Source organism: Myxine glutinosa, chromosome 6 (assembly GCF_964187855.1).
Source record: "Myxine glutinosa chromosome 6, kmMyxGlut1.1, whole genome shotgun sequence".
NCBI lineage: Eukaryota > Metazoa > Chordata > Myxini > Myxiniformes > Myxinidae > Myxine > Myxine glutinosa.
In genome coordinates this window covers 127,540,606-127,684,784 of record NC_136266.1, presented here as the reverse complement: position 1 = coordinate 127,684,784, position 144,179 = coordinate 127,540,606, and the positions used below count along the sequence as shown (strand labels likewise).

The window sequence follows — 144,179 nt, the reverse complement described above, 5'->3', positions numbered from 1 at the left end:
ACTTGTTGTTGGAACTTGCTGTTGGAACTTGTTGTTGGAACTTGTTGTTGGAACTTGTTGTTGGAACTTGCTGTTGGAACTTGTTGTTGGAACTTGCTGTTGGAACTTGTTGTTGGAACTTGCTGTTGGAACTTGCTGTTGGAACTTGTTGTTGGAACTTGTTGTTGGAACTTGCTGTTGGAACTTGTTGTTGGAACTTGTTGTTGGAACTTGTTGTTGGAACTTGTTGTTGGAACTTGCTGTTGGAACTTGTTGTTGGAACTTGTTGTTGGAACTTGTTGTTGGAACTTGCTGTTGGAACTTGTTGTTGGAACTTGCTGTTGGAACTTGTTGTTGGAACTTGCTGTTGGAACTTGCTGTTGGAACTTGTTGTTGGAACTTGTTGGAACGTGTTGTTGGAACTTGCTGTTGGAACTTGTTGTTGGAACTTGCTGTTGGAACTTGTTGTTGGAACTTGCTGTTGGAACTTGCTGTTGGAACTTGTTGTTGGAACTTGTTGTTGGAACTTGTTGTTGGAACTTGTTGTTGGAACTTGCTGTTGGAACTTGTTGTTGGAACTTGTTGGAACTTGTTGTTGGAACTTGCTGTTGGAACTTGTTGGAACTTGTTGTTGGAACTTGTTGTTGGAACTTGTTGTTGGAACTTGCTGTTGGAACTTGTTGTTGGAACTTGTTGTTGGAACTTGTTGTTGGAACTTGTTGTTGGAACTTGCTGTTGGAACTTGTTGTTGGAACTTGTTGGAACTTGTTGTTGGAACTTGTTGTTGGAACTTGTTGTTGGAACTTGTTGTTGGAACTTGTTGTTGGAACTTGCTGTTGGAACTTGTTGTTGGAACTTGTTGGAACTTGTTGTTGGAACTTGTTGTTGGAACTTGCTGTTGGAACTTGTTGTTGGAACTTGTTGTTGGAACTTGTTGTTGGAACTTGTTGTTGGAACTTGCTGTTGGAACTTGTTGTTGGAACTTGTTGTTGGAACTTGCTGTTGGAACTTGTTGTTGGAACTTGCTGTTGGAACTTGTTGTTGGAACTTGCTGTTGGAACTTGCTGTTGGAACTTGTTGTTGGAACTTGTTGTTGGAACTTGCTGTTGGAACTTGTTGTTGGAACTTGTTGGAACTTGTTGTTGGAACTTGCTGTTGGAACTTGCTGTTGGAACTTGTTGGAACTTGTTGGAACTTGTTGTTGGAACTTGTTGTTGGAACTTGCTGTTGGAACTTGTTGTTGGAACTTGTTGGAACTTGTTGTTGGAACTTGTTGTTGGAACTTGTTGTTGGAACTTGTTGTTGGAACTTGTTGTTGGAACTTGTTGTTGGAACTTGTTGTTGGAATGTTTTGGGAACATTCAAATGTTGGGTTTTGCTAACGTTTCCACAACGTCGCCACAACGTTTCACTTTCGTTGTTGCAACGTTTTGCTCCAACGTTTTGGGAACATTCAAATGTTGGGTTTTGCTAACGTTTCCACAACGTCGCCACAACGTTTCACTTTCGTTGTTGCAACGTTTTGCTCCAACGTTTTGTGAACATTTAAATGTTGGGTTTTGCTGACGTTTCCACAACGTCGCTACAACGTTTCACTTTCGTTGTTGCAATGTTTTGCTCCAACGTTTTGGGGACATTCGAATGTCAAGTGAATCGAATGAGAATTCAGGAATTATTTCATTATTAACGATTAATGAAGTACTTATTTAATTAATTACATTTCTTATTACATTACAGTAATTACATTACAGTAATTACCTGAGGTAATTACAGTAATTACAGTTCCGGTAATTACAGTAATTACAGTAATCATTACAGTAATTGCAGTAATCTTATTACAGTAATTACATTACATTAACTCAGGCACCTTTTGAGTAAGGAAGCTGATATTTGGACATGACACTGACCGAGTGATATGGCTGTCAAGGAAAAATTTGATTTATTGATTAATCATTTAATAAATTAACTCGTTGATTTATAAATGACTTATTTAATTAAAAGTCCTCAGAGACACATCTTCGGATGAAATACTTGCAGATTGGTTATGCTATGAGCCAATTGATTAAGGAAAATATTTTGTGATGGCCATATTGGCAATTTCATGGCCATATTCGTGGCAACTCAGTTAGTGCCACTGCACCTTTAAAATGCATCCCTGCGTTCATTTTTCGATCGATTGAGTTGAAATTTTGAACAATCGGATCTGGACTGTCGTTGTTAACGACTCTAGCACGCACTCGTCCAATCAGGATGGAGCGGTATGGTCCCCGGATCATCACTGCCCGCAGTTTTAATTAATTTTACTTTTTCTCTTGGGCATATAATTTTGAAGACATGCATGTCATGATAGAGGAAATGTTTGTTCTGTTAAACGGAATAAATGTTGTTTATTTGTGTGGGTGTGTATTTTTGTGTATTTGGATATATTTTTCACGACTAATTCCAGTTAACATCCTGCACAATTTGCTCGTTTGCTGGCCGAGTCGAAATTGCGTTGAGTTTCTATGGCATGCGCCATTAAAAGCGCTGTGTAATGGTTGAGCTCCCTTTATTTCGTTTTGGTCATGCGGATGAGCAAACAAAGTGACAAATGCTGCGACTGGAGCAGTAAAGGCGATGTTTTTTAAATGGAAACGATTTAATGAGGAATTAAAAGTGGGAGGGGGCAACACCACGCATACCTCTTTTGAGGTGTGTATAAACCCTGGAATATTTCAGCAATCAATACGATGCTGAAATGATGTAATTTATTGTGTAATATGGTCGACCTTGGGTTTGTTTGGGTTTGTTGTTTATTTTTGTGGGTGTCTATTTTTGAGTATTTTGGATATATCTTCACGACTAATTCCAGTTATCGTCCTGCAAAAGGTCTGCTCGTTCTTTTCCTTTGAGTCGTAAATTCCTGTTGAACTCTCATTAAAAAGCGGAATTAAGTACGCTGTGTGATGATGGAGATCCTTGATGACGAATCAGGAATAGTGAATGAGCAGACAAATATCACGGATGGTACACCAGATAGGGAAAATGTAGATGAAACCCCTTTTGCTCAGGTGCTGTGTAGCGCTGCACAAAGATCCATATGAGCGGGGCCTGGGTGCTGTGTAATTAGTACACAAAGAACCAATTACTAGGGTGCTGAATAAACACAAAGATCCATTTTTGGAGCTGGTTCTCCCGGTGCTGTGATTTATTCAAAGAACCAAAATCTTGTAAGAATTAAGATATGATTTGTCGACATCATAAATACTTTAATATATGTAACGATTTTTGTAACGATCATCCTGCAAAAGGTCTGCTCGTTCTTTTCCTTTGAGTCGTAAAATCCTGTTGAATTCTCATTAGAATGCGGAATTAAGTACGCTGTGTGATGATGGAGATCCTTGATGACGAATCAGGAATAGTGAATGAGCAAACAAATATCACGGATGCTGCGGCTGGAGCAGGGGAAGCGATTTTTGAATTGTTCAGTGATTATTCGATATTGTTATGACTTATTGTCAATAGGTATACTAAGTGGCCATGAGGTAGCCTGTTGCTATGTACAGTTTTATTCTATTGTTGATTATACCACATAGCTGTGGTGATAAAGGAAATGTTCGTTTTAAATAGATGATTATGATAGGACCATGACTATAAAATCATGATGATTATTATGAATGATATCATAGGGTTCAAATGCAGAATGCTGCATGAACTTGGGAAAGAACTTTCAAGCCCTATGGGATAAATTGGGTATTACAAGCGATGGAGTTTCAAAATTTAGCATGATTGAAGAAATTTTACAGTCTTATTTCAGGAGTTTTACGAAATTTATATTGCCAAGAGATTTTGGATACTATTAAAAGAAAAATGATGAGATGTTTTTCCCAATGAACTTTAATATCTGCCATCCATTTTGGCTGTCTCACGAATGAAGGATGAGTTGCCTTTAGTGGTTGCAAAGAAAATTTGTGGAGACCAGGCAAAATGGGGAAATATGTCAGATATGACCCTAGGACAGGACGGTGATTCATCAATTAACATGAGGTACGAACCAGAGGTGACGACCGATGAGATTCGATCTCAGTCAATGGATGGACCTGTCCTGACATCATTGGGGAAAGGGCTTATGCAAGGAGTCATCCAAAATGATTAATTTAATTTATTGATGAATATTGATGAATTAATTGAAATTGAATAATTGATTGAATTGTTAATTGATTGAATCTAATTGATTGAATTTAATTGAATAAATTTAACTGAATAAATTGAACTGAATAAATTGAATTGAATATATTGATTGTTTGATTAATGAAAATGCGGTCTCAAGAAAGAAGCTTTGATATCTTTGCGAGATATTATCAATGTGGAGACAACCTGGGAAAATTGAGCAAGGTGGTGAGTTTATATACAGATATATATGTGCGGTTACCATTGTGTGATTTCCCCGTCAAACAGAGCGGACACCTGAGGATTCACCCATTTCATACTGACCCTCCGGCTCATCTGCAAATACTGATCTGTGAGATTGGATTGTGCAAAAGCCACAGCTGAGGGAGATTCTCTGGAAATCACCGTGTGAGCAGGTGGAGAGACCCTTCCTGGAGGTACGAGTGAAGCTTTAGAGGAACAAACTACAACACATCCAACGCTACTTTGATAAAAGGCAGAATGGGAAATGGAGCCTACAAGAATACACAAGGACAACCAGAGATTCCACAAAAAAGGTACTTGTACACATCATATGTACGACCGTTATGGTGCCGAAGCTATAAGGCAGGTCGAGAATTGGTATTTGTGGACAAAGGGACAGGATGAGGAGTTTCCAAGAGATGGTACAGTTGAGCGAAGTCGATTGGAAAGATTAGAACAAAGATTGAAAGCCAGAAAGAGACAGAATCTAACGGTAGACTGGCTTGCATTCCATCTTTGGGATGGTGAATCCAGACAACGGGAACAGCAAGAACAGATAACGGATGTAGAATTTAAAATAAAAAGGATACAGGATACAGTGGAGGAGACAAATGCACAACTGCCCTCGAAATTAGGAATGAAAGTGACAGTTGTCCCATCTGATTTCCAGTTGTCTCCCCAAAAAGGACGGTACAGAGAAGTTTTTTCGTGTTTCAGGAGATAACGAGAGATTGCAGTGGCAACTCAGGGATGTAGAGATGCAGCCCAGCAATACAAGTGCACAGGTGCACAGCCCAGGTAACGACAGAAGCCGGTGCTTCAACTGTGGAGAGATGGGACACTGGATAAGGAGATGCCCATATCTGAGCAGAAGACAATTTCGACAGGGAAACCAAGGACAAAGAAACCAAGGACAAAGAAACCAAGATCAAGGGTACCAGTGCTGACCGATACCTCAGACAATGATTAGGCCTTCATTGCGACAAATCCCAAATGACGATTGGCCTCAACAAATTAGATTACTGGACAAACATGAATAACTGTCGATGATTCTTGTGTCTGAAAAGCTTTCAGAGCAAGAATGATTCATTTTTCTTTTTGCTTGTTAACAAATTAATAATTAATTGATTAAATGCCAAAATTGGATCTTCTATTTTGGGCACAGCAATTTTAAATTTACAAAGTTTGGAACAATTGCGTTGCAATTGTTGGCAAACCAAGTAACAAGAGTCACATGATGATCAGGTGGGAATTTCGGACTATTGTTCCGCACAATTGATAGGTCAATGGTCGACTGACATGCAAATGGGTGTGTAGTCAAAATTTGGATAGATTATTGTGAAGGCAGAAAGGGTAATTTCAATTTGACATCATAAAGGTTTTCTAAGAATGGACTTTTGGTTCATTTGTCTATAAGCATTTTGAATTTGATTGACAAATTTTATGAAATTGAAATAAAATTGACACCCATCTGATCTGTAAATAATGGTTCCAACGCAAACAAATATGCATAATGCATGTGTGTGTGTGTTTTTGTGTATCAATCTTACAAGATTGTTGACACCGACAGTGTGCCTGTCTGGAAATGGATAGTTATATGTGGATGGGATTGGGATATGTGGATGGGATTGAATATCCAGAGAATCCGTAAAATAAAATAGAAATATAATTTGATTATGAACATTATCTCTTTTGTCAAGGGAAATGGAATATAAAAAATTTGATGTGCTGGGTTATGAGCAGCCATTAATTAATAGTAAAATTGTGAGTAATTTTGGGATTCCATTTTTGATCGAATGTATATGAGAATAACATCTATTTATGGATATGAGCTTCATAAAAGGAAATGAGGAAGTACAAAATCATCCAAATTTGGGAGAGGTCTTACACTGACTTCCCAGAATACTCTGCTCATGGATTTTATCTATCTATAATTCCAGTAATCTCTGTACGTTTGTACGTTTGTACGTTTGTCTGTCTGTGACCGCTGTTTCTCGACAACCACGGGTCCGATATACTTTTAACTTGCCAGGTATATTGCTGGGGACCCGAGGATGTGCCTTTTCAAGGTTTCATATTAATCGGACAATTACTTACCGAGCTATGTCCAAAAAACGATTCAACCAATCAGAGAGCAGCGAACGATCGCGTGTGCCGGCGTTGCGAATGGACCAAACCATTCCATGTAAATAGAGGGGGGGGGGTTCTGTGGTCGTTGCGAATGGACGAAACCATTTCATGTAAATAGAGGGGGGGGGTTGTCACTGTACTCGCAAGCCGTTCGCCGTTCGCTTTGGCGTTGCGAATGGACCAAACCATTTCATGTAAATAGAGGGGGGGGATATAATTTTAGATAGATATATAGTACGGGCATATATATAGTACGGGCATGCCCTAGTATATATAAACTTGAATTTTATCAGCATATAAATTGTGCTGTATGTATGGATGTGTTTTAGGCATAGATGATATGGGAAAAGAGTAAAGAAAATTTTGCTGGTTTGAACTATTGTGGGTTTTCAGTTCTGCAGTTTAAACAAAGTCACTGGTTAACAGATGAGAAAGGATAGTAAATAAATTATTCTCTGCTGGGCAAATTAAGTACGATATTACTAAGACTTATGAGAGCTATTGTTCCGCCTTACAGCAGTGGAAAATTATTGGAAAAAATTAGATCCAACATAATGAATCTATAAAAGAATGTGATAGGGATAATATCCTCAATTTGTACTAATTATTTGATTGTGGGTAAAGGAATTAAGTCATCGTAGTGGATTGTTAACAGCAGCCTGAAAATGTCCTGAGAGTGTGCATCCATGTAATCAGAAATCCCAGATTTGTTTTTACAAACAACATTTTGGTAGAGGTCTTGTGTGGAACACTTCCTTGGTAGATAAAAAACGGTACTGCATGCTGGCAGCCACTTTTGCGGCCAGTTAGGCCAAACAAATTGAGAGGAAATTGTAGTTAAATACGTAAGTTACACATGGCTATTTGTAAAAAAAGGAAATTTGTTGAGATGGGAAACATTTTTTCGAAGGTTTATTAAGGTGTTATAATATGACATGTGGCAAGGCAAACTATTGGATGGGAAAATTAGATCTGGCTATAGAATAAATTTATTGACCCCTTGAAGTTAATCCTTCGAATCATTGTTTCACTGGCATTTTTGTTCAAATTGGAAATAGTTTGGTAGAGCTTTGGTTAAAACCTTTGGTTGCGGTATCTTGGAACGAATTGATAAACCATAGGAGATTGATAAGAATAGAAACAAATATGGACCCAAAATAGAAAGTTGGATTCATGCCCCTCATTGCAAACAAGCACATGGGGCTAAGGTGGACGATCCCACAGAAAATGAGGCTGCACCTAGCAGCCCAGCAGAACATTCAGTGGTAGAAAAATGATAGTCGTGATTTACAGTCATTTGAATTACATTTTAACACCCCTTGCATTGATAAACATTACATTTTCAACATGTGATATTCCTACTTGGAATAGTGACATTTATTTGCCTACATGACATACAATTATCTACTGATATTAATACAGCATGAGTGAAAAAAATGTATCACAACTACACTCATGATCAGGGGATTGAGTTCAACCCCGGGAGATAGGGGGATCAGGGTAAGACAAATAATCTGATTATGTTACATATTAAGGGATTTTCTTTATTTACCTTTTAGAAAGCTTGTTAGTTTGGTATATAATGTTAAATGTCATCGACATATAACTATGTCATAGGTATGAACATATACAAGGAGTAGCAGACTTGTTTGTTGGTTTAGTAGTTATATTGGCAATTGTTTTAGTGGTGGCTTGCTTGAAAGCCTTAGTGACGGTGTGTTTGAATAAGGTAACCAACAACACGATGATAACGCATGAAGTGACAAATGAGGAAAGAAATGTGGAACCAGAAAAGGAAGACTTTTATGGCAACATAAACAGTAGAATTAAGATAATGGCATAACGACAATGTTATGAGTTGTGTCAATTACAATATCAATGAACTCATATCACCACGAGTGACACACTGTTAAAAAAAAAAAAAAGAGGGAAAAGAAAAAGTGGAGAGGAATTATGGTAATAATACATTATGCTTAATTTGTTGGTTTGGGAAAATTGTTGTTGGGAATTAGGTATTCCCGTTTGTGATTGTAATCATATACAATGCTATTCTTAGTTTAGTAATAAAATACATACCTGATTGAATATTATTTGTGTGACGCATATAAATGAATATAACTTTTTGAGTTAAGGAAAAACAACAAATTGTTGAATGTGAAACTGTCGGAAGATATACATGATTATGCTGATTTCATGGTAAGATGTACCCTATCTGATTCAGTGTGTGCGGAAAGCAGATTCAGATATGACTGAGCATAAAGATAAGACGAGATCACATTTTGGAGGGATTGCTAACGGAATTGGGAAGAAGTTCGAGAAAGAAAATTTGTGGCTAAAAAATGAAGTTAATCGTGGCATACACCCTCTTTCTCAAAGAATGATGAAGACATTCTCCCGTGTAACTTGGAGATGAATGCTTACCTTCACCAAGGAAATTTATGTGACCATTTGCCTGGATCACACTGCAACATATGAAAGAAAGGCGATCACTTACTCTTGTTCGAAGACTTCGAACATTCACCACATCAGAAGTTGCAGGACAACGACATTTTACCTGCAACCTCTGTGAAATGCGGGGACATATGTTATTACTTCACCAACGTCCGGGGAACCAGCATGGAGCTGCAAAAACGGCTGTGCCCTTGTCACAACAGCTGTGCACGATTCTGCTGGTTGCTCCTGGTAAGGACCATGAATGACCTGAACATCATGGTCCCAACATCAGTGTGGATGCATCCGGCATCCCTGTTCCACATCTTGCTGGCCAATCAACGTCACACCAATACTTGCTGCCCACTCACAATGAGGGAGGAGGCAAGTCGACTACAACTGGGTGAAGGCCTTGTTCAAGGAATCATTATGGTTCACAGCAAAAAGTGGCAAGAATGCTACATGGAGAGAAGGGTCAGTCTATGACTCCGCAGTGTTACCACAACAGCGAAATCCTACACGAAGTAGTGCAGGAGCTATGAAGACATTAGGAGAAAATGTTTCATACCTGGATTCAAACACAAGTGATCAGCCCTTCCTTTCAAACAAAGTCAACATTTGTGTGGAGGCAAACGTTTTTTGCCAGATGGTGCAGATGCTTTACAAAACTTGAAAATGAAGTGAAATTGTTGTATCTTGGTGATGGTGAAGTGTTGTTTTGAAAATATATTTGTGATGCAAATGCAATAGATTGAACGATATGGAAGAAGTCAATGACCAACGAAATGTTTTGTGATTCTTGCAGGATGACGGTGTATGCCTAAGGGAATTTGATTACCAAAGTGATTGATTATTTACTTATACTTGTAATGATGTTTACTAGTAGTGATTGATTGTTTACTTATATTGATGTTTAGATTAATGGTTAATATAAACAAAAACAAAAAGATGAGGGAATTGTGGAAGTGTAACTCAGTGTAACATATTGATTGGCCCTGGTAACTTATTAATTAACCTGGTAACAAAGCAGATACATTTTACATGCAAACTCTGTTAAAGACGAGTTTGTAAATGAGTGTCAGAATGTGTATGAACAATGTAATCTCTTGAAACACCTGGTCAAGGCCCCAGGCTAGAGCACCCCCCCTGCTGTGTAAATGGAAATCACAGCAGGAGGGGAGCGAGCTGATGCCAGGACTCGGTGCGATGCATGACCTCGGGACATTAGCGGAGAGGAGATTAAGTCCAGTTTGGGCGATATAAACGAGAGCAAACGTTGAGTAAAGTAGACTTGTCCTCAGAAGCCCTGCCCGACGGAACGATGGAATGAACGAGTACTTGCTACGTGAAGCGCTGACCGAACGGGAGTGTCGGATGAACGAGAAGGACCAGCGAAAAGAGTTAACCTGATCCATTATATTATGCGGTATCATTTTGGTAATTGGATGAAGTGAATACAGTTTAATAAACTAGACCTTTTGTAACCTGTGTCCGGTCATTGGAGTCCTGTGAGTCCCCCACTACAAATTCCCTGACACTAACCATCGCTATACTATCATATATTTTTCTTTTCTTAAAACCATGTATTTGTTGTTTATTAATTGTACTTCCACATAAATCCTTATCCTCACCAAGTGGATAATATTCTTCTTTACGAGACTGATTAAAATCATGTAGGTCTTCTATGTTTATTGAAAAAGACCAATTATACCCTAAATCAGGCATATCATACCCCCATTTATTAATTCGCATATTAACTATATGTCCTTCTTTATAAAATTCAATTGTAAGCAGGTAGTTAAATTCAATGAGGAAAGGTGTATGGTCAGTATAACCAGGTGTTGTGGTTGTAAATTTTACTTGTTTAACAAAACGTGCTGTTTTCTTTAAATATATATATTGTGATAAATCACTTAATCTAATTAAGTCATTCGCATCTGTAGGGTTTGGATAATTGATTAATTTATAAGTATTCTTCATATTAATATTTTTACTTACACTATATTTTTGTCATTCAGCCTGTGCCTTTGTATAATAATTTGATAAATCAATATCCTGAGAGGATTTTCCAAAGATAGAACCATCTTTTCCAACATAAGTCATTTATATTAGATTAAAAATGATATCATAAAAATTTTCATTATTGTTGAGTTGAAATAATACATATAAACATAATTGACCACAACATTTAGAATTAATTTCTTGAACTTGAAATGTTTGATAAACACCATTCTGTAAGAATTGTATTACTTCAACAGGTGGTGGCATACCATAACTATCAAAATAATATTTATCCTGACTATTATGAATACAAACCCAATGAGAACCATTCTGTGTGTCTAAATTCATAATAATATTCTTTGTATTCTTATTTATATGTATTAATTCATCTCTCATACAAATAACCACATTATCAATTTTTAGTGTTTTACAATACTTAGCTAGTTCTATATTTGACGTTGTATTCTTTCCAAATTGTTTAAACCATTTATCCATTTATTTATGAGAAAGATACAATCCATTACCCCGTTTAGTTAGTTTAACACCCGCTTGAGCGATAGAGGAAAGCATATCTCCAACCAACAATCTAGCTTTATCAGGTAGACTTTCAAGTTTTTGAGCAAAATCTAGAATTACACCACTTCCACTAATTTGTTTCTCCAACTCCTTGTTATGTCTTTCCAATTCTTTTTGAGCTTTTAGTTGTGCCTTCCTTTCGTTAGCAGTTTTTACCGCTGCTGAAATACCACCAGTCAATGCTCCCGCCGCACTTAAACCAGCAAATAAAGGAATTAGAAATGGGAGAAATCCTCCTCTTGACTCGTCTATTGAATATTTCTTTAACATAGATTTCGTCATTTGAATTTTAAGTGATCCAACATCATTTAGTGTTTTTACTTGTGTGTGTGTGAGTAAAACATCAATTCTTACAGCTCCTTTTCTTTGAATTGTATTAACATTAATAATTAATACAAGGCTTTTGATTTTGAATACAAGATGTTAATTTATTAAGATTGATTTGATTAACATATACCCCAACCATTTATTTATGAGAAAAAACCTATGTGATATTAATCATAACACCATTATCTGTATTAATCTGTAATTCTGTTTCCTCCAAAAGCAAACAATATGCATTAACCTCTTCACTCTCCCCTCTTTCAATGTATAGAGAAGTATCCACTCGATTAGACTTTATAGTTTCCTTTTGAGAACTCAGGACAATTGCGTAGATTGTATAAAGTTTTTGAAACGCAACCATATCCAAAATAGTGTTGCGGATATGGGATTTGGATCCATCCATATCCGCTTGTAAATATTCCCCTATTTCCCCAATACTTCCCAACTATCCCCAATCCCCCATTCCCTAGTCCCATTTCCTGTAAACAACACTCTGTAGACCCGACCTTCCCCTATTTCCCCCATTAAATGTCGCATCCAGGTCCACCGCATCTCACGTAGACAACTATAGGACATCTTGCTAGTTATTCTTAGTCTATGTCAGTTAAGGACTCGTTTCCATTAATTCTGACTCTTCGTTGCACCAGAATGTGATTGTATGGCACCGTTAGGAAGTTTAGGACCTCCCAATACCTCCCCGCAGCTTTTCCTCACGGTTCAGCAACAACAACAACAACAGCAACAACAACGGCGGCGGCGCGGGGAGTGCGCGTCCTCACTCCGGCTTGGTTAGCCGCCATCGAACATGTGCTCCGACGGGGTTACCACGTAGGGGCTCGCTGTCAGCTCCTCGTCAAGGGCGGAGCCCGGTAACCCCCCGCACCCAATAGAAGCGGCGGACCGATTCCATCTGGGGCGGAGCCAACGAGCCGAGGGCGTGTCACTCCCCGCTGAGCATGCGCAGGAAGAGGGAGGTGATGTCAGATGCGCGCTGGACTTGAAGGAAGAGAGACGCCACCTCCGAGCGCTGCAATACCTCCCCGCATCTCTGGACTGGACCGAGCTGTATCCTGTCCCTGAGCCAAGGTGCACCTTGTGCTATCGACTGCCTGTCCTTCCCTGCCATCAATCCCTGTGTAAGTCAGTCTTGTTCCGTTTGTCTGTGGTCTGTCAGGGATAAGATAAGACTGTGTCTAAGTGCCCATCTTTTCTGTGCTTTACCTCTTACCTTGTAATCTACCCCTTTTCTGCATCACCAATTATATCCTCCTCCGGAGGTCTTGAGAACTGTACCCCTTGTGTCGTTTCATTTATCCCAGCCGTTGTGTCCTTTCCTTCATTGATTTAGCATAGCGCGATTTGGTCAACGTCGGGTGGAATCGGGTAAACTGTGCGAACACGGCGGCCATTCCGCTCGGCCCATCATAACATCTAAGTCGTGTCCGTAACAATTGGTGTCGGGAAGTGGGATTGGACCCGAAGCGCGCTTCACGTGCTCGAAATTATTAACGGCGAAATTTGATTTTGTTTTACAAAAATAAAAACCCGAATTTTGAAAGTCGCGCTATGGCAGATCAAGACGGCTGGGTTCCGGTAGAGGAGAGTGAGGCAGGGTCGATCCAGGACCAAATTGAGGGACATGAGGAGAGCGAAGCAGTGAGGGCGGCAGGTTCGCAAAATGGCGCCTCGCACATGGCTGCGGCGGCCGCACCCGCTGCACAAGTGGGAGGGATGGCCCAAATGCAGGCCCTCATGGAGCAATTTATGGCGCAAATGCAGGCGTCCCTCAAACTGCAAAGTGAGCAATTGGGGGTAATGGGGTCCAATAGCGAGAAATTGAGGGAGGACATGGGGTCCAATAGCGAGAAATTGAGGGAGGACATGGGGTCCAATAGCGAGAAATTGAGGGAGGACATGGGGGCCAATAGCCAACGGTTAGAACAAAGGATGGGGGCCCAGATAGGAGGGTTAGGGAGTAGAATAGAGGGATTAGACAATAGATTAGGGGAAATACAGGAGGGGTTAATGGGGGTAGAAAACAGAATGGCCGCTCAAGAGAATCAAATGGAAGGGATGCAAAAGGGGTTAGAGGGGTTAGAAAACAGTATGGAAGGCAAATTGAGGGACATGAGGGACCAAGCGGAAAGGGAAGTTTAAAAAATGGGGCAGCAGATAGAGGGGGTCAGAATGGGGGTAGAAACTAAATTGGATGCTCACAGGGAGGAAATGGAGCAGATGAGGGTGGTATCTGGGCAGGAGATGCAAGTGATGGGAGAAGAGATCAGAAGAGGTGTGAGTGAGGAGGTCGGAGGAGTGCGCGAGGAGGTGAGGCACTGTAAGGAGCGCATGGAGAAGGAGGTGAGAAAGGGGACTGTAAAATTGCAAGGTGGTATAGAGGAGTTGACGCAGGAGGTGGAACAGCTGACGGTGGGACAGACTGAGTTAGTGGAGCAGGTACAAAGGAACACTGCGGTACGAGGAGGGTTAAAACAACACAGAAAGAACTAATAGACGACTTGATAGCGACGAAGAGGGAATGTCAGATGGTACGTGAGGGACTGACAACGAGGTTGGACGAGGTGATAGAGGTAATGGAGACGAAGGACCGGCAGGTGAGGACGCACATAGAAACGGTCAAGGTGGCCTTAGAGGACGAGCTTGAGGAGACGCACCGGGAAATAAAAGAGGTGAAGCAGAAATTAGAAGAAGTGGAAGAAGGGGTAAGCGAAATTAAGAAGCGACGGAGAGGGGATAAGAAAGAGATAAAGGAGGAAGTAAAAGAATTGGTCCAAAGTCTGTGTTCGGACCGTGATGATGTGCTCATTAACCGGATGAGGGATTCGCAGGTGATGGAGGAGAAGCGAAGAGAAAGAGGACCCGGTGTAAGTGGTGACCAATATGGTCGTGCGTATGATGCGCCAGGTGATTTAATAAGCTTGGGGGTCGAGATGGACCCGGGTGTTCGTGAGAGGCCGTTGGTGAAGTGTGCGACAGGTCTGGTGTGCGAAAAAGGAGGTGTGCGAGAAAGTCCGACTCTGGGGTGTGTGAGGAAAAAGTGCGTGCCAAGGAGTGAGGGTGCTGTCGAGAGTGAGTCGGTCGTAGCGCGTGTGCGAGGGAGCACATGGAAGCGCGTAGTGAGGAGTGTTACGGAGGGTGTAAAGGGAGAATGCACGCCTGTGGTGAGTGTTACAGAGGGTGTAACGGGAGAGTGTGTGCGAGAAAGATGTGTGACGGACAGGTGCATGGGGAAAGAGTGCGCTGTCAAAAGTAAGGAAGAGTGTACACCTGTGGTGAGTGTTACAGAGGGTGTAACGGGAGAGTGTGCGCGAGAAAGGTGTGTGACGGACAGGTGCATGAGGAAAGAGTGCGCTGTCGAGAGTAAGGGTGAGTGCGCGACCGAGAGTGGAGGTGAAAGTAGTGAGAGTGACACGGAGCGTGAGTTGGTTGTGACAGGTGAGCGAGGATGTACACCTGGAATGGAAGGATGCACACCTGGAATGGTAGAGCGTGTGTGGGAATGCACACTTGAGTTGGTCGTGAGGCACGTGGTTGGGTGTGCGAGTGAGAACACACCTGTGATTGTCACAGAGGAGGTGACCGAGGAAGGGGCGCGAAGAGGTGTGTTGGTGAGGTGTGCGAACAACGAATGTGTGCCAAAGTGTTCGGTGGTCAGGTGTGTGACCAAGTCTGTGAGCGGAATGAGTGTACCGAGGTGTGTGAGGAAAGGTACGAGGAGCATGGGAACAGCTGGAGGTATGAGCAAGAAAGGGGTAGCGTATGCATGTAAGCATGCAGGTGAGGCATCGACGGTAACCGGGTTAGCGGTTAGAGCGACTTATAGCCGAATCGGGCCCTCGGTGCGTGCCGAGCTTCGCGTGCCGCGAGAACCAGCGGGGATCCGAGCCACGGCGGGTTCGAAGGGACCGCCGTACGCGATCCACGCTGGGCCTCGCTTTGAACGGCCGCGTCTGTGCTCCACTAGGCGGAGCGGGCAGCCCGATAGGAAGGGTCGTCATGGCGACCACTTTTTGTTGAGGCATTCCGGCAGGTCGACATCGGGCAATTGGATGGCTCCGCGCCGAGGTGGTGCGTGGGATCTCGGCACGGGTAAGCCCCCGTCCCTGCACCGAGTGCCGGACGCATCCAGCCGCTGGCACAAAACAACCCGCATTCATTGCTCGGCTGTACGAAGCCGAGCTTTAGAAGGGAATTGGCGCACCGAGAGGCATTAGTAAGTAGACTGTAATGACGAGGTTAGTGTTTTGGACCCAAAATTAGAAAAAAACAAAATTTGATGATTGGCAAAGGATTGGCAGTAATGATTGGCAGATGATGGGTAGTGATTGGCAAATTTTTGATTTGTTGAAATTTGATGTGCAAAATTGGTAGTGGGAGATGCCCGATGTGGTGGGATGGCAACTCTGTCATCCCTCACAAACGTGGGGCAAATGCGCTATAGTTTATGGGGTGTATGGCAGTGAAAACTAGCCCGGGTGGGTTAGGATATTGTGTGTAGGGACCTAGAAGATGACATTAGGTAAAGATAAGGTTAGAGAGTGACTGATACCTGTAGTGGGGACGTAGTAGCTTAGTGTTTGATAATGACGTGGGAGCGCAATAGTTAAAGGGACGACTGGGAAGCGCAAGTTTCAGAGGGGAGTAGTTAGATGAGATGATGCTGTGTGAGAACTGGACAGGTGTGTGGAGCAGTGTATGAGTAGTGAGTGTTGTGGATCAGCGCAAATGCGCTTGGGGGAGAGAAGGGTGCAGGCGGCACCAAGTATGAGAGCACAGGTGTGCAAGTACAGGTGTGTGGAATACATGGAGTATTGGAATGAGTGGTGTGGAGAGAGTTGGAGTAAGTGGTACGGAGTGGTGTGCATGGTGCGAAGGTGTGGATGGGGGAAGAGTGGACCCCTTTTCACGAGTACCCGGGGAGGGTAGTTTAATGAATAGTTAGAAGGTATAGGTAAATTGTGGTTGGATATTGGCATTTGTGGTGCGGTTGCAGAATGGTATTGTGGATGGGTGCATTAGTGTTGTGGAAATGGCTGGGCGTGTAGCCTGTTAGTGTGTGTAGTTGGTTTGGGCACTCCACCACTGTGAGGATGTCGGCCAGGTGAGGCCGCAGGTGGGCTCTGGGAGCCGTTAGTGTCAGTGGGTGCCTGAGGATCCCGGGTGTGGATCGGGCAGCCCGTGCCAGAGAGGGCACTGAGGGGGTGAGAGTGCGAGAGGGCCTTCCCCAGTTAGTTAGGTTAGGGTGAGGAGCAGGTAGGCTCGGGTGGCAACTACAGTGGTGGAGGTGTGCAGGTGGGTAGACCTGCTGGGAGAGCTACACGTCACAGCCCAGAAATTGTGCGAGGGCACCGGGAGATGAATCGGGGGGGGGGGGGGGGGGTGAGACCCCAAATTGAGAAGCACCACAGTTTGGTCAATGGGAATTGGTTTTTAGAACCCATAGTGTAAGTTGGCCAATGGATTGGCAGGGAAAGACCCCGGGTAATGTAAAGTTGTTAAAGTCATTTAGGAAATAGTTAGGATTGATGAACCTGTCGCACCATACGCAGCCACTTACCTGAGGTGATGATGATGACTCCACACCTGTGTTTCTTTGTTTTGTGTTGCAGGAAATGAGAATTGCTGTTTGGATTTGTGAGACGCATCACGACGTGGATGAGACATTGGGGTGATTCCATCTCTCCCTCCTTAGGAGGGACTGATGATGAATTGGTGATGGCAAATTTTGATGTTGAATTGGAGATGGCAAATTTTGATGTTGAATTGGAGATGGCAAATTTTGATGAGAGTTGGAAATGGCAAATTTGATTGGTTAGGAGGGAGAGAAGACGAATTTGGTTTATGGGAGGAACGGGGAAGACAGTAGGGACGTTTGTTGATGTGTAAAGTAGATGTTAATGGGTAGTGTCGTGTTTTGTGGATACAGTAAGGGGTAAGGGAGGGGCAATGTAGGTTACCTGGTGGGGGGGGGGGCGTACGGTAGGAACGTACCTGTCTCACCTGGTTCCCATGTGCCCCCAGTGTGCATTACCTTGTATTGCGTGCACTTTTGCACCCTTACCACCTTACTCACTTGTTTTCTTTTGTCTCCCACCTCCGAGGATCTGGCTTTGGGGCAGAGAGAGAGGAGAGAGAGGTGCTGGCTCTGCAGTTGTGGGCCTGTACTTTCGCTGCTTGCTGCCTGGATCGATACACCATATGGACCGCAATTTTTGTGGCCGCCCACCATGGATCGCAGTTCTTTTGCGGGCAAGCACCACCCGTTGATGGACCTCTGGGTCAACGTGGCACCTATGCCATACAGGTGAACCACTTATAGTTGGCCCCCCTGACGGCCACAATTCAGAAATGGACGCGGTTGCCGCCTTTCTTTATTTTTAAAGAAGCAAGAAGGCCAAGATGGTAGAGCGTGTGTGGGAATGCACACTTGAGTTGGTCGTGAGGCACGTGGTTGGGTGTGCGAGTGAGAACACACCTGTGATTGTCACAGAGGAGGTGACCGAGGAAGGGGCGCGAAGAGGTGTGTTGGTGTAGGGAACTTGGCCGTTGACCTTGGAACTCCAAGGCAAGACCAGCGGCAGAACATCGGCCGGCTGCGACACCACCGGTGACTATGAACACTTTATTGGTGCACCGGATGGTGCTGACTGTGTGTATGGGGTGGTGCTTTTGGTGCTTGGATGGGGTGCTCTGCACATTATTAAAGGCCGTAAGGCCACAGGGCACTCGTGGGTTGGTGTATCGATGCTGGCATGCGTGCTCTCTCTATGCATAACATCTGCATGTGTTCCTCAAAGAACAGGTCCTGGATCGTAGTGTAAATATCAGTGTAATCTTGTATAAATGATGCTCCCTACCGGCTGTATGTTTAGTTTGAGGATTCTTTCCGCGATTCGGTTATCCTGTGGGTGTGTTTCTGTGAGGAGAAGGGTGCAACGTCGCAGGGGGACATATTTACTCATTTGTGAACATCTGTAAAACTGTCGCACTCAGGGTTGAGTTAATAGTAGAGGGAACTACATCTGAGTGCCACACTAATGTAGGTAAAAATTTATCGGGTCGGGACGCCCCGAGGTAGAGAAGGGTGCAATGTTGCGGATATGGGATTTGGATCCATCCATATCCGCTTGTAAATATTCCCCTATTTCCCCAATACTTCCCAACTATCCCCAATCCCCCATTCCCTAGTCCCATTTCCTGTAAACAACACTCTGTAGAACCGACCTTCCCCTATTTCCCCCATTAAATGTCGCATCCAGGTCCACCGCATCTCACGTAGACAACTATAGGACATCTTGCTAATTATTCTTAGTCTATGTCAGTTAAGGACTCGTTTCCATTAATTCTGACTCTTCGTTGCACCAGAATGTGATTGTATGGCACCGTTAGGAAGTTTAGGACCTCCCAATACCTCCCCGCAGCTTTTCCTCACGGTTCAGCAACAACAACAACAACAACAGCAACAACAACGGCGGCGGCGCGGGGAGTGCGCGTCCTCACTCCGGCTTGGTTAGCCGCCATCGAACATGTGCTCCGACGGGGTTACCACGTAGGGGCTCGCTGTCAGCTCCTCGTCAAGGGCAGAGCCCGGTAACCCCCCGCACCCAATAGAAGCGGCGGACCGATTCCATCTGGGGCGGAGCCAACGAGCCGAGGGCGTGTCACTCCCCGCTGAGCATGCGCAGGAAGAGGGAGGTGACGTCAGATGCGCGCTGGACTTGAAGGAAGAGAGACGCCACCTCCGAGCGCTGCAATACCTCCCCGCATCTCTGGACTGGACCGAGCTGTATCCTGTCCCTGAGCCAAGGTGCACCTTGTGCTATCGACTGCCTGTCCTTCCCTGCCATCAATCCCTGTGTAAGTCAGTCTTGTTCCGTTTGTCTGTGGTCTGTCGGGGATAAGATAAGACTGTGTCTAAGTGCCCATCTTTTCTGTGCTTTACCTCTTACCTTGTAATCTACCCCTTTTCTGCATCACCAATTATATCCTCCTCCGGAGGTCTTGAGAACTGTACCCCTTGTGTCGTTTCATATATCCCAGCCGTTGTGTCCTTTCCTTCATTGATTTAGCATAGTGCGATTTGGTCAACGTCGGGTGGAATCGGGTAAACTGTGCGAACACGGCGGCCATTCCGCTCGGCCCATCATAACATCTAAGTAGTGTCCGTAACATTTTATGTGTGTGTGTGTGAGTAAAACATCAATTCTTACAGCTCCTTTTCTTTGAATTGTATTAACATTAATAATACAAGGCTTTTGATTTTGAATACAAGATGTTAATTTATTAAGATTGATTTGATTAACATATACCCCAACCATTTATTTATGAGAAAAAACCTATGTGATATTAATCATAACACCATTATCTGTATTAATCTGTAATTCTGTTTCCTCCAAAAGCAAACAATATGCATTAACCTCTTCACTCTCCCCTCTTTCAATGTATAGAGAAGTATCCACTCGATTAGACTTTATAGTTTCCTTTTGAGAACTCAGGTCAATTGCGTAGATTGTATAAAGTTTTTGAAACGCAACCATATCCAAAATAGGATCATTATTACCGTTGCTTTCACACACCTTTTGGTAAGACTTGTAGGCTTCCGCATAATCATTTTTTTCCCAATCAATTTCCAATCTATCTCGCGGATAAAATGTGCCATCAAGAGAAACCCGAAGTTGTTTCACCTTAGCATTATCACTCAGCGCATTATTCTTATTAGTACCGTCCTCTCCATCTGGTTTTTTAAAAATGAGCCAGAGGTATCGTGGCTTTCCTTGAAGAACACCCAAATTCCAAGTGTAGGTAGTGTGTTCCAGTTTAACGTGTTGACATCTTCTTTTAAGGTATGATACATTTAGCGGTTTCTTTGAGTTAAGTCTTCTATTTAACATCTCTTCCGTTTTAAGATTAGGAGTATATTCACTGATATACCAACACAAATCATTAATAACAAATTTATTGTTGTCTCCAAAAGCATTTTCAACCCCAAAAAGCAACCTATTTACATTATCTTTCCTTTGTAGTTGAAATCTAATTTTAAGACCATACAAAACTTTGTCATAATCACAAAATCCAAATATACCTTTCAGAGGTACTGCTACGGTAAAACTATTCTCTGGTTTTGTGTCATCATTATACATTGCCTTCCTTTGACTATAACCAGGGTCTGTGTTTGTACCCGTTGACATATCAGGAATAAAACCTTCAACAGCTCCCTTACCCATTCTATCACCAAACGAATATAGTGTAAATTTCATCATTTCAGATGTAGCAGAGACATAATCAACCGCTTCAACCTCTTGTGTTCCAATATACAGGCGAACACTATCAAACATTTTCCAGAAGAAATCATTTACGAGTGTAGCATTAGTATTATTCGCAGCCTTAGTGAATTTAAATTTACACAGCAAGAAACTATCAGCTATATTCAAGTAAGTTTGTTGATTATTTATTTCAAAACTTTTTGTTCCGTTTGAATTCCAGTCTGTTCCTGTTACAGCATTTACCTTAAAATAGTCTTCCTTTTTCGTGGAGTTTGAAATGATAATTGTATCATCCAAATCATAGATACTATCAATCGCTTCCATACTTGTATTTATATCGTATTAAAATCGTTGAAACCCTGACCCAAGTATTTTAATGATTTTTTGTCGTTCTTGTGAAGATAGTTGAGTTTTACCTTTTTTTATTTCTTTGATTGCTTGTAATTTATGAGACTCCTTTTGAGCATCTTTTATACTCTTTATAGCACCCGCAACGGAGCCCACGGCAGAAGCAGTTGAACCAATTAGGTCTTTATGTTTAAGGATGGTTGAACCAATACCCATTAGAGTATCAATTATCCCATCTCCTTTATTTCGCAATTGATGACCCACACCCCGTTGTCTCTTTGGTTTATAGTATCCTCTACCCACAAACCTTGTATAGTATGGTGAAAGGTACATGCCCTCCCCTGTAATTATTTTATATTTTCCCAACTCGTGTTTTCTCACAATAACCATTATTTATTTATTGAAAAACTTCACGTAGGTGAATTCTGATGGATATAATTTCATCATTAAAGGATATCATACGATTATCTTGGTCGGTTATCCTAAAATTTACTCTGTATATGGTTTTTCCTGACACAGGTAAATAGACAAGATTTTTTGGTTCCATATTAAATTTATAACCAATCGGGGTTGAGTATGCACTGAATGAAAATATTGTATTTGTTCTTATTCCATCGTTATAAGCACCATCAATCAAATCACAATGAATTAATACTGAATTTATACCGGAGGATATTTGGATAACATTATCACTGTAAAACGTCCCGTTATTTTCAATCTTTTTTGAAGAGAAACCCAATAGCTCTCTAAACGAATTTTCAATCGTGAAATCAACTTTATAATTATTTTTAAGTTTAATAGTTGATTTTGAAGTGTGTTTTTGAATATCTATTACAATATTTTTTGGTTCATCACCTTTTTCTTTCATAAGGCGAGAGACTTCTGAAGATATTTGAGAAATCTCGTAAGCTCCAGGTGAAACGGTTATAGTTTTATATCCACTTCCTGGATTATAACTAAACTTGTTGTTTTTCTCTGTGATATTAAACAAGGTATTATAAGTTTCCATCGACAATAAAGATGCCTCATATGAGGTAAGGGGGTCAAGTTGTAGTGGGTAAGGGAATGAAGCTGTGTAATCGCTCGTTGTGAAATTAAAACTAAGAATTGTGCTTCTCATCTTATTTAATATCTAATAAAATATCTTTGTATTGACATTTATTAATTATTTTCATATTCATCAACTGATCTAAAATGGCTGAGGATTCATTAAAACAATTGTTGTTTCCAGCCTTCTTACTACCTAACAACAATAATAGCCTATTAACTAATTGTGATGGGTCATTTGGAAGAAAACTAACACCCGAACCAAGCTTACTTAAAGCATCAATAATATGTTTCTCCTTCTCATTCTTCTTACTTTTACCAGCAACAGAAACTCCATAATCAAGTGCATTTAGCAACTCAATATATACCCTATCTTCCTCTCTTTCCATATCAAGTGGTTCCTCAAAATATTTTGAACTGCTGAATCCGGGGTTTGTTAGAAGAAACATTAATCTTGGAGTTAATTTAACATTTGGTTGAGTAGAACTCAAGAACATCAATTCATCATTAAATATCAATACCTTTTCTTTCACAAGATGGAACACTGCTGGTTCTTCTGTTGGAATGAGACCTGCTCTGGTTTTTGAATCTGCCAAATATTCATTGTTTTGAAGAGCTTCCACTACATAATTAGGGGGTTGATTTACCTCCTCAAGTTTCTGAAATAATTCTTCATCATTATATTCTAATTTTCCAAGTTCGTGTTTTGTTATCTGACTAAAATCTTTGAGCATTTGAAGTTTTTTCGGAGTAAATTCTACCGTGGGAACTGTAGGGTGTTGAGTTTTTAAAAGCGGTTTAAAAAATTTCTCTTGTTTTCTTTCAAAGGCTTCTTCACCAGTTAGTTTCTGTCTCCGTTTCTTCTTTATCTCTTCCTGTTGCTTTACAACTTTTGAAACCAACTCTTGATGTTCTTTAAACTTTCTTGCTCTTTCTTCGGTATTCATTTTCTGTATTTATTTATTGAAAAATATCATTTAATGAATTGTAAAGGTCAATGGGAAAATTTTCCTTTTCTTTGTCATTATAGTAAATGTGTTGAAATAAATCCTTTTCTTTAAATATTTCATCAAATTCTTTATTGGTATTAATACGAGTCGTTATTTCTTCTTCACTAATACTTGTATCTCTGCTTTTCATACGTTTGGGTTGAGTCTCCTCATCGATATCAAAACCGAATGATAAAATCTTAACTCCATCACCACACAATTGTTTAATAATTTGTCTCATTCCTTCAGGATTAGTTTCTAAAATCCCAAGACCATTCGATTTTACTTTATTTAACTCACTCTTACAATGTGAATATTTTGTAGAACCAAGAGAGACCTCCTCAAATATTTGACCTTCGTTCCTCAATCGCATATGTTCCTCCATTGAAATGTAGTAATAATCTTTCCCTTCTACTTCTCCTGGTCGCTTTGCTCTGGTTGTAGTACTCACAAAACGAATCATAGGGTGTTTTTAAAAAAAACTTACAATCTTTTCATTTTTACTATTCAAGAGTTTAGATTTATGAAAGTTCTTTCCAGAAGCAGATTTACCCACAAGGTTAATAATAATTGTTGTCATTTATATATGTAATTATGTTTAAAATAAAAATACATCCTTTAATATCTCATCTTGTTTCACAACAATATATTTATATTTTCCAATCGTGTGTTTCATATAATTTTCAAATTCTTTTTTACTACATAACGTAGAGCAATTATCTCTCCAAAAATTATTTACATCTATTGAATTTAACTTAAATAAAATAAAAGTATTGGCATTGTTTCTTATTGAGCGTCGAGGGAGTTGAAAATATGATTGACTAAGATATATACAATTACAAGAAGAATGTCTCCCTCTTGTATAGTAGCTATCCATTACTGTTTGGTTTCTCTCATTAACACAATCATCAAAGATGACGAGGTTATTTTTTGATTTCTCTAAATCTTGAGGTGAAGGTATATCATCCGTATTATCACTGAGAATACAAGTTATAGGTTTTGGTTTCGATTTTGATTTCTGTGTATCACAAAATAATTGTATTACATCTTCAATATTATAATCATTTAGTTTGTTTTGAAGTTTAAATAAACCGATAATGTCTTCCTTTTTAAGACCTGCATTAAAACCCTGTGAGAGTAGTTGATACTCAGGTTGAAAACTAGACTTTGTAAAAATTATTAAATTATCATAATCTAAAAAATTAGGACCAAGGAGCATCTTTAAAAGTAAACAGGTTTTTCCACATCCGCTTGAACCAACTATTAGACATCTCAATGAATTTGGAATGTTTTTATGGTTATTAAATTTTATCTTATTTTCCCAAACGGGTAAAAAATCATTCATTTCTATATTTGGAAAACAAGTCATCTAACTTTTTTTGAGCTATTTTAGAAACTCTATATTTTATCCTGAGTTCGGGTTTAATTTCAAAATAATTCATTATTTTATTTATATAGTATCTTGTATTAACATTTCCATTAAAATTATTTTGAATAATAAATATCATTAAACCCTTATACATTTCCTCAATACAAATAGTCTCTTCCCTTGAAAGAAATGGTGTATTATCATCACAATACTTAACATTCATCTCTCTTATTAATCTTGTAAAGTAATTCATTTTTGGTTCTAATTTAAAAGAGTTATATATTTTTTTATTTTTTTTATTATCATTAATTAAAATTAAATCACAGAAAATACATTGTTTATATGAACCCTCATTATTAAGCCCTATTCTATCACAATCCGGACAATTCTCTAATTTATCATATGGAGAGTCTGGAAATTCTAAATATCCTTCAGAACTTATCATATTTATATGGTAAATTTTTACTTAAACTAAACGCAAGTTTATTCATTAATAAATACAATGTTTCAAAGCACAAAAGACAAATTTCAATCAATCTCTACTTCGGTGAAAGATATAGAAAAATATGTCAAAGATGTTAAATTGAACAAAGATAAATATGGAAATTTTTGGGTAAAACCAGTTATGGAAAATAACATGAGCCCCTCTATTTCATTTAAAGGAAGAGCTCTAACTATACCTGGAAAGACATCCATTAAAGTAAATCTAACAAAAGTTTCTCCTCTACTCCTGGCAATTTATTCAAAGCTTGAAAAAGTGATTGACCACGATACTTTGAAAAAGAATGATAAGACCATCAACAATACTCGTGGAGAAATTTGTATTTACTTTAATAATCCAAAGGGTGTAGATCTAAGTAAAATGAATGATGTTAATATTTCTGGTGAAATGTCATTTCGTTCTATGATAGTTAGAGATTATTTAAAGATAACTTTTGATATTAAAAATGTAGAGATTGAATCCGTTAATGAAAGAAAGTATATTGGTATAGATGGAAAGGTTTTTTCTGCTAATTAAATATGAGTCATTACAGCAGTGAAGATTTTACTATTTCATTGAACTCGGACGATAGTGATGATAGTATTTCATTGAACTCGGACGATGGTGATGATAGTATTTCATTGAACACAGATGATAGTTATGATACTAATAGTTTGTGCTCAAATGATAGTTATGAGAGTAGCTTTATTGATGACTCTGAGTATGATTCTGAGTATTCATGTGATAGTTATGACTTAGATGATTCTGAGTGAAAAAGTGTTTTAGTTTAAGCACAGCGATATATATAAAACGGAGCTGTAAAGCTCAAAAGTGTTTTATTTTAAGCACAGCGATATATATAAAACACCACGTTTTCTCACGCTATAAATATGGTTTATTGTGATACTTGCGAGAAGGAAGTAAAATATATTAAACAACATATTCTCACCGCAAAACATACATACAACATTCTTAACAAACTTTCCCCTCTTCCACCTAAAACAAAACATTGTAAGGTCTGTAAAACAACCATCCTCAAGAAGGGGTTTAAAGCCCATCTTAAAACTAACAAACACTTGTCAAAATTGTTTACTATTAAAAACTCTGATGGTGCATTCAAAGGACATATTAAAATAAGAGTCTTTAACTTCAAACCTCCTGAACCAGAGTCTATAGTTGATGCTGTAGAAATAGTTAAACCTGCTGTTCAAACGTTGATTGAAAAAACACTAAAAGAAATGAAACCACTTAAATTTTATATGGGAGTAAAATTAGAAATGACAAAGGACGAAGGAGTTATAGATACACCATACATGAGAACTGAGCCACACTTTATATCTTCATATCAAGATTTTAAAACATCAGGAGTCTATGATGAACTTATTAAACAAGAGCAAGATGTGGATAATTCAATTGTAGGAAGTGGATTCAATATAGGAAAAATTATTTACATAGACATTCATATTCTTAAATCAGATCCTCTAAAAGCTTCTTCTTACATTGATTTACCCAGTGTTATCAAAAATAGAAAAGCAGTTATCAATATCAAAAATAAAGACAATAAATGTTTTCTCTGGTCTATTCTAGCACACTTACATCCTCCACATTTTCATGATGAAAGAGTATCTCATTATAAAAAATATGAGAATACATTAAATACGAAAGATCTAAAGTTTCCGATGACTTTAAATGATATTCCTAAATTTGAAAAGTTGAATAATTTATCAGTTAATGTTTATGGTCTAACAGAAACAAACAACATTCAGGTTTTAAAGCTTTCTGACAATTGTAAACAAACTCATATTAATCTTCTATATTTTAATTCAGACGAAAATTCACATTATACATACATCAAAGATATTACAAAATTAATAAAACCACAAGTATGTAAAAGAACAAATAAAATATATATTTGTATGCATTGTCTTAACTTCTTCCATACACAAGAAAGATTAGATAAACATTCAAAATATTGTGGTGAACATAAATCAACGGTAATCAACATGCCTAAAAAAGACTCAAAGATCACATTCAAAGATGAAAAGAAAACAATAAAACATCCATTTGTTATATATGCTGATTTTGAAAGTATTTTAGAAAAAATTGATACTGCTTCTCCAGATCCAAAAGAATCATACACAAATAAATATCAAAAACATACTCCTTGTGGTTTTTGTTATTATATCAAATCATCCGTTGGTGATAAATATAACAAGTTAGAGATGTATAGAGGCTCAAATACCCCAGAGGAGTTTGTGAAACGACTAGAAAAAGACTGTGTTCGATTAACCAAGATAATGAGAGAAACCAATAAACCAATGTCCTGAACAAGTAAAGAAAAAAGGGAATTTATAAAAAACAATGTCTGTCATATTTGTGAGGAGAAAATTGGTGAAGGTCTAAAGGTTAGAGACCATTGTCATCTCACTGGTAAATATAGAGGTCCGGCTCATCAAAGTTGTAATATTAATTATCAACTCCCCCCTTTAATTCCTGTCTTTCTTCATAACAACGCTCATTATGATACACATCTATTTATCAAGGAACTCTCAAAGACTTCTGGAAGTATCTCAGCAATTCCAAACACGGATCAGAAATACATTTCATTCACAAAAACAATTCACACATCTCCTATTACTCATATCAGATTTCTTGATACATTTAAATTCATGGCAAGTCCATTGGCTAACTTGGTTCAAAATCTAAAAGAGTTTCCATGTCTTTCAGAGTATTTTTTAGATAAAGATTTTCTAACACAAAAGGGAATTTACCCCTATGACTATATGGACTCATTTGAGAGATTCAATGAAACACAACTTCCTTTAAAAGAAAATTTCTATAACAAATTAAATAATAGTCATATATCTGATAAAGATTATGTACACGCACAAAATGTTTGGAAAAAATATAACATTAAGAATCTTGGTGAGTATCACGATTTGTACCTCAAAACTGATGTGCTTTTGTTGGCTGATGTGTTTGAGGCTTTCAGAACAATCTGTCATTCTGGATATGGATTGGATCCTGCTCACTATTACACTGCTCCTGGATTGGCTTGGAGCGCGATGTTAAAAATGACAAAACAAGCTTTGGATTTGATAACCGATGTTGATATGCTTTTGATGATTGAAAAGGCAAAGAGAGGAGGAATTTCACAAGTCTGTTCAAAGAGATATGCTAAAGCAAATAACAAGTACATTCCAAATTATGATCCATCGGTAGAGAGCTCCTACTTGATGTATTATGATGCGAACAACCTGTATGGCTGGGCAATGTCTCAGGCTCTTCCTTATGGAAAACTTAGATGGGTAAAGGAAAAAGATTACAAAAAGGTTTTACAAGATGTATGTATCTCTACACAAAAAGAATTGGATGATTCAAAGGTTGGTTATTATTTTGAGGTCGATTTGAAATATCCAGAGGAACTTCATAACCTACACAAAGATCTCCCATTTGCTTGTGAAAAGGAAAGTCCAAAGAAGGAGTGGTTAAGTGATTATCAACAATCATTTAATATAGGTGAATCAACAGAAAAATTACTTACTACATTATATAACAAGAAAAATTATGTTCTACACCAAAGAAATTTGCGACAATATTTATCAAAAGGTCTAAGAGTAGAGAAGATCCATAGGGTTCTAAAGTTCAATCAAAGTCATTGGTTGAAGGGGTACATTGATTTTAATACACAAAGAAGAACAGAGTCAAAAACAGATTTTGAGAAAGACTTTTATAAATTGATGAATAATGCGGTCTTTGGTAAGACCATGGAAAATGTGAGAAAAAGACAAAATATCAGACTATCAACATCTTGGAAACAAGCATCAAAATTAATTAATAGACCGAGTTTTACTAGAGCTGAGGTCTTTACTGAGAACTTTTGTGCGATCCATTTGATTAAAGAGAGTATTAAAATGGACAAACCTATTTATATTGGAACATCAATTCTTGATTTATCAAAGTCATTAATGTATGATTACTTTTATAATAACTTGAGGAAGAAATATCAAAATGATGTTCATCTACTTTATATGGATACAGATAGTTTTATTTTGCAAATTAATGCTGATGATGTTTATTCAGACATGAAAAAGGACATTAATATCTATGACACTAGTAATTACAGTCCAGAGAGTGAGTTGTTCTCTTCTAAAAATAAAAAGGTGATTGGAAAGTTTAAGGATGAATTAGGAGGAAATGTCATGAGTGAATTTGTGGGATTGAGGTCTAAGGCTTATGCTTATAAATACATTGTGAATAACGTTGAAAAAACTGATAAGAAGTTAAAAGGCATAAAGAAAAATGTCATTAAAGAAACAATAAACTTTAAGGATTATTATAACTGTTTAACAACAAAGAAAGAAGAGTTTAGAAAGATTAATGGAATAAGAAGTTATAAACATAAATTATATTCAGAAGAGGTGAATAAGAAAGCATTGGGGGCTTTTGATGATAAGAGGTTTATTTTAGAAAATGGAATTGATAGTCTCCCTTATGGTTATATAAGTATATAAGTGATAAGTTAAAAAGGGGGTTAGGGATTTTAACGGGCTACCACCGCCTTTTTACTATTATATAAATGATAGAACCAAGTACCAACCAGACTAAAGAGTGGAGGTGTAATCAACCTTGGTATATAAATGGTAAACATAACGAATGTGAAAAATATCAAATAGGTATAATTGAAAAGACAACTGGTAAAAAAATTTACAAAACAAATAAGAGAATTAATATAAATACCGGTGAATTGGGTAAAAAAGATGGAAATATTTTTGAGTGGACGGAAAACTTTGATGGTTGCCAGGAAAATATATACTTTAATTTAAAAATGGTATGTGGCACTGGAGGCGCTCAAACAAGAACATTGAGGGAGGTTTATCATTTTATCTCAGCTCAGTTAAAATATCTTGAAAAAGAACCAAACTCAAACCTCTTCTTTAATAATATATTAGATGGTGAAGGGAGTAGCAAGAGAATTAAATTATTTCCCACACATAAACAAATATTTGTAGGATCGTTGTTTGAGTGGGTCAAAGATGATTCACCAGATGATATTAAGAGTAAAAGGTTAAAAGGTCCATAAGGTCAGAAGGATCACAGGTTCACACAGAAGGACCATTGTTTAAGTGGTCTAATGAATAAGGATAACATGTCAAAAGGTTAGAAGGTTCGTAAAGAACAGGGTAAGAGAAATAGAGGTGTTTAGGGGCAATGAGGGAGGGGAAAAATTAACATGTAAGTCAATGGGAAAATGAGAGTGTCCCAGAAGCAACATACATACACTACTGATGTCGTCCAGGTAAACAAAGAGGAACGGCAGGTCGCGCAGCACGCCATCCATCAAGCGCTGGAATGCATGAGCCGCGTTCTTGAGGCCAAACGGCATTCGCAGGAATTCGAATAAGCCGAACGGCGTGATGACGGCCGTTTTTGGGACGTCGGCCGCCCTGACAGGTACCTGGTGATATCCCCGTATTAAATCGATCTTTGAAAAAATGACCCGTCCTGCGAAACGGGCGGAGAAGTCTTGGATGTGCGGGATCGGATACCTGTCGGGGGTGGTAGCGTCGTTAAGGTGGCGGTAGTCGCCACATGGGTGCCAGCTGCCCCCTGGTTTTGGGACGATGTGTAGTGGCGAAGCCCACGCGCTATCGGAGCGCCGCACGATGCCGAGGTGTTCCAAAGCGTCGAACTCGGCTTTGGCCACGGCGAGCCTGGCTGGGTCGAGACGGCAGGCTCTGGCGTAGACCGGCGGGCCCGTGGTTGGTATGTGGTGCTCGATCCCATGTCGCACTGCGCCGGCCGAAAACGTCGGCCGAGTGAGGGCCGGGAACTCCGTGAGCAGGCGAGCAAACTCGTTCGCCGCCGGGAGGGCGCATGCCAGCTTGGTCGGAGCGGAGCTGCTCAATGTGCATGCCAGGGAGCTGAAGGTCTCGGCGTTGATGAGGCAACGCCGTTGGACGTCCACCAGCAGTCCGTGTGCGCAGAGGAAGTCGGCGCCTAGCAGAGCCATGGGCACGCTTGCGGTTACAAAAGCTTCCCTGGCGAGGGCGCGGGGATCCGTGATCGTCGTGCTTGCCAGGGCGAGGCGTACCGGGCTAGGCAGCTGACAGAGGAACAGCTCCCAGAACAGGAATGCCGGAGAGTGCTCGCCGAGCAGCGAAAGCATGTCGTCCATTCGCTCGGACGGGCGCGTGTCGTCGAGCTCGGGCAGGTCGAGCAGGCGCCGTGCGCGTTCCGCTGATGAGAGGGCGAAAGCGTCGGGGAGGAGCTTTTCAATCGCGTCGTATTTGTCAGCGGCTGGCGGGCGCTCGAGGAGGCTCAGGGCGCGGGCCGCGGTGGCTGAGCCGAGTGCTGCTACCACATGGTGGAAGCGGGTGTCGTCGGCCGTGATGCCTCGCAGGGCGAACAGGGAGTCCGCCTGGGCGAACCAAACCGCCGCGTGAGCCTCCCAGAAGGTAGGCCGTTTGAGGGCAACTACCGTGTCCATGTCGGGTCACCAATGTAGGGGCTATGCTCCAACGTAAATCGAAAGAATGGACGCAACAAAAACCTGGAATTCGTCCGAGTTTCTTTATTGTGTCAAATCAACTCGGGTACTCTGAAAAGCCCGTTTATCGGGCAGCAATATATATACACATTATCCCGGAGCGTTTGCCCGGGAAAGGCGAGAGGGGGCGTGCCCGGGCGTCCTGGACGAGGCCTGGCAAGTCGAGAGCGGGCATGCCCGGGCGTCCTGGGCGAGCCCGGCATGGTGATCGCTCTGCGTCCTCGGTAGGTGCAAGGCGATTGTGTATACCCAGCGGTAGCCGCTACAGTATATTAATTCCACTTTTAGAAACGTACTAGTGTCTTGTAATCATTTCCCTTCTACTTTCTCTGATCACCACCTGGTTGTACTTGGTCTATCCTTTTCTCAGTCAATTCGTAAAAGTGCGTCTTGGACTTTCAATACCAGCCTCTTGGAGGATTGCTGTTTTCAGGATGCTTTTCGTAATTTTTGGGAAACACTCATCCAAAGAAAATCTTGTTACTCTTCTGTTCAGTTATGGTGGGATAACGTGAAAGCCCAGATTCACGTCTTTTGTCAATATTTTAAGTCCTTTTCCACAAGCAAGAGTAAGATTGCTGTTTCGCTCTTAGAAACTGAAATTTTACATTTAGAGGAAGACTTGGTTAAGTCTCAAAATGGCAGGAAACTTCAATTATTATTGGAGAAAAAAGCTTATTTAAGAGAACTGATTCATGAAAAAGTAATGGGGATGTCAGTTAGACTCAGAATCCAAAATGTGAAGTTCTCTGACACCCCAAACAAAAGTTTTTCCAGTTAGAAGGGGTTAAGAAGTCCCAAAGGCAAATGTTTTCCTTGTTAGATGCCAAGGGGAATATTACACAAAATGAAAGTGATGTTAAGATGCTTGTGAAAAGGTTTTTTCTGGCTTATTTGCGGAGAAAGCTGTGTGTAAAGATATGGTTGATGATATGACGAATTACCTGCCTTCGTTGAGTTGTGACCAGTGTCAAGGTCTTGAAGAGCCGTTTACTATGAAGGAGCTAAGCATAGCTCTGCGTAGCTTTGAACATGGAAAAGCCCCTGGGATCGACGGCCTTCCAGTGGAATTTTTTGCAGCTGTTTTGGGACATTTTAGGTCCGGAAGTACTGCTGGTGCTACAAGAAAGCCTACGCTCTGGCATACTACCTCTCAGCTGTAGAAGAGCAGTTGTATGCCTTCTCCCAAAAGGTGGTGATCTCCGTCAGATAGAGAACTGGCGCCCCATCTCATTACTGTGTTCTGACTACAAACTTTTTTCCAAATTGTTGGCCAATCGGCTAAAGGTTGTCATTGGCACTGTTGTCCATCCTGATCAGAGTTACAGCATTCCGGGAAGATCAATCTCTGATAATGTCTTTTTAATTAGAGACTTGATTGACTGTGGCCTTAAGGAGGAAGAGGGGCTTGGGTTGATTTGCCTAGACGTTGAAAAGGCTGTTGATAGCAATGATCACACTTACATGTTTCATGTTCTGCAAAAGTTTGGTTTTGGTGAAAAGTTTTTAGGTTTTGTGAAATTGTTATACCACAACATATTTAGTTTGTGCAAAGTAAATAAATCGTCTTGGTTCACCCATTCAGGTTCAGAGGGGTGTTCGGCAAGGCTGTCCTTTGTCAGGGTTGCTGTTTAGCCTTTCTCTTGAGCCACTACTCATAAGTGTGAGAGCCTCTCTTTCCGGCTTTGTGCCTTCTGCAGAAGAGAACCACATCATGGTATCAGCATATGCTGATGATGTCTGTGTATTAAGAATGATAAGGACCTAACCATTCTTGTTGAGTCCTTACACAGGTTTTACCTTGCTTCACGTTTGCGGTGCAATTGGCAAAAGAGCAAAGCTCTGTGGGTGTCCTCAGGTCACGGTACATTCGGTAGGCTTCCCATCACCCCCCCCCCCCCCCCCCTCAGTCTCTTCCAAAAGACATAAGTTGGACAAGAGAAGGGGTTAAATACCTAGGTGTTTATCTTGGACCTAATCAGTACTCCCATATTAACTGGGAAGGAGTGGTAGAACAGACAACCAAGCGGCTCAACAAATGGAAAAGGTTCCTTCCACAAATGTCCTTTAGAGGCCGAATACTGATTATTAACACCTTGGTCGCATTTGCCCTGTGGCATAAATTTATTTGTTTGCAGCCACCAGAAGGCTTGCTTAAAGCTATTCAACAGGCACTGGTAAATTTCTTTTGGGGAGGTTACCACTGGTTGCGGATGGACGTACTTTGCCGCCCCGTGTCTCTTGGTGGCCAAGGGCTCATTGACCTAAAGTGTCGGCTGATGGCATTTCGGCTGAAGTCAATACAACGTCTGCTCAATGCTGAAAAACTGCCTTGGCGCCCTGTGGCACAACGAATACTGAGGCAAGCTGGAATGCTCGGCTACAGCCTTGAGACTTTTTTGATCGAATCCCAAAAAGTTGATGTGTCCCACCTTCCTCTGTTCTACCAGAGCTTGTTGAATGCTTGGCAAGCTGCAATGGTAAGCCGCCAAAAGGAGTCCTATGAGGTTAAAATGTTTGCGGGAGAACCTCTATTCCTCAACCCACTCTTTCCCCAGGTTCCCAAGAGCCGTTGTTTTGCCCAAAACTTCATTTCAGGTGGCATCAGAAATGTCTGGCATCTTCGTGACTCAGCAAATTGTGGTTGGAGATCTGCCAAGGAAGTCGCTGAGATTACTGGTACCAGATCAATGAGAGCTGCAGGTCAGGTACTTGTAGAAGTCATTCGTACATCCTTTAGACTTGGGTTGCAGTGGAGTACTGGGGTTAAATGGGCATCCCATAATCCTCCGCTTCCTAACTTGTTGCTTTCATGGGTTCTACTTTGTCCCCAGTCAGTACTGGCTCTTGTTTATTTTGTAGTCTTGAGAGTAAATCTATTTACCAGTTCTGTCGTTGTTTGATTAATGTAAACACCTCTGCAGCAGGAGTTATGAGATGGAAAGCTCTTTTACCTAATGGCCCCCCTTCTGAACCTGAATGGAAATCAATGTATGGTACACCAGTATCAAAAAGGTCGGGTGATTTACAGAGACTGGCTCACGGGGTATTGCCAACAAACACTTTTGTAAACCGTTTGGATGCCATGGTATCGGTGATCTGCCCCGTTTGTAATAATATTGAAGATTTGTTTCATGAGTATGTTGATTGCATACGATTGTGTCCTCTTTTTCTTTTACTGAACAATGTGTTTGGTCAAGTTAATGTTCCTTTTTCTCTCCGGTTGTTTATTTTTGTTGGGGTCACTTCAGCAAAGGAAAAATTGTTAATGTTTCTGAATTATTTATTGTCAGAGGCTAAACTGGCCATCTATTTGTCGCGAAAAACGAAAATTAAGGGCAAGCCACCCGAGCAATGTAATGTGATCCTGCACTTCCAATCCCTGGTCACAACTCGGTTAAAACTGGAATTTCAGTATTGTTGCAGTTTTAGAACCCACACTTGTATCTAAACTCTTCTAAATATCCCATTATTAAAAGGTTAAAGGTAGCACCCCTAGTTAGGCCACAAGCAACACGTAGGCCACCATAGGAACTCAGTTATTTCATTAGTATGTGTTTTAGATAAAGCCGTGTTTCCAATAGTTGAATCTGCGTTGCGTCGACCAAATAAGAGTAGGCCCATTCCGTTCATTTTGCGACCTCTCTCTCCAAGCGAATGCCATTATGCGCCCCTACAGTCGGTGCCTCATGACCCCTCCCAATTCTGTTACGCGCCTTTGTTAGCGCGCGCTCAACGCTGCCATAAGACACGCGGTAAGGCCCGGAAAAAGGAGGCAAGAAGAAGGTGTGGCATGTCAACCAGTCATCAAAGGCGTGGCCGGTAAGCCCTCACCAGCCAACCAGTGCTGAAGGAGCATCACCGACGGGCGTGGCTTTTTGGCGCGCGGAGCGATCTTTGCTCGCATTATATAAGCGCGAATGCAAAGCCCTTTCAAGGACTTACGCGGAGTTGGAGGCGCGCGCATTACCGAGGAGACTGCGCACACGGACTTTTGTCGGGATAGCGCGCTGATTGCATTGTAAAAGGACTTACGTGGAGTTGGAGGGCGCGCATTACCAACAGGACTGATACGGAGCGCACCTTTGTGAAAGGACTCGGATGGGAGAGAGCGCATTTTCAAAGAACTTGGAGGACTTGGCGGAGGCGCGCTTGTTGGAGAGATACGGCAGCACTTGTTAAGGACTCACTCGCTGGCGCTGATTAAGAGGACTTTGGGGGGGGGGGGCGTGTAGCACGAACGTGCAAATATTACGTACGAAGGACACCAGCTTCCCCCGTTATATAAACTGTCCGCTCGCGTCCAACTATGCGCGGAGCTGCCTGCCGGGTTTCGCCACTGGACCGGAGCCTGGACTGGAGTCGACTGGAGCCTGGACCCTCTACCTGACCATCCACCATCTCCAATCCCCGTATGAGTGTGTATGTTTGTCCTGGGTAATAAGTTAAGACTGTTTTTAAGACTGCCCTGTGTGCTGCTTCTTCCTCTTCCTTTCCTGTACATCCTTTCGTTTCCTCTTCTTTCTGTATATTTGTAATAAACCCATCTTTGTTCTTCCTACCTTCTGGTTTCCTCTCCATCCGATCGCACCCGTCCCTTCTATCATTGGGTAAACGTGGCACGATTGAAACTGCTGAGAATCGGGTTTAGTCTCTGTTAATAGCTCGGATCGCGGATTGCTATCCGCTCGGCATTTTCCATCGTACCCGTGGTTCGAGCGGGAGTTATTCCCTCGTTTCCGGCCAGCGTTGGTACTTAGGTAGTAGTGAACCCCTAGGCCTAACAAACCCTATCTAACGCCGCGCCGGAAAGGACGTTATAACCCCCAGGACTCGGGTCGGCCAGCTAAAAGGACAAGGGGATTAACCCCCCCTTGATGAGGGGAGCACCAGCGTCCGAGATCCGTGACAGTATTATAGTAGAAATGCAAACATTAAGGATTTTGTTGAGACATAGTGTGTGGGAAAATTATGCGGGGTAAATGAAAATGTATTAGAGATTTACATGTAGGCGTTTCCTTGTCCTTGCAATCTCTCGTTTTGGAATGTAGTACATTTACATTGATTGTTTCTCCTTTTATTTGACTTTCTATGTCTTTGGTTGTATTCTCTTGAAAACTGTTTTTTGGTTTATTCTTGTTGACGCTTGTTTTTGTAGTTTTATAATAAAAGGACTTAAAAGTCAAAGTCTCTCTCCCTCTCTCTCCCTCTCTCTCCCTCTCTCTCCCTCTCTCTCCCTCTCTCTCTCCCTCTCTCTCCCTCTCCCTCTCTCTCCCTCCCTCTCCCTCCCTCTCCCTCCCTCTCCCTCTCTCTCCCTCTCTCTCCCTCTCGCTCCCTCTCTCTCTCCCTCTCCCTCCCTCTCCCTCCCTCTCCCTTCCTCTCCCTCCCTCCCCCTTCCTCTCCCTCCCTCCCTCTCCCTCCCTCTCCTCCCTCTCCTCCCTCTCCTCCCTCTCCTTCCTCTCCTCCTCTCTCCCTCTCTCCCTCTCCTCCTCTCTCCCTCTCCTCCTCTCTCCCTCTCTCCCTCTCTTCCTCTCTTCCTCTCTTCCTCTCTCTCTCCGTTCGTCCTTCAAGCTGGCTGTCCTACGTCCTGGTTCGTCCTTGCTGCGCTCCACCTTCGTTCTCCGTGCTGGTGCTTCATCCGAGCTGAGGTCGTCATCCGGGCTGAATCGTTCCTGGAGCAGGATCGTCGTTCGTGCTGACTTTGAAGCGGCGGTTCGTCCTTCGGACCTTCCTTCAAACTGCGCATCCTGATCGGCCCGTGCGCTCCGCGCAGAAACGGCCGCCCTCGAATCAGCATCTGCACGTTGCCCGGTACGAGTTTAACCGGTGTGATTCATACCCTGTGTGTGTGCAAGGCACCTGTTGTGATGAGGCTAGGTAAGAATTAATAGTTAAGTCTGCTTTTCGTCCTTTTTCTGTGAATTATAAATAAAAGACATGTGTAGCGACCCATGGGTCCCCCAAGCAAGACCAGCATCAGAATCTCCTTGCTCCAACCGGTGACGTCACCGGCGGGGATCCACGGCGCCAGAGTGGCTGGTCACGTGACCGCCAAAGCGTGCCGAGCGTGCGGGTATAATGAGCTACACCTGTGGATCACGTGACCACCGAAGCACGCCTCGCTTGAGAGGCGTGGCTTTCGGTTTCAGTTTCTGGTTTTGCTTTATAAGGCAGCCCGATAAACGGGCTTTTCAGTGTTCCCGAGTTGGTTTTACGAATAAACATCTTCTCGGACGAGTTTGTGCCTTGCCATCCTTTATTCGTATTCTGCTGGAGTCCGGACTCCTTCACTGGTGACCCCGAATTTGTAACACGGCAATGGACACCGCAGTGTCCCTCAGGCTGCCCACCTTCTGGGAAGCAGATGCCGCCGTCTGGTTCGCGCAGGCGGACTCCCAGTTCGCCCTGCATGGCATCAAGGAGGACGACACCCGCTACCATTACGTGGTCGCGCCGCTCGGCTCCGCGACCGCCACCCGCTGCCTGAGCTTCCTCCAGAACCCGCCCGCTGACGGCAAGTACGACGCCATCAAGGCACTTCTGCTGGGCGCGTTCGCCCTTTCCCCGGCTGAGCGTGCACGACGCCTGCTCGACCTACCTGAGCTCGGTGATACGCGCCCGTCCGAGCGCATGGACTACATGCTCGCGTTGCTCGGCGAGCACCCCTCGGATTTCCTGTTTCAGGAGCTCTTTCTTCGCCAGCTCCCGGCCCCGGTACGGGTCGCCCTGGCAGGTACGACCATCGTAAACCCCCGCGACCTCGCCAAGGAGGCCGACAAGATCACTTCGGCAAGCCAGCTCGCCGGAGCGGCGAGCCAGCTCGTCGGGGTGGCGGCCGGGAGCCTTTCCGCCCACCCGCCCGACGCCCGCGACGCAGTCTCCTTCCCGGAGCCCGCCGGGCCGGCACGACTGGCAGCGGCGACGCCGCGTCGCCCGGTCCCGACGCGTCGACCGGAGCCCCCGCCGGACCCGGCCTGGTGCTATTTCCACGCCAGGTTTGGGCGGCAGGCCCGATCATGCCGACCCCCGTGCACGCTCGGCAAGTCGGGAAACGGGCGAGCCGGCGTTCCCTCCCGGCATTTAACGCCGGCCGTTCCGGAAACCTGCTGTTCATCGCGGACCGAGCGTCGGGGCGGCGCTTCCTCTGCGACACCGGCGCCCAGCTGAGCGTCATTCCCGCTTCGGCGGAGGACAGGCGGGCCGCCGTCTGCGGCCCCCCATTGGTCGCGGCCAACGGCTCCGCCATCCGCACTTTCGGCCCACGCACCGTCGCCCTCCGCTTCGGCAGCCAGCTCTTTCACTGGGAGTTCGTGACGGCGGACATCCCCATGGCTTTGCTCGGGGCCGATTTCTTGTGCGCCCACGGGCTGCTGGTAGACGTGAAACGCCGGCGTCTCATCAACGCCGAGACTTTCAGCTCCCTGGCGTGCGCCTTGAGCCGGGCCGCACCCACCGAGTTTTCCTGCACCCTCTCATTGGCGGACGACTTCGCACGTCTCCTCGCGGAGTTCCCGGCCCTCACGCGGCCGACGTTTTCGGCCATCGCGGTGAGGCACGGCATCGAGCATCACATCCCCACTACAGGCCCGCCGGTGTACGCCCGGGCTCGCCGTCTCGACCCCGCCAAACTCGCCGTCGCCAAGGCCGAGTTCACAGCGCTGGAGCGCCTCGGCATCGTACGGCGCTCCGGCAGCGCCTGGGCCTCGCCGTTGCACATCGTCCCGAAGCCGAGGGGCGGATGGCGGCCATGCGGCGACTACCGCCACCTCAACGACGCCACTACCCCCGACAGGTACCCCATCCCGCACATCCAGGATTTTTCCGCCCGGTTGGCGGGGCGGACCATTTTTTCTAAAGTGGACCTGATTCAGGGGTACCACCAGGTGCCCGTCCGCCCGGCCGACATCCCGAAGACGGCCGTGATCACACCTTTCGGCCTCTTAGAGTTCCTCCGGATGCCCTTCGGCCTCAAAAACGCGGCGCAGGCGTTCCAGCGCCTGATGGACGGCGTGCTGCGCGACCTGCCGTTCCTCTTCACCTACCTGGACGACATCCTCGTCGCCAGCACGTCCAGAGCCAAGCACTTCCTCCACCTCCGGACGCTCTTCGGCCGCCTCAGCGAGCATGGCTTGATTGTCAACCCGGCCAAATGTCACTTTGGTGCGGCGACGATCGACTTTTTGGGCCACCGCATCACCCGGAACGGCGCTGTGCCGCTGCCGGCCAAAGTCGAGGCCATTGCCGCTTTCCCGCGCCCCCGCTCCGTCAAGGCGCTGCAGGAGTTCCTCGGGATGGTGAACTTCTACCACCGCTTCGTGCCCCGAGTGGCGCAACTCATGCGGCCCTTGTACGCCGCCCTCCGAGGCCAGCCGGCGAAGCACGACGTCGTCTGGTCCACGGACATGGACGCGGCTTTTGCCGGCGCGAAACGGGCCCTCGCCAACGCCACGCTGCTGGCCCACCCGGTGCCCCATGCCCCCATCGCCCTCACCATGGATGCCTCCGACTACGCCGTGGGCGCGGTCCATGAACAATGGGTGAACGGGGCCTGGCAGCCGCTCGCGTTCTTCAGCCGGCAACTCCTGCCCAACGAGCTGAAGTACAGCACGTTCGACCGCGAGCTCCTCGGGCTGTACCTGGCCGTCCGCCATTTTCGCCACCTCCTGGAGGGCCGCCCATTCACGGCCTTTGTCGACCACAAGCCATTGATTTTCGCAATGGCCAAGGTCACGGAGCCGTGGTCGGCCCGCCAGCAGCGCCACCTCTCCGCCGTGTCGGAATACACCACGGACATCCGGCACGTCGCCGGGAAAGACAACACCGTGGCCGACTGCCTTTCTCGGGCCGGCGCCAACGCCGTCCACCTCGGCGTGGATTTCGCCCTGATGGCGACGGACCAGGCCACCGACGGCACGGTGCAGGTGCTCAGGGTGGCAGACACGGGCCTCCGCTTGGCTGACGTCCCCTTCACGGGCACGGTCCTGCTTTGCGCCGTCTCCCAGGGCCGACCGCGCCCTGTCGTGCCGGTCTCCTGGCGGCGCCGCATTTTCGCTTCCCTCCACGACCTCTCGCACCCAGGCCAGAAGGCGTCCCAGAAGCTGGTGTCGGCACGCTTCGTCTGGCACGGGTTGCGATGGGACAACCGCGACTGGGCCAACGCCTGCACAGCCTGCCAGCGGGCCAAGGTCCACCGTCACACCCTGGCTCCGTTGGCTCCTTTCACCGTGCCCGAGCGGCGTTTCGACCACGTCCACGTGGACCTGGTGGGTCCCCTGCCCCCATCGCGGGGGTTCACCCACCTGCTCACCATGGTGGACAGGACCACCAGGTGGCCAAAGGCCGTGCCCCTCACCTCCACCACCACCGCCGACGTGGCGCAGGCGTTCATCGCCACCTGGGTCGCGCGCTTTGGCGCACCGGCGGACATCTCGTCCGACCGCGGCCCACAGTTCACGTCCGAACTTTGGGGCGCGGTCGCCCGCTCGTTGGGAATCACTCTGCACCACACCACGGCCTACCACCCCCAAGCCAACGGGTTGTGTGAGCGGTTTCACCGCTCCATGAAGGCCGCACTCATGGCTGGCCTCCAGGACGACGGGTGGGCCGACCGGCTCCCGTGGGTCCTTTTGGGCCTCCACACGGCCCCCAAGGAGGACCTCCAGGCGTCCACGGCCGAGCTGGTGTACGGCCAGACTCTCCGCGTCCCGGGCGAGTTCGTGCCCGACGCCACCAGCCCCTGGTCCGCCGCGCGCCAGCGCACAGACTTCCAGGAGGCCGCCAAACGTTTCACCCCGGTGCCAACGTCCCGCCACGGCGACCCCCACTCCTACGTCCCCCCAGCACTCCGCACGGTGGAATACGTCTTTGTGCGCCACGACGCGCACCGGGGGCCGCTCCGGCCACCTTACGACGGACCCTTCCGGGTCCTACGCCGGGACAACAAGTCCTTCATCGTCAGCATCGGCGGCCGGGTGGATCGGATCTCGCTGGCCCGCCTCAAACCGGCCCACATGGACGTCGGCCAGCCGCCATGGCTGGCTCTGCCACCGCGGCGCGGCCGCCCCCCGTCCACTACACCCCCCGTCCGACCATCCACCACCCGTCCGACCACCCCGCCCCCCCCCCCCCCCCCCGCGACTGGCCAGGGGTCGTTTCGGTCGGGTCATCCGGACCCCCCTCAGGTTGACCTCCCTGGACCAAGTCCATTCTGGGGGGGCGTGTGTCGCGACCCATGGGTCCCCCAAGCAAGACCGGCATCAGAATCTCCTTGCTCCAGCCGGTGACGTCACCGGCGGGGATCCACGGCGCCAGAGTGGCTGGTCACGTGACCGCCAAAGCGTGCCGCGCATGTGGGTATAATGAGCTACACCTGTGGATCACGTGACCACTGAAGCACGCCTCGCTTGAGAGGCGTGGCTTTCGGTTTCGGTTTCTGGTTTTGCTTTATAAGGCAGCCCGATAAATGGGCTTTTCAGTGTTCCCGAGTTGGTTTTACGAATAAACATCTTCTCGGACGAGTTTGTGCCTTGCCATCCTTTATTCGTATTCTGCTGGAGTCCGGACTCCTTGACATGTACATTTTTGTTTCCTTTCAACCTGTTAGTGTACGTCCTTTCATGCATTGGCCCAGCATCGTGCAAACCGCATTTGACTACTCAATTAGGCCCATCAATCACGCAGAATAACACCGCGATTCACACCGTCCAAAACCGCTCAGCGCACTTGATTGGAATAAGGTGTGAAATCGCGAGAGGGTTCAATTCCCGGTCTTTCTGGCCACGTGGTCTCGAAGGTATTTGGGTCATGACCAATAACCCTTCACCCATGGTTGGGAGGTTGGCAATTGAAGTTGCCTCGCCACTCGTCGGGTGCGAACTTCGTCACGACCGACGACCCCATGGAACCAGTGTCTGTGGGGAAATGGGGTCTTAACCCACCCTTAGTATGTCGACAGAACCGGTATCCGCAACTATATATATATATACACGCAACAGAATCCCCTTTTTAATAAAACGTCACCCTTTTTTAGACAAAACGATGTATTTTAAGAAACAGAAGTTTGTGTTTTGTTTAGTCTGATGTGGTAAGGGCTTGTGAGATTGTCTACACTCTACAGGTATATACACTCACTTATAAGCTGTCTTGTCCGTGCCCACGGATGCACGTTAAGCTGGCTGTCTGGTCTGATAGCATTATTTGCTAAGTTCGTATTTTTCTTGGCATTGACGAAAGAAGATAAAGTTTTGGGGGCTGGGTAAGCATCTGAGAATGTTGACAGAGATGTCAGAGCGGATAAAGATGATGTTGATATACAGTGTTTATATAACATCATGGTTACCTGCTCTGCCAATATGAGTCCGTGTCATGGTTGTATTATTTTTAGCTCTTTCACGAGCCTCGATCTTGTGTACAAAAAAAAGAAGCCGACCTTTCGTACCACATGATCGCCATTCTTCATGAGATCCCAGACTTCAACTGGTTGGAAACATCCAAACTTTTCCATGCCGTCACATCTTCCAGAGTGTAAATACTTTTTGTAGACAAAAGATAATAATTCATGAAATCTGGATGTGAAATGGTTGGAAAGTGTGTTTTGCTTCTGGACCTTGTTGGATTCAGCAATTTTCCGGGTCTGTACGTTCCCTATAACATGTATTGTTATAATATGGCTCCCTAGACAAAGTGTCCAATGTATCAACATACGCAAGGTTGATCCCTATTCTATTATTTGGCCATGAAAGCACACAAAGCACAATATCTCAACCGATCTGAATGTGGGTGTTTACTGTTATCTTGGAAAAAATGCCAGGGGCATAGAAAAGGCCCCTTTATATGGTGTGTGGCAAAGTATAGAAAAGAATGGACTTTCTTGGGAAAAATGCCAGGGGCATATAAAAGAATGGACTTTCTTGGGAAAAATGCCAGGGGCATAGAAAAGGCTCCTTTATATGGTGTGTGGCAAAGTATAGAAAAGAATGGCCATTCTTGGGAAAAATGCCAGGGGCATAGAAAAGAATGGACTTTCTTGGGAAAAATGCCAGGGGCATAGAAAAGGCCCCTTTATATGGTGTGTGGCAAAGTATAGAAAAGAATGGACATTCTTGGGAAAAATGCCAGGGGCATATAAAAGACCCCTTTATATCAGAAGAGTCGCCAAGCATCCCTCCCTTTATATAAGGGATCGTTTCTCTGTATGCAGCTTTAACATGGGGACTGAAATTTCGTTTCTCGGCTTCCACTGGACGAAATCGGCTGCAAATTTCAGAAGTAAATCCTTTGTACGTCGAGGTAACATGTTCCAAATTTCAGCAACGTCTGTTTATGCATTCTTGATTTTTATTAAGAAAACCCTCGAATTTGCATTGGTGTCTGTCCGTCCGTCTGCCCAAAATGTGTTGGTGCTCATATCTCAAGGACTATACATTGAAACTAGCTGAAACTTGGAATATACATCGCACAATAGGTCTAGTTAATGCCTTTCGAAACAAATTCCACCTAAGTGCCATAGTTTTTGAGATGTCACTGGACAAACAAGAGCACTTTGTTTGACCTTTGATCTGCAGTCAAAAAACATTGACAGCCTCACTTTTGTCCTTTGGAATCGTCTGGTAAGTTTTGATGAAGATAGCTGAAAGCACTCACAAACAATCAGCAAATGTGTAAATCTGGGCAACGATGTAGTTTCTGAATTCCCCGTTACGGAGTACGTGTGCTACGAACCTGGGGGATCGAATGGAGTTACCTCCTGGGTTTCTCTTGATTTTCGTCATTGTCATATCTGTCAGGCTACTGACTGACGCCTTCTTTGTTATGCGCCGTCCCATGTCGGTCTGTCCCGTTTGTTTGCAGGTGAGAAATAGTGTTTGCTAAACCTTTCCACGGAACCACAAAATACAGATTCGCTCATCAGCTGGATCACTGCTGCGTCAACCAATTCGAGGCGGTGTATTGGTTTTCCTCCTCGATTTATACGACAGCTCAACTCGAAATACCAGAAGAAAGAATTACTGATTCGTGAAACGGTAACATGTTCCTTCCTTAGTTTGGACAATATTGTGCTTGCGATGGAACGAAGAAGATGCCGTTTTGATGACGAGAATAATTGTAATCGGGAACGACAGCAAACATCCGGTGAGATCTTCTTCCTCATTGCCAATTTACTTGGACTGGATCAGTGGATTGTGATCGTTCGAGCTCGCGCGGAAAACTTCTGAAGGAAATCGTGTGTTCGACGGTTCGTTCATTTTGGTTTCTCGATTGCTTATTTCATGATCATCGGAGTCTGGAAACGTTCATTTAACGTTGAGAAAAACTTTTGTTTGTCATTCAATTCATGGGAGGGTGGTTGTTGGTTGCATCATTTTCATTCTGGAGGCGCGGCTGTGCCGCTGATGCAGTGCCCTGTTACTCGTAAGCTGGTACACATTTTGCCAACTTTGAAAGGATGAACGGGCTGAATCAACCCACCTGGTGTTGGTTCAACCGGCTCGACAGGGGCTCGAACTCAGGACCGGAGGATTCGAAGACCGCCACATTAACTGTTGTGTTAAGCCAACACCAGGCTTCTCATGGGTAATGACGATGGGTTTAATGTAAACTAGAACAGCACTCTGTAGAGAAAGTATCCACGCTGAACAGTTTACGTTTTATGACCCATTGATGGGCTGGATCTGGATCCAGACCTGAACCAAAATTTCATCTCCTTGCTCTTGTCACCAATCCAACTCAAACCACCAAGTTTCGTCTGAATCCGTCCATAGGCATAACTTTTTGAGATATCCTGCTATATATCGTTTTTGACCCCATCTCTTAATGGTGAAGAATTTATTTTTTAAGTATTAAGGGAAGAACCCCAACTTATTTTTTAAAACAAGACCGATAGTCTAACAACGGTGTAACTGGGCTTGTTTGATACTTTAGTTGAAGAGGATAGTATGAACTGGGTGGGGATACCAGTTACCACTTATCAAATAAAATGTAAGTATTAATTTTTTTGGACTTCAGGCATGGACAGCCGGTTCGTGAATGACTTCGGTAAATAAACGGCGAATGATGAACCAATAAATTCCACATTCCTGTGCCACCTTCGGTCTAATGTCAGGAATTGACAGCATGTTCTCTATATATGTTCATTCCAAACAGCATCATTCATCATTCCAATCACAAATGACTACTATATTGTTAATATATCAAAATACTATGCACGGCTGGGAAGCCAAAAGCAAACAAACAATGTGGAAATGGTCAATGCTAAACCCTGGAACCAATAAATTCCACATTATTGTGCCACTTTTAGTCGAACGCTAGACATGGACAGCCGGTTCGTGAATGACTTGGGCAAAACGGTGAACGTCAAACCATGGTTCCAATGAATTCTACATTCCTGTGCCACCTTCAGTCAAACGTTAGACATGGACAGCCGGTTCGTGAATGACTAGGGCAAAAACGGTGAATGCTAAACCATGGTTCCAATAAATTCCACATTCCTGTGCCACCTTCAGTCGAACGTTAGACATGGACAGCCGGTTCGTGAATGACTAGGGCAAAAACGGTGAATGCTAAACCATGGTTCCAATAAATTCCACATTCCTGTGCCACTTTCAGTCGAACGTTAGACATGGACAGCAGTTTCGTGAAGGACTGTGCACAAAAAGCAGCGAATGGGAAATGATGAACCAATAAATTCCACATTCCTGTGCCACCTTCAATAGAACGTCAGACATGGACAGCCGGTTCGTGAAAGACTATGCAGAAAAAACGGTGAATGGGAAGCGATGAACCAATAAATTCCACATTCCTGTGCCACCTTCAGTCAAATGTCAGACATGAACAGCGCGTTCTCCATATTTTCATTCCAAACAGCATCATTCATCATTCCAATCACAAATTAATATTATGGTGTTAATTTATCAAAATACGAGCGAGGTACCTGTGTTATTAAGTGCTATGCACGGGTGGGAAGCCAAAAGCAAACAAACAATGTGGAAATGATGAATGTTAAACCATGGTACCAATAAATTCCACATTCCTGTGCCACCTTCAGTCAAACATCAGACATGGACAACAGTTTTGTGAAGGACTTGGGCAAAAAAAATAATTACTTGATTATTATCGATTTATTAAGTGCTTATTTATTTTCTTTCTCATCTGGGCAATATCTCAGGCACCTTTCGAGCTAGGTAGCTGATAGTTGGACGTGACAGTGACCAAGTGATTTGGCTGTAAGGGGTATTTCTACCCTGCGCTCGCAAAGCGAAAAGCAGGGTTAGGCGATCGGTTGCGTACGTGTAGCGTACGCGCTTGCTTGTCTGCATTTTTGAAATGAATGTTCTCTGCAATCATTGGTCCAATTGACACGAAGTTTGTAGCAATGGAGCGGCTTCACGTGTGGAATATTTAAAATGCTAATTATGACGTAATATGTCACGTGTTATGGGCGCCATCTTGGAAAAAAACACAAAAGCTTGCCCCTCTGTATCTCCGAAACGGCTCAATGGAAAAAAATTGAGTCAAAGAACTCTCAATTGGGACCAACATACAGTGCATTTAGAAAGTATTCAGACCCCTTCACTTTTTTCACATTTTGTTATGTTGCAGCCTTATGCTGAAATCGTTTAAATTCATTTTTTTTTCTCATCAATCTACACTCAATACCCCATAATGACAAAGAGAAAACAGGATTTTAGAAAGTTTTGCAAATTTATTAAAAAGAAAAACTGAAATATCACATTGACATAAGTATTCATACCCTTTGCTATGACACTTGAAATTTATCTCAGGTGCCTCCCATTTCTCTTGATCATCTTTGAGATGTTTCGACACCTTGATTGCAGTCCAACTGTGGTAAATTCAATTGATTGGACATGATTTGGAAAGGCACACACACCTGTCTATATAAGGTCTCACAGCTGACGATGCATATCAGAGCAAAAACCAGGCCATGAGGTCGAAGGAACTGCCTGCAGAGCTCAGAGACAGGATTGTGTCAAGGCACAGATCTGGGGAATCCTACAAAAAATAATTCTGCTGCATTGAAGGTTCCCAAGAACACAGTGGCCTCCATAATTCTTAAATGGAAGAAGTTTGGAACAACCAGGACTCTTCCTAGAGCTGGCCGCCCGGCCAAACTGAGCAATCAGGGAAGAAGGGCCTTGGTAAGAGAGGTGATCAAGAACCCGATGGTCACTGGCTGAGCTCCAGAGATCCTGTGTGGAGATGGGAGAAACTTCCAGAAGGACTACCATCACTGCAACACTCCACCGATCTGGGCTTTATGGCACAGTGGCCAGATGGAAGCCAAACAGTTCAATCTTGGTTTCATGAGACCACAGAATCTTGTTTCTCACAGTCTGAGAGTCCTTTAGGTGCTTTTTTGCAAACTCCAAGCGGGCTTTCATGTGTCTTTCACTGAGGAGAGGCTTCCGTCTGGCCACTCTGCAATAAAGCCCAGATCGGTGGAGTGTTGCAGTGATGGTTGTCCTTCTGGAAGTTTCTCCCATCTCCACACAGGATCTCTGGAGCTCAGCCAGAGGGACCATCGGGTTCTTGATCACCTCTCTTACCAAGGCCCTTCTTCCCCGATTGCTCAGTTTGGCCGGGCGGCCAGCTCTAGGAAGAGTCCTGGTTGTTCCAAACTTCTTCCATTTAAGAATTATGGAGGCCACTGTGCTCTTGGGAACCTTCAATGCAGCAGAATTATTTTTTGTAGGATTCCCCAGATCTGTGCCTTGACACAATCCTGTCTCTGAGCTCTGCAGGCAGTTCCTTCGACCTCATGGCCTGGTTTTTGCTCTGATATGCATCGTCAGCTGTGAGACCTTATATAGACAGGTGTGTGCCTTTCCCAATCATGTCCAATCAATTGAATTTACCACAGGTGGACTCCAATCAAGGTGTAGAAATATCTCAAAGATGATCAAGAGAAATGCGAGGCACCTGAGCTAAATTTCAAGTGTCATAGCAAAGGGTATGAATACTTATGTCAATGTGATATTTCAGTTTTTTCTTTTTAATAAATTTGCAAAACTTTCTAAAATCTTGTTTTCTCTTTGTCATTATCGGGTATTGAGTGTAGATTGATGAGGGAAAAAATGAATTTAAACGATTTCAGCAAAAGGCTGCAACATAACAAAATGTGAAAAAAGTGAAGGGGTCTGAATACTTTCTGAATGCACTGTATGTTAATGATGATATCATAGGTGCTTCCATTGTGACGTCATAATTTGACAAATAGAATGCTTGATTCCATGAATATGAAATTTCTTGAGCATGATCTAATAGTCCGGCAGCTAAGCTAAATATAGCATAACAATTGTGCATTTTGTGAGGAAAGCACCAAATTTGGCACACTAGTAGACTATCATATTATGAAAAGATCTGGATATTGGGCCATCTCAGATTCAGAGATTTGATTTTTGCAAGATTTGCAGATTTTGCAGATTTGCAAGCTGAGATTGCAACGCCAGGGACGGCCGACTCCTTCCTGCGAGCTGCCCACGTCACCCGCACAAGAAGAGCTCATCCAATCACTGCAGCGGCACTGCACATCCTGCAACACCGTGCGTATGAACGCCACTGTATGACATATGCTGATGATGCAGAAGACCTGCCTGAGTTCGAAGACTGATGTCACCAGAGAGGAGAAGACATTCCCAACTTTCAGTACTGGGCAACTGTGCTGGAACTAGAGATGTTGGTACTGGTCTACGTACGTTCTCTGCGGCAGGCTTCATTCACGATGTACCTTGATGCCCTGACGGAACTGGTCCCATGGTTCCATGCCTTAGACCACACACACTATGCCAGGTGGGTCCCTGTTCACCTGAGGGACATGGTTGCATTCCCAATGAAGCACCCAGATGTAGCCAGAGAATTCAGAGCTGGCAACTTCACTGTACAGAAGACGAAGAAGGTGTTCTCTTCGATCCCAATCGAATCGAAATCTTGCAAAAATCAAATCTCTGAATCTGAGATGGCCCAATATCCAGATCTTTTCATAATATGATAGTTTACTAGTGTGCTAAATTTGGTGCTTTCCTCACAAAATGCACAATTGTTATGCTAAGTTGCCCCACTATAAGGATAAATCTGTCGAGGAAAAAATGACGACGTCATCGGTCATGTGGTTCAGACACCATATTGTTTTTTTTCTTCTGAAAACCATTAAAAACCCTTTTTCTCCGAAACGGCTGAACAGATCGAGGCCAAACTTTACAAGCATGATGGCATACCCATGATGAACAAAAGGTTCTGCGACCATGATGTCATAGGTCACATGTTTTGGGAGCTATGATTTTTTTTGAAGAATATACCTTTAAAGAAAAACACTTCTGCGGAAGGGCTGAAAAGATCGAGAAGAAACTTCACAAATATTTTCCCCATGCCTTGGGGACACCACGGTGTGCTGGAATAATTGATAGGTCACACGGTTTGGCAGCTTTTAAGTTGAACGAAAATCTTAAAAACATCATATCTCTTGAACCGCTTCATTGATCGATGTGAACCTTCAAAGTAATGTAGTCGTATCAAGGGGAATAAATGTTTAAAATTTAAACATGATTGGCCATATGGTCTGGCAGCCAGTTGTTGTTTTTTTGAAGAAGAAACTCGACATTATTTTCTTTTCCAGCCTTATGACTTTTCAGTATATCTATTGATTACGTACTGTTTGAACTCAGAGGCATCCTATCAATTAATGAAATACGTCTTAATTATGTACTATTGGAATGTACCTTTCGACACTTTGGACTGCTGAGACCCATTAGACCATTGAAGAACCTTTAAGACCCCCAACCTCCTTAAGACCACCAATACCCAAAAATACCCCGAAGACCCTTAAATACCACGAAGAACCAGAGGATCCCAAGGACCCAAAAGACCCCGAGGACTCAAAAGACCCCATTGTTTCAAAAGACACTGGCTACTCGAAAGACCCCAAGGATTCCAAAGACCCCGAGGACTCCAAAGACCCTGTGCACTTAAAGACCCAAAAGACCATGAGGACCTCATTTTGGATTTATTTTTTTAAATACAATACTGAATTCAGTGTTATAAAGAGCACGTCAAGTGTCATGCGTGTCCGATGAAAGTGGGGTAGTAAAAAAGCAGGGTTGTATCAAAGTGGAAAGGCGGAGGTACCCGGTCATCACTGCCAGCAGTTATAAAGTGGCAGTTCTAGTTACCTCTGCTACCGAAGGTCGATGGAGGTTATGTTATCACCCCTTTCTATCTGTTTGTCTGTTTATCTGTTTGTGAACAAGATATCTCCAAAAGTTGTGGACGGATTCAAACAAAATTTGACAAAGTGGTAGTGCATGTGACAAGGACGAAATGATTAGATTTTGGTGAAGATCCGGATTCGGATGCGGCTATTAGAATTTTTAAAGTGATTCTTCACCATTGGGAGATATTGGGCCAAAAACGATAAATAGCAGAATATCTCAAAAAGTTATGGACGAGTTATGAAGGAACTTGAGGGATGAGTTGGTTCGGTGACAAGAACAAGCCGATTAGATTTTGGTTCAGGTCCGAATCCAGATCCGGCCTATCAGTGGGATAGAAAATATAAACTGTTCAGCCTGGTGGAGGCATGTGCTCTACTGAGTGCCGTTCTGGTTATTACTATCATTATTGTTAGTTTTGCTTGTCTCAGACTATTATGTGAATCATATCTCATTCACATAACTTTTTGAACACCCTATGTACATTCGACGAAGGTTGTAGTGATTGTGATGTTGAAGAACATGGGCCAATAACGTCAAGTAGAAGCTTTACTTTTTGTGAGTAGAATTCTGTCTCTCCAACAGATCATGCGTGAATTAGAGCGTGTCTGCCATCACAGTGCCTGAGATCAGAAACGGGCCAGGCCGCAGTCACAGGGCTGGGTATTATGAATGGTAAGGTGCTTCAAGCCTGCACCTCAGTTAAGAACGGTAAGGAATGGTATATGGTGCTACAATAAGAAATGGTCAGGTGCTTTTAAGAAATGTAAGGTGCTTCAAGCCTGCATCTCCTCGAGAATTTCCTTTTCATTTTACAAGGTTGTTATGCAATTAAATGCAATACAACTTAGACATTGGATGAGCTCATGTGGAGTATATGTATTTGCTTTATCCATACCTCATTCATTTAATATACCATTTTATTCAGCCGACAAGTGCAGTAAGATGCAAACACAATATTGACATATTACTTGATTTTGAAACCATTTGTCGTATACCTTGTAATTGCCTTCTTTCTCATGTAGATAGTTGTTAGAAATCCTCTTCCAGCTATTCCTTGTACCTTAGTCGAGCTCACCCCAGAATGCATGTGGTTGCTCTACATCGAATCCTTCTTTTGGAAGCTATTTGCTTTTAGACTGGCAATCAAAACTGGACACAATATTCTGTGAGACCGACCACACTATAATTCTTGTACAGTGTAACCAGCCTTAGTGACGTAATGGTTTGTGTTGCTTTGAGTCTGGGGGGTCGGTGGTTCAAACCCAGGCCAAGTTGTACCAAAGACTTCATAAACGGTATGTGCTGCTTCCTTGCTTGATACTCATCATTTAGAAATTACTAGTGGACCCGTTATACCAAATTTTCATTGGTCTTCACCGCCTTGCAGCATACCTGTCTGCCGGACTCGGAAAGGGGGGTTGGGGGGGTGAGGGAGTGGGAAGGTATTTTGAGTTTTCGGGGTATTTTGTGACCTCGGGGACTTTTGGGTCATCTGTGTCTTTTGGGTCCTCATGGTGTTATGGGTCTTTTGTGTCCTCAGGGATGTTTGGGTATTTTGGGTGCTTGGGGACTTTTGGGTCTTCTCGGTTTTTGGGGTCTTCGGGGACTTTTGGGTCCTTGGAGACTTTTGGGTCTTCTGGGTCTTTGGGATTTTTGGGGTCCTCAGTGACTTTTGGGTCTTTTGGGTTATCTGGATCTTTTGTGTCCTCGGGGTCTCTTGGTCCCTCAGGGTATCTTTTTTCTTTTGTGTCTTTTGGGTCCTAAGGGACTTTTGGACCATCTGGGTCTTTTGTATCCTCAGGGTCTTTTGGCTTCTTTGTAACCTTTGAGTCCTTGGAGACTTATGTGTCCTCGGGGTCTTTTGTGTTCTCTGGAACTTTTGGGTCGGTTGGGTCTTTTGGGTGTTCGGTCTCCTTGGCTACTTTTGTGTATTTTGTGTCCTCTGGGACTTTTGATTCCTTGGGATCTTTTGGTTTTTTGGGGGTCCTCGGGGTATTTTTTTTTTTGGGGGGTGTTCGGGGTCTTTTTGGTGCTTGGGGTATTTTGGGTCTTTGTGGACTTTTGGGTCATGTGGGTTTTTGGGTCATGTGGGTCGTCGAGGACTTTTGAGTGTTCATGCTCTTTTGGATGTTAGGGGACTTTTGGGTGCTCTGGGTCTTTTCGATCCTTGGGATCTTATGGGTTTTTCCGTATTTGGGTTCCTCGGGGGCTTATGGGTCTTTTTGGTCCTTGGAGACTTTTGGGTCTTTTGTGACTTTTGAGTTTCCTGCTTTTTTGGAGTCTTTGGGGTCTTTTGGGTCCTCGGGGACTTTTGAGTCCTCGGTGACTTTTGAATCCTTGGGGACTTGTGGGTTTCTTCGGTCCTCTGGGTATTTTGGGTTTTTGGGGACTTTTGAGTCATCTGTGTCTTTTGGGTCCTCTGGGACTTTTGGGTCTTCTGTCTTTTGGGTTCAATGGGTCTTTAGCATCTTCAAGGTCTTTTGGGTCTTTGGAGTCTTCTGGGTCTTTGAGGTGTTCAGGGTCTTTTGCGTCCTCAGGGTATTTTGCGTCCTCCGGGTCTTCGGGGTCGTATGGGTCTGCAGGGACTTTTGGGTCCTCTGGGTCTTTAGGGGTTTTAAGGATCTTAGGGGTTTTAAAGGATCTTTAAAAGTCAAAGTGGTTTCAGCAGTCTAAAGAGTTTAAAAGTACATTTCAATAGTAATCAATTAATTAATAAATAGACGCATGTAATAAACACAAAAAGTATGACGCACACACACACACCCACCTCATCCATTTATAGTAGATAGGTTGGTAACAAGTACACATACATTCAAAGTACACTGCCCCCATGCCAAATAATTAAATATCCTACAGCGCGGCATTGCCGGCGCGCCTCCGGCGCTTGGCAATACCGCAGTGCAGCTAATAGAGACTGTATTTGGAGAGAGAGGTGCACAATAATTGATTGATTAATTTTATAATTAAAATCAATAAAAGTTTATCACAAAATATTTTCTTAATCAATTGGCTAATAGCATAACTAAACCACTAGTGCTTCATCCGAAGATGTATCTTTTAGAAATTTAATGAAATGTCATTAATAAAAAATTAAATAATTAATTGATTCATCAATAAATAATTAATCGATTAATCAATAAATAATTAATCGATTAAATGATTAATCAATAAATCAAAAATATCCTTGATAGCCACATCACTTGGTCACTGTCATGTCCAAATATTAGCTTCCCAGCTCAAAAGGTGCCTGAGATATTGGCCAAATGAGAAAGAAAATAAATAAATGATTAATAATAATGAAAATAAACAAATAATAATAATTACATTTTTTAAAATTATTAATCAATTCGGTCACAGAACACATAAACCACCACCATTTCATCAGAATCTGTAACTGAAATTTTTTTTTTTTAGTAATTAATCGAATAATTAAATAATTAATCGATTAAGTGATTAATTGATGAATCAATAAATCAAAAATATCCTTGATAGCCACATCACTTGGTCACTCCTGTCCAAATATTAGCTTCCGAGCTCAAAAGGTGCCTGAGATATTGGCCAAATGAGAAAGAAAATAAATAAATGATTAATAATGAAAATAAATAAATAATAATCATTAAAAAATTAAATTATTAACAATTCGGTCATAGAACACATAAACCACCACCATTTCATCAGAATCTGTAACTTAAAAAAAAAAAAAATTCAGTCATTAATTGAATAATTAAATAATTAATCGATTAATTGATCAATTGATTAATTAATAAATCAAAAATAGCCTTTGCAGCCAAATCACCTGGTCATTGGCATGTCCAAATATCAGCTTCCTAACTCAAAAGGTGCCTGAGTTAATGGTCAGAAGAGAAAGGAAATTTAATTAATTAAATAAGTACTTAATTAATCGCTAATAATTAAATAACTCCTCAATTTATTGATTAATCAAAAAAAAAAAATAGCGTTTTTGACAAAGGACTTGCTCACTATTGTGCCGAAATTTCAGCTTCCTAGCTTAAAGGATGGCTGAGATATCGTCCGGACAAACAAGAAAGAAAACAAACAAGAAAGAAAGAAACCAGAGTGAAAACTGAGTACTCTCTTTCAGCGTGCGTCACTGCCGAGCCCCCTTTGGTGCCCGGCAATGACGATTTGCAATGCCTGGAGATGGCATAGGAAAGGAGCGGTGTACAACAAGAAAGAAAACAAACAAGAAAGAAAGAAACCAGAGTGAAAACTGAGTACTCTCTTTCAGCGTGCGTCACTACCGAGCCCCCTTTGGTGCCCGGCAATGACGATTTGCAATGCCTGGAGATGGCATAGGAAAGGAGCGGTGTACAACAAGAAAGAAACCAGAGTGAAAACTGAGTACTCTCTTTCAGCGTGCGTCACTGCCGAGCCCCCTTTGGTGCCCGGCAATGATGATTTGCAATGCCTGGAGATGGCATAGGAAAGGAGCGGTGTACAATAATCATTAAAAAATTGCATTATCATTCAATTCGGTCACAGAACACATAAACCACCACCATTTCATCAGAATCTGTAACTGGGGAAAAAAAAAAAATTGTCATTAATCAAATAATTAAATAATTAATCGATTAATTGATTAATTAATAATTGATTCATCAATAAATGAAAACTATCCTTGATAGCCACATCACTTGGTCACTGTCATGTCCAAATATTAGCTTCCCAGCTCAAAATGTGCCTGAGATATTGGCCAAATAAGAAAGAAAATAAATAAATAATTAATAATGAAAATAAATAAATAATAATCATAAAAAAATTAAATTATTAAGCAATTCGGTCAGAGAACAAATAAACCACCACCATTTCATCAGAATCTGTAACTTTAAAAAAAAAATTTTTTTGTCATTAATCAAATAATTAAATAATTAATAAGTAAATAATAATCATAAAAAAATTAAATTATTAATCAATTCGGTCACAGAACACATAAACCACCACCATTTCATCAGAATCTGGAACTGAATTTTTTTATTTTTGTTTTAGTAATTAATCGAATAATTAAATAATTAATCGATTAATTGATTAATTGATTCATCAATAAATCAAAAATATCCTTGATAGCCACATCACTTGGTCACTCATGTCCAAATATTAGCTTCTGAGCTCAAAAGGTGCCTGAGATATTGGCCAAATGAGAAAGAAAATAAATAAATGATTAATAATGAAAATAAATAAATAATAATCATTAAAAAATTAAATTATTAATCAATTCGGTCAGAGAACACACAAACCACCACCATTTCATCAGAATCTGTAACTTCAAAAAAAAAAATTTTTTGGTCATTAATCGAATAATTAAATAATTAATCGATTAATTGATTAATTGATTAGTTAATAAATCAAAAATAGTCTTTGCAGCCAAATCACCTGGTCATTGGCATGTCCAAATATCAGCTTCCTAACTCAAAAGGTGCCTGAGTTAATGGTCAGAAGAGAAAGGAAATTTGATTAATTAAATAAGTACTTAATTAATCGCTAATAATTAAATAACTCCTCAATTTATTGATTAATCAAAAAACAAAAAATAGCGTTTTTGACAAAGGACGTGCTCACTATTGTGCCGAAATTTCAGCTTCCTAGCTCATAGGATGGCTGAGATATCGCCCGGACAAACAAACAAACAAGAAAGAAAGCAATAAAACAACCAGAGTGAAAACTGAGTACTCTCTTTCAGCATGCGTCACTGCCGAGCTCCCTTCGGTGCCCAGCAATGACGATTTGCAATGCCTGGAGATGGCATAGGAAAGGAGCGGTGTCCAACAAGAAAGAAAGAAAGAAAACAAACAACCAGAGTGAAAACTGAGTACTCCCTTTCAGCGTGCGTCACTGCCGAGCCCCCTTCAGTGCCCAGCAATGACGATTTGCAATGCCTGGAGATGGCATAGGAAAGGTGCGGTGTACAATAACCAACCTGTTGTAAGAATCAAGGTCTACAACATTGTCCCAATCGTAGGTTTAATTCAGTTTCGATCTCTGGCAACACCTGTAAGAAATCGTCAAGCTTTGTATCAGAATTCCGTAATCATAGAAGTAACAATGAATTAGCAATTAGTGCAAGCAAGCCTGGAACATCCAGGAATACGCACCATTCGAGTATACACTATCACACAGAATAATTGTCACAGGAATGTGTCGGAGGGATGTTCGTCCGAGTTCTTATCGGAGCCTCTCAGTGGTCGGAGACAGCATAACACATGGGTTCAACTTAGACACAATTTCATTACATTCTCCCCGCTGTTAAAACTACACTTCCACTACGGCAGAAACAAGCTGGCAGCACATAGCAGCAGAGTAATATCAGTGAGCAACAATTGCCAGTCCATGTCAGTCAGTCCCAACCATAGCGGTCGGGGTGGCGAATCTCTCTCCCGGCGCGGGTCCGGTAACTACCGGGTACTACATCCCCAAGACCGGAGTCCCCCGCGTCAGAGTAGCCGCCTAAATCGGGTGACGGCGGTGGCGCCACAGGTCCAGCCGGATCGGGTGCACGTAGCGGTGAGGAAGCCGGCAGATGCTCCATAGGTGGATCAACGGGATCGTAAGCTGGTTCGTCAACTTCCCCGCATGGGGCCAGGTGGCGTACTGAGACCGTCGACTCCTGTCCATTGGGCAACAACACACGGGCGTGCTCGGGGTTAGCTTGGAGAACCCGCACCTTGTCTACCAGCGGGTCATCATATTTACTCATGCGAACTGCACGTTTGAGAAAAGCCGGTCCCGGCTCAGCAAGCCAACCCGGTAAAGGTCGGGTACTGCCCGAACGCCTCGGATAACAAAACATCTGGTCATGGGGAGTTTGATTTGTAGCAGTACACAATAAAGTCCTGATCGAGCTTAATGCCCCGGGTAGTGACCAAGCCCACCTGTCTAGCCCTAGGCCGCGGGACTTAAGACTCAGAGTAACGGCCCTCCATATTATGCCATTAAAGCGTTCTACCTGTCCATTTGTCTGAGGCCTATACGGAGTAGTATAGCTAGAAGCGACATTATGCTGGAGCAGGAAGTTCCTCACATCCTGGGACACGAACACCGCACCTCGATCGGTGTGCACATAGGCCGGATTCCCAAACATAGAAAACAAGTTCTGCAGGCACCGGATAACCGTAGCAGCAGACATATCTCCGCACGGGAAAGCAAAAGGGAATCTAGAGAACTCATCAACGATCGTGAGTAGATAACGAGAATTACTCGAAGCCGGTGACGCCGGCAGTGGTCCTTTGAAATCCATCGCCAATCTCTCCCACGCCCTAGTGGCTTGGACCAGCGTGCCCATAGGAGGCTTGTAGAAGCGAGGTTTGAGTTCAGCGCATACGGAACAAGTGCGACAGAGCTGACGAATATCCTCAACGGAATAGGGCAAGTTACGACTGCGCACATAATGAGTGAAACGCGTCACGCTGGGATGGCACAAGGTGTCATGAAGAATGCGCAGATCCTCAAAAGAGGTGAGGCTCGCACACATCGCCGGCCGCGTTAAAGCATCGGCAACAAGGTTATCCCGCCCTGGGCGATATTTGATTGTGTAGCAAAAATCGGCGAGCTCGATCCGCCAGCGAGTGATTTTCTCATTCTTAATGCGTTGAGCATGCTGCGTGTCATACATAAATGCAACGCTCTGTTGATCTGTGATAATGTGGAAACACCGTCCGAGCAAATAGGGACGCCAACGCTTGATCGACTCGACGATGGCATACGCCTCCTTTTCGATAGACGAATGTCTCCGTTCCGCAGAGGAGAGAGTCCTTGAAAAGAAGGCCACAGGGCGCCCCCCTCCCCACCCCCCTGAGAGAGCGTCGCAGCTATCACATGATCCGACACATCGCTTTCCAAAACAAAGTATTAATTTTTGTCAATCGTCGACACAGTGGCGCCAGCGATGTCGGACTTCAGGCCATGAAAAGCGGCCTTGGCAGCGTGACTCACGGGGAACGCATCGCAATCCACAAGTGGGCGGAGCTTCGCGGAAAAATTTTGAACCCACTTGGAATAATGAGCAAACAGCCCGAGAGTACGCTTCAATGAAGCACGATCGCAGGGCGGGGCCATGTCGAGCAAGGGTCGCAGACGCTCCTTATCCGGAGCGACACAGCCATGGGTCACGGTGTACCCCAGGAGATCTATCGTGCGAACAGAATAGCGACATATAGCCTCATTCATAGTCAAGCGATACCTGTGCGCGACCTCGAGGAAGCGCTTCAGATTAGCATCATGATGTTCTTTGTCGTACCCGCAAACCGTGAGATTACCCAGATAGACAAAGACATCGGTTAAATTCTCCTTAGCGATGAGGTCGTCCATAGCCCTTTGAAAGCACGAAAACCCCATTCGTGACCCCGAAAGGTAGCCGGGTGAACTGGTACAACCTCTGGCCTGATTCAAACGCAGTGTAGATGCGATCCGCCGTGGAGATGGGAATCTGATGATACCCACTAAATAGATCGAGAGTGCTATAGACCGAGTACTGTGCCACCTGTCGAACCAGGGAGTCCATTCCCGGGAGAGGGTAGGCGTCCAATTGGGTAAACCGATTAATCGTCTGCGAATAGTCGATTACCATGCGTTTGCGATGTGATTCGGTTCGTACCACCAGAACTTGGGCCCGCCAAGGCGACCGACTAGGTTCTATGATACCTTCCTTTAGTAGCTGCGCAGTCTCTTCCGCAATGAATTGCGTGTCAGCCCGTGAGTAGCGTCGCGATTTAACCGCAACAGGTGTAAAGTCTGTGGTCATATTGGGAAACAGCGACAGTGGCTCAATTTCCATCCCTGCAAGAGCACACACAGCAAGAGTATCAGTCCTACCAAATTCCATTTCCAAGCGCCTATGTCGTTGGAGAAAATCATGTCCTAGCAAAACTTCTGCACATAATGCTGGTAAGACCATTAAATGCACATCCGGAAACATTCGACCCTTAATTACAAGCTTCAGTCGACATTCCCCCTTTGTGCTAAGCCATAGTCGACATTCCCTTGGTATCTCTCCCAGGTTACTCCCTCCTCCGGTATGATAGACCTGAGCCTCGTCCTGGAGGTGGGGTTGCTATCTTTATAAAAAAACTCTCTTCCTCACTCGCCCTGCACTGCCCTCTCTCCACCTCACCCCCAGGGAATACCTTTGGCTATGGCTTCCCCTTCCCTCCAACCTTTTGTTCATATGTGTGCTGTACCGTCCACCAAACAGTGATGACTCCTTCTACATCTCGCTGTCTGATAATATGGACCAACTTCTATCTACCCATCCCAACTCTCTCTTCCTCATATGTGGTGATTTCAATTGTCACCATGCCAGTTGGCTGGGTGTGGGTACCTCTCTCACCAGCCATGGCTCTTCAGCAAAGGACTTCTGCGACTCACTGGGACTGACACAATCTGTCAATTTCCCGACCTGGATCTCAGTCAATGGAGCATCTTCTCTTCTGGATTTGGTTATGACTAACTTCCCTGAAAATGTCTGCTGCTCTTCTTCTGCTCCAATCGGCTCATCTGATCATGTGCTTGTTAAAGTGGACATCTCTCTGACCATTCTCAGAGAGCCACCTCAGCGCCGACGAGTCTGGCATTTCACTCAGGCCAACTGGCACGGTCTTCAAGCAGCCATCAATCATCTGGACTGGTCTCCCATCTCTACCGCCTCTGACATCAACTCATCCTGGGAATTCTTCCAAAGTAAATTGCTCTCTCTCATGCACAGATTTATCCCATCTCATCTTCAGTTGTCATACCCTTCCTCCCGTCCATGGTACACGGAATCTTGTGGTGAGGCTGTTGTCCAGAAACAACTTGCTTTCGTCTCCTGGAAAGCAAAACCAATGGAAGGAAATCTCATTTCCTTTCACAAAGCCCGAAACAAGTGTGTGTCCACCCTCAGGAGAGCCAGGAAACAATATCTCTCCGTTCTCAAGATCGAACTCTCTTATCTGTCTTCCTCTTCCAAATCCTGGTGGCGTCTGGTCAAATCTGTTTCTGGTGTTTGTTCCCCCTCCATCCCCTCCTTCAACTCAAACGGCTACACGGCTGACTCTGCACCTGAAAAAGCTGAATGCCTCAACTCTGTGTTTGCCTCTAAATCTTGTGTCCCAAACCCATCCCTTTCTGTACCCACTGTACCCAGTCGTACCCAGCTGCTCCTGGACTCTGTGTCCTTTCCTCCTGACAAGGTGGAAAAGTTTCTGTCAGCCCTCGACTCTGATTCTGCAACTGGACCTGATGGCATCAGCCCACTGGTCCTCTCTCTGTTCTCTTCACCCTCTCTTTTGCTCAAGGTCATCTGCCATCTGCTTGGAAATCAGCCAACATCACCGCTTTGCACAAAAAAGGTGCAAAAACAGATCCTAGCAACTACAGACCAATCAGCCTTCTCCCAATTATCAGCAAAGTCATGGAATCCATCATTGCTTCAGATATGAAATCTTTCCTCTTCTCCAATGGCTTGATCTCTGATCATCAATTTGGTTTCAGACCTGGTCACTCTACTCTGGACATGCTGCTTCTGCTTTCTCAACAATGGATGGAGGTCCTCAATGCCAAACAGGAAATTAGAGCTGTCTCCCTTGACATATCACGTGCCTTCGATACGTTCTGGCACCCCGCCCTGCTCACCAAACGCTCCTCCTTTGGTATCCATGGAAATCTCCACGCATGGCTGGCGGACTTCCTCTCTAGTCGTATTCAACATGTGGCCCTGAATAGTTTTCTCTCATCTCCTCTTCCTGTTCAGGCTGGAGTTCCCCAAGGCAGTGTTCTGGGCCCTGTGCTTTTTCTGGTCTTCATCAATGATCTCTCTGACTCTCTTGAAAATCCTCTCTATCTCTTTGCTGATGACTCTACTCTCTGTCGCTCCATTCCTCATCCCTCAGATTGGCAGTCTGCAGCCTCCTCACTCTCTGCAGACCTGGACAAAATCACAGACTGGGCAAACAAGTGGAACATGTCTTTCAATCCTGACAAATCTCACACTCTTACGATGTCTCTCTGAAAAGACCGACTGGACAACCCTCCCATCCACTTTCTCAATAATTCTCTCCAAGAAGTTCTGTCACTCAAGCTTTTGGGTCTCACTATCTGCCATGATCTTTCCTGGGAAAACCACATTTCAAATCTGGCCTCCAAAGCCAGTCGCCGACTGGGCATCCTCCGTCGTGCGAAGTCCTTCCTTGGCACACCTGAGCTCCTCACCACATACAAGGCTTTCATCCACAGCTCAATGGAATACTGCTCTCCCCTCTGGGCTGGTGCTCCTGCCTCACACCTAGTTCGTCTTCACGCTGTTGAAACCAAAGCGTTCAGAATCATTGGAATCTCCCGCGATGAAGCTAACTCCAAGGGCCTTTCACTCACTCACCGCAGGCAGGTTGGTGGTTTTTCTGTCTTCTACCGACTCTTCTCTGGCCTTGCCCCCCCAGCTATCTCTGGGCTCTGTCCCCCAAATATTCCTACAGGTCGCACAAGATCTGCCTGCAACCCTCTTATGGTTAAACTGCCAAAATCAAGACTCTCTGCTCACCTTCACTCCTTCATTCCTCTTTTTTCCCGCCTCTGGAACAAACTCCCTCACTCTCTTCAATCCCACTCCTCCCTCCAGGTCTTTAAAACAGCTGTTCACCACCATCTCTTATCTTCCCCCATCCAAAACCTTGAACTTTTCTACCCCCGCTAATTTCACCCCAAATCCACTTTTTTGAAATACCAACTTCTGTCCTGGAAGTCCTTGGTGTCCTTGTGTTTTATACTTCTCCCACCCTTCCCCCCACCCCCCCACCCCGTTCCCACACCTCCTCCCCCCAAGCCCTCTCCCTCCCACACATTCCTGATGTCCCTGCTCTCAAATGTTGTGTTTATGTGCTTCCCCTTCTCTCCCCATCTTGTCTACCGCTCGCCTTTTTATATACTTTGTTTGTATGTTTGATTTGTTTGTGTGATAAATGTTAGCTCTTTCACGAGACTCGATAATTATGTATACAAAAAAAAAGAAAAATAGAAAAAAAAAAAAATCTGAATGAATCAAATTGGCACCCCTTCAAATTGGCATCAAACTTAGTACAGGCATGTATAATGATGTAAAGATTATGTGATTAGATTTTGGGGTTAAAGGTCTCAGGTCAAATCTGTAATAGGTCCATAACTTGAGAAGGGCTGAAGTGATCTAATTCAAACTTGGTACAGGTATGTATAATGATGTAAAGATTAACTGATTAAAATTTAGGGCAAAGAGGTCAAAGGTCAAAGTCTTATTGGTCTATAACTTGAGAACGGCTGAAGTGATCGAATTAAAACTTGGTACACATATGTATAATGATGTAGAGATCCAATGATTCAATTTTGGGGTCGAGCCGTCAAAGATCAGAGGTCATGTCAGGTAAAAATGTGATAACTTGTGAACAGCTGAAGGGATTTAAATTAAACCTTGGTACAGGTATGTATAATGATGTAAAGATGAACTGATTACATTTTGGGGGCAAGGGGTCAAAGGTCAGAGGTTGTGTCAGGTAAAAATGTGATAACTTGAGAACAGCTGAATGGATTTAAAGCAAACTTGGTGCAAGTATTATAATACACAACAACAACAACAACATGCATTTTAAAGGCCATTTTCCCTGCTAGAGTGGGGGTTAGCCAAGCGGGGGTGCAACTATTATAATGATGTAATAATTTGGCTGGAGGCATATCAGTCGACGTCGTGACGTCGAAGAATGTCGTTCTAGTTGATTATTATTCTGTTTATAGATGCCTGTATTCTTGCCACATATTTTGCTTTGAGCTGTGTCAAATTAGCAGTATCTGCATATGGTGCAATTGTTGGTGGAGGTTATAGCATAGACCTGATGCGCCAAATGTCATTTGCCGATGTAATAATTACAGTACAGTTAACTAATAATGTTTCGGGACTGAATACATATCCCATTGACCTGATTTGTATGAAACAGCATTCTAAACTTCCTGTCTCACTAATTTCTGTGCAGGTGATATATATGCTGTAAAAGTGGAATGCCTACAAGACGACAAAGATTCCTCTGCTTCAAAAGCTTTGAGATTTCCTTCTGTAAAGGAAGATATAGATGATAATCATACGATAAACAGCAGTGTTGCTTGTTCAACAAATGGTGAGCAGAAACATGTTGTGGATGTTAAAGTTCCTTCGGTATTCTTAATTAAGATTGAGCCTTTATGAGCCTATATGCAGTTTGCCAAATATTCTGCTTGGAACTCGCTGTGTAATGAGCACTATTTGTATTGTGACTATTGGCACTATTTGAAACCGTTTCATCAGATCTGGATTAGATCAGATCTGGATTAGATCAGATCTTGAAACCGTTTCATCAGATCTGACCCAACTGGGGATCCTCCGTTGTGCAAAGTCCTTCCTTGACACACCTGAGCTTCTATCCACATGTATTAAGGCTTTCATCCGTAGCTAGATGGAGCAATGCTCTCCCCCCTGGGCTGGCTCCCCTGCCTCGCATCTTGCTCAGCCTGATGCCGTTGAAACCAAGGCTTTCAATATCATTGGAATCTCTCGCGATGAAGCTGAGTTTATGGCCCGATCACTTTACCATCACCGACAGGTTGCTGGTCTGTCTGTCTTCTTCCTCATTTCTGGTCTGGCACCCTCTGCCTTCTTTGTGCTCTGCCCCCACCCTCTCAAGTTTCTGCTGGATGCACGTGGTCCACCAGCAACTAACTGCCTAAATCCAGAACCACTGCTCACCTCTACTCATTTATTCCTCTCTTTTCCCACATGTGGAACCGCCTCCCACACTCGATCCAATCCTTCCCTCTGTATCTTCAAGAAAGCTGTTCACCATCTCAGGTCCCCATCCATCCCCCATCCAAAGCCATGATATTTTCTGCCCTTGTTAAACCATCTTCACCCCTTTCAAAATTTTGCTTATGTATCCATGTCCACCCCTTGCATTCTCCTTTACCCCTCATTGTTACCTGCATCCCGTTGTTTGTCTGTCTCCGTCTATCTTCTCCCTCTGACCTGCTATTCCCCTGTCTCCTCCTGTTCCCTTTATGTTGTGTCCTAACTCTTCCATGAGAAAAAAGCTTGTATGGTTAAAAAAAAACACTTTTCAATGTTCTACCCTTTGCAATTTGTCTTTTTGTCATTTAAAGCATCTGGGTAAGCCTCAGATCAGTGGTATAGGCGGGTAAGCCGTGTTCCAGCCGGCCCAAGAAAAGGGGGAAGAGTGTCAAGGTGACTAACAGGAGGATGTTGGGGGGCTGCATTCTCACCCATCAAACGCACCTTCGGGCCTATATCGAGTGAGAGGGAAGGAGCTAGGTCGGTCATGGCTAGAGGTGGGGTCAGACATTATAAAAGCGCACGCTACGTGGGGGAAGGAGGAGATGCCCGTACTCATCATGGAGAGAAGTTGCATCATGAGTCTGCGAAGCTGCCACACTGAACCACACCCCCACCCAGCCAGCCACACCTCTCCTCCTCCTCACTCATACCGGGCTATATGCGAAGCGTGCGATTACTGCAAGGACACGACTGGCTTGCCTTCTGTATAGGTTCCTGCTGGTTACCCTGGCTGTGCCCTGTGGAACCTTCTGCATAGGGTATTCCTGTCTTGTCACTTTGTTATCTCTCCTGGAATGACTGAATCAAACAAATGGAAGACCAATTACTGCATTGGAATCATCTGAAGGAACCCAAATAAGTAAAGAGCAAAGATGGAGTCATCAGGAGGACCATGGATCGGATTCGTGTTTCAGCCGCTACTCCACTACACTCAACCAAGACTTTTAAGGTTACCGATCATCTGTTGGTTTTGTGGGCATGATAGTCGGTAGTGACCGAGGGGCTGCTGTTGTTGTTTCACTATTAATGGTGATTGATTCTTGTATTCCCATCCCCGTGCACCGATCATCATTAAATCAACCTAGTATCTGGGTGAATTTGGGTGTCGTGCCAGCTATTGCGTTTTGGCACATCAGTTGGAGACTGGCTAGGTACAGGTGACCAGTGCCTATAACAGGACCGTGTTGTGCGCCCCACCGGCTAGGCTTGGCCATTAATCAGGGATCAGGTGCACAGCATAGAATTAGCGCAGCGAGTCGGCTGGGTCGGTGGTCCAATTAGCAGGGTATTGTCACAATAGACACGTGATCTTGCTCAAGGCCATTGAATTAGTCTTTGATGAGGCCCGTCAGGATTCGCTCCAGGACACTGGGGCGACAAGACGGCTACCACAATACCATGCACCTCTTGCTCACCATCCCCAGGTCAAAGCCTGGTATTGGCTTCACGGTTAGGGTGGCTGGTTTGGGATCCTGGGGTCCTATGTTTGAATCTCGTTTGGACGTTGAATTAACAACATATAGGGTTGACTTAGCTTGTCATCCTTCCAAGGTCCGCAAAATGAGTACCAGTGTACTAGTAATAGGGAGGGCACTACGTCAGCAGCAAACCGCGCCCCCAGGAAAAGATTATAAACCAACAGCCAAAATGTCTGCACACGATAGCTACTCGCTCCCCAGGTCCAAGCTTGCCCACCTGCATTCATTGATCCCCCTTATTCTACCAATGGTGGAATCATCTCTTTTTGTTGTTGTTGTTGTTGTTGTTGTTGTTGTTGTAATTTACTTTCTAGACTAAATACATATACTGTACTGTACATTTCTATTTCACAATATTGTAAACTTCCGGGCCCTGCAGATGATTGACGATGAGTTGTGTGCAGGTGATATCTGTCTTGTAAAAGTGGAAAACACACAAGACGATGATGATTCTTCAGCCCTAGAATCTTTGCAGTGTGTTTCTGTTAAGGAAGATCCAGATGATGATCATACTACAAATTGCATTTTTCCCTATTCTGCCACTGGTGAGCAGAAAGGAACAAAACATTTAATCTATCTTTTTCAGGATAAATGTTTTTTTTTTTAACTGTGTTAAATATTTTGTTGGTTACTTCATGTTCTTTGTTTTTACAGAGCAATCGGGAAGTAATTTTGAACATGTATTGGCCCCGCACTGTTTCGCAGTGCACAAGATTGGTGTTTTGAAGCAACAATCACATGATCAAGATGCATTGCTTTTACAATACCAATCCAGCTCCCATCAACACAATGCAAATGTTGAGATAAAACCTTCAAAATGCAAAAACGTTCTCAAAAGGCATAAATGTAATGTTTGTAGTAAGGCTTTTCCTTCACCAAGCAGTATGAAAAAACACATGATGATGCATACAGGAGAGCGCCCGCACAAGTGCACTGTTTGTGGTAAAGCTTTCTCTCTGACACATAATTTGAAATTGCATATGAGTGTTCACACAGGAGAGCGTCCATACAAATGCTCTGTTTGCGGTAAAGATTTCTCTCGAAAACGTAATTTGAAATTTCATATGAGGGTCCATACAGGAGAGCGTCCATACAAGTGCTCTGTCTGTGGTAAAGCTTTCTCTATGAAAGCTAGTTCGAAATTGCATATGAGGGTCCATACAGGAGAGCGTCCATTCAAGTGCTCTGTCTGTAGTAAAACATTCTCTCAAAAGGGGAGTCTGAATTTGCATAGGAGGATTCATACAGGAGAGCGCCCATTCAAGTGCTTGGACTGTGGGAAGGGTTTTCTTAAGAGGTATATGTTAGAATCACATAAATTTACACACACGAGAGAGTACCCATACACTTGTTTTGACTGTGGGAAGGGTTTTCTTTATAAAAATTCCTTAGATGTACATAAAGGTACCCATATGGGAGAGTGGCCATACAAGTGCTTTGATTGTGGGAAGGGGTTTCTTCATAAATGTACCTTGGATGGACATAAATTAACTCATACGGATGAGTGTCCATTCAAGTGCTCTGACTGTGGGAAGGGTTTTCTTTATAAACATCCTTTAGATCTACATAAATTAACCCATACGGGAGAACGCCCATGCAAGTGCTCTGTTTGTGGTAAAGCTTTCTCTCGAAAAGATCATTTGAAATTGCATATGAGGGTCCACACTGGAGAGAGTCCTTTCAAGTGCTCTATTTGTGATAAAAATCTTAGGTCTAAACAAACCTTGAAAACACACATGATGACCCATACTGGAGAGCGCCCGTACAAGTGCTCTGTTTGTGATAAGAATCTCAGGTATAAACACTCCTTGAAAACACACATGATGTCGCATACTGGAGAGTGCCCGTACAAGTGCTCTGTTTGTGATAAGAATCTCAGGTATAAAAAGACCTTGAAAATTCACATGATGACCCACACGGGAGAACGCCCATACAAGTGCTCTGGTTGTGATAAAAGTTTCTCTCGAAACAGTAATTTGAAAATGCATATGAGGGCCCACACAGGAGAGCGTCCGTACAAGTGTCCTGTCTGTGGTAAAGGTTTGTGTGAAAATAAAAGTCTGAAATTGCATATGAATATCCACACAGGAGAGTACCCATACAAGTGTGGTGTCTGTGGGAAAGGATTGTCTGAAAAGAAAAGTTTGAAATTGCATATGAAGATCCATACAGCAGAGTAGACATAAAAGTCCTCCATTTGTGAAAAAGCTTGAACAGCTTGAACATCCATCAGAGCACCAGCACCATAGAGCACTTATAAAACTGATTTGTCTGTAGGAAAGGTTTCTCATCTCGGTTACTTGAAATTGCACATCTGGGCCCACATAGTGAAGAGCGTCCTTACAAGTTATCGTACTGTGTTTTGTGGGTTGGTCACAGCAGGACACATGAACAAAAAATATTTTAAAATGTAACACAGAATTTCCCTGAAAGTGTTCTTTTTTGTGTTTGTTTTTCTTTTTGAAGTCTCACCAATCTTTGAGTATTGGTTCTGCTGCATTCCTATAATTGTATTTATTTTGTACCTATATTGTTATTGTCATGTTTATCTAGTACTTTATTGAGCCACCCTTTCTAAAAAATATACAGTTGCAATGCAGTTTAAATTGGAGATCTGTGAGCATGCCTCTCTTCTCCATTTCCCATTACTCGTTCAGCTGGCTATCTTGTGTTGTGGCTGCTGTTTTGTTTCCATAATTGCAAAATTCCTTTTCCAAAATACCATGGGATTTCTTCTTTCAGAATAGGCTTCTCTCGTTGGTTGATATCTCCATATGTGGGTTTTAGAAGGTGGGAGGAAGTTCTCCCAGAACTCAAAATGTCCACCTCTTTTTTCGGTACAGGATCATTATTTATGAACCAGATTGTGAAACTTCATTCTCATAGCTTCATTCCGAGCGCTCTTTTTACAATCCTCACTGAACCTCCGACAGCCTCCACTTGCAGCTCATTTGTAGTGATATTCCCCGGAATGATTTTTTAAGTACTCAGTAAGGGTTTTCCTGGTCATCCATGTTGCTCCGACTATCACTGGTACAATTTCAGCTTTCTTCAATTTCCAAGACCTCGACCTCATTTTTCAGGTCCTTGTATTTGAGAATTTTCTTGGTTTCTGAAGCATTTAGTCCAAAGTCATTGGGAACCGAAACCTCAATCAACAATGCCGTCTTTTCCTTTTTGCGTTTGAGCACTATGTCCAGAAGCAATGCTTTGTTTGCAATGTCCACACTTGATGGGATCATCTTGTCATGCGTGAGCAGTTCATGTTCATTTTCAAGGATCGGATTTGTTTTTTGCTTCCATGATTGTTCTGGAACCGGAATGTTGAAATGTTTTGCAGATGTGCCAGTGGATTACTCTACAGATGCTGTCATGTCTTTCTGTGTACAACTATTCCGACATGAGTTTTTTACATCCTGAAAAGAGGTGACTGGTACTTTTTGTTTTTTCCCCACAAATAAGACGGTGGGCCAAAATCTCAGAGAGGCTTTAAAATACTTTTCGATGCAAAACTTTTAATGCAAACTGGAAATAGGTTATTTTATTCATAATTCAAATACTGTACGTAGATTCCAAAAATCCAATGTGTCCCGCTTATTGAGTTGCACATTATTTTTCCATGACGTCATCAAATTTGCATATGGCCCATCAATATGTGGAATCAATATTGGGTGTCTAATGCCAAATTTCGACATGGGAGGCATCAACTTTACATAATTCAAGTACGAGGAAATACAAGAATTCATTGCTCTAATTGATTGCGATGCACATTAATTAGTTATGACATCAAATTTGAATATAAAAAAATTATCTGCCAAAGTCAATCTTAAACATTTTGGAGTGAGGAATGCATTTTGGAGTGACGACCAAGGGAATGCAATTTTTTTTTTTAAAATAAATGCAGGATACAAAAGTGGAATGTTCCTGGTAATTACAATGCATATTAATTATTTGTGACATAATCAGATTTGCATTAAAAAAAAAATTGTTTTTATTTTGAATTTTTGTCATAATGCAATATTTCTACATGAACAGCAAATTTGTCATAATACAATATTTGTACATGAACAGCAAATTTGTCATAATACAATATTTGTACATGAACAGCAAATTTGTCATAATACAATATTTCTACATGAATGAATGAATGAAAAATGAATGATCGTTTTAAGGCCATTTTCCCCGCTAAAGCGGAGGTTAGCCTTGCGGGCCCCATGAAAATCATGGTTCCCTGTTTGAGGCAATGTTTTTATGGCCGGATGCCCTTCCTGACGCCAACCCTTGGTCGCCTCTTACGATGCGCAAGGATACGGTGTACCTATTCTAAACCGGGGGTACACACCGGGATCATTAATCCCAGCAAGCTGGTACTCAATTTGCCGACCTTGGAAGGATGACAGGCTGAGTCAACCCCCCTGGCGTTAATTCAGCGATCGACCGGGATTCGAACTCGGGATCCTCGGATCCTAAGCCGGCACCCTAACCGCTAAGCCAACACCAGGGATTCTACATGAACAGCAAATTTGTCATAATACAATATTTGTACATGAACAGCAAATTTGTCATAATGCAATATTTCTACATGAACAGCAAATTTGTCATAATACAATATTTCTACATGAACAGCAAATTTGTCATAATACAATATTTGTACATGAACAGCAAATTTGTCATAATACAATATTTCTACATGAACAGCAAATTTGTCATAATACAATATTTGTACATGAACAGCAAATTTGTCATAATACAATATTTCTACATGAACAGCAAATTTGTCATAATACAATATTTGTACATGAACAGCAAATTTGTCATAATACAATATTTCTACATGAAATTGAACAGTTATGGCAGCAAATACACAGACATAGCATGCAATTGGAAAATGGGAAATACAAAGATACCATGCTGCGATTCAAATGTGATACATACTAATTAGTGGTGATGCATACTAATCATAATAAACCTGGTGTTGGCTTAGCGGTTAGGGTGCTGGCTTGGGATCCTAGGATCCTGGGTTCGAATCTTAGTCGATCGCTGAATTAACGCCAGGGGGGTTGACTCAGCCCGTCATCCTTCCGAGGTCAGCAAATTGAGTACCAGTTCACTGGTAATTCCCTGTGTGTCACAAGAGGCATATACATAAATACCTAGCATCGTAATATTATCATGCAAATTCACTATATTGCCTTGTTCTAATTTGAACGCAACATTAGATATCTGTGTCCAACCTCCAAACTAGATTTGCAAATTCATGGAGGTAATCCTCCATTGTCAGGTGGCATATCCTGATAATCCATATATATTGATTCATAATTATTATTGTAACCTCATATTATTGCAATGATACTTATGCAGGCATGTTAAACATGCCTGCATATGTACTTGTAAATCTTTACGGTGTAGCCTGTAGGGCAATGCCGTCTAGAACAGCGTTTGTCTGTCCGTATGTCCTCACAAACGTACACCAATCAGAGCTGATTAGGATCTTGTCACATGACAGTGTGACAGCATTTATGAACCACTAGCAAAAGTTTCCGGGTAACAATGAGTCACCTCCTAATGGGAATATGAAGAGAGGGGGGAGGAGAGGAGGAAGGGAAGGTGGAGGAGAAAGAGGGAAGGGAGAGGTGGAGAGAATGGTTAGTATAACGCACAAAAATGTTAGTCAATAAAAATATGGGTACGTAAACACAAAAAGGGAGCTCTGTCTACTGTAACGCCATGGCTTGCAAAAGCAGCCTGAATAGTGTTCACCAAGTGGTGGTTAATCATATTCAAAAAGAGTGTTATAACACAACCAAACTTCCCCGGCCTTGTGACTAATTAATTAAGTACACAGGTTTTTCTGACTTCATTTGTAGAGCCCTCGGCAAGCGGCTTAGGCACTCCAGCAAGCACTCCAACGTAATGGGTGATAAGGAACGGCTGGCTTGGCAAGCGATAGCAAGCTAATTGCTTCTGGTTGAAATGGCCGAGGAATTTTAAAAACAGGTCGCAGGTACAGTCGAGTGGCACCCTATCCCATGGAAGTATGAATTAAGCTAAAAATTATTATTAAGTTACATTAAAAAAAACTAACCCCAGAAGCAGAATCACAGCCTCGCTTAAATAAATGAATATATACACTTAGTTATATAAATTGCTAGATATGGTAAATTTTGTCAGATTTCACTCCAGATTTGGACATTTATTTAGTCTACATGATCCAATCCTCATATCCAAATCCAGATTTTGATGATATGCTTTAATTATGTAATAATTGATCGTGTTTCCAAGGCAAGGCACATTTGAATAGGGCGAAACAAAATGGCGGCTTAAGAACCCAGCGAGTGGCAGTGGGCTGACCAATATGGCGGGCCGCCATATTGGTAAGGCTTTTTGGGTTTTTTTTCTTTGAGCACCTCGTTCATCATCTTAAAAAATGGTGTTATAACACACCAAAACACCCAGTTTTCATCGTTGCAATTTGTTGGAGGTCCAGGTGTAGGCATACAAAGTTTGAGGCCTCGCGGTTTCATGGTTTTGGAGTTATGGAGGGGATGGACGGATGGGCACTGCCTTTTATTATTATAGATTACAGTTGCCTATTTTACTAAAAGGAAATATAATAAGCTTCTGTAGAATGTTTTGGTGTCCCATTGGGTGTCGTAAGGTAGGTAGGAGGTTTGAGGAATTCCTCAATTCAATCATGATTTTGAAATACGATCGACAAGGACCATGCTCCCGAATCCGGAAGTGAACAGATGATGACGGTTCGCTGGTTTGATATCTCAATACAATCGTGATTTAACATTATATTTTGGTATCTTAATACTATTATATTATTTTGTGATTGGAATGATGAATGGTGCTGTTTGGAATTAAATGGTGTTTGTTTGGAAATTTGTGATTTCAATGATGAATGATGCTGTTTGGAATTAAATATAGAGAATGCTGTTTGGACATATAGAGAATGTGCTGTCAATGCCTGACATTGGACTGAAGGTGGCACAGGAATGTGGAATTTATTGGTTCATCGTTGGCCATGTTTTTTACCCAAGTCATTCACGAACCGGCCGTCCATGCCTGAAGTCAAACAAATGTAATGCTTACATTATTTGATAACTGGTATCCCCACCCAGGTCATGCTATCCTCTTCAACTAAAGTATCAAACAAGCCTGGCTACACCATTGTTAGACTATCGGTCTTGTTTTAAAAAGAAGTAGTACTTTTAATTCATTTTATTATTTGTAGATGTTATTGCAGTCATTGCAATTTTTTTTTTTCATTATCTTAATTTTTATTTTATATTGTAAATCTTTCACAATTCAGTTTCTGGCTGCAATGATTTGATAATAAAACCATGAATTGAATTGAATTGAATTGGTATCATCGATACTAAATATAAAAATTACACAGACAACCAGAGTACTAGATATTGAATGGGTGATATAATTTGCTCACCTCACATAACATTTGCGATGGTATGCGAGATCAGGTTTCTGAGTTAAATCCTTGATCATAGCAGTGAAATCAATGGCAATGTTTCACTCCTCACCATCCAGGTTTTCCCATCTTTTAACACATTGACAATTTATTTTGGAAACTGGCGTCAGACATCGGTAGAGTAGGGCCATTTGCAGCCGACACAATGTGCAAACAACACCCCGTGCAGGTCGTCATATTGGATCATGAAGCAGGAGACGAGTGTCGGCATACGCATGGACGCCGTTGATTAGCTGCTCGCCGCCGTCACGTGGCAGCTGACCACAATTTTTTGGAGGTTAGTCTCTCGTTAATGCGCAAATAGAAAGGAACATTGGTGATTCCTAATCTCAACATCATAAAGTACATCTGATGTGAAAATTGGGTTGCCTAAAATTTGCATCGGGATGACATCCCAGCGATTTTGGCCCACTTCTAAAAATCTGCATTTTTCCAATTGGCTCAATCTTGTCATTTTCTTAAAGCCATTAGTGCAGTGTCCTTGGTCTTGGGCATTTTTGATGACTCGTCTCCATCCCAAGCCATTCCAATGAGCCTTCCTTGTGGATCCATGGTCTGTCAAGTTCTTTTTTTAATCTTCCTGCTCTTGTCATTCTCCTATTTGGCAGGGTATATCTGCTGGTATTTATTTTTCTAATTTTCCTTTTTCGTCTTTGTGATCATTGGGGATGTATTTGTTTCTGTTTCGTTTTCCTGTATTGTATCTTGCACTTGCACCTGTTTTTGGAAGTTTGTTGCGAAATGGACAGGATACATTTTCTGAATTGTTTTTTCCTTACTTCTCAATTGTGACTTCTTCTAAACTTCGTAAAGTTTCATGACAATCGGTTTAGATTTGTGACCTGTAAGCAAGTGACAGTGTGCAGGTGTACAGGATATGAAATATCCTGCTTTATGAAGACAGACTCCCTGCTCTCAAATGTTGTGTATGTGTGCTTCCCCTTCTCTCCCCATCTTGTCTTCCGCTCCCTCTTTTTATATATTTTGTTTGTCTGGTTGATTTGTTTGTGAAGTAAATGTCAGCTCTTTCACGAGCCTCGATTCAGTATACAAAAAAAAAAAAACAAACAAAAAAAAAAACACAACAGACAAACGAACAAATGAAAAAGCGGTCAGAGACCGAGGACTTGCTGGAATTTACTTTTTTATCGGCGATTTCGGACAAATATGGCGGTTGAACCACGTGACCGATGACGTCATCATTAACATATTTTATTCCTCATGGAGGCACCAATGACATTAACATTTTATTCCCCATGGAGACAACGCATTTTAAAGGCCATTTCCTCTGCTAGAGCGGGGGTTAGCCTTATTCCCCATGGAGAGTTCTTTACCATGAGCCATGTCTCAATTTTTTCTGTTCAGCACTTTCGGAGATATAGTGGTGCAAAGTTTTGCCGTTTTTCCAAGATGGCGGCCGAACCACGTGACTGATGGCGTCATCATTAACATATTTTATTCCCCATGGAGAGTTCTTTACAATGAGCCATGTCAATTTTTTCTATTCAGCACTTTCGGTGATATAGAGGTGCAAAGTTTTTTGGGTTTTCCAAGATGGCGGCCGAACCACGTGACCGATGATGTCATCATTTTTTTTTTTTCTCCACCAGTTTATGCCGTCATGTCGCTCAATAAATTGCATCTTGATTGGATGAAGTTTTGTACTTGTCGAATTATCAAATTATGACGTCATAACGTAGGCCTTGGGTCGAGAGAGTTAAAAATTGGGCAGTCTATTCCAGGGCAAGACAAATATGTGTGTAAAGTTTGGCGATTCTACGTGCAACGGTCTAGACGTAGTGCTGCAAACAGACAGACAGACACAAACCAACAGATCAACATACTTGCCGGAATCTTTTCCGGCAAGTAACAAACAGACAGACAGACAAACCAAACGATCAACATACTTGCCGGTGTAGCAGTTACCGCTGGGTATACACAATCGCCTTGCACCTACTGAGGACGCGGCCAGGGAGCGATCACCATGCCGGGCTCGTCCAGGCCGCCCGGACAGGCCCAGACGCGCCTCTCCCGGGCATGCCCGGACTCGCCGTTCCCAGGCTCGCCCAGGACACCCGGCATGCCCAGACTCGCCGTTCCAGGGCTCGCCCAGGACACCCGGGCATGCCCGCTCTCGCCTTTCCAGGGCTCGCCCAGGACGCCCGGGCATGTCCAGACTCGCCCGGGCACGCCCAGCCTCGCCTTTCCAGGACTCGCCCGGGCACGCCCAGCCTCGCCTTTCCAGGACTCGCCCGGGCACGCCCAGCCTCGCCTTTCCAGGACTCGCCCGGGCACGCCCAGCCTCGCCTTTACAGGACGCCCGGGCACGCCCAGCCTCGCCTTTCCAGGGCTCGCCTAGGACGCCCGGGCACGCCCAGCCTCGCCTTTCCAGGACTCGCCCGGGCACGCCCAGCCTCGCCTTTCCAGGACTCGCCCGGGCACGCCCAGCCTCGCCTTTCCAGGACGCCCGGGCACGCCCGGCCTCGCCTTTCCAGGACGCCCGGGCATGTCCAGACTCGCCTTTCCAGGGCTCGCCCGGGCATGTCCAGCCTCGCCTTTCCAGGGCTCGCTTAGGACGCCCGGACATGCCCGCTCTCGCCTTTCCAGGGCTCGCCCAGGATGCCCGGGCATGTCCAGACTCGCCTTTCCCGGGCAAACACTCCGGCATGATGTGTATATATATTGCTGCCCGATAAACGGGCTTTACAGAGTTTGCCGGGTTCTGTACGAATAAACATGCTTTGAACTCAACCAAATGGCCTCGTTCTCTCGCCGTCCACGACTCCTAAACAGGAATCTTTTCCGACAAGTAACAAAGAGACAAACAGTCATTTTGAGATATCCTGCTATGCATAGTTTTTGGCCACATCTCCCAAAGGTGAAGAATCACTTTAAAAAATTATCGTAGCCGGATCCGAATCTTCACCAAAATCGAAGCATTTCGTAATTGTCACATACGCTACATCTCTGCCAAATTTCGTCTGAATCCGTCCACAACTGAGATATTTTGTTCACAAACGGACAAAGGGGTGACAGACAGGGGTGAAAACATAACCTCCACCTTTGGTGGCGGTGGTAAATTACTACAAATTAACTATAATTGGGGCTTGTCCGGGGTTCGGTAATGATCCTGAAAAGAATCCTTGGAACAAAATTATGAGACCAAGAAAACATCACAACTTGGCCTTTCAAACGTGATCCTTGCCCCAAATGGAGGAGGATTGTTAGTGTTCCAGGAGGATTCCGTTCCACCTGATCAAAAACCCATAAATGGACATTACAACGAACGAGAGACTTATCGGCGTCCCAGGGGGTAACTGCATTCGGTCCTCCTGCTTCCAAAACCCCCAGGTTCGGAGCACACGTACTATACCGAGAGGGGAATTCAGAAACTACATCGTTTCCCAGATTTACACATTTGCTGATATCGCAGGTGAGAAATAGTTTGCTAAACCTTCCCATGGAACCACAAAATAGAGATTCGCTCATCAGCTGGATCACTGCTGTGTCAACCAATTCGAGGCGGTGTATTGGTTTTCTCTACTCGATTTATACGACAGCTCAACTCGAAATACGAGAAGAAAGAATTACTGATTCGTGAAACGGTAACATGTTCCTTCCTTAGTTTGGACAATATTGTGCTTGCGATGGAACAATTAAGATGCCGTTTTGATGACGAGAATAATTGTAATCGGGAACGACAGCAAACATCCGGTGAGATCTTCTTCTTCTTCCTCATGCACTAATTATTTGGACTGGATTGTGAACGCTCGAGCTCGCGCGGAAAACTTCTGAAGGAAATCGTGTGTTCGACGGTTCGTTCATTTTGGTTTCTCGATTGCTTATTTCATGATCATCGGAGTCTGGAAACGTTCATTTAAAGTTGAAAAAAAACTTTTGTTTGTCATTCAATTCATGGGAGGGTGGGTGTTGGTTGCATCATTTTCATTCTGGAGGCGCGGCTGTGCAGCTGATGCAGTGCCCCTGTCACTCGTAAGCTGGTACACATTTTGCCAACTTTGAAAGGATGAACGGGCTGAATCAACCCACCTGGTGTTGGTTAAACGGCTCGACAGGGGCTCGAACTCAGGACCGGAGGATTCCAAGACCGCCACATTAACTGTTAAACCAACACCAAACTTGTGAATCATGATGAAGATACATACATACATACATACATACATACATACATACATACATACATACATACATACATACATACATACATACATACATACATACATACATACATACATACATACATACACACACACACACACACACACACATACATACATACATACATACATACAATAAATTGAATGTCAACTTGAACGGCACTTTTGAGTAGCCAGGCTGAGCAGTTTACGTTTTGTAACCAATGATGGGCTGGATCCAGACCCGGATCAATGTTAGGTTGGATCCAGACCCGGATCAATGATAGGCTGGATCCAGACCCAGATCAATGATAGGCTGGATCCAGACCTGGATCGATGATAGGCTGGATCCAGACCTGGATCGATGATAGGCTGGATCCAGACCCGGATCGATGATAGGCTGGATCCAGACCCGGATCACTGATAGGCTGGATCCAGAGCCGGATCACTGATAGGCTGGATCCAGACCCGGATCAATGTTAGGTTGGATCCAGACCCGGATCAATGTTAGGTTGGATCCAGACCCGGATCAATGATAGGCTGGATCCAGACCCGGATCAATGATGGGCTGGATCCAGACCCGGATCAATGATAGGCTGGATCCAGACCCGGATCAATGATAGGCTGGATCCATAACCGGATCAATGATAGGCTGGATCCAGACCCGGATCAATGATAGGCTGGATCCAGACCCGGATCAATGATAGGCTGGATCCAGACCCGGATCAATGATAGGCTGGATCCAGACCCGGATCAATGATAGGCTGGATCCAGACCCGGATCAATGATAGGCTGGATCCAGACCCGGATCAATGATAGGCTGGATCCAGACCCGGATCAATGATGGGCTGGATCCAGACCCGGATCAATGATAGGCTGGATCCAGAGCCGGATCAATGATAGGCTGGATCCAGACCCGGATCAATGATAGGCTGGATCCAGACCCGGATCAATGATAGGCTGGATCCAGACCCGGATCAATGATAGGCTGCATCCAGACCCGGATCAATGATAGGCTGGATCCAGACCCGGATCAATGATAGGCTGGATCTAGACCTGGATCAAAGATAGGTTGAGATCATGTTCAATTCTCTATAATAATAGCGTAAGGACTCGACTTTGTTATCCCTTTTACGCCGCACCCAGTGACCCGATGCCCACGGCACTAATGGATTTACGATCTATGAACCGCGCTCTTTGTTTATCACGTACAGACATACTCGAAAAATCGGAATTAGCCGACGTTGGGGCCCAAAAGCATCCGATTAACTGCCGATATGACGCCATCTTACGACACCATCGTATTGGCGTCTGCTGGGCGAAGGCGAAGCAAGCCGTCCGCTGATTGGACAGGCGAAGACGAAAGCAAGCCGTCCACTGAGTGGACAATCCAGAGCATGCATTTGTGCCGGTGTCGGCGATCGTTGTTCATATACGCACTCTTCATTCTCATCTTTCTTCCTAACTCTTACTCGGACAAGCAAATCCCCTATGCCATCCATAATGGTACACTCTATCCACACACCACATCCTCCCTTCCGTGGATGTTCCACGGGTTTTGGCTAGTAATTATTATTACTAGCAACGGTACCCGCCCTATGGGTGGGGATTCAATTGGGAGGCCAAAATGAAAAGGCAAAATATCAGAAATTGAAGGCTTTTTTTTTTTAATTTTAAACGATTTATATAAACATCCGTTAAATCATATCACACGCAAATCATCAAAATCTAAACAGTATTTGTAGAATTTCAATAAAAGCCACATCACTGTTCATATCGGTAATTATTATTCCATTGTGTTTGGAAAAACTGGAAGATTGGAAAATTTTTCCGAATTGGAAAAACAATATTCCAGGGGGTCCCAGGATTACCCACCCAAAATTTCATTGCGATCGGTTCAGCCGTTTTTGTGGTACCTGGGAACGGACGGACGGACGGACATTTGGTGAATTATAGTAAGACTAGCGGGGTCAACCGTGGGAATCCCACGGGTATGGACGTGTGTGACATGCTGCACATTAAATTTTACAAAATGGTTAAAATGGTGTAATGAACACAATTTATTTATTTCACATAATATGTGACCCCTCACTCCTCTCCACCCTCACGCCTCTCCAATGCCATTCCTCCTCACACTCCTCTCCAACCCCTCACACTCCTCTCCAATACCTCCTCACACTCCTCTCCAATACCTCCTCACACTCCTCTCCAATACCTCCTCACACTCCTCTCCGCTCCAATCGCCCCTCACTCTCCGCTGCAATCGCTTCTCACTCTCCGCTGCAATCGGCCCTCACTCTCCGCTCCAATCGGCCCTCACTCTCCAACTTCTTGCTCCTCGCTCTCCAACCCCTATCTCCTCGCTCTCCAACCCCTCGCTCCTCGCTCTCCAACCCCTGGCTCCTCGCTCTCCAACCCCTCGCGCCTCACTCTCCAACCCCTCGCTCCTCACTCTCCAACCCCTAGCACCTCGCTCTCCAACCCCTCGCTCCTCTCCAACCCTCCTCATCGTTGTTGCAGCAGCATTCTTTGCGGTTCTCCCGTCTCGTGCGGTCTTTGCGCGGTTCTTGCTACAATGCTACATCCTGTTCAAGTCTGCATTGACGTTCGTCGACGGACTCGTTCGCCCGTCTCATTCGTTTTCTTGCTACATCCTGTTCAAGTCTGCGTTCTTCATCGACCGTCACATTCATTTTGGAAATGGAAGTTTCCACGCAACGCATGAATTGTCACGATCCTCAAGAGGAAGTGTCTCGTAATTATCAAATGACAAATGGCAAGTAAATTACATTGTGAAAATTAAAGCTTTCAAATAAACCTATTTAAAGTGTATGCGCACATAACTAATAGTAATAAAAAAAAACGAAGAAATATCTCTCGGTAATTTCCTGAAACATATTTTACTTCCGGATAATAATGTTGAATGAAATAAGAAAGAACGAAGATATATGTCGTTTTTGTGCCGACTCTCATAAAAGGTAAAAGTAATATATCTTAACGGAAAAGAGAAAGCGAATTTTTAATATATGTCGACATTTTCCCCGACTGTTATTTTAGGCGGTGTATTTTCGTGTACCATCGTGGCGCGATTTTTAGAAATATATCTCGGCAATTTCCCGTGTGTGCGTGAATGTTCTCAATTATTTCTGACACTGAGTCTAAAACCATCGATAAAAATTAAATCAGATGGTGAATTCGAGATAAAATCGTGAGGGTGACTCTCAATGAATGGGCTTTAGTTTACAGGCTGGATTGAAGAGGTGTATGACTTGGAGTGCTTCAAAAATATTTAATACTTACATTATTTGCAAACTGGTATCCCCACCCAGGTCCATACTTCAACGAAAGTATCAAACAAGCTCGGTTACGCCGCTGTTAGACTTTTGGTCTTGTTTTTATTATGCCTCCGCCGACAATGTCGCCAGAGGCATTATGTTTTCAGGTTAGCCGTCCGTCCGTCCGTCCGTCCGTGATAGGTTTTAGTTACAGCGATAACTTGAGAACGGCTAAAGGGATCTTCGTCAAACTTGGCACAGGTATGTATAATGATGTAAAGATTAACTGATTCGATTTTGGGGTCATGAGGTCAGAGGGCAAAGGTCAGAAGTCATGTTAGGTAGAAATACTGTTACCGTGATAACTTGTGAACCAGTGATGGGATTCTGACCACATTTGGTACACTTATGTAGAATGATGTAAAGATGAACTCGTTAGATTTTGGGGTCAAGAGGTCAAAGGTCAAAGTCTGTAACAGGTCTATAACTTCAGAACGGCTGAAGTGATCTAATTCAAACTTGGTGCAGGTATGTATAATGATGTAAAGATTACAACAACAACACACAACATGCATTTTAAGGCCATGTTCCCTGCTAGAGCGGGGGTTAGCCTTGCGGTCCCCATGACAATCTTCTCCATTTTGCCCTATTTTCTGCATCTCTCCTTGTTAACCCCCTTGCCCGCATTTCTTCTTCCACCATCTTTAGCCAAGTCTTTCTCGGTCTTCCCCGTCCTCTACTTCCTTCTACATTAACTTCCATCACTCTTCTCAACCAGTCACTTTCATCCTTCCTCAATACATGACCAAACCATCTCAACCTGTTCCTCTTCACAGCATCAATCACAGGCAATATTCCCATCATCTTTCGCAATTCATCATTTGTCTTCCTCTCTCTCAACGATACTCCGCACATCCATCGAACCATTCGCATTTCCACCCTTTCCAGCCTTCGTTGCTGCTCTACGTTCATTACCCATGTCTCGCTCCCATAAATCATAACACTTCTCACACATGCAGCATACACCTTTCCCTTCAGCTTCAGCGACACTCTCCTCCTCATCAGCACGCCACTCAGTTCCCGAAACTTCTTCCATGCACATCTCACTCGAGCAACCGTTGCCGAGTCTGATCCACCTTCTCCATTCAGCATGTCTCCGAGGTAGCAAAATGTTTTCACACCTTCCAGCTTCACGCCGTCTCCAAGATCCAACTCAACATTTCCTCCATCTGCAGCTCCCTCTGTGCACACCTTACATTTGAATGTAGCTGCCACACTGGTTAATGACCCTCTCAGACCACTACATTTTTGATGAACCCACTCAGCACACATTGTACATTGAATGGAGTTCACTCCGACACCCTTCCTGCACACAGCACACGGCCACTTCCCAGTTCTTTCCACCTCACCACATGCTTTACCACTTGCCATCACCTTTGTCTTTCCGATATTCACCTTCAGACCTTTTGTCTCCATACATTCCTTCCACTTGTTCAGCTTTTCCTTCAGTCCATCCATACTTTCCGCAATCAACACCAGATCATCTGCATACAACAACTCCCACGGTAAACCCTCCTTTACGGTCTGAGCCAGCACCTCCATCACAGCTACAAATAGTAGTGGACTTAGTACCGACCCCTGATGCACTCCCACCTTCACCTCAAACTCACCACTGTTCCCGTCCTTCGTCCTTACAGCTGTGCGTGCTCTTTTGTACATTGCCATCACTACTCTGATCAACCATTCCTCCACTCCTAACTTCCTCAATGCCCATGTCAATACTTTGCGTGGAACCCTATCGAATGCTTTCTCCAGATCAACAAACCCAAAAAACAACTTCTTCCTCTTATCCATGTACTTCTCCTGCAACTGCCTCACAATGAAAAGCGCATCTGTCGTTCCTCTTCCTGGCATAAATCCAAACTGCATTTCGTCGATCTTCACTTTCTTCCTTATCCTCCTCTCCAACACCCTTTCCAATACCTTCATTCCATGCTCCAATAACTTTATCGCTCGGTACGAGCCACACTCCAGAGGGTCACCTTTCCCCTTGTATAGAGGGACGAGGGTACTCAGTTCCCAATCCACTGGAATGCGGCCTTCTTTCACCACCAGATTACAGATCTCTGTCATTCTCTTCACACCCCAACTTCCTGCTGCCTTCAACATATCTCCCACAACTCCCGTCGGCCCTCCCGCTTTTCCACTCTTCATTGCTTTTATCGCTTCCTCAACTTCCTTCTCAGTTATCTTCTCTGCCGGTCCTAAAACTGGGTTACTCTCTATGTTGCCATCCCATTCATTCTCTGTATTCAACAGCATTTCCATATATCTTTTCCATCTTCCTTTAATTCCATCTGGGTCGACAACGATTTGTCCCACTTCATCCTTCAAGCAACTCACCCCCATCACATCACACCTCTCTTTCGCTATCTGCTTTGCAATCCTGAATACTGCTTTCTGACCCTCTTCCGAATCCAAGCGTTCTCCGAACATTTTCCTACATGCCTCCTGCGCCTTTGCTACCTCTTTCTTTGCAGCCTTCCTGGCTGCCTTATAACTTTCATGCTCTGCTGTTTCTGCTCCCGTACCCTTCGCCTTCTGCCACTCTTTGAACTTCTTCCTCCTCTCGTCAATCCTCTTTCCAACCTCAACATCCCACCACCATGTTTCCGAGTGCCTCAGTGGTCCTTTTGTCCATCCACATACCTCACCAACGGCTCCCAACAGACTAGCTTTCATTGACATCCAACCACTTTCAAGCTCAACCACATCATCCTCTACCCTACTCAGCCTCTCTTTTAATGCCTCCCTTACTGTCACCTCTTTCAACCTCCACACCTTCATGCTTGGTTGGTACTTCACCCGCCGAGCTCTCCTCGCACCTTTCACCCTTATGTCGCAGACAACCAAGTGGTGCTGTGAAACAGCCTCCTCCCCCGGGATCACCTTTGTGTCCCGGAGGTGCCCCCTATCTCGCCGACGCACCATCAGGTAGTCAACGGTTGTCGTCGACCCACCTGACGTGTATGTAACAAGCTTATTGTCCTCTTTCTGGAACTGAGTATTACAAATCAACAAATCAGCTCCATCAGCAAACTCCAAAATCCTTTCACCTTCTCCATTTCTCACACCATATCCGTAACCCCCATGAACTCCCTCAAAACCATCCATACTCCTTCCCACATGTCCATTCAGGTCTCCTCCCACCACAACAACTTCCTCATCTTTCACGTTTTCCATCAGCTTCTCTATCGCACACCAGAATGATGTAAAGATTAATGGATTATAATTTGGGGCCAAGAGGTCTAAGGTCAAAATCTGTTGTAGGTCTATAACTTGAGAACGGTTTAAGTGATCTAATTCAAACTTGGTACACAAATGTACAATGATGTAAAGATTAACTGATTAAATTTTGAGGTCAAAGGTCAAAGTCTGTAATCGATCTATAACTTGAGAACGGCTAATGGGATCTAATTCCAACTTGGTACAGATATGTATAATGATGTAAAGATTAACTTTTTAGATTTTGGGGTCCCGAAGTCAAAGGTCAGAGGTCATATCAGGTAAAAATGTGATAACTTGTGAATAGCTGAAGGGATTTAAATTAAAACTTGGTACAGGTATGTATAATGATGTAAACATGAACTGATTAAATTTAGGGGTCAAGAGGTCAGATGTCATGTCAGGTAAAAATGTGATGACTTGAGAACAGCTGAATGGATTTAAAGCAAACTTAGTACAAGTATTATAATGATGTAATAATGTGGGCAGAGGTATATATCGATCGAAGTCGTGACGTCGAAGGGTGTCATTCTTGTTCAAACATGCTACCTACATCATTCAAGGTCGTGTTCATACCGACCGTGCTTTTTACTTCCTTCATTCTCGTAGTTAATGCATTGCTGTCGATGGAACCCTTTTCTACCCTTGCCCAATGGGGTCGTTTTCATCATCTGCATTATTAACCTCTCTGGCCAATGTTATGGAAACCTCATTCCTGCATGCAAGATAACTTGCTATACAACACTCTATCCCACGAACAGGCAGAAAGCAGTTGTTTCACTCTGCAGATTTGGAATTGATGCGGTGCTAGTCTTCACAAATGTGACACGTCTTTCAATCCTGGAAAATATAAATCTCACCCTGTCATGCCAGAAGGATCGTGAAGTTAAACCACCTACCTATTTCAATAGTCAACTAGAACGGCACTTGGTAGAGCACGTAGTTCCACCAGGCTGAACAATTTACGTTCTGTTTCGCACTGATAGGCCGGATGTTGAAGAACATGGCCCATAAGTCATGTAGAAGCTTTACTTTTTTGTAAGTGGAATTCTGTCTCTCCAACAGATCATGCCTGAACTAGAGGGTGTCTGCCATCACAGTGCCTGAGACCAGAAACGGGCCAGGCCACAGTCACAGGGCTGGGTATTATGAATGGTAAGGTGCTGCAAGCCTGCACCTCAGTTAAGAACGGTAAGGAATGGTATGGTGCTACAATAAGAAATGTAAGGTGCTTCAAGCCTGCATCTCCTCTTGTATTTCCTTTTCATTTTACAAGGTTGTTATACAATTAAATGTATGAAATCCATACTAATAAAATAGCCTGTGTGTATGTGTGCTTGTCAGCACCATAGCTCCATCACAATGATAGCTATAAATTTAAAACTTTGTATGCATACTGTGGGGTCCCCAAGGATGTGCACCTGCACCTGGGTATGTTTTTTTTTTTTAATCGATGCAGTTTGGTTGTAAGTTCGGTATATGCAACAGACAAATAGAGAGGAGGTACACAAAAACATTCGAGTTTTTTTTATTTTAAATAAGGTTGAATTATCGGAAACTGAACAGAGAATATTTGTCATGCGTAGCATCCACCAACTAATCAGCGAACTATGATTTACAAACTCTGGGAATGAAAGGTAAGTCAATTAAAGCTTCAATTTCAATATTCCCATGCCATATTCCTGCTTCTCACTTTCTCTCTCCCTGTCTCTTTTATTTATATTATAGGTGGCTGGAAATATGATAGCGTATAAAATACCGAAAGCTTTAAAACTATGCTTTCAATGTTTGCCCAATTTCCATTCCATATGTCTGTCTTCTCCTCTCTCTATCCCTTTCTCTCTCTCCCACCCTTTCTCTCCAACCCTCTCTCTCTCTCTCACTTTCTCCCTCTCATCAGTACAACATTCATCCTTTATTTCACAGCCTGGCTCCCACCAAGAAAAGACAATCAACACGAAGCAAACTGGCAAAAAATCGGCTTGCAAAAGCGGCTTCCTGGGCTTCTAAGACACTAGCCAAAAGAGAAGGACGACTTGCAAGGAACTGGGTAGCAGCAACAAATGCTCCTCGAGAAAATCAAACACCAAAAAAATCTTCAGTGCTATGATAAAGTATGAAAATGTAAATAAATCAATTTTTCAGCTCACCACCAAGATTAAATGCACAGTTTAAGAGGTTTCTGGGATGAACAAAATCGAGGAAAATGTTTCAAGCTATATCCCATATCTAAAATAGGTTAAACATTTGGCACATACGCATGCACACACGTCGCTGGAGGCTGTAGTTGTATACGGCCCTTCACTAAATCAACTGTGTATTCAACCTCAATGAATACACACCTTGCTTGATGCTCACGTAGTCACTTTCAAACGTAAAAACAAATTATGATTGCAGAGTAGAATAGTTCTCGTGCCAACGTGCAGGGGGGGAGGGAGGGGAGGATGGGGAGGACATCCACCTCAACCCCGCTATTCGTGGGGGATACATTCCTGGAAAGTGCCGCGAATTATGAAACCGTGAATGGTAGGGCAATGTTTCAATGGAAAAAGGGGGGATTGGTTCCTGAATCGCAAAAATCCACGAATGTCAAGGAGCAAACCACAAATGGCGAGGCAAATCCCGGAAATGTCGAGGCAAATCCCGCGAATGTCGACGAAAATCCACGAATGTTGATGAAAGTTCTGCGAATGTCGATGAAAATTCGCTAATTCATGCTGTGCCATTGTTTCAAAGGGGGGAAAGGGAGACAGCTAATAGATACTGTGGAGTGTTTTCATTCTGTACAGTAACTTGCAGGGATGATGTGTTATGCAGATGGTGGATTATCTCACGAAGCAATGTTTACCAGATATAGGATATCCTGCGAAGCAATTTTTACCATCTGTGGGATATCCCGTGAAGCATGTCGCAAAACATTGTTTACGTGCGACCAGCGGGATATCACGCGGAGCTGTTCACAGTGTGAATGACGGGATATCCCGTGAAAGCTGTGAAAACGCTGAGCACAGCGCAGGTCATGCTTGCTGCTCGTAAATGTTTTTTTGCATATGTCCAGCTGCTTTGTGTGTGGCCGGTTGACTCAGCCTGCATAACATTTTCCATTGAAAGATGGGTTTTATAAATGTTATGGTTGCGGCTCGTGAAAAAAATATTTGCACCTGCGAAAAACCGCGAATACACGGGACATATGGCTGCGAATGGCGAAGCAGAAAAAGAAAAAAAAAGAACTGCCTTTTAAGGCTATTTTTCCCCACAGAGCGGGGGTTGGCCTTTCTTTTTCCACCGTGGTCCCCTTTTTGAAGCAACGTTTTATGGCCGGATGCCCTTCCTGCCGCCTACCCTGTTAGTCGCCTCTTGTGACACGCAGGGAATTACCATTGAGCTGGCACTCAATTTGCCGACCCCGGAAGGATGACAGGCTGAGTCAACCCCCCTGGCATTAATTCAGCGATTTACCGGGATTCGAACCCAGGATCCTTGGTATGCCAAGCCAGCACCCTAACCGCAAACAGCAGGGTCCGACTGTATATGATAAAGCAGGAGTCCGTCCATCCCGAAACTACTCACTCAGTATTGAGGAATTTCGGAAATCTCATAACTACCTTATGACACACGCTGGGACCCCAAAATGTTCCATAGAAAATGATTATATTTCCTTTTCGTAAAATATACAACTGAAATGTTTACTAAATGCTGTCCCCCTGTCATGTGACCAGATCCTCAGCTCTGATTGGTGGAGGTTTGTGAGGGACATACATACATACTTGTTTGTTTACATCCATACACCAGACAGGCTACGCCGTAAAAAAAAAAAAAACCTGGTGTCGAGCACTGTTTATTATTTTGTTCTATCCCAGAGTGAAAACAAAATCTATTTGAATGTGCTATTAGCATGTGGTGCTGCAAACTTGGAACATGTATTGCTTCAATTTGTCATTTAATGTGCCGTGGACTTTGGGGATTGTGTGGCATTTTTTATTACTATTCGGTTTATAGATGCCTATATTCTTTCCAAATATTTTGCTTTAAGCTGTGTCAAATTGGCACTATCTGCATATGGTGCAATTGTTGGTGGTGGAGGTTATAGCACAGACTGATAGGCCAAATGTCATTTACCTATGTCATACTTACAGTACAGTTAACTAATAATCTTTCAGGGCTGAATACATATCCCATTGACCTGATTTGTATGAAACAGCATTCTAAACTTCCTATCTCTACAAAAGATTGACAATGATTTGTGTGCAGGTGATATATATGCTGTAAAAGTGGAATGCCAACAAGACGACAAAGATTCGTCTGCTTCAGAAGATTTGAGATTTGCTTCTGTAAAGGAAGATATAGATGATAATCGTACGATAAACAGCAGTGTTGCCTGTTCAACAAATGGTGAGCAGAAACGTGTTGTGGATGTTAAAGATCCTTCGGTATCCTATATGCAGTTTGCCAAATATTCTGCTTGGAACTTGCTGTGTAATGAGCGCTCTTTGTATTGTGACTATTAGCACTATTTGAAGCTGTTTCATCAGATATGGATGAGATAAGCTGTTGATCAGTAACGTGCAACATGACGTTCAACATCGGCAAGTCACACATTCTCATTTGTCTCCCGCTTTGTAAACAGCCTGTGAATGTGACATCTGAAGGGAATGGTGTCAACGGATAAGAGTCATCAAATTTGTTGTCCCTCTGGTGCATTTTACAAGGGCATTAGAATGGTTTGAAACTGCAATGCTCTCCAATTTTTTATTTTTTTTTACTTTTGCATTTCTTTAAGCCCCAAACTACTCTAGATACTGCCTTCTGCCTCACAATTAGGTAAATTATGTCACATTTTGGAACATACGTTGATGTAGTTTTGAAGTGTCGTCTTTCAAACTTACGTCACGTGTCAGTTTTTATGTGCCAATTTGCAATCAAAACATTTCGAAATTTAACAATATATGGTATGTTATAAAAAGTATTGTAATATGTATTGTTTAAAAATTCAAATTACAGTAAACTGGCACAGAGGTATTACTGTTGTCGTAATTACTTCTAGAGGTTAATATTGCATTGCATAGCAGAGCTTAGTTATCTCTTGATATGCATCACTTTACGTATAGACAGACATCATCCACCCTTCCTAATGTGTGTTTAAAAACTTCTGTATATTTAAAACTTTCCAAATTTCCTTGTGGATGGTGAAACCTGCAGCTGCACATTTCCACCTCGCTGAAGCCGAGTTTTCCAAACCAAATTTGTCCTGTTTTTGTGTGTCATTCGTCAATTTGTTGCTGGTTCATCCCATTGCAGTATTTCATGTTAATTTGTTAGTTCTTTTGTGTTATTTGTTTCTTATTATCAAGGCCTTAACAGCCTTTTCAAGGCCTGACTCAGATAGAAATTTGCTTTTTGCAAATCTGTCCTTGTTCCTGTGTGCTTGTTTCATGTTCCTGTGTGCTCCACTTCTGTTTCCTCAACTTTATCCTATCCTGCTTCCTATTTCGATTATTTCTCCTCATTTCAAGAAGTCAGAACAAAACAAATAAACAAAACGCCCCTATATTTTATTTCGCACCAAAACTATTCTCATTTACATTGAATTGCCTTCTTCTGAGTGACATTTAGTTCTATAGTCCTCCAACCCTTATCTCTCCAAACGGGTTTTGGTGTCCATGAAACCATGAACGTAGCGGCCTGAAACTTTGCATGCATGCTAAGGGAACTCCAAAGGAGTGCATAAATGAAAACTGAGTGTTTGTGTAAATTTAAACACCCCTTTTGAAGATAATTATCGGCCTTGTTAAATTAAAACAAAAACAGGCTTTATCCTTGGTCGGCCTGCATTCATCTCACAGGAATCTTAATACCCCATTTTGTTTTTGCCTAACAAAAAAAAAATACCTCTCACGGGCTAATTAAAGTATTTTAATCAAAATCTGTGTTCAGATTTGAGGATCGGAGCTGGTGAGCGAAATACGTTTTTAAGTATGGAGTGAAATCTGAAAAATTAAAGAAATTACTGATTCTTATAACTAAGCGTATACCTTGCTAGCAATAAGCAAAGCTGTGCTCCCTCCTTCTCCATATTTACACAAGAAAATGTGAAATTGCCAAACCATTAATGTAACCTTTTCCACTGTTATTCCCAAAGTGTAACTTCATTGAGTGCAACAAAAATCATTAAGCAGGCGAAGGCTCCCACAGTGTGAATTGTGGGCGTGGCGACCGTGGCTCGGTTCTCCGTGGGAACATCCTCTGTGTTGGGAAGGCAAAATAAATTAGAGGTTTAGCATGAGTACAGCAATGGGACAAGTGAACTGCAAGGTTTGAGAGAATTGTGAAATATTTTCAGTTGCTACAATGCAATGAATCCCCACACCATGGCAGGATGGCTGAGAGGTACACACACTTGCTCTAACTCAGTGGTTCCCAACCTTTTTGTACTCGCGACCCCTTTCTCAAAACCCCGAAACACACGCGACCCCCCTGCCATCAGCCGTTTCAGTTTTACAAATTTTTCTGAGAAGGAAAAGGGAAGAAAGAGAAAACAATCATTAATTCATCAATTTTTACAAATTTTACTACAATATTCCTTGCACATTATAAAATTCGGGTAATTTTAGTTAGTTAGTCAAACCAAGCTCATCATTTTTTCTCACTGCCATCCATCGTCACACAATCCATGATCGACATCACTAACATATCATCATCTCTCCAACCTAGCTAGTGGGATGATTGGGGTTGCATCTGAGCAGCGAGTCTTGGAATTTGTGGTGGGGTGTTTGTAAGAGCCAAGAATCCAATCTGTTCCTGGTCTTCATTTTGATGTGGACGAGGGTAGAAAATCCGGCCTCACAGAGGTAGGTGAAGGCACAGCAGAGTTCTTTGAATAGACGAGTGTTGAGTGCCCCAGCCTTCACGTAATTCACAATTTTGATCACAGAATCGAGCACTTCCCGCAGAGTGGCAGGAAGCGTTTTACTGGCGAGAGCATATCGGTGGATCATGCAGTGGATGCCCTTAGCTTGGGGAGCCAGCTCCTTCACTCTTGTCTGGAATCCTGACTTCGATCCTAGCATAGCTGGTGCTCCGTCCGTACAAACCCCGTGCACGTTTCCCCATTGCAGACCTTCGGTATGAAAAAGGTAGAGACCTTTTCCATGATGTCAACAGCTTTTGTAGTGGTTTCAAGTGCACTACAGAAGAGGAATTCTTCTTTGATGTCGTCTGAATGAATGTACCTCACGAAGACAAGCAACTGAGAACATGAACTCACATTCGTTGAGTTGAAAGGAGAACAACGGAGAATCTTTGATTTCATGCAAAACCTGCTCTTTCACATCCATAGACATATGAGAAATACGCCTCTGAAGAGTATTATTCGACAAAGATACTTGCTGCATCTTCTTCGCGCTGGCTTCCCCGAGAACGAGCTTCACCATCTTCAACATGCAGGGTTTGATAAGTGTCTCTCCAAAACTATAGCCAACTCCACCGGCACAACATTATGTTGTGTGTTCTAGGTATCAGCGAAATGAAAGTTTCGGTAATGTTCCCTTCTCCCAAGGCTACCAAGTTCTCCCAAGGCTTCTCGACCCCCCAGCTCACCCTCCGCGACCCCCTAGGGGGTCGCGACCCACAGGTTGGGAACCCCAGCTCTAACCTAACCTGTCTTGCCTGGGTTCTAAACTTGTCTCCCTCCTTAAAACCTGGTGGAGCCTTGTCAAGTCAATCTTTTGTGTATGCTCACCTTCCATCCCTTCGCTTACTTCAAATGGAACCACAGCTCTGCTCGTGAGATGGTCGAATACCTCAATTCTTTGTTTTCTTCAAAATATTGTGTCCTTAATCTGTCTCTCTCACTGTGTCCACCCTTCCCAGTTGTACCCAAGTACTCCTGGACTCTGTGTCTTTTGCACCTGAGAAGGTGGAAACATTTCTGGAAACCCTCGACTCTGACTCTGCAACTAGACCGGACGGTATCGGCTCACGTGAGTTGGTGGAGTGTTAAAAGTCCTCCTGATAGCTGCCGCAAGGGACAGTGCGATGTGATGTGGTCCATCATCTAGACTTCTCCACAGTCACAAAACTCATCCGGCCTCATCCTCTATCGGTGGAAGATGCTGCCGCAACGGCCCTGTCCAGTGCAGAGCCTTTTGAGGGCTGTCCATTGCTATGTGGGAGTGTGAAACTGGGTGGAGCATTAGTTGGATTATTCACAATATGTTTATTAGGAGCTGTGGCAGCCTCCCAGGTGGCTCTCCACAAGTCTGCTTCGCTTGGATGGGCACCAGTAAGGAGCTCGGCGTGATTGCATGGTGGTTTTCGGGACTTGCGACATTATGGATGTTCAAGAAGGTGGTGGGCTGGAATTTTGGCAGCCAAAATGTGGCTGAAGTATCAGGTTGACAGCACATTCCTTCGGATGGCTTGTGGAGCAATGTTGCAGAGAATAGGAAGCCACTCAGTCTTTGTTGACATGGTCCCAGCCAGCCAGACACTGTTATCATTGCGGCATTTAATTGAACGTCGATGGCCTTTGTATGGGCAATCGTCGACCAGACTGCCACACAATACTCTGCTGTTTAGTGTGTGAGGGAAAAAGTTGCTGTGTGTAAAGTGTTAGCTCCCCTCATTGTTCTGGCCAGTTTCCGGACGAGGTTTGCCCGTGCCCTGCTCATTCGGTCGGTAGGTCTCCAGGGTGGGAGTTAAATGGGATAGTATGGCCCTATCCATCAACTTTCCTGTCACTTATAGGGTGGTAATTGCAGGGCAAGTCTGCTGGCTTACCAGCTTTTAGGATGGCAATAGCATTAGCATTCTTTTAGGCTGCAGGAATTTTCAGTCATCGACGGCGGTAAAATAGCCGCCAACCTAGTACGACCCTTTTCTCCGGAATTTCTAAGGAATTCATGAACAATTATATCTGCCCATGCGGCTTTGCCATTTTTGGTTGCCGAAAGTGTGGCCTCAATGTCTTTCTTTGTATATGGGGCTGACAGCTGTCTGCTCAAATGGCTTTGTTGGAGGTTTCGGAGATAGTCGGTCCTTTTTTACCTCCTGCTTTAGTGGTTTGGGGGTCAGTGCCTTTGAGGTCTGGGGAAGATGAGACACTATGGAATCAGGGGAGACACATGGGATGGTAGCAGTATTGTTTTCTGCGGCATACAGTTTCTTCAGCAATGCTCATGCCTTGCGGCTGCTGTGGGTGAGGTCTGTTGACTCCACCAGCTCCTTTCAGACTTTCAGGGTCAAGAGCCTGGTTCCCAGTTTTGTTGTGCTCCTTTCGGGGCCTTTCAGTCTCTATTGTCCAGCCAGGTGTGTAGGCCTTGCGGAAGCCGCTCGGTGTCGTATCGGTGGCAGCAGAGGAATGAGGTGCACAAATTTTGCAGATTTAGCTAGGACAGGTGGTATAACCCCGATCTTGGATACAGCTGCTTTGGTGAAAGCGGTCCAATCCACTCCAGAAGTTCCACCGTGATTTTAGCTTGGAGTACACCAGTGGAATCTCAATGCCAATGTGGACGACAGAGGGGGTGGCGTTGGCTTTTTGGGAAGGGAGCAATAACTCTTCTCGATGCCATCATTGGTCGTCCTCTGCCATCCTTTGTCATGAAGCGGAGGTTGGGATTTGTTCCCGTCTGCCACCGTCCCGAGTGGAAGGTCTTTGGCTGCTTTGGGTCAAACAGTATGTTAAGATCGGTCATACACACCCAATTGGTTTGCTGTTCTCTGGTCCCATCATTTTCCCTATATCCCCATTGAGATTTATGACTCTTAAAGTCCCTGATGTAAACCACCAGGGGTGGTTATATTGGGGTATGGCATGTAATGGCCATGTTTGTATAACAGCTTGTGCGCATGCTTCGGGCGGCTGGCTTAGGATCATCGAATTAATACGAGGTGGGGTTGACTTAGCCTGTCATCCTTCCAAGGTCGGTGAAATGACTACCAGTGTACTGGTAATAGAGAGGGCACAACATCAGCAGCAAACCGCGCCCCCAGAAATGATTGCAAACCATCAGCCAAAATGTCTGCATACTGTAGCTACTCGCTCGCCAGATCCAAGCCTGTCCCCCTGCATTTATTTATCCCCCTTATTCTACCAATGGTGGAATCATCTCATTTTTACCCATGTAGAGCAGAGGGTATTGCATTTGGGTCCGTTTGTTTTTGTTTTGTTACTTGCCAAAATCGAAGATTTTTCAAGTATATTGGTCAGTTGCGTTTGTTCTCTGTTTGTCTGTTTGTTTGTCACCGGCCTACAGGTCACAATTCTAAACCGATCGTCACGAAACTTCACGAAGTTGTAGAGGTCGTCCCAATTGAGAAGCCTATTGATTTTGAGGTCAAAGGTCATCTGGAGGTCAAATTTCTAAAATCGTCATTTTTAATCTGATTGACTTGAAAATTGAATTGCATTTGTATATTGAGTCACTAAATTGGGGAATGAACTTTTTTTGAGGTCAAAAGGTCAAAGGTCAACTCAAGATCAAATTTTCAAAATCGTCAATTTTCATCTGAAAAGCCGTCAATTTCCATCCGATTGACTTGAAAATAGAACAGCATTTGCGTATTGCCTCACTCAATTGGGAAACCAACTATTTTTGAGGTCAAAAGGTCAAAGGTCAACTCAAGTTCAAACTTCTAAAATCATTTTTCATCTGAAAAATCGTCACTTTTCATCCTGTTGACCCGAGCTTTGATCAAGATCTTCAATTTTAATCTTGATGACAATTTGCTGTATCAATGGAAAACATTTGGGTTTGGGGGGGGGGGGGGGTGGGCGGATTTTGCAAGTATCGTGCTCCGCATGACGTCTTCTTTTTAAGTCAGTCGCCTACATGTCGCAATTTTCAACTGATCTTCACGAAACTTCACCAAATGGTTGGTCATGAGCAAGAAGCCTATGTTTTTGGGTCAAAAGGTCAATAGGTCAACATAGGCCAAAGGTCACCAACTTTGTCAAATTTCTAAAATCCTCAATTTTCATCTGATTGACTTGAAATTTTAAGAGGATTTGCATATCTGGTCACTGATTGATTTAAACCACCAACTATTTTTGAGGTCAGCATAGGCCAAAATGTCAACATAGGCCAAATTTCTAAAATCCTCAATTTTTATCCGATTGGCTTGAGATTTGAAGAGGATTTCCATATCTCATCACTGAATTCAACCACCAATTATTTTTGAGGTCATCATAGGCCAACAACTTATTTTAGGGATTTCACAAGTATCGTGCTATGCACGACATATTTCTTGTTTGTCTGTCTGTCCGCACAGAATGTGTTTCTCTGCATTTCTCTGCAGTATGCATTTCTCTGCAACCGTTGGTCGATTGCCAACAATAATTTTTCACCATAGGATCGCCTCCTCCTGGATAATTTAACTGATAATTATGAAGTATGTCACACAGTACGGGCACCATCTTGGAAAAACCGAAAAACTTTGCACCTCTATATCTCCGAAACCGCTCATGGAACAAATTGAAACATGGCTTATTGTCAAGTACTCCCCATGGGGAACAAAATATATTTATGAGGATGTCATTGGTGCCTTCATTATTAAGTCATAATTTGACGCATGATCTACACAAAAATCGCATTATTTTTGTGTCGATGAATCGCAGAGAATTAAATTGACGAAATCATCAGTCAAGTGGTTCAGCAACCATATTGGGTTGAACATAAATCGACGTCAGCAATAAACCACACAAACACAGCAGCTAATAAACACCACACAAAATACACCACACACACGTCCTGGCGAGGGTATACAAGTCTAATTGCTCTTGTTTTTTTGTTGTTGTTGTAATTTACTTTCAGGACTGAATACATATACTGTACATTTCTATTTCATAATATTGTAAACTTCAGGGCCCTGCAGATGATTGACAATGCGTTGTGTGCAGGAGATATCTGTCTTGTAAAAGTGGAAAACACACAAGGCGATGAGGATTCTCCAGCCCTAGAATCTTTGAAATGTGTTTCTCTTAAGGAAGATCCAGATGATGATCATACTACAAATTGCATTTTTCCCTATTCTGCAACTGGTGAGCAGAAAGGAATAAAACATTTAATCTATCTTTTTCAGGATAAATGTATTTTTTGTGGATTTGTTTTTTTAATTGTGTTAAATATTTTGTTGGTTACTTCATGTTCTTTTTTTTGACAGAACAATCGGGAAGTAACTTTGAACATGTATTGGCCCCGCACTGTTTCGCAGTGAACAAGATTGGTGTTTTGAAGCAACAATCACAAGATCAAGATGCATTGCTTTTACAATACCAATCCAGCTCCCATCAACACAATGCAAAGGTTGAGATAAAACCTTCAAAATGCAAAAAGGTTCTCAAAAAGCGAAAGTGTAATATTTGTAGTAAGGCTTTTCCTTCACAGATCAGCATGAAAAAACACATGATTATGCATACAGGAGAGCGCCGGCACAAGTGCTTTGCTTGTGGTAAGGATTTCTCTCGAAAACGTGATTTGAACTTGCATACGAGGGTCCATACTCAAGAGCGTCCATATAAGTGCTCTGTTTGTGGTAAAGATTTCTCTCTGACACATAATTTGAAATTGCATATGAGTGTTCACACAGGAGAATGCCCATACAAATGCTCTGTTTGTCGTAAAGAGTTCTCTCGAAAACGTAATTTGAAATTGCATATGAGGGTCCATACAGGAGAGCGTCCATACAAATGCTCTGTTTGCAGTAAAGAATTCTCTCAGACACGTAATTTGAAATTTCATATGAGGGTCCATACAGGAGAGCGTCCATACAAGTGCTCTGTCTGTGGTAAAGCTTTCTCTATGAAAGCTAGTTCGAAATTGCATATGAGGGTCCATACAGGAGAGCGTCCATTCAAGTGCTCTGTCTGTAGTAAAACATTCTCTCAAAAGGGGAGTCTGAATTTGCATAGGAGGATTCATACAGGAGAGCGCCCATTCAAGTGCTCTGACTGTGGGAAGGGTTTTCTGCAGAAATATATGTTAGACGCACATACATTTGCACATACAGGAGAGTACCCATACACTTGCTTTGACTGTGGGAAGGGTTTTCTTTATAAGAATTCCTTAGATGTACATAACATTACGCATACAGGAGAGTGGCCATACAAGTGCTTTGATTGTGGGAAGGGGTTTCTTCACAAATGCACCTTGGATGGACATAAATTAACTCATACAGATGAGTGTCCATTCAAGTGCTCTGACTGTGGGAAGGGTTTTCTTTATAAACATCCTTTAGATCTACATAAATTAACACATACAGGAGAACGCCCATGCAAGTGCTCTGTTTGTGGTAAAGCTTTCTCTCGAAAAGATCATTTGAAATTGCATATGAGAGTCCACACTGGAGAGTGTCCTTTCAAGTGCTCTATTTGTGATAAGAATCTCAGGTATAAACACACCTTGAAAACACACATGATGACCCATACTGGAGAGCGCCCGCACAAGTGCTCTGTTTGTGATAAGAATCTCAGGTATAAAAAGACCTTGAAAATTCACATGATGACCCACACGGGAGAGCGCCCATACAAGTGCTCTGGTTGTGATAAAAGTTTCTCTCGAAACAGTAATTTGAAAATGCATATGAGGGTCCACACAGGAGAGCGTCCGTACAAGTGTCCTGTCTGTGGTAAAAACCTATCTGAAAAGAGAAGTCTGAAATTGCATATGAATATCCACACAGGAGAGTACCCATACAAGTGTGTTGTCTGTGGTAAAGGATTGTCTGAAAAGAAAAGTCTGAAATTGCATATGAAGATCCATACAGCAGAGTAGCCATAAAAGTCCTCCATTTGTGAAAAGGATTCTACTTGTAAAAAGAGCTTGAACATCCATCAGACCATCAGCACCAGAGAGCGCCTGTAAAACTGATTTGTCTGTGGGAAAAGTTTCTCATCTCGGGTACTTGAAATTGCACATCAGGGCCCACATAGTCCTTACAGGTTATTGCTATTTATTGTGTTTTTAATAAGTTATTGTATTGTTCTGTGCTGTGGGGTGTTCCCAGCAGGACGCATGAACAAAATGTGAAGTGTAACAGAGAATTTCCTTTGAAGTGTTCTGTTTTTGTTTGGTTTTCTTTTTTACGTCTCTTCAATCTTCGAATCGGAATTCTGCTGCATTCCCCTAATAGTTTCTTTTCTCACTATCTTGTTATCATGTGCATAAAGTGTTTTCATGAACCACTCTTACTCAAAAATAAACAGTTGCAATGAATGCAGTCTAAAATGGAGACCTTTGAGCATGTCTCTCTTCTTCATTTCCCATTACTATTTCAGCTGCCTATCTTGTGTTGTAGCTGCTGTTTTGTTTCCATAATTGCAAAATTCCTTTTCCAAAATATTCATAATTTACTGCTAAAGTTTCTACACCGTTGACTTATCTGATACCCTGGATCATCCTCTGGATAATTGTGGAAATGGGTCCACCTTTGGCCACCTTTAGGCAGAACAGTACAAACTTCTAAGAAGTAGGTGGCTGACAAATATATCTCTGCAGATTTGGAACAATATAAAATAGTTTACCTCCTTAGATAGCATCACAAAAGTACGAAACTGCTCCCTCTGTGCATGCTAAAAAAGAGGGTACATTTGTTTTTGTACATTAAGATGTTCAGCATTCACAATTTTGCCATTTACTGCATTTGCAAACATTTACTGGTTTGGTGATATATCTTGATATAATTGTGATTTTGAGTTTCCACCCAAACGTCACTGCTTTTTCTCCATCCGAAGGTGGGTGAGAGGTTTCATAAATTTCTTGATACAATTTTGATTTTCCACTCATACGAAACTGCTCTCTCTCTCTCTCTCTCTTGGCCTGTAAACTGCATTCACGAGTTCAGGTCAGGTCAGGTATGGGAGCATGCACCGGAGCAGTACGTCGCCACATCCACTTTCCGACGGTACTCCACGGGCCTCCGACTGGCCATCCCCCAGGCTGATGCCTGGGCCATCCCTATCTCCTTGAGAAACCGATCAACCTGCTGAAACCATGAGGCACGCGGTCGGCCTGTTGGCCTCATCCACTCAGGAGGCTCCCTTGCTGAGAGTATCTGGTGAGCTGGATCAGCGTCCTTAAAACGAGCCACATGTCCATACAGCTGCAGCTGACGCTCACGGACCATACAGGAAACAAATCTCGTCTGAGTCTCTCTCAGCAACCGCTTGTTGGACACAAAGTCCGACCAGCGATAGCCAAGGATTCTCCAAAGAGACTTGGTTCCGAAGGAGTCAAGTCTCATTCTCTGGCCCTTGGTGAGGGTCCAAGTCTCGCATCCGTAGAGCAAGACTGGAAGCACCAAGGGCTTAAAGACTGACTTTTGTCCTCCTGCATAGATACCGACAGCGCCACACCCCATGATCCAGTGAATCCATGACTCCCCAGGCCAGACCCAGACGTCTATCAACTTTAGACTCACAACATGCGGAGACATGAATAACACTGCCATGGTAAGTGAATCTCTTCCTGACCTCAACATCTTCACCACAAACAGGCACAGACATCACAGCAGCATCCAAGATGTCATTGAAAGTCTGGATCTTGGTTTTGACCAAGGAAATCCATAATCCCAGTGGCTCCGTCTCCTCATTCAGTGCCCGGGAGGCCAGTGTCTCCTCAAAGATGTCTGCATAATCTGCGAAATCAAGGTCAGAGATCTTGACACTCCCAAACGATGCACCGCAGCCGGACCTCTCCGACATCCTCCCCAGAATCCAGTCCATACAAGTGCTGAAGAGTGTGGGAGCCAGTATACACCCTTGCCGAACTCCAGTAACAACTGGAAATAAGTCATAGATGGAGCCACCACACCTCACAGCACTCTCGGCACCAGAGTATAGTTCAGAGATCAGTTTGATCAGCATTGGTGGCACCCCACGAAGACCAAGAATTCTCCAGAGGGCATCCTGATTCATTGAATCGAATGCTTTGCGGAGATCAACATAGGCTGCAAGCAGCCCCTGACCAAACTCTCACTTTCGTTCAGTGAGCACCCGAAGCGCAAATATACGGTCAATCGTTGACCTCTTTGGTGTAAAGGCTGACTGCTCTGGTCACTGGTGCTTGAGTGGATGGGCGGCGAACCCTCTCAAGATTGATCCAAGCAAAGACCTTGCCCGGCACCGAGAGTAGCATCACCCCTCGGTAGTTGTTGCAGTCCTGGTGATCACTCTTCCCTTTCCAGAGGGTGACAACAAGGCCCCTCTTCCAGTCAATTGGGATGATGCCTGTGCTCCAAACATCGCACAGATCTGCATGCAAAAATACGAGTACAGCATTTCCACCAGCCTTGAAAAGCTCAGCATGGATGCCACAAATCCCATGAGCTTTGCCCCTTTTCAACCGGTTCACCGCCGCCTGTGTTTCCACAAGTGAAGGCGGTTCACAGTTAATTGGGGGAGGGGGGGGGCAGCATTTTAGGATAGCAACACCCCTGACATCAAACTCAACAGCCAGTGGGTCAGCCTGGTATAGCTGCTCAAAGTAACCAGCCCAGCGGGCCTTCACTTCAGACTCCTCTGTCAAGAGGCCACCACCCTCTGCTCTAACCGCAGTACACCTAGGGACAGGCTTAGAGGAACGCAATGCATGGATTCCTCTGGAAGTAGGACAAGAATCACATGTCCACAAGTGATGCTATACCCTTTCGCAGATTCCTAACACATAGGCCTCCTTGTCCGCCCTCAGCAAACGTACAGTTTTATGCCTCGGCTCCCGAAACTCTGCCATCAAGCCTCGCCCTGTGACTCTGGTTGATGCTATCGAGGGTCCCCTGAGAGACAAAGTTCTTGTTTGCCTGACGGTGGGTTCCAAGACAGCCTCCGGCAACATCAAGGATGGTGGTCTTGAAGACACTCCACAACTCCTCAGGATCCCCTGAAGCATCCAGACCCCCCAGGACAAGGAGGCCTTTAGGCAGGAGGATGAGTAGGTCAAGGAGGCCTACTCAACCTGCTCGTAAACGTCTCGGCTACCCTCTCCTCCTTGAGCTTGCTCACATCCAGCCTAGGCTGGGATGATAGCATTTTCTTGGATTTGAGCTGCAACTTCAGAGTTGCTACAACAAGCCTGTGGTCAGTGTTGAGGAACTGAGCACTCCGGTAGACCCTACAGTTCTGGAGCAGCTGCCATCGACCATCAATGAGCACATGGTCAATCTCCTTCGCCACACCACCAGAATTGGAATACTAAGTCCAGCGATGAGGCTGTGCACGCTGAAACGATGAGCCAGCCACCCTAAGTCCGTGACTTCTTGCAAAGCCAAAAACTTGGTGCTATTCTGGTTCACAGTCCCGGATCCATGGGGACCAACTCATGCCTCATAACCATCCCCATCGGTGCCAGTCGATGCATTGAAATCCCCCAAGACTAGAAGAGTATCTCTCCTGAGGCACTGATCAACCACAGACTCGAGCATGGCATAGAATGCCTCCTTCACAGTGAGATCACTTTCCTCAGTCGGAGCATATCCAGAGACCAGGGAAATGACACCCAAGGAGTGACGAATCCTCAGTCTCATAATACACTCGTTGACCGGTGTTACCTCGACTATAATGGGAGTCAGCTTATTGGACACAGCTATAGCAACTCCTTGGGCATGGTAACCGTCAAAGCGACCAGACCAGTAGTAGGTGTAACCACCCACCATGATCTCACCACTCTCCAGCCTCCGAACCTCAGTGAGTGCTACAACACTGATGTTCAAACGCTGAAGCTCAGATGATAGCAGAGACAGGTGATCATCCTCTCTTCGAGTGAGAATGTTCCAGGCACTCACCTGAAGGGACCGCCTCAGGTTAACCCAAGGAGACCGGTGTCTGGTGGATGACACCTCAGCACCACCCCGACACACACCTCCACAACTCAACCCAGGAAAGTTACCCCATGCTTTTCCTCCTATTTATCAAAGAGTGGGAGTCCTGAAGGCTTTGCCCCAATCCCGTCATCCGGTGAGCTGCCCTGCGAAGGGCAGCTGCACAGGAGGTACGTAGTCCCATGGAGTGGGTTTTTTTTTAGTTGTGTTGATTTTGGTGTTCGCAATTTCACCATTTACCGCATGTGTAAGCATTTGCTGGTTCGGTAATATCTAAATACAATTGTTGTTATGTGTTTCCACCCATATAACGCCGAGGGGTGCCAATTTGATTCATACAGCTGCATGAAGAAGTAAATGTGTTTTATTTGCCAGATGTAGGGCGCCCCTTTAAATGAACTTTTCTCGAGCATTACCTGGTTCCTCAAAGAACACAAGGGTAGTCCAGCATGCACACGAGATTTTTTGAATGTCCCTTCTTTTTTTAATAGTTTGCCACATGGCACATACCATATAAAGGGGCCCTTTCTATGCCCTTGGCATTGTCCCCCAATAATACTCTATATGGTTCGAGGGGAAGGATATCAGATGAGGAAATAGGTTTGAGCAACAGTGATTGGGGATGGTAAGTCAGAGGCGGAGGTGCAAAGGAGGATTCAAGTGGGTTTGAATGCGTGGAGGAGGGATTAATGGCAGACAGGAAGATATCAAGGGAATTGAAAGGGAAGGTTCTGATGTCATGTATAACACTGGGCTACTACCTTTATGGTTTGGAAACGGTGACATTGACAGAGAGACAACAACAGAGGCTGCAAGTTTGCGAGAACAACTGGGTCAGTCAGGAGGATTGTGCAGGAGTGAAGAGGGTGGCTAGACGGAGAATGGATGAAGTGAGGGAGGAAATTGGTGCGCATATGAACTTGATGGGGTGATTTGTGAAATGCCGGCTGAAATGGGCTGGACCCGGTGCGAATGGGGGTAGAGCGAATGACAAAGGGAGCAGATATGTTGAAGGAGCAAGGCAGGAGGAAAAGGGGTAGACTGTAGTGGATATGGGAGGATTGTGTGAAAAGGGATATCATTCAGTGAGGTGGGAGTAATTGGAGAGTGGAGAGAGTTGGCTGAGGCCAGAGGGAAGTGGAGGAAGATCATGGTTAAGGCAGGAGCTCCACCCGGTGAGCCAAGACGCCAATCATACGTCATCCTTTTTCTTTTTGTACTTATCTCCCTTCCGCGGATGGTCTGATTGGGTGCCCATGTCTTATGTTGAGCAGGTAGGTAAGGCATAGGGATAAGTTCTGCTCCTCGTCCGTTTTCTTTGCTGTAAATCGCTTGCACCCTTCATTGCTTGCAATTTCCCCTGTTTGTACATTTTAATTACATTTTCAATTTATTTTGATTGCCCTTTTTGTACATTAAAATGATTTTTTGTACATTAAAATGATTTTTTGTACATTAAAATGATTTTTTTGTACATTAAAATGTACAGCCACAGGCTGCATACAAATGAAAATCCGTGGCAATTCGCTCGTGCTTTCCCTCACGAACTTTGTTCAATTTTTTTTGTCCAACCAATAGCAATAGTGTAGGTGTGGTTTTTATCTGGTAGCTAACCAATAATTTTGCCCCATACTTTGCTGTGGGGCTTGATTACCACCCCCTTACTGGACTTGGAGAGGAAGGCTTTATCGAAAGTGTGAAGATGCTTTCCTGCCGAGGGGCTCGCTATTTTACACCGTCGTGGAAATGACTCGCTGACTTGAGCTTCACTGGAGGCAAACCGCATTCGCAGCCCTTCATTCTTATGTACTCCACTCTCTTCACCTGTGGAGATTTGTATCATGTGCCACATTTGCGGCCCTATCTTCTGCAGCGCTTCTCTCTTCACCTGTGGAACTTGGTACCACTTTGCTCCTTTTATTTGGAGCTTCACCTGTGGAACTTCCTCCTTCGCGATCATAGAACCCCTTTCAGTGAGCAGATTATTTTCACAAACGAGCTTTATTATGAAAATATAGAGAAGCCAAATGAATAATTTTGTCAAAAAGTCAATGGTCAATCTCACCTAAAATCATCAATTTTCATGCAATTGACTAAATTTCAATTTATTATTTGAGCGTTGTCATTAAATTTTTCAACCAAGCTTTATTATGAGAATATGGAGAAGTCCTATAATTACTATAATTCACCAAATGTCCCACAGTGATCGATACACTATGATCGTGAATCGTGATCGATAATCGTGTTCACAATCGCTATGTCGTATGTACTCCCGAAACGTGTTTCCTTCAGTTGAATTTTTTTTTTTTTTGTATACAGAATCGAGGCTCGTGAAAGAGCTAACACTTATTTCACAAACAAATCAAACAGACAAACAAAATATATAAAAAGAGGGAGCGGAAGACAAGATGGGGAGAGAAGGGGAAGCACACAATCAACATTTGAGAGCAGGGAGATGTGTGGGAGGGAGAGGGTTTGGGAGGGTTAGAGGGGGGGAAGTATAAAACACAAGGACACCAAGGACTTCCAGGACAGAAGTTGGTATTTCAAAAAAGTGGATTTGGGGTGAAATTAGCGGGGGTATAAAAGATCAAGGTTTTGGATGGGGGAAGACAAGAGATGGTGGTGAACATCTGTTTTAAAAACCTGGAGGGTGGAGTGGGATTGAAGAGAGTGAGGGAGTTTGTTCCAGAGGCAGGAGAAAAGAGGAATGAAGGAGTGAAGGTGAGCAGACAGTCTTGATTTTGGCAGTTTAACCATAAGAGGGTTGCAGGCAGATCTTGTGCGAATATTTGGGGGACAGAGCCCAGAGAGAGCTGGGGGGCAAGGCCAGAGCGGAGTCGGTAGAACAGGGAAAGACCACCAACCTGCCTGCGGTGAGTGAGTGAAAGGCCCTTGGAGTTAGCTTCATCGCGGGAGATTCCAATGATTCTGAACGCTTTGGTTTCAACAGCGTGAAGACGAGCTAGGTGTGTGGCAGGAGCACCAGCCCAGAGGGGAGAGCAGTATTCCATTGAGCTGCGGATGAAAGCCTTGTATGTGGTGAAGAGCTCAGGTGTACCAAGGAAGGACTTCGCACGACGGAGGATGCCCAGTCGGCGACTGGCTTTGGAGGCCAGATTTGAAATGTGGTTTTCCCAGGAAAGATCATGGCAGATAGTGAGACCCAAAAGCTTGAGTGATAGAACTTCTTGGAGAGGATTATTCAGAAAGTGGATGGGAGGGTTGTCCAGTCGGTCTTTTCGGAGAGACATCGTAAGAGTGTGAGATTTGTCAGGATTGAAAGACATGTGCCACTTGTTTGCCCAGTCTGTGATTTTGTCCAGGTCTGCAGAGAGTGAGGAGGCTGCAGACTGCCGATCTGAGGGATGAGGAATGGAGCGACAGAGAGTCGAGTCGTCAGCAAAGAGATAGAGAGGATTTTCAAGAGAGTCAGAGAGATCATTGATGAAGACCAGAAAAAGCACAGGGCCCAGAACACTACCTTGGGGAACTCCAGCCTGAACAGGAAGAGGAGATGAGAGAAACCCATTCAGGGCCACACGTTGACTACGACCAGAGAGGAAGTCCGCCAGCCATGCGTGGAGATTTCCATGGATACCAAAGGAGGAGAGTTTGGTGAGCAGAGCGGGGTGCCAGACCGTATCGAAGGCACGTGAAATGTCAAGGGAGACAGCTCTAATTTCCTGTTTGGCGTTGAGGACCTCCATCCATTGTTGAGAAAGCAGAAGCAGCATGTCCAGAGTAGAGTGACCAGGTCTGAAACCAAATTGATGATCAGAGATCAAGCCATTGGAGAAGAGGAAAGATTTAATATCTGAAGCAATGATGGATTCCATGACTTTGCTGATAATTGGGAGAAGGCTGATTGGTCTGTAGTTGCTGGGATCTGTTTTTGCACCTTTTTTGTGCAAACCGGTGATGTTGGCTGATTTCCAAGCAGATGGCAGATGACCTTGAGCAAAAGAGAGGGTGAAGAGACCAGAAAGAGGGAGTGAAAGAGCAGAAGAACATGATTTTAGGACCCGTGGGCTGATGCCGTCAGGACCAGTTGCAGAATCAGAGTCGAGGGTTGACAGAAACTTTTCCACCTTGTCAGGAGGAAAGGACACAGAGTCCAGGAGCAGCTGGGTACGACTGGGTACGGTGGGTACAGAGAGGGATGGGTTTGGGACACAAGATTTAGAGGCAAACACAGAGTTGAGGCATTCAGCTTTTTCATGTGCAGAGTCAGCCGTTAAGCCGTTTGAGGTGAGGGAGGGGATGGAGGTGGAACAAACACCAGAAACAGATTTGACCAGACGCCACCAGGATTTGGAAGAGGGAGACAGATAAGAGAGTTCGGTCTTGAGAATGGTGAGATATTGTTTCCTGGCTCTCCTGAGGGTGGACACACACTTGTTTCGGGCTTTGTGAAAGGAAATGAGATTTCCTTCCGTTGGATTTGCTTTCCAGGAGACGAAAGCAAGTGTGTGAGCCTGTGGTGATGGTTTGGTCATGTGTTGAGGAAGGATGAAAGTGACTGGTTGAAAAGAGTGATGGAAATGAATGTAGAAGGAAGTAGAGGGCAGGGAAGACCGAGAAAGACTTGGCTAAAGATGGTCGAAGACGAAATGCGGGCAAGGGGGTTAACAAGGGGAGATGCAGAAAATAGGGCAAAATGGAGAACCTTGTCATGGGGACCGCAAGGCTAACCCCCGCTCTTGCAAGGAAAATGGCCTTAAAATGCCTGTTGTTGTTGTTGTTGTTGTCAGTCCCAGTGAGTTGCAGAAGTCTTTTGCTGAAGAGCCATGCCTGGTGAGAGAGGTACCCACACCCAGCCAACTGGCATGGTGACAATTGAAATCACCACATATGAGGAAGAGAGAGTTGGGATGGGTAGATAGAAGTTGGTCCATATTATCAGACAGCGAGATGTAGATGGAGTCATCACTTTTTGGTGGACGGTACAACACACATATGAACAAAAGGTGGGAGCGAAGGGGAAGCCGTAGCCAAAGGCATTCCTGGGGGTGAGGTGGAGAGAGGGCAGTGCAGGGCGAGTGAGGAAGAGAGTTTTTTTTATAAAGATAGCAACCCCACCTCCAGGACGAGGCTCAGGTCTATCATACCGGAGGAGGGAGTAACCTGGGAGAGATACCAAGGAATCGGAGACATCATGAAGGAGGAAAGTTTCTGTTAAGCAGATCACGTCTGGTTTGTCAGAAGCAACCTGTATGGAGAGATCAGTCAAGTTTGAGCGAAGGCCCCGGATGTTTGAGGTCCATACCGTTAATGAAGAGGAAGGGGGAGCATCGGATACAGAACAGGGGGGGGGGAGGGGTAGGGTAAGATGTGGAAGACGAGGAAGTGGTAGGGAGAGCTGTTGAAGGTGTGTCAGAGATTTCAGAATAGCTTGGAGAAAGGGAAGAATGGGGCAGACAAAAGGTTTGATGGTGATTGGGTGAGGCACAGTGAGGTGTTATTTGAGGAGGGGGAAGAGCGAGGCAGAAGGTTGGGGGAGATGAAGGTGAAAGTTGGAAGGGGGAAGAAGCGGGGAGGACGCTTTGAGGAGGAGGGTGAGAGGGGAGTCTAAGAGGGGAGGAGCGAGGGAGAGTCTCGGAGGGGTGTGGGGGGAGTTTAGGAGGGAAGGGGCAAGGGGGGAGATTTGAAAGGGATGGGTGATGGGGAAGATTTGGAGTGGAGGGGCAAGGGGGAATATTTGAAAGAGATGGGTGATGGGGAAGATTTGGAGGGGAGGGGCAAGGGGGTGGATTTGGAGGGGAGGGGTGATGGGCAAGTTTTGAAGGGGAGGGTTGATGGGGATGACGTGACCGAAATGACGTGACCTCCAATCTTGCGCATGCGCAATCGACCAGTCTTATCTGAATTCTAAATGGGTTAGAATTAATTTCCTAGAATTCTCTCAAGCAGGGATTCAACCCGTATCCTTATAAAAGGTCTTTGTCCGAGGTCACCGAGATCGATCGGTGCAGCTGTGCAGCGATCGGTGCAGCCGCTTGTGTGGCACCCGGGAAAACAACATCGTCATAATGAAAACGTCGTCGCAATGAGCGTTATGCGAATGCGAATGTTATGCGGGAGTCCAAACCTGAGTGCTGGAGACTAAAGCTGAAATTGGGGAAACTAAATAGCCTATTTTACTCCTGGAGATCCCAGGATTACCCACCCAAAATATCGTTGCGTTCGGTTAAGCAGTTTTTAACGGTACCTTCGAACGGACGGACAGACATACAGACAGACGGACGGACATTTGGTGAATTATAGTAAGATATAAGAGAGATGTCTGTCTGTGTGTGTGTCTGTCTGTGTGTCGCCATTTTTCTCAGAGATGGCTGAACGGATCTTCGTCAAACTTTCAGAGGTTCATCAGTGAGTGCCTGGGAGTGTTTTAGGCAAAACAAACACCAAAAAAAATAGGAAAAAAAGGATCGTTTTTTTGGAGTTTTTTTAAATTTAAATAGCTCGATAGTGCCTAAGCTTTTTAAAATTAATGACAGTTATATACAAGTACACATTCGCTTAAATAAATACAAAACAATCACCAGACATTTGAATACAAATAAATCAAACAATTCCAGAAGTGTACGAAGTCGGTAGTATGGATTCTTCTTCTTCTTCCTGATCGGCATCACACTTAACTCAGAAACGTGATGAACGCCACATTCACCCCATTCACCCACCAGAATATACATGAACCCCCTTCCTCTCTTGCCTTCCCCCTCCCCTCCCCTTCCCCCCCTACCCCCTCCCCTCCCCTTCCCCCTCCCATCCTCTTCCCCCCCACACCACCCTTTCCCCTCCCCCCTTCCCTCCTTCCCCCTCTCCCCCATTCTCTCCTATTCCCCCCATTACCCCCCCCCCCTCGCCCGGCAACGCCGGGTACTTCTGCTAGTATGTTAAATGTGTTGGCTCTCATACGAGACTAGACTAAGTATACACAAAAAATAAATAATAAAGTCAAATTAATCATCATACTAAAATATGCAATTTGGTGTCTGTCTGTCTGATTATTTTTTTGACCGTGATCCAATTCTGTTGTTACTTATCCAATCTCAACTAAACTTGACAGGATGACTAAGGATTACACAATGAAGGTTGTAGCGCATTCATTTGCCCTGCTCCCCAAGGGGGTTTTCTTCCCCGAGCAGGTTTTCCCCACCATTGCCATCAATTGGGTTGCGTGTTGAGGTGTATATCAATGTTAAATTAGCTTTATCGTGGCGTTTTTCCAAGGCACTTCTAATAACAAAACTAACCATTATAGCATAATATTTATGTTATTACAAAACTATTAATACCAATAATATCCCACCTCCCCAAGGGGTTTTTCCTCCTTGAACAAACGTCGAGTCAACGTTTATAAATAGCTTATCATGGCGTTTTTGTGGGATCATGGGCCTCCACCAGAAGTAAAAATATTATAAACCACAAACACGTATGATTAGCTTTTTAAACAGTCGCTAATGCTGTTTATAACACTAAATAAAGAAATATGGAGGAATCCAGACATCCGTGAGGTAAGTTTCACTTACAGAACTGAGCGAAGTTCTACGGTACTCTATATACCCCACAGGTGTTGGGTTAATAACATGGCCCTTCCTGCCGCTAACGTGGCGTTTTTCGTAGCGAACTTTTTGAAACTCGCTGCTGCTGTTTAACACAAACCTGAAAGGGAGGAAGCCTGGGTTGTGCTCATTTGCCAAGCAGCTAGCTAGAGCTTGCCAAGCCAGCCGTTCATTAACGGTTTTGAATGGAGTGCTTGCTCGAATGCTTAAAGCACTTGGCGATCTCTCCACAAGAAACTTGGTAAATGAACACACACCCAATGTGCTTGAGACCCGACCATAGATCGACTGTAATCTACATACCCCAAAGAGGAATGACCCTTCCTGCCGCTCCTGTAGTGAGCGGGTGTACTAGTTTGGTTAAAAGATCAAAGGTCAGTCTCATAGAATTGCCGATTTTCCTGCAGTTTAAGAACTGGCATGTTGGGTCATTGAATTGGTTCACCAATGAAAAGATAGAAGTTGATTGTTTTTTTTTGTTTGTTTTTTAGATCAAAAGGCCAAGGCTGCATAAAATCAATTTTCATCCGATTGACCTGAAATTTTAATAATTTGCATATGGGGTCACTGAATTGGTTCACCAATGAAAAGACAGAAGCAGCTTGTTTTTTGTTTTTTTTGATCAAAAGGTCAAAGGTCAGCATCACATAAAATTGTCAATCTACCCTTTAAAACACAATGTGTATTTGTGTGTATGTCCCACGCAGTTATGTATGTCCCCCTTCATAAGGATAGGTTTTAAAGGCTTTGATTAGCGTTTTAGGAGGGATTTGAGTGGGGTTTTAATGGGTAGGCTTTGAACACGACTGTGTATCCACTGGATAGAAGACCCAAAATACCCCGAGGACCCAAAAGACACCAAGGATCCAAAAGACCCAAATTACCCAGAGGATCCAAAATACCCCAAGGAACAGGAAGACCCCAAGGACTCTGAAGATCCAAAAGACCCTGAATACCCATTGGACCCCAAACACCCAAGATACCCCGAAGACCCTGAAGACCGTTAAAGACCCCAAATACCTAAAAGACCCTGAACACCGTAAAATACCCCAAGGCCCCTAAAGACCCAAAGGAGCAGAAAAACCCAAAAGATCCCAAAGACTCAAGTAATCCAAAAGACTGAAAAGACTCTGAATACCCTTAAAGACTCGGTGGACCCCAAAGACCCAAATGACTCCTAAGACCCAGAGGACCGAAAAGACCCGAGGACCCCCAAAGATCCCATGGACCAAAAAGACTCAAATGACCGAAAAGCCCGAGAGGACCCAAAAGTCTCAAATGAGGCAAAATACCCCGAGGAACAAAAAGCGAGACGCCAATTGTTTTTTTTTGTTGTTGTTAGATCAAAAGGTCTAAGGTCCATCAGTGTCACATAAAATCATAAATTTTCATGCAATTGACCTGCAATTTTAAGAATTTGCATATTGTGTCACTGAATTGGTTCGCCAAGCAAAAGCTCGAAGCCGATTGATATATATATTTTTTTAAGATCGAAAGGTCACTGTTGCATGAAATCATCAATTTTCATCTGATTAATTAGAAATTTGAGGGGGGTTTGCATGTTGGGTCACGGAAGCATATTGCTTTTGAGGTCATAAGGTCAAGGTCGCCTAATAATCGTCAATTCCTTTGGAATTTTTTTTTAGCTGTTTTCGTCCTGTGTTGGATATATGCAAGAAGTCTGAACACAAAGCAGAGTTGACGGCCTTTGCATTTTCAGATGCTTTCTTCTTGAACTTGTGACAATGTGACAATATTCCCACTTACGCGTAACAGCTTATGGGGCACCGCTCAGACTGGACGAAGTCATCAACCTTTATAGCGGTGAGTAGAAACCAATTTCATAATCATATAAGACCAACAACCAACATTGGAAATGCAGGCAGATCCAGCTGGCGCCGACTCTCCCACTTTACCCCTGAAAAGAAATAAATTAACAAAGAACGGAAGAATCTACATTATCAATCAAACCTCTGCTTCCGCGCGTATTTCTGTATTTATTTACAATTGCTGATCCCGGAAGTTGCTTCAAGTGTGATTATATTTTTGGTTGCAATTTGCAGGACAATAAACAGGAACGAAGATAAACATCCGGTGAGGTCTTCTTCTTCCTCCCCCTCCTCCTCTTCCTATTCGGCTTCTTCTTCCTCTTCCGCCTCCTCCTCCTCCTCCTCAATTTTGATTGTATTGTAATTGTCAACGCTCGTTCTCGCGGGGAAACTTCTGAACAAAATCGTATGTTCAACGGTTCGTTCATTTTGCTTTGCTTATTTAATACCAAGGAAGCGCTGCAAACGTTGCTTTAAAGTTCAAAAACACTTTGTTGTTTCCGGGTTCTCATGTGTCATACTCTGTAGTCTGTTAATACCACTGAACTATAACACTACGTGGAACGGACAGTCTGCGAACACACACACAAAAGGCCCATAGGCAGTGAGTTTTACATGAAGCCACGGGATCGCAATGCATTATGGGATTTAGTCACGCAAAAAGCGTATTGCTTTTGTATCGCTGTGATTGAACGACGTACACATCTTGCAAGATTTATATAGAGATTTCTTTCATAATTGCACATTTGTTTGTTGTATTTGTATAACTACAGTTGAAAGTTCTTGCCTCACTCTCATCAGCTCATTTCTGAAATGCAACATATTTGTTACTGTATACACTGTACAGAAAATGTTCATGTACCTATCATGGACATTTATGCATGTTTACTCACTATTATATCTATGTATGTGTACATGTATGAAGTATATGATGCAATTTAAGCGCTTTGTTGTGTGTGCTACACTTCCTTTAATTTTTTTTGACATGTTTATTGTAATTTGCTTTGTGTGTGAATTATGGACAGTATGCCACAAAATTACCTAAACTCGACCTTGATAGCCATGTTTTGCCTTGTATTTTGTGCAAGTACAGTGTACATTACAGTATTAAAAAAAAAAACAATGACAACAAAACGCTTAAGTTAGGGTATATGTCAGGATACCAAGACCAGCAGGGATGAGGGTTGCATCATTAACCATACTCGGAAAATGAGAATACTTCAAAACCGATGTATTTACGTTTCATGATGTAATTTCACTGAAATATTAATATCAGAATGTTTGTATTAACAGCTTAGTAGTACATTTGTCATAATCAAAGTTTAAATTCATGTGAGAAGATGATACAAATGAACAGCACACAACAAAGGCAAGGTTACAATGGTCACACTTTTTTATAATGTACCAGTAATATCAATATATAAGAATTGTCATACAGCAACATGCATTTCAAATGATTGATATAAGTGCATAGTGTATATTTAATAAATGAAGTCATGTTTCTTATTGCTGAATTTCAATAAAGTTTACCATGAAATTCATACAAAGACAAAGACAAGTCAAGCAAAAATTACATCCCTACTTGTATTGATGTACATGTGTCTGATGCAGATTTGATATGTGTTTTCTGTAAAATGTTTGGTATGACATGCATGCACATTGTCTTGTGGGTATGATTTGATTGTGTCTTGTGTAAATGAATGTTTGTTGTCATGTGTATTTATCTGCCTTGGTAGTATAGTGGGAAGTATATTACAAATGGAAATTGTAATAGTAACATGTCAAGTAATATGTGCTAACATAAAATCATTAAAAAAAACATTAAAAATATATTGATTCAAATTCAATAAAACCTGCAAAATATAAGCAATAGATAGATAATTTATCAGCTCCCCAAAACGTACAAAACGGTTATCCCTAAGATGACAAATTTTGAAATAGACATTGTCACAACCGTACATGCCCAAATAGTCCAAGGCATAAATGTTAAATAATAAAAGATAAAACAATAAGGTATCAAATTCCATCTAATAAAATAGAAACATCTGTCAAAGAATTAAAATACTGAACACTATTACATCTGTTGAATGCCCAATAGCACTGAACATGTACTACACAAGAATGAACGCTCGAGACAAGCTGGTAATGGACACGGACTGTCATGAAAATGGTTGTTTTTTTTCTCCAGATGTGCAGGCCAAAATAAAACCAAATTTGTTCTATCTTTAGTCATGTGTGTAACATTGATAATCATGGATTCAATATTTTTAGTACGTTCTTGCGATGAAAATAATGGCAAAATTTATCTTGGAAAACGTACACCTACCCACAAAGGCTATGGGGGCATTCATTTTTCTGGGTGCATACGATAGGGGGCGCCATACATGTCGGTGGCTTCAGCGGATCACGGGCACCGTCCGTTCCACGTAGTGTTATAGTTCAGTGGTTAATACGGAGCGTCGGTGCTGCCGAAGGGGTTGTGGCAAGGGTTACCCTGGGTGGTTTGCCATTGCCTTCCCAGCAGTCCTTGGGGCAGGAATTTGTTCTTGGACCATGGTGTCTGCGATAGTTCGCCTTCTCTTCGCGAAGGACACCGTGGGATCTTTAACGTCCATCCCAGGGACGGCGCACGCATTGATGAATCACCTGTGAAACATCGGGAGGGCAGTTTACAGCTGGGTCGGGATTCGAACCCACCCTAGACAGCTTAAAGGCGAGTGTGCGTACTTCTCGTCTCGGCCATCCTCGGACAACCTCAACAGATGACCGGTCAGCCCACTCGGAACTATTGTGGCACCCACCGCCGGTGGCTCGGCCCCCGCGTCGAGGCCGCCCCCCTGCGGGCGGACCCCTGGCACCGCCCAGCCCCGCCGGCACGCCGCCCCCCGGTCCGGCACCCATCCCGGGTGCAGCCGGAGGCATCCCGGCTGGCATCCCTGCACCCCGGACTCTGCCAGTCGCCAGAGGGCGCTTCGGCCGGGTCATCCGTTTGCCCCGCAAACTGGCCCTCCAGGTGCGCGGGAATTCTGTGGGGGCGCGTGTGGCGGACACGAAAGCTCACTGGCGTGATGGCATCATTCCGCGCACCAAGTGGGCGGCGGCCACGCCCGAGAGGTAGGCGTGGCCTCGGGATATACACCGGGCGCGCAGCCCGGAGCGCTCCAGTGCTACAGTGGAGCTCTTGCAATAAAGACTCTTTTAACTTATCGCGTTGTCCGCTTCCTCCTTGCTAAACAAGTAGCGCGCGTAGCACCGCGCTTCATTGGTGACCCTCCGACGTTCTGGGGGTCCGACGACTATTGTTTATACTAGTCGGGGTACCCGGCATTGCCCGGTACTGTTCTAATCTGGTGCACAAAAGTAAAATAACCCAAACCTTTCCACAGTACTGTACGTCTTATGCATTTTTTTATTGTTATTTTTGCTTGTCTTGAATTATTGTGAGTATCCTATCTTGTTCATAGAACCTATTGATCACCCTATGTACATTTCGACCTAGGTGGCAATGATTGTGATGTTGAAGAACACTGGGCAAGAATACATGTGGAACCTTTACTTTTTATGAATGGGGTTCTGTTTCCAACAGATCATGACTGAAATAGAGACCTTCCCAGGGTGTCTGCAGTCACAGGGCCTGAGACGAGAAACGGTCCAAGCCGAAGTCACGGAGTTGGGTATTAAGAACGGTAAGGTGCTCCAAGCCTCCACCTCCTCAGTTATGGTATTTCCTTTTCATTCTAAGGCATCATACAAGGAAATACAATTAAACTTAGACATAGGGAGAGGCTATGTGGAGCATCATGTTTTTGCTTTACCTTAGTTCTCATGTATACATTCCTGTATTTCAGCTTTTCCTTGTAGCTCAGTCGAGCTCACCCCGGAATTAACGTAGTTTCTCTACATTGGACCCTCTTTATGATAGCTATTTGCTTGATATTCATACTTTAGGGTAAGGGGTAGCTGAAACTGGACACAATATTCTCAGTGAGACCTCACTATATTCATGTACTGTGGTATCACCACCAATTTTGATTTCGAACAAATCCTCCTGCAAACACACCATATAATACACCATAAAATCCTTATTACTTTTACCTGTAGCTGCCTAGGACTTTTTTTTCTTCTTTTTTTTTCTTTTTTTTGTATACAGAGTCGAGGCTCGTGAAAGAGCTAACATTTATGAAACAAACAAATCAAACAAACAAGTAAACAAAGTATATAAAAATGGGAGAGGTCGACAAGATGGGGAGAGAAGGGGAGGAAGCACACAAACACAACATTTGAGGGCAGGGACATCGGGAGATGTGTGGGAGGCAGAGGGCCTGGGGGGAGGCAGGATAGGTATAAAACGCAAGGACACCAAGGACTTCCAGGAAAGAAGTCAAAAGTCACCTCAAAAAAGTTGATTTGGGGTGAAATTAGCGGGGGTAGAAAAGATCAAGGTTTTGGATTGGGGAAGATAAGAGATGGTGGTGAACAGCCGTTTTAAAGACCTGGAGGGAGGAGTGGGATTGAAGAGAGTGAGGGAGTTTGTTCCAGGGGTGGGAGAAAAGAGGAATGAAGGAGTGAAGGTGAGCAGAGAGTCTTGATTTTGGCAGTTTAACCATAAGAGGGTTGCAGGCAGATCTTGTGCGACCTGCAGGAATATTTGGGGGACAGAGCCCAGAGAGAGCTGGGGGAGCAAGGCCGGAGAGGAGTCGGTAGAAGACGGAAAGACCACCAACCTGCCTGCGGTGAGTAAGTGAAAGGCCCTCGGAGGGGAGATTCCAATAATTCTGAAGGCTTTGGTTTCAACAGCGTGAAGACGAGCTAGGTGTGAGGCAGGAGCACCAGCCCAGAGGGGAGAGCAGTATTCCATTGAGCTGCAGATGAAAGCCTTGTATGTGGTGAGGAGCTCAGGTGTGCCAAGGAAGGACGGAAGGCCAAGGAGGAAGGACTTTTATGTGTGCTTGCAATTCCTCTGCCTGCTTTCATGTGTCTCCTCTACATTCTTGTATATATGGAGCAATGATGGCGGTTGAGGAAAGGGTTTTGAAAGATAGCTTTGTAGCAACCTTTCCGAGTGATGTTAGTTTGTGCTATCCCAGAGTGAAAACAAAATATATTCGACTGTGGTACAAGCAGAGGTTGCCGAAACCTCGAAAAAGCAGTTCTTCAAATTGTCATTTAATGTGCCCTGGAGACTAAAGATTGTGTTGCATTTTTGATTCTTATTTGGCCTATAGATGCCTGTATGCTCACCATATAGTTTGCTTTGAGTTATGTGTTGAATCAGCACTATCTCTTTCCCTTCTGCAGACAATGATAGAATCAGGAGCTGGTCCAACACTTGGAATGTGTCTTTTCAACCCCCAACAAATGGGCAAACCACATTTCTAAGTTGGCCTCCAAAGCCAGTTGCCGACTTGGTATCGTTTGTCAAAGTCCTTCCTTGGCACACCAGAACTCTAATCCACCTACAAGACCTTCATCCACAGCTTAACGGAGTACTGCTCTCCCCTTTGGGTTGGTGCCCTTTGCCTCACACCTTTCTCAGCTTTACGCCGTGGAAACGAATGCCTTCAAGATCATTGGAATCTCCCGTGATGAAGCTGAGTCTATAGGTCTATCATTAGGTCTATTGCAGACAGGTCGGTGATCTCTCTGTCTACTACCACCTCCTTTTGTTCTTACACCCTCTGCTCTTTCCATGCTTTCTCTCCAATGTTCCTTCAGGGAGCACGTGGTCCATCAGCAACCCCCTTCTGGTGAAACTCCCAAAATCCAAAATCATTGCTCACCTCCACTCATTCGTTCCTCCTTTTACCCACCTGTGCAACCAACTTCCACATTCTCTTCAAACTTATTCACCACCATCTCAGATCATCCCCCATCCAAAACTATGATCTCTTCTACCGCCATTGATGGTCCTATCCTCCCTCCACCCTGCCCCCAAACCCACCTCTTTCCAAATTTCCAGTTTTTCCTTCCTGAGAGTTTGCTTCTGTATCCATCTCTTCCACCCTGTGTGTCCTCACCTATCCATCAATTTTCTCCACATATCTTCGTTGTCCAGATCTCCCTCTATTTCGTTCCTCAACCCTCCTGTTGGTGTGTCTGTGTTTGTCTGTGTAGTGTTTCTTCCTACTTTTCCTTTTGTTCTATTTGTCCTGATCCGTTCTGTATTCCAAATCTTCCATAAGCACACTCGCCCTGTCCCTTTGAATGGACCAGCTGGCAAAGTCACTCAAACCTTTGGCCTCACCATCAGCCATGATTTTTCTTGGGCAGACCGTCTTTCCCAGGTGGCCTCCAAAGCCAGCCAATGACTGGACATCCTCCATCAGTCTTTCGTTGGCCAATCTGAACTTTTCATCCGCGAAGAGTAGGCGAGTTATCGCTGGCACCATGACCAAATTCCAAATTATTGCCCTAATCAGCAGAGGGCAACTGATCATAAGTGGCATGGCAGTGCCCTCAGCCAATGATTCTACGCTGCAGACTTGTACTGCATTGCAATGAATGAATATGAATGAATATTGTAATGAAGAAGAGGAAATCTGAACTTTTAACAACCTACAAGGCCAAGGCCTTCATTGCAGCTTGATAAAGTAGTACTCTTCCTTTTGGGCTGGTGCCCCTGCCTCGCACCTTGCCCATCTTGATGCCATGGAAAGCAAGGCCCTCAAAATCATTAGGATCTCCCGCAACAAAGCTGATGTCCAGGCCCATTACTCTCACATCACAGGTTGGTTACCTCTATTCTACCGCCTCTTGCACACTCTGCCCTCTCTGAGCTCTGCCCCTCACAGGTTTCTGCAGGGTGTACACAGTCTGTCAGTAACCCTCTTCTTGTTAAACTCCAAAAATCCAGGCTCAATGCTCACCTCCACTCATTTATTTTCCACTTTCCTCTCGCTTGTGGAACCAACTTCCCCAGTCTTTCAGTCCCATTCTTCCCTCCATGGCTTCAAGACAGCTGTTCACCACTATATCAGGTCATCTCCAGCCCATCCATCTTCATGATCACTTCTTCCCCAAATTACCCCATTCTCAAGCAAATTACTTTATTCCAGGTTGTTGAGATTTCCCCCCCCCCCCCGCCCCCCTCCATTTCCCACCCACCTCACCTCTTTTCGTTTGTTATTTGTCAATTGCTTTGTTTCTTTTATGTTTCATCCACACTTTCCCCTTCCTCTTCCTGCTATATTTCAGCTTGTGTGCAGCTTCTTCACCCTTGTGTTTTCTCCCCCTTCCCTTGATCTCACTCTCACTTCTACTCTGCTGTTGGTGTTTCCCCCTTTCCATTTTGTTCCCTTCCTTTCTGCTCAAACTCTTCCTTGAGCCTCAATGATGTATACAGGCATAAAAAAAAAAAATACACATTCACTGCATACCTGGTGTTGGCCTAATGGTTAGGGCAGTGGGCTTGGGATCCTAGAGTCCTGAGTTTGAATCCTGTTGAATTAATACCAGGTGGGGTTGACTCAGCCTGTCATCCTTCCGAGGTTGCGTAAATGAGTACCAGGGTACTGAGTTCTCTCTCAAGGAGGTTGGTGGCTGGATTTGCACTCCGGCTGCCATAAAAACACCTCATTCCGTAGCACACACAGTGGCGTGTGTTGGGATGCTGCTGAGGAGTCGTCCAAGGACGCAGCGATATGCTGATCCAGCGTACGCTCCCATATATATATATGGGACAGAGTCCCGTATTGAGGCAGAATTTTTCACACTTAGCTCCTCGCAGGAATTTGATTCCTGTTTATAAAAATTGAGTTAATCTTCAATGCACTTCTGCATATACACACATACACACGCATACATATACTTATGCTCACATTCGGGGTCTGCCTAGCAGGCACGTAAGACATCGGCCATTATAAAGCTCGCAGTGTTAGGTGTGGAAAAGTTCTGAGGAGATTACGGCTGGCTCAATAGCGCAGTGGGCTGTTGACGCGTAATCAATGGAGGTCCGTGGTTCGAGTCCCGTATGGAGTCAGAATTTTTCACACTTAGCCCCTCGCAGGAATTTGATTCCTGTTTATAAAAAAAAAAAAATATATATATATATATATATATATAATTACAGTACAGTTAACTATTAATCTTAATATGAATAAATATCCAATTGACCTGATTTATATGAAACAGAATTATAAACTTCCTGTCCCGACAAAAAAAATGAAACTGATTTGTGTGCAGGTGATATCTATTCTGTAAAAGTGGAATGCCTGCAAGACGACAATGATTCATGTGCTGCAGAAACTTTGAGATTTGCTTCTGTAAAGGAAGATGTGGATGATGTTCATACAAACAGTGTTGCCTGTTCAGAAAATGGTGAGCAGAAACGTGTTCTAATGAAGATCTTTCATTATTCTTGACTCAGACTCAGATTAGGCCTATATGAGCCTGTGTGCAATTTCCCAAATATTATGTCTGGAACTAGCTGTATCATGAGCATTTTGTATTATGGTATGACGATTGAGCCCTATTTCAAACCCTTTCATCAGATCTGGACTTGATAAGCTGCTGATCAGCAACATGACAAACCATCAGCAAGTCACATGTTCTCACATTGTCTCGCCACAAGAACCTTTGTCCACGTATATCATTTTGAATGACTTTTATCGTTGTGTCCCACTTTGTGACCACATTGTGAATGTGACAGCTGAAGTGGATGGTATCGACGGATAAGTCATCACAATTGATGTCCGATCCGGTGTTTTTTTTTTTTTACAAAGGCATTAGAATGGCGACAAACTGTAATGCTCTCCAATTTTTGTCACCTTTGCGTTTCTTTCACCCCATTGGCTTTTCCTCATGTTTTTTTACAACTTCATCATCTGCCATATTGCGTGTTGCCATGTATTACACATGCATGCCAGGTAAATAGTGTCACCTTCCAGAAACACATCGAAGCATGGTTAGAATCGTTTTGAACATATGTTTTTGTGATTCATGTGATCGTTTTCATGTCTCAATTTGTAACCAAAACATTCCTAAATTTAATAATATACGGTATGCTATAAATAAAAAAGTATTGGCATAAGCATTGTTAAAAAATGCAAATCACAGTAAACTGGATATTTGGTAATGCCAAATAATACCAAAAATTTGGTAATACCAAAAAGCTCAGGTCCAGGATTACTTACCTGCTTTAATTAATTAATCCCCGTATTTTACAGATGGTGGAATCATCTCGTTCTTAGTTTCACCCGAAGGGTTTGCAAGGCTATTTTAGTGTGTGTGTGTGTGTGTGTGTGTGTGTGTGTGTGTGTGTGTGTGTGTGTGTGTGTGTGTGTGTGTGTGTGTGTGTGTCAGTGTGTCAGTCACCATGTCTATATATTTTCACTTTAAAAAAAAAAAAGTCAGGAGACGACGATGGTTCACGAGCGAGCGGTATTCAATGACAAAGGATAGATTATCAAGTCTATCGTCATGATCATCGACGATTGATGCATCAAATCGGGACCATAATCAGTTATGAGGTTAGTTAGCTACAGAGTACCGAAATTTCAGGTTCGATTCCGACAACTTTGAAAATTTGACCTTTGTGACCTCCAAAGGTCAAAGGTCGAAGATTCGGAAATTTGTTGGAAAACTTGTATTTCATGATGTATGTGATAATATAAGATCATGTACGACATTTCACCCTATCAGGAAGCGAACAATGTAATAAAACCGTTTTAAAAATCGACTTTTCTAAATTTTGTGACCTTGTGACCTTGACCTTGGGGCGAAATTGAAAAATCGAGCTCCGTGGGGCTAGACACATGACATTGGCCTAACCAAATACCGAAACCTCTGTCAGATTCCACCAACTCCCTCGGAGAAGATTTAGCTTGAACTCGATTACCCCCTAAAAATACATCTTTTTCGGGCCTCGCTCCGCCCACAAAGGGCGCATTACGCCCACTCTAGGCAGGACACAACTAGATCATGATATCAACCTCCCACCCAAGTTTCATCAAGATCGGATGATATCATCGGGTAGTTACAGACAGACAGACAGACACACACCCATGACGAATATAGTGGTCACTCTGTTTGATAACTCGTGAACCAATATATTCTCTGCAACCGCTTGTCCGATCGATGCGAACCTTTAATTTATAGGAGGGACTCCCCATAGAGAATATTTTCTTGATAACGCTGACATCATAATGTCACATGGTAGGGCAGCGATATTGGATTAAAGGGAAAATTTGTACTACATCTGTGTGTCCATGTAATGAGGTTGGCCATATAATCTGGCTCGATTTTGCTGACAAGTTTGATTCCTCTTTTGATTTGGGTACTTGAGGGTGTGTGGAATATGGAATTGGATGCTATCCAATTTACAAATGAAGTTTTGGTACCTTATTTAGGCATTTGATGTAATTTAACTGATTACCCGATTATAGGGAATGCCTTATGACTTTTTTTTTTTTTTTTTTTTTTTTTTTTTTTTGTATACAAGATCGAGGCTCGTGAAAGAGCGAACATTAATCACACAGAAAGACAAACCGACACATAAAACATATAACATCGGGAGCGGTAGACAAGATGGGGAGAGAGGGGGAAGGACACAAACACAACATTTGAGAGCAGGGACCGAGAGACATGGAGACATCGAGAGATCTGAGAGAGGGCGAGGGCTTTGGGGGGGGGGGGGGGGTGGCATGGGAAGGGGGTGGTGGGAGAGGTATAAAACATATGGACACTGCCAGGACTTCCAGGAAAGAAGTTGGAATTTCAAACAAGGTGGATCTGGGGTGAATTAGCGGGGGTAGAAAAGATCAAGGTTTTGGATGGGGGAAGATAAGAGATGGTGGTGAACAGCTGTTTTAAAGACCTGGAGGGAGGAGTGGGATTGAAGGGAGTGAGGGAGTTTGTTCCAGAGGCGGGAGAAAAGAGGAATGAAAGAGTGAAGGTGAGCAGAGAGCCGAGATTTCGGCAGTTTAACCATCAGAGGGTTGCTGGCAGATCTTGTGCGACCTGTAGGAATATTTGGGGGACAGAGCACAGAGAGAGCTGGGGGTGCAAGGCCGGAGAGGAGTCGGTAGAAGACAGAAAGACCACCTACCTGCCTGCGGTGAGTGAGTGAAAGGCCCTCAGAGATAGCTTCATCGCGGGAGATTCCAATAATTCTGAAAGCTTTGGTTTCAACAGCGTGAAGCCGAGCTAGGTGTGAGGCAGGAGCACCGGCCATAGGGGAGAACAGTATTCCATTGAGCTGCGGATGAAAGCCTTGTATGTGGTGAGGAGCTCAGGTGTGCCGAGGAAGGACTTCGCACGACGGAGGATGCCCAGTCGGCGACTGGCTTTGGAGGCCAGCTTGGAAATGTGGTTTTCCCAAGAAAGATCATGGCAGATAGTGAGACCCAAAATCTTGAGCGACAGAACTTCTTGGAGAGGATTGTTGAGAAAGTAGATGGGAGGGTTGTCCAGTCGATCTTTTCGGAGAGACATAGTAAGAGTGTGAGATTTGTCAGGATTGAAAGACATGTTCCACTTGTTTGACCAGTCTGTGATTTTGTCCAGGTCTTCAGAGAGTGAGGAGGCAGCAGACTGCCGATCTGAGGGAAGAGGAATGGAGCGGCAGAGAGTGGAGTCATCAGCAAAGAGATAGAGAGGATTTTCGAGAGAGTCAGAGAGATCATTGATGAAGACCAGAAAAAGCACGGGGCCCAGAACACTGCCTTGGGGAACTCCAGCCTGGACAGGAAGAGGAGATGAGAGAAACCCATTCAGGGCCACACGTTGACGACGACTAGAGAGGAAGTCCGCCAGCCATGCGTGGAGATTTCCATGGATACCAAAGGAGGAGAGTTTGGTGAGCAGAGCGGGGTGCCAGACCGTGTCGAAGGCACGTGATATGTCGAGGGAGACAGCTCTAATTTCCTGTTTGGCATTGAGGACCTCCATCCATTGTTGAGACAGCAGAAGCAGCATGTCCAGAGTAGAGTGACCTGGTCTGAAACCAAATTGATGATCAGAGATCAAGCCATTGGAGAAGAGGAAAGATTTCATATCCGAAGCAATGATGGATTCCATGACTTTGCTGATAATTGGGAGAAGGCTGATTGGTCTGTAGTTGCTAGGATCTGTTTTTGCACCTTTTTTGTGCAAAGCGGTGATGTTGGCTGATTTCCAAGCAGATGGCAGTTGACCTTGAGCAAAAGAGAGGGTAAAGAGAACAGAGAGAGGGTGAGATAGAGCAGCAGAGCAGGATTTTAGGACCCGTGGGCTGATGCCGTCGGGTCCAGTTGCAGAATCAGAGTCGAGGGTTGACAGAAACTTTTCCACCTTGTCAGGAGGAAAGGACACGGAGTCCAGGAGCAGCAGGGTACGACTGGGTATGGTGGGTACAGAGAGGGATGGGTTTGGGACACAAGATTTAGAGGCAAACACAGAGTTGAGGCATTCAGCTTTTTCACGTGCGGAGTCAGCTGTGTAGCCGTTTGAGGTAAGGGAGGGGATGGAGGGGGAACAAACACCAGAAACGGATTTGACCAGACGCCACCAGGATTTGGAAGAGGGAGACAGATAAGAGAGTTCGGTCTTGAGAACGGAGAGATATTGTTTCCTGGCTCTCCTGAGGGTGGACACACACTTGTTTCGGGCTTTGTGAAAGGAAATGAGATTTCCTTCCATTGGATTTGCTTACCAGGAGACGAAGGCAAGTTGTTTCTGGGCAACAGCCTCACCACAAGATTCCGTGTACCATGGACGGGAGGAAGGGTATGACAACTGAAGACGAGATGGGATAAATCTGTGCATGAGAGAGAGCAATTTACTTTGGAAGAATTCCCAGGATGAGTTGATGTCAGAGGTGGTAGAGATGGGAGACCAGTCCAGATGATTGATGGCTGCTTGAAGACCGTGCCAGTTGGCCTGAGTGAAATGGCAGACTCGTCGACGCTGAGCAGGCTCCCTGAGGATGGTCAGAGAGATGTCCACTTTAACAAGGACATGATCAGATGATCCGATCGGAGCAGAAGAAGAGCAGCAGACATTTTCAGGGAAGTTATTCATAACCAAGTCCAGAAGAGAAGATGTTCCGTTGACTGAGATCCGGGTCGGGAAATTGACAGATTGTGTCAGTCCCAGTGAGTCGCAGAAGTCCTTTGCTGAAGAGCCATGGCTGGTGAGAGAGGTACCCACACCCAGCCAACTGGCATGGTGACAATTGAAATCACCACATATGAGGAAGAGAGAGTTGGGATGAGTAGATAGAAGTTGGTCCATATCATCAGACAGCGAGATGTAGATGGAGTCATCACTGTTTGGTGGACGGTACAACACACATATGAACAAGAGGTGGGAGCGAAGGGGAAGCCGTAGCCAGAGGTATTCCTGGGGGTGAGGTGGAGAGAGTGCAGTGCAGGGCGAGTGAGGAAGAGAGTTTTTGATAAAGATAGCAACCCCGCCTCCAGGACGAGGCTCAGGTCTATCATACCGGAGGAGGGAGTAGCCCGGGAGAGATACTATGGAATCAGAGACATCATAAAGGAGGAAAGTTTCTGTTAAGCAGATCACGTCTGGTTTGACAGAAGCAACCTGTATGGAGAGATCAGTTAAGTTTGAACGAAGGCCCCGGATGTTTGTGGTCCATACCGTTAATGAAGAGGAAGGGGGAGCATCAGATACAGAACAGGGGGGAGGAGGGGTAGGGTAAGATGTGGAAGAGGTGGAAGAGATAGGGAGAGCTGTTGAAGGTGTGTCAGAGATTTCAGAATAGCTCGGAGAAAGGGAAGGATGGGGTGGACAAAAGGTTTGATGGTGATTGGGTGAGCCACAATGAGGTGTTATTTGAGGAGGGGGAAGAGCGAGGCAGAAGGTTGGGGGAGATGGAGGTGAGAGTTTGAAGGGGGAAGAAGCGGGGAGGACGCTTTGAGGAGGGGGAGTGAGAGGGGGGAAATTGAGAAGCAATGAGGGTGGGGAGATTTGAAGGGGAGGGGTGAGGGGGGAGTTTGGGAGGGAAGGGACAAGGGGAGGGATTTGAAAGGGATGGGATATGGGGGAGATTTGGAGGGGAGGGGTGAGGCAGGAGTCTAGGAGGGGAGGGGCGAGGGGGCGTCTTGGCGGGGAGGGGTGAGGGGGTAGTTTAGGAGGGAGGGGGCAAGGGGGGAGATTTGAAAGGGATGGGTGATGGGGAAGATTTGGAGGGGAGGGGTGATGGGGAAGATTTGGAGGGGAGGGGTTATGGGGAAGATTTGGAGGGGAGGGGTGAGATTGGATTTTTGAAAGTGTACGATTTATGGGAAACGAACATTTATTGCAAAATGAGTTTCTTGTGACCTTCGAGTTAAAAATACGTTTAAGGACGCTGGATGGAGGATGGAGTGCAGGAGAGTTTAGGGAATGTAGAAAAAAGGCACTATAGGAGATGGATATTTTTTTGGGGATGAATTGATTTGGTGAGCAAGTCGAAAGCAGCCTTTTAAAGAAGAAGAAGAAAAAGGTGTTATAAAATATGACGGAATACATAACTTGAGGGGAAAGTGTAAACATTGAAGGTTAATGAGTGAAAACTATCTGGGGAAATGGGGGAGAAACACGTGGTCGAAGAACGAACGAACGAATAAGAATGAATAAACGAATGAGAACAGAGAAGGAAATGTTTTTTTTGTTTTTTTTTTGTTTTTTTTTTTAGTTGAGATTTACACAAGGAAGTAGGCTATGGGTGAAAAGCCTGGGAATACAGAGAACGAAAGTTATTGGATCACAAACGACGGACCGCTGAGAGAAAAACAAAGCCTCAATGTTGTACAGTGCACACTGTACAAGGCCTCAAGACACGACACGGCAAACAGACGATCAATTCATGAAAGATAAACACCGAGAAACAACCAAAGTTGCACACAATAACTTCACACACCGAAAGATAAATACAGTTTCAACAAAATACAATTGTGAACAGACTTAACTTCGAAAAACGTGGAGACCGTGTGGAGCTTCGAAAATCCCTCCCACCGTCTCCGAGATCTCGCGAGATTCGCCAAGTAACAGAAGAGTTACTTCTGAACTAATGGACATAGAAGGATGAATTTGGTGTCTAAATGTAGGTTTTTCGGTACGGGAATCAATTGGAACAAAAATCTTGTCATTTGGAACACTCCTTATTAGCATAAATCCAAGATGGCCACCCACAAACCCCCTGATACAGGAGATTTCTTATAACTACCAACTTGGTAGAAATGGAATAATGATTTGTGTGTCCCAATATCGGTTTTCAGGTTTGGGGAATTAAATTATGCAATAATCTTTTGCGATTGGAACATCTGTTATTTGTATAAATCCAATATGGCTGCCGTACAATACACCCGATGAATAGCCGATATGGGTAATCTCATAACTTTTGAAGTAAAGGATGTAGAAATATGGTTTAGGTATCTAATCAAAGGTTTTCCAGGTATGGGGGTTTGATTAAAGATAAGATTGTGTTGATTGGAGCATTATATATTGTCACAAATCCAATTATAGCTAACATATAACTCATAGCATAAACCATACCAAACCATACCATAGCATAAACCGATCGTGGGGTTGAAGGAAGAACCCATGGGGTGAAGTAGGGGTTGATGAATTGAGGTTTGGTGAAGCAGACTGATGTTGGATTGAGAGAAAGAGATTGTTGGAACAGACCGACGGTGGATTGAGAGAAATATAGTTGGAACTGGGGAGACATCACACCAGAAATACATAGACTATTCTGACAATGCATTTTCCCATACCCGAACCCCTAGACAATACGAAAAGGTCTACCTTTCACACAGACTATAGAAATAACTGTCTGGGGATTCTTATTACCCAGGGGGGCAAGAGTGGTCAACCAGACACGGTCTGCTATAAAAGGTTGTTGTATATGGTTGGATTCCTTAGACCCCCAGCAACAACTTCCAGGTGGACAACCTTTCCAACAGGCTACTGTAACTGTGCAATTCAAGATGGCGTCCAAGATGGTCGCCATATTTTTAAATCTCCATATTGTCGTCAATTGTTATCTTATTTTCATGTGTAATACTTTGTTTCTCTGGTTTTCAAGGTCAGGGAATCTATTTATGATGGTTTCAGAGTGATATGATGTGTTTTATGCCATTTGTCTCATAAAAATCATGTGGGCAGAAATCTCCAAAACTGTGTGATCTGTAGTGGTGTGGCCATTGTGTAGTGTGCATGTAGTCTAGCATATCAGAAGTTTGCATGTAGTGTAGCATACCAATAGCTTGCATGTAGGCCTACTCTAGTTGCTAGTATGCATAACATGGTGGTGGTTTTGCTGTTGCAGGTGATTGCATGAGAGGTACGATGATGACCCAGGCAGAGAAATGGGTGGTGGAAGGAAGCTTGTCACTGAAAAAGGAACCCAAGATGAGACGCCAGGACACTGACATTGACTACACAAAGTGCATAATATGTCAAGGACTTGGTGCAAAGGGACTATATAATATTACAACTACAGACAAACTAGTTTTGGCCATGAAGGCTCGACAAGATGAGACATTTGAGAGACTCAAATATGATTTGGCTACTGGTACATGGCTGACAGACAAAATGCCCAAATGGCACAGTAAATGTAGAAACTGGTACACGAATGAAAAGAGTTACAAACTTGCTGAAAAGAAGAACATTCGAAGCAGTGATGCTGAAGACTTGAACCAGCCTGGGTGCAGTACCTCTTCCCAGCATTCAAGGTTAACCAGGACCAACACACCAACATTTGATGCGAAGAATGCATGCCTCATCTGCAACAAACGGTGGATGCGTGGCAAAGAGCCAACATGCAGAGTATCTACAGAAAACAGTCAGCAAAACATCATAGATAAGGCAAAGCAACGAAACAGAGAGGACATTCTCCTCAGACTGGTTGGTAAAGGGCATGACATGGTGGCCAATGATATATCATACCACAAGCCATGCATGGCTTCATTCAAAGCACATCGTGTCCCCACTGGGAAATCAACAACACAAAACTTGTATGATGTTGCATTTGAGCGACTCCTAGAACAGCTACAGACCCCCCTTTTCCATGACATGTGTGGGTACTTGGTGAAGTCACTGCGGGACCAATACAGGGCCATTTTACGAGAGCTAGGAGTAAAAACAGCAGACTCGTACCAATCTATCACCCTCAAATTGAGGCTGCAACAGAAGTATGGCAAGCGAATTTCCATCCTCGATCAAACATGTGGATCAGGATTCATTTGCGCATCAACCATACGCCTTGGTGATGCACTGGAGAAACTGAGGCACCTAGAAGCAGCGCAACATGAGGATGAAAAGCATCGTACACTTCGGCATGCAGCAAAGATACTCCGAGCAGATTGCAAGCAATGCAAAAGACAATGCCGAAATGAACAGTCAACAGAGATTTCTTTTGCAGCTGCTGCCAGACTTATTCCTGATTCCCTGTTCAATTTCACAGCTATGCTGCTCAGTGAGACACCAACAAAACTGCAGGAATCTGGGAGAGTACTGGTCAACCAGCCAACAATAGAGAAAGCCCTCATCGCATCACAGCAATTGCTGCAGCATATTGCTGGTGTACCCACCCCATTGGCAATAGCCACGGCCTACCACGGCCTACCATAGCCACGAACATACATTCCTTCTACATCTTCAGCGTGCAGCTCTTGCAACTATTATAGATAAGACTGCACATGTGGCCAAGCCTCAGCTTCCCCCATTTGTGGATTATGGTTGGGCTCTGGAGGATGGGAAACTAGTTCCAGTCCTGTCAACTCAATCAGCCTGGCCACAGACAATTACAAAGGCTGTTGCATGTGGCTGCACCAAAGGCTGCAACAGGAACTGTTCCTGTGCCAGGAAGAACGTGGCCTGTTACATTGTATGTCGTTGCCAGGGATCAGCCACCAAGTGCAGCCGAGTGAAATACATTGCAGCATTTGACAGCAGTGACAGCAGTGACAGCAGTGACAGCAGTGACTCAAACAGTGACAATTAACTGTATACCATCAGCTGTTCACATTGACACATGTATTGCAGCATTATATTGAGTGGTAGACCTGTTCATAGGATGCAACATTGTGGCGTGTATCACTGACATGAATTTTACAAATATTTGCCTCAGCCATTTGGCTTGCATTCCAAACTGTGAAGCACATGCAGTAGTTCATTTCTCATGTAATCTGTTCTTGGTAACTAGTACCTTTCTGTACCATTATTGTTCTTACAACAACAGTAAACTACTGTGTATTGTGATTGTAGATTTTCTGTGTCATGGTCGCCTTAAAATAATATATTAACATGTAATAAATATTAGGCCTAGTACATGGTATAAAACACATCATATCACTCTGAAATCATCATAAATAGATTCCCTGACCTTGAAAACTAGAGAAACAAAGTATTACACATGAAAATAAGATAACAATTGACGACAATATGGAGATTTAAAAATATGGCGACCATCTTGGACGCCATCTTGAATTGCACAGTTACAGTAGCCTGTTGGAAAGGTTGTCCACCTGGAAGTTGTTGCTGGGGGTCTAAGGAATCCAACCATATACAACAAACTTTTATAGCAGACCGTGTCTGTTTTCACAAAAAATGGGGGTATATGTGGGGATGGGGATGGGGATGCGCCCTGGGTATATGGTTTACATGGATGCACTCCCCTGGGGTACATTTTCCATAACCGCAACAATATTTTCGCTTTAGATTTTTTTCTCTGCAATTGCTTATCTGATTGATGCGAAACTTTAAACAAAGGAGGGACTCCCCATGGAGAATATTTTATTGATAACTCTTACATCCTAGGTCACATGGTATGGCAGCCATATGGGATTAAAGGGAAAAATTTGGACATCTCCAAAACCACTTAACGAAAAAAATTGAAACTTAGCATGTCATCACCTCCCCATTGGGTATATAATGTGATCACGAAAATGTCATCAGTGAAGAGGTATTCCAACCATAATTGGTTGAATCAAAATCATTATCCAAAAAAATATGAAACTTCATACATCTAATCTGGTATGAGGGAACAATTAAATTCATGATATTATTGGTCACGTACCAATATTGGCCATATTGAATTGAAAATAAAAATGTTAAATATTCTTCCCCAGAACCGTTTAACAAATCGATGCGAGATTTCGTGCATACTGTATGATGGACGAGCTAGCATAGGGCATAAAGTTTGAATTTTTAAAAATATCCATCTTCATTGATGCAATTTAGATTTGATGTGCACAAAAGTAGTTGTTAACTATGTTAATAATAATAATAATAATAATAATACATTTATTTTATATAGCGCTTTTCAAGAAGCCCAAAGTCGCTTTGACAGAGTACAAAAAACAAGTGCAAAAAGACAAAAATCAATAGGTAAATAATCAAAGCAAAAGGAAGGAGAAGGAGAAGAGATAGTCAGGGGTTAAATGCTGTGGGTTAAATGTTGAATGCAGTGTTGAACAGGTCGGTCTTGAGTGATGTTTTGAATGTGGTGAGTGAGGAGGAGTCTCTGATGGTGTGAGGTAGTGAGTTCCAGAGGGTGGGAGCAGCGATGGAGAAGGCCCTGTCCCCCCAGGATCTGAATTTGGTCCGGATTGGGGGGGGGGGGGGATCAGGAGGTTGGTACCAGCAGAGCGGAGGTTGCGGGTTGGAGTGTGTCTGGAGAGGAGGTCAGCCAGGTAGGATGGGGCCAGGTTATGGAGGGCTTTGTAGGTCAAGAGGAGGATTTTGTACTGGATTCTCTGGGGGATGGGGAGCCAGTGAAGCTTGTAAAGGACGGGGGTGATGTGGTCACGGGTCCGGGAATGGGTGAGTAGACGGGCAGCGGAGTTCTGAATGTATTGGAGTTTATTGGTGATTGTTGAGGGTGAACCATAAAGGAGGCTATTGCAGTAGTCCAGACGGGAAGTGATGAAGGCGTGGATGAGGGTTTCTGCAGCCACGGAGGAGAGGGATGGACGGAGACGGGCGATGTTTTTCAGGTGAAAGAAGGCTGTCTTTGTGATCTGTTTAGTGTATTTGTCGAAGGAGAGGGTTTGGTCAAAGATGATGCCAAGATTCCGGATGTGAGGGGAGGTGGATACTGGGAAACCGTCGATGTTGAGGGCAAAGTTATGGGTGGATTTGGTGAGCGTTTTTGGGCCAATGATGATTATTTCAGATTTATCATAGTTAAGTTTGAGGAAGTTGATTTGAAGCCAGGATTTTATTTCAGTGATGCAGTTTGTCAGGATAGAGTGGGTGGCGGTGGAGATGGACTTGGTGGAGATGAAAAGCTGGATGTCATCGGCGAAGCAGTGGAATTGGAGACCATGACGGCGGATTAAGTGACCAAGGGGGGACAGGTACAGGATGAAGAGGAGGGGGCCAAGAACTGAACCTTGGGGGACACCTTGGGGGAAGGGAGCAGTGGGGGATTTGCAGTTATTGATGGAGATGAACTGGCATCTGTCAGAGAGGTATGATTTGATCCAAGACAGGGCAGTGCCGGTAATGTTAAAGGTGGTTTCAAGTCGGGTGAGGAGGATGGTGTGATTGATGGTGTCAAAGGCGGCGCTGAGGTCGAGGAGGATGAGAATGTTGAGGTTGCCAGCGTCAGAGGAGAGGAGAAGGTCGTTGGTGATTTTGAGGAGAGCAGTTTCAGTACTGTGGTTGGAGCGGAATCCGGATTGGAATGTTTCATACAGGTTATTGGCAGAGAGGTGATGTTTGAGTTGAGTGGCTACAGCGCGTTCCAAAACTTTTGACAGAAAGGGTAGGTTGGAGATGGGTCTGAAGTTATTTAGGGTGTCAGGGTTGAGTCAAGGTTTTTTCAGAATGGGGGTAACAGCAGCAATTTTGAGGGATGGTGGGACGATGCCTGTAGACAGGGAGGAGTTTATTGTTGCAGTGATAAGTGGAGAGAGAGCAGGAAGGGAGGCCTTGACAAAGCTGGAGGGGATGGGGTCAAGAGTGCAGGTGTCAGTTTTCATTCCTATGAGGAGTTCAGAGAGGTCAGTAGGGGAGACTGGGGAGAACTGAGACAGGGGTTGGCAGGATGAGGGGGGGCGGGTGCGGTGGTGGTTAAGCTGTTGAAGATGTTGTCAATTTTGCATTGGAAGAATGAAAGGAAGGAGATGCAGTTGTCTACTGTGAATGACTGGGTGGTGGTGTTCATGGGGCTGAGGAGTTTGTTTATTGTAGAGAAGAGTGCTTTTGGGTTTCAGAGTGGATAATTTGAGAGTAGTAGGCGGAGCGGGCGCGGGAGAGGGCATCTTTGTAGTGTTGTAGGTGGTCCTTGTAGGCTTGGGAGTGAATTGTGAGACCTGTTTTATTGCGGAGTCTTTCAAGTTGGCAAGCACGAGTTTTCATCAGGCGGAGTTCAGGGGTAAACCAGGGAGCAGAATGGGTGAAAGAAACTGTTTTGGTTTTTATAGGCGCAAGCTGGTCAAGGCAAGAGGAGAGAGTGTGGTTGTCGTAGTCAGTGAGGTCAGAAGGGGTGTGGAGGTCAACGAAGGGAGAAGTGGACATTTTTTCAGAGAGGGTGGATGAGAATGAGGTAGGTGGAAGATCGTTTAGCTTACGGAAGTTGATAGTGCGACAATGCCTTGGTGCTGGGGTGGGGATGTTGATGGTCATAGTGATGGCTAAGTGGTCAGAGAGGGTGAGGTCGGAGCCAGAGAGATGGTGCAAAATTAATCCAGTAGAGCAGACAAGGTCCAGAATGTGACCACGGGTATGGGTAGGAAAGTTGACATGTTGAGTGAGGTTAAAGCAGGTGAGTAAATCGGTGAAGTCAGTGGTTATTGTGGAGTCAGTGGAGTCCATGTGGATGTTGAAATCACCGAGGAGGAGGATTGAGGGGGAGAGGGAACAGAGCTGGGTCAGAAAGTAGGAGAAGTCAGACAGGAATGATGGGTGTGGTTTGGGAGGGCGGTAGACGACAGCCATGACTGACTGTGTGTGACCAGAGAGTTTAAAAGCCAGGTGTTCAAATGATGGAGCAGATGATATGGAGATGAGGCTGGTCTTGATGTCTTGTCGGTGAATTACGGCAATTCCACCACCTCGGCCCTCCGAGCGTGGTTTATTGATGTAAGAATATCCTTTGGGTGTAGTGAGGTTGAGTGAGAAGTAGTCCAGAGGTTGTTGCCAGGTTTCAGTGAGACAGAGAAAGTCCAGTTTATTATCCAGAATGTAGTCGTTCAGGATGAGGCTTTTGTTGTTGAGGGACCGGGTATTGAACAGGGTGAGCTCGATGTTGTTTTGTACGGTGGGGATGAACTCAGGTGATTTAGCCAGGGTTTGCAGACAGGAGGTGCGATCGTGTGCGTTGCTGTGACCAGGTGCCCTGGGACGATGAGTGGGAGTGCGCTGAGCCGACCAGAGTACGGGAATGGAGTGACCTGTTTGTAAGTAAACAAACTTACGACCGGAGCCTCTATGAATGTATCTGGGTCGTTGCAGGAGTCCGTGGTACTTGATTGCAGAGATGCATGATGGGGTGGAGTGAGTATTGAGCAGAAGAAGCCTTGCGGCGGAGTACCTCAGAGCCATGCCAGGCAGGAGCGAAGGGACGAGTACGAGGCCAAGGTCGAGGAGGCAAAGCGGCAAACACAGCGGCAAACGACCGCAGCCGCTAATCAAGACCACAGCGGCAAACAGCCACCGCCGCAAACAACGGCCACAAACAACGGGAGCGGGCCTGAGGAAACAGTGGAGGAGCCAGGCAGGCGAAGCCAGGAGCAGAGCCGGGACCGAGCAGAGGGCAGACCCAACGGTCAAAAATCCGCCACGACCACCAGAAAAGCAAACTATGTACAATGGCCCAGTCGGAGAAGTGGCGAACAAGTAACGCCAGCGTCCTGTCCGGACCGGACCGGAAGCGGAAGTTTGTAATTTAATAATTAATAAACAATCAATAAAGCTACTTGAAATACAATTTATGCGATATAATATGGTACATGGATGATTTGTGTATATGGGCCATAAAGACAGTGGAGCATAATAGTAGCGTGTTCAGTTAATGGTATTTTTTTGTTCAGAATGAGTGGGCTTGCCCTCCACTTAGTGCCGTTCTAGTTTTTGTAATACATTTTCAGGACCAAATAAATATCCATTTATATTGGAGCCGATTTCTATTTTGCAGCATTGTAAACCTCAGGGCCTTGCAAGTGTGTGACATTGAGTTATGTGCAGGTGATATCTGTCTTGTAAAAGTGGAAAACACACAAGACGATGACGATTCTCCAGCCTTAGAAACTTTGAAATGTGTTTCTGTTAAGGAAGATCCAGATGATGATCATACTACAAATTGCAGTTTTTCGTATTCTGCAACTGGTGAGCAAAAACATACAAAAATATTTAATTGATCTTGTTGAGGATAAATACGTTTCTTCAAATTGTGTTAAATATTTTGTTGGTTACTTCATGTTCTATGTTTTCACAGAACAATCAGGAAGTAATTTTGGACAAATATCATCCAGGCACTGTTTGGCGGTGAACAAGATTGGTGTCTTGAAACAATCACAAGATCAAGATTCATTACCTTTACAACACCAATCTAGCTCCCATCAACACGATGCAAAGGTTGAGATAAAACTTTCAAAATGCAAAAGGGTTCTCAAAAGGCATAAATGTAATGTCTGTGGTAAGGCTTTTCCTTCACCGAGCAGCATGAAAACACACATGATGACCCATACGGGAGAGCGCCCGCACAAGTGCTCTATCTGTGGTCAGAGTTTGTCTCAAAAACGTAATTTGAACTTGCATATGAGAGCCCATACAGGAGAGCGCCCATATGAGTGCTCTGTTTGTCGTAAAAATTTCTCTCAAAAACGTAATTTCAACTTGCATATGAGGGTCCATACAGGAGAATGCCCATACAAGTGTTCTGTTTGTGGTAAAGATTTCTCTCAAACAGGTAATTTGAAATTACATATGAGGGTGCATACAGGAGAGCGCCCATATAAGTGCTCTGTTTGTTGTAAAGGTTTCTCTCAAAAACGTCATTTGAACTTGCATATGAGGGTCCATACAGGAGAGCGTCCATACAAGTGCTCTGTCTGTGGTAAATATTTCTCTCAAAAACGTAATTTGAACTTGCATATGAGGGTCCATACAGGAGAGCGCCCATGTAAGTGCTCTGTTTGTGGTAAAGATTTCTCGCTTACAGGTAATTTGAAATTACATATGAGGGTCCATACAGGAGAGCACCCATATAAGTGCACTGTTTGTGATAAAGAATTTTCTCTGAAAGGAAATTTGAAATTGCACATGAGAGTCCATACAGGAGAGCACCCATACAAGTGCTCTGTTTGCGGTAAAAGTTTCTCAATAAAAGGCTATTTGAAATTGCATATGAGGATCCACACAGGAGAGCTTCCATTCAGGTGCTCTGTTTGTGGTAAAAAATTCTCTCAAAAGGGAAGTCTGAATTGGCATAGGAAGATCCATATGGGAGAACATCCATACAAATGCTTTGACTGTGGGAAGAGTTTTCTTTATAAAAACACCTTAGATGTACATAAATTAACCCATATGGGTGAACGTCCGCACAAGTGCTCTGTTTGTGGTAAAGGTTTCCCCCAAAAAGTGAATTTGAAATTGCATACGAGGGTCCACACCGGAGAGCGTCCTTACAAGTGCTCTGTTTGTGATAAGAATCTCAGGTATAAAAAGACCTTGAAAGCACACATGAAGACCCACACGGGAGAGCGCCCATACAAGTGCTCTGTTTGTGATAAATGCTTCGCTCGCAAAGGTAATTTGAAAATGCATATGAGGATCCACACACGAGAGTACCCATACAAGTGTGGTTTCTGTGGTAAAGGATTGTCTGGAAAGAAAAGTCTGAAATTGCATATGAAGATCCACACAGCAGAGTAGCCATAAAAGTCCTCCATTTGTGAAAAGGATTCTACTTGTAAAAAGAGCTTGAACATCCATCAGACCATCAGCACCAGAGAGCGCCTGTAAAACTGATTTGTCTGTGGGAAAGGTTTCTCATCTAGGGTACTTGAAATTGCACATCAGGGCCCACATAGTGAAGAGCGTCCTTACAAGTTATCGATATGTGATTTGTGGGTTGGTCACAGCAGGACACATGAACAAAAAATATTCAGTGCAACAGAGAATTTCCTTTAAAGTGTTCTCTTTTTGTGTTTGTTTTTCTTTTTTATGTCTCACCAATCTTTGACTCTGCTGCATTCCTCTAATTGTATATATTTTGTCACTATCTTGTAATCATGTGTATAAAGTTAGCATCATGTGTATAAAGTGCTTTATTGAGCCACTCTTCCTCGAAAATAAAGTTGCAATGCATTCTAAAATGGAGATCTCTGAGCATGCGTCTCTTCTCCATTTCCCATTGCTATTTGAGCTGGCTATCTTGTGTTGTAGCTGCTGTTTTGTTTCCATAATTGCAAAATTCCTTTTCCAAAATATTCCTAATTTCTTGCTAAACTTATATCGTTGAATTTTCTGCTACCCTGGACCATCCTCTGAATAATTTTGGAGATGACTCAACACTTGGCAGAGTCATACACACTTATAAGAAGCAGATGGCTGACGGATATACCTCTTCCGATCTGGAAATACGAAATCGTTCACCTACTTGGAAGATGATATCGTTTTGGCCGCTGGTCGTTCCAGTTGCTCAGTTTGAAACTTGAGAGTCTCGTCAAAGCGACCACAACTGTGGGCTGCTCTTGAAGAACTTCCTGCTGGATCTGTGTCTGAAGACCCTGTTGCTTTGCAGATTGGAGGTTTCAAAGTAGCCCTGCGTCACTCCGGTAGGCATTACGTTTCTTGAGCGTGATCTACACAACAATTATATTGGAGAATATAAATTGATGATGTCAATGCTCACGTGGTCTGGCAGCCATATTGGATAAAATATAAAAAACCTTCAAAAACAGAAGAGTTGGCTCGCACCAAGTTGACTGTACGGGGTAAGTATTATATGAATATCATCTACAGATAGTTCCCGACCTATGACGTACGCGACTTACAACGACCTGGACGTACGGCGACGGAAACGACGGGCGGAAAAAAATTAAAATACGTAAAAAAAAACTAAAAGGAAAGAAGAAGAAGCGAGCGAGAAAGCATGGTGGCGAGAGACGCTATGACATCATCGCTCTCCAGGCAGCTTCTCCCACACGAGGCAGTGTCTCAGTTAGTAGCTCTTTGTGTTTCACACTGGCAACATCCCTTACGCTCCGTAACTCAGCCAAACCAACGATTACTCTACTACTACTGCCCTACTAGTTCTTCGCTGTTTATACCCTACTGCAAGCATCATGTTCAGCAAGAGACGACTACCCATGGCTGGTGCCGATAAGAAGAAGAGGAAGGCGATCAATCTTAAAGTTAAGCTCAAAATGATTGTGCAGCATGAGAATGGTAAAAGCGTTACCGCTATCTCACGTGACCTTGGCTTCTCCCACTCAACGGTGTCTCTCATCATCAAGGACAAGACTCGCATCCGAGAATCTGTGAGGGAAGCGGCGCCCATGGTTGCTACTATCATCACCAAGAAGAGAAAATGACCTATTGCAGAAATGGAGAAGATGCTGATGACGTGGATGGAAGACCAGCTGCAAAAATGTGTGCCTCTTAGCTTGATGATGATACATGCTAAGGCTAAGAGTCTCTTCGACGTTTTGAAGGTGCAGGCTGGCACCGACTACACGGAAACGTTTACCGCCAGCAAAGGCTGGTTATGTCGTTTTAAGAGACGAAATAACATGCATAACGTGAGAGTAAGCGGCGAAGCTGCAAGTGCAGATGCAGGTGGAGCTGCAAGGTTCCGGGAGGTATTCGACAAGTTGATTGTTGAAAAAGGATACCTACCAGAACAAATCTTCAATGTCGACGAAACTGGACTTTATTGGAAGAGGATGCCTGAGCGAACGTACATCCACCAAGAAGCAAAAACCATGCCCGGATTCAAGGCATTCAAGGATAGACTGACCTTGCTGTTGGGCGGTAATGTTGCAGGGTTCAAGCTCGAGCCCTTCTGCATTTACCGCTCAGAGAACCCTCGTGCCTTTAAAAACATTGTCAAGCACACCCTACCAGTCTACTACCGAAGCAACCGAAAGGCCTGGATGACGCAGGCATTATTTGAAGATTGGTTCCTGAGTTGCTTTGTCCCTCAAGTGCGTGAATACCGCCTGCAACAATCTATCGCTTGCAGGATAGTGTTGGTACTTGACAATGCACCAGGCCACCCCCAGCATCTTGATGACTTGCATGCAGACGTCAAGGTCGTTTATTTGCCTCCCAACATGACTGCCATACTTCAGCCTATGGACCAGGGTGCCATAGCTACGTTTAAGGCCTACTATCTCCAGGCAACGTTCGCTCAGGCCATTGCTGCAGCGGAAGAAGAAGAGACAACGCTACGAGACTTCTGGAAAGGCTACAACATATTGCAATGTATCCGGAATGTTGCTTCTGCATGGGAGGAAGTGACTGCATGGTGCATGAATGGAATATGGAAACATTGCATGCTTCGTTACGTCAATTCGTTCAAAGGTTTCAATAAGGACGAAGTGATGGACGGAATCGGAGAGAGAATTGTGAGGCTAGCGCACACGTTCGAGCTGGAAGTTGATGTCGAGGACATGGAGGTGTTGTTTGATTTTACCCCAGGTGAATTGACGAACGAGGATCTGCTTGAAATAGAAGAGCAGCGAGATCAAGAAGAATCTGAAAGGAAAAAGGAAGAAGAGAAAGACGATGAAACTCCCCAAAAAATGTTCACCATAAAGGGAATGGCTGAGGGGTTTGCCGTTTTCAACAAAGGACGACAGCTGTTCGAGAGCATGGACACCAACGTTGATCTCTTGTCCAAATTCGATCGACAACTTCAGCAGACCCTAGCGTGTTACAGGGAAATTTACGATGAAAAAAGGAAGCAAACAGTTCAGCCAACTCTCGACGATTTCTTTTTAAAAAAAGATCCTATCGCCTCCACCTCCAACGCCTCCGCCACCACCTCCGCCCTTTCCGTGTCTCCCAGACCAAACTCGTCACCATCACCGCCACCATCAACTTCGTCTTCAACCACCGATGATTCTTCAACGATAGACGACCCCGGCTCCTGATTTCAATATTATTGATACACTGTACATTTTATTTAGTACCGATTAAACTGCATTGTATATTTGTACATATTTTTTGTTTAAGAAATTGCTATAAAATGTCATATTTTTTTATTTCACCCAAATAATCCATGAATACGTACTTGAATACGTATCAATACATGGTACATAATAAAGTCATATTGGTGCTGAATATAGGTCCCAGTGCCTTGCCGTTGGCCTAAATCTCATATTACATTCCAAAGTCATATGATGGAAAACGGATGTGAAAAATGTCCCAAATAATCCATGAATACGTACTTGTATACGTATATTAATAGGTACATGTAATTCAAGCCAATAATAGGTACATGTAATTCAAGACATAATACTAACTTGAAATACATGTCCCATGTAATTAACGTCATAAGACTAACAGATGATACTATGATAGTACACGTACTTTGGAGCTATGACACAACTACTACCTGAAAAATACAGGTCCACAAAAGGGGGTCTGACTTCCGACGGAACTGACATCCGACGGACATGACGGAACATAACCCCGTCGTAAGTCAAGGACTATCTGTAGTTCTAAATGTAAAAATGAGTTTCGGTCACATGCGAGTTTTCCCCTCGTGGGAGATGCCATGCACCAGTTATCACTCATAAATGTAAAAACAAGAAGACGTCATGCGGAGCACGATACTTGCAAAATCCGCCCCCCACCCCCAAGAAAAAAATTCCATTGATACAGCAAATGGTCCATTTCATCAATATTAAAATTGACAATCTTGATCAAAGCTCGGGTCAACAGGAAGAAAAGTGACGATCTTTCAGATGAAAAATGATAATTTTGGAAGGTTGACCTTGAGTTGACCTTTGCCCTTTTGACCTCAAATATAGTTAGTTTCCCTATTTAGTGACAATGTGCAAATGCTGTTCAATTTTCAAGTCAATTCGATGAAAATTGAGGATTTTAGAAATTTGGCCGATGTTGACCTCAAAAATACTTGGTGGTTGAATTCAGGGACCAGATATGCAAGTCCTCTTCAAATTTCAAGTCAATTGGATGAAAATTGAGGATTTTAGAAATTTGGCCTATGTTGACCTTTCAAAATACTTGGCTGATGTGAACCTCAAAAATACTTGGTGGTTGAATTCAGTGATGAGATATGCAAGTTCTCTTCAAATTTCAAGTCAATTAGATGAAAATTGAGGATTTTAGAAATTTGGCCTATGTTGACCTTTTGGCCTATGTTGACCCAAAATATAATACGTGGTTGGATTCAGTGACCAGATATGCAAGTCCTCTTCAAATTTGAAGTCAATTGGATGGAAATTGAGGATTTTAGAAATGTGGCCTATGTTGAACTTTTGGCCCATGTTTACCTCAAATATAATTGGTGGTTGAATTCAGTGACCAGATATGTGATAGGGATATTTTTTAGACAGTAGTATGTAATAGATGAATCAAGAAATTCAATGTCCATAACCTTTGTCAGAAGATGAATCACAAATTTTAATTCCCGAGGAGGACAACACTTTCTGTCTACAAGGAAATACACAACAAGAAACAATAACCTTTATCAAACCAGAGAAGAGCATATTACAATTCACAAATTACATTGCAAGATTCACAGAAGGTCCCAAGTGAAATCCTGGTACAGTAGAGATGTACATCAAAGGAAACATCATAGAGATACAGTAGCATGCACAGTATACAGTCAACATACAGTGTAAACATACAGAATCGACCAGCCAAGTAAAACATCCTAAGTACAACATTTACAGCATTACAAACTCAGTGAAAATCCTAAAGTACAACAAAACCAACATCTTACAAATCCAGTGATAATCCTAATATTTTGACGTCAGTCCTGACTCTTTATACAATTTGCAGTGGGAGGAGCAAGTGGAGGGGGGAGGAGCGAAGAGAGGGGAGGAGAGCAGTAGGATTGGTTGGGCAAAGTTTGGGTGGGAGGGAGCAAGGATCGGGGGATACAATGTGATTGGTGGAGTGAAATATTGAGATGAGAGTACTCCCCGCTGAGAGCAGGTCTGCATTTTCAAATTCTTTAATGCGGTTTTCTGTTTTCTCATTGTCTCCTGCCAGACATTTCGGAGCCAGCTTCCCTCTAATCCTGTATGAAGACTTCAAGAACATTTGAAGGTCATTCTCGGCGAAGTGGATATATCTTTTACTCACTTTCGACACGACAAGAACAAAGACCACTTACTTTATTTCAAAGCACATCTTTAACAATATTATCCTTAGTCATAATTAAATAATTACAGTGCCTTTATTATTAAAACTATACCAAATGATTTACCATTCTGTGGTTTTATCTGTAATTCATTTATTGTTTGATGCAAGGGTTATCACACAATATTGCAAATTAACACACTAGTAACATGAGTTTTAATAAGTCATGTTAAAACTTCAAAACAGGCATGCAATTAAAAAGTCCTTATTTAATCAATGGGTCACTCAGTACCGTAGCTATGACGACCACATCCTTTTTCAATCTGCAAACTCATCTTTTCCCTCATAAGTCAAAATCATATATAAGAGGTATGAACCTATATACTGCAATCCCACAAAAAGAAATCTTTACTGAGAAGATATTGGATCAGAGAGCCAGAGAGAGCTAGCCTACATGGATTTTTATAGGATTTTATACTTTCGACTAACCTTTATCAAACACTAATAAGCTATGTTTTTTTTTATTTGATTCAGTGTTTAATTATCGTTATTTTGAAAGATTTTACTGAGAACGTTGACAATTTCATAAAACTATCTATTAGATAAACTACAAGTGGGAAAGAGAAAAAAGGGTGCGCTGAGCTTATCTTAACAACGGCCAGCGTAGAGCAATTCATCCACTCCCATTGTTCAACTCTGCAAAATAATTACCATAGCTTCGACCTCGTACTGAGTTGATTATTTACTAGTTCACCAAGCACAATGGGATTTTGAAAGCAGTTCAATGGATGATAATTACTTCAGACGCCCAGCTCAGACATTGTGGCATCAGTTGTATTATTTAATTATTTACCAAGAAAAGAATATCTTTTCTCCAATTTGCTTATATAACTCAATAAGACATACTCGATCTAACATTACATTATTTCCAAAAACCCTATTTGTAATCACATTACCCTCAGTAATGATTTTGCCATGACAATATGTGATCTACCATTGCCTCTTCTAAGAATTTTACTTTTCTCGAGCAAACTAATTTGGTCAGTGTCGGAGATGACTTACCTACTGAAGGAAATCCCAACTTCTGCATGGAAACCACAAAAACACTTGCACACGAGGAGAGCAGGTTGGAGCTCATAGAAATTACTTGATTTGATAAATTTTACACTTCCACATATGCAAGTCCTCTTCAAATTTCAAGTCAATCGGATGAAAATTGAGGATTTTAGAAATCTGGCCTATGTTGACCTTTTGGCCTATGTTGACCTCAAAAATACTTGGTGGTTGAATTCAGTGATGAGATATGCAAGTTCTCTTCAAATTTCAAGTCAATTAGATGAAAATTTAGGATTTTAGAAATTTGGCCTATGTTGACCTTTTGGCATATGTTGACCTAAAATATAATACTGGGTTGAATTCAGTGACCAGATAAGCAACTCCTCTTCAAATTTCAAGTCAATTGGATGAAAATTGAGGATTTTAGTAATTTGGCCTATGTTGACCTTTTGGCCTATGTAGACCTCAAATATATTTGGTGGTTGAATTCAGTGACCAGATATGCAAGTCCTCTTCAAATTTCAAGTCAATTGGATGAAAATTGAGGATTTTAGAAATTTGGCCTATGTTGACCTTTTGGCCTATGTTGACCTCAAATATACTTGGTGGTTGAATTCAGTGACCAGATGTGCAAGTCCTCTTCAAATTTCAAGTTAATCGGATGAAAATTGAGGATTTTAGAAATTTGGCCTATGTTGACCTTTTGGCCTATGTTGACCTAAAATATAATACGTGGTTGAATTCAGTGACCAGATACACAACTTCTCTTCAAATTCCAAGTCAACTGGATGAAAATTGAGGATTTTAGTAATTTGGCCTATGTTGACCTTTAGGCCTATGTTGACCTCAAATATACTTGGTGGTTGAATTCAGTGACCAGATATGCAAGTCCTCTTCAAATTTCAAGTCAATCGGATGAAAATTGAGGATTTTAGAAATTTGGCTTATGTTGACCTCAAAGATACTTGGTGGTTGAATTCAGTGACCAGTAATGCAAGTCCTCTTCAAATTTCAAGTCATTTGGATGAAAATTGAGGATTTTAGAAATTTGGCCTATGTTG

The 144,179-nt window shown here is 43.7% G+C and overlaps 3 protein-coding genes across 11 annotated transcripts; all 3 read left to right on the top strand.

The window, feature by feature from the left end:
- The first annotated feature begins 45,030 nt into the window (after window positions 1-45,030).
- LOC137415599 (uncharacterized) lies at window positions 45,031-70,540 on the top strand. The gene is made up of 5 exons (XM_068101204.2): window positions 45,031-45,131; window positions 51,703-51,828; window positions 64,104-64,244; window positions 66,834-66,974; window positions 67,084-70,540. Exons 2-5 carry the CDS (start codon window positions 51,786-51,788, stop codon window positions 68,607-68,609), a joined length of 1,851 nt encoding a protein of 616 aa, XP_067957305.2. The 5' UTR covers window positions 45,031-45,131; window positions 51,703-51,785; the 3' UTR covers window positions 68,610-70,540.
- On the top strand, window positions 69,716-98,867 carry LOC137415597 (uncharacterized). 3 transcript variants are annotated; one of them, XM_068101200.2, is made up of 5 exons: window positions 69,716-69,855; window positions 85,704-85,829; window positions 88,890-89,030; window positions 96,538-96,678; window positions 96,801-98,867. In XM_068101200.2, the coding sequence occupies exons 2-5, from the start codon at window positions 85,787-85,789 to the stop codon at window positions 98,408-98,410; spliced, it is 1,935 nt and encodes a 644-aa protein (XP_067957301.2). In that variant the 5' UTR covers window positions 69,716-69,855; window positions 85,704-85,786; the 3' UTR covers window positions 98,411-98,867. The 3 variants fall into 3 exon arrangements, with proteins under 3 accessions (XP_067957301.2, XP_078636637.1, XP_067957303.2); XM_078780511.1 differs by lacking the exon at window positions 69,716-69,855 and adding an exon at window positions 77,627-77,736 and having other exon boundaries at window positions 96,852-98,867; XM_068101202.2 differs by lacking the exon at window positions 69,716-69,855 and adding an exon at window positions 77,627-77,736.
- A 13,273-nt stretch (window positions 98,868-112,140) lies between these two features.
- On the top strand, window positions 112,141-137,151 carry LOC137429448 (uncharacterized). Of its 7 annotated transcripts, none has more exons than XM_078780513.1 (5): window positions 112,141-112,252; window positions 115,433-115,532; window positions 120,028-120,162; window positions 134,965-135,105; window positions 135,215-137,151. In XM_078780513.1, the coding sequence occupies exons 2-5, from the start codon at window positions 115,436-115,438 to the stop codon at window positions 136,651-136,653; spliced, it is 1,812 nt and encodes a 603-aa protein (XP_078636639.1). In that variant the 5' UTR covers window positions 112,141-112,252; window positions 115,433-115,435; the 3' UTR covers window positions 136,654-137,151. The 7 variants fall into 7 exon arrangements, with proteins under 7 accessions (XP_078636639.1, XP_078636643.1, XP_078636638.1 ...); XM_078780512.1 differs by having other exon boundaries at window positions 112,154-112,264; XM_078780514.1 differs by lacking the exon at window positions 112,141-112,252 and adding an exon at window positions 114,290-114,960.
- Window positions 137,152-144,179: the final 7,028 nt, after the last annotated feature.

Bases quoted from the DNA above. Each gene is read 5' to 3' on its own strand.
- LOC137415597 (XM_068101200.2), top strand. From the start codon at position 85,787: ATGAATGGTAAGGTGCTGCAAGCCTGCACCTCAGTTAAGAACG. The intron at 85,830-88,889 runs GTAAGGAATGGT...ATTTGTGTGCAG, and splicing joins CTGCACCTCAGTTAAGAACG to GTGATATATATGCTGTAAAA. The intron at 89,031-96,537 runs GTGAGCAGAAAC...CGTTGTGTGCAG, and splicing joins TGTTGCCTGTTCAACAAATG to GAGATATCTGTCTTGTAAAA.
- LOC137429448 (XM_078780513.1), top strand. From the start codon at position 115,436: ATGACTGAAATAGAGACCTTCCCAGGGTGTCTGCAGTCACAGGGCCTG. The intron at 120,163-134,964 runs GTGAGCAGAAAC...AGTTATGTGCAG, and splicing joins TGTTGCCTGTTCAGAAAATG to GTGATATCTGTCTTGTAAAA. The intron at 135,106-135,214 runs GTGAGCAAAAAC...ATGTTTTCACAG, and splicing joins TTTTTCGTATTCTGCAACTG to AACAATCAGGAAGTAATTTT.
- LOC137415599 (XM_068101204.2), top strand. From the start codon at position 51,786: ATGAATGGTAAGGTGCTTCAAGCCTGCACCTCAGTTAAGAACG. The intron at 51,829-64,103 runs GTAAGGAATGGT...ATTTCTGTGCAG, and splicing joins CTGCACCTCAGTTAAGAACG to GTGATATATATGCTGTAAAA. The intron at 66,975-67,083 runs GTGAGCAGAAAG...TTGTTTTTACAG, and splicing joins TTTTCCCTATTCTGCCACTG to AGCAATCGGGAAGTAATTTT.